The following is a 144,179-nucleotide window of genomic DNA, read 5'->3' as shown; positions in this document are numbered from 1 at the left end:
CATGACTACTGGATGAATTAACGATCTTTAGAAAGATCAATTTTGTGAAAGACTAGATAGGTCCACTAGGGTCTTCTTCACCATTATCTTGATAGTATCAATCCATTGGATTGGTTGCTGGTCTTGCTCTTTGCTTTCTTCTATACTTCAAACTATGATGTCCTTTTCCATTGATTGCTGTCTTCCATTCAATCCTTAGACTAGTGTAATTGCCGTTGTCAGTCAGTCCACAACTAATTCAAATGCTGTGGACTGTCAGTCCTTTTAAATGTTGTGGTCATTCAGTCCAAAGTGTAATTTTAATAGTGTGGTCAGTCTCTTGTAAACGGGGTATTGATTGTTACACAGCTGATTACAAGGTTATTCTATGAAATAGAATAGGGGATTCCTCACTTTAGAAGACAGAGGTTGGCCCACAGTCTACTATAAATGTGATCAAGCAGTCCACACCTAGTGTGAATGCTGTGGTCAGTCAGCCCATTTTTTATTATTAACGGCCTTCGGTTGAAACTCGAGCTATGATGACTGTTTGAATTAACGATCTTTAGGAAGATCTATTTTGTGAAAGACTTCATAGGTCCACTAGGGTCTTCTCCACCCTTATCTTGATAGTGTCAATCCTTTGGATTGGCTGCTCGTATTCCTCTTTGCTTTCTTCTATACTTCAAAGTATGAAGTTCCTTTTCCCGTGATTGCTGTCTTCCAGTCAATCTTTAGACTAGTGTAAATGCTGTTGTCAGTCAGTCCACAACTAATTCAAACGCTGTGGACTGTCAGTCCTTTTAAATGTTGTGGTCATTCAGTCCAAAGTGTAATTTTAATAGTGTGGTCAAGCTCTTGTAATTGCGGTATTGATTGTTACACCACTGATTACAAGGCTATTCTATGAAATAGGAAAGGGGATACCTCACTTTAGAAGACAAAGGTTGGCCCACAGTCTAGTCTATTGTAAATGTGGTCAAGTAGTCCACACCTAGTGTGAATGCTGTAGTCAGACAGTCCACACCTATTGTGAATGCTGTGGTCAGGCAGCCCATTTTTTATTATTAATGGCCTTCGGTTGAAACTCGAGCTATGACGACTTGATGAATTAACGATCTTTAGGAAGATCAATTTTGTGAAAGACTACATAGGTCCACTAGGGTCTTCTCCACTGTTATCTTGATAGTGTCAATCCTTTGGATTGGCTGCTGGTCTTGCTCTTTGCTTTCTTCCTTCTATACTTCAAAGTATGATGTCCTTTCCAGTGATTGCTGTCTTCCAGTCAATCCTTAGACTAGTGTAAATGCTGTTGTCAGTCAGTCCACAACTAATTCAAACGCTGTGGACTGTCAGTCCTTTTAAATGCTGTGGTCATTCAGTCCACAGTGTAGTCTTAGTAGTGTTGTCAATCTCTTGGAATCGCGGTATTGATTGTTACACCGCTGATTACAAGGCTATTCTATGAAATACGATAGGGGATTCCACACTTTAGAAGACAGAGGTTGGCCCACAGTCTACTATAAATGTGATCAAGCAGTCCACACCTATTGTGAATGCTTTGGTCAGTCAGCCCATTTTTTATTATTAACGGCCTTCGGTTGAAACTCGAACTATGACGACTGGATGAATTAACGATCTTTAGGAAGATCAATCTTGTGCAAGACTAGATCAGTCCACTAGGGCCTTCTTCACCATTATCTTGATAGTAACAATCCATCGGATTTTTTGCTGGTCTTCCACTTTGCTTTGGTCCTTCTATACTTCAAAGTATGATGTCCTTTTCCAGTGATTGCTGTCTTCCATTCAATCCTTAGATAACTGTAAATGCTGTTGTCAGTCAGTCCACAACTAATTCAAACGCTGTGGACTGTCAGTCCTTTTAAATGTTGTGGTCATTCAGTCCACAGTGTAATTTTAATAGTGTGGTCAGTCTTTTGTAATTGCGGTATTGTTACACAGCTGATTACAAGGTTATTCTATGAAATAGAATAGAGGATTCCTCCATTTAAAAGACAGAGGTTGGCCCACAGTCTAGTCTACTGGAAATGTGGTCAAGCAGTCCACACCTAGTGTGAATGCTGTAGTCAGTCAGCCCATTTTTTATTATTAACGGCCTTCGGTTGAATTTCGAGCAATTGCTATTGGATGAATTAACGATCATTAGGAAGATCAATTTTGTGAAAGACTAGATAGGTCCACTAGGGTCTTCTTCACCATTATCTTGATAGTATCAATCCATTGGATTGGTTGCTGGTCTTGCTCTTTGCTTTCTTCTATACTTCAAAGTATGATGTCCTTTTCCATTGATTGCTGTCTTCCATTCAATCCTTAGACTAGTGTAATTGCCGTTGTCAGTCAGTCCACAACTAATTCAAACGCTGTGGACTGTCAGTCCTTTTAAATGTTGTGGTCATTCCGTCCACAGTGTATTCTTAGTAGTGTGGTCAATCTCTTGGAATCGCGGTATTGACTGTTACACCACTGATTACAAGGCTATTCTATGAAATAGGATAGGGGATTCCACACTTTAGAAGACAGAGGTTGGCCCACAGTCTACTATAAATGTGATCAAGAAGTCCACACCTAGTGTGAATGCTGTGGTCAGTCAGCCCATATTTTATTATTAACGGCCTTCGGTTGAAACTCGAGCTATGACGACTGGATGAATTAACGATCTTTAGGAAGATCAATTTTGTGAAAGACTTCATAGGTCCACTAGGGTCTTCTCCACCCTTATCTTGATAGTTTAAATCCTTTGGATTGGCTGCTGGTCTTCCTCTTTGCTTTCTTCCTTCTATACTTCAAAGTATGAAGTTCCTTTTCCCGTGATTGCTGTCTTCCAGTCAATCCTTAGATTAGTGTAAATGCTGTTGTTAGTCAGTCCACAACTAATTCAAACGCTGTAGACTGTCATTCCTTTTAAATCTTGTGGTCATTCAGTCCACAGTGTAATTTTAATAGTGTGGACAATCTCTTGTAATTGCGGTATTGATTGTTACACCACTGATTACAAGGCTATTCTATGAAATAGGAAAGGGGATACCTCACTTTAGAAGACAGAGGCTGGCCCACAGTCTAGTCTACTGTAAATGTGGTCAAGCAGTCCACACCTAGTGTAAATGCTGTAGTCAGGCAGTCCACACCTATTGTGAATGCTGTGGTCAGTCAGCCCATTTTTTATTATTAATGGCCTTCGGTTGAAACTCGAGCTATGACGACTTGATGAATTAACGATCTTTAGAAAGATCAATTTTGTGAAAGACTACATAGGTCCACTAGGGTCTTCTCCACTGTTATCTTGATAGTGTCAATCCTTTGGAACGGCTGCTGGTCTTCCCCTTTGCTTTCTTCCTTCTATACTTCAAAGTATGATGTCCTTTTCCAGTGATTGCTGTCTTCCAGTCAATCCTTAGACTAGTGTAAATGCTGTTGTCAGTCAGTCCACAACTAATTCAAACGCTGTGGACTGTCAGTCCTTTTAAATGCTGTGGTCATTCAGTCCACAGTGTAGTCTTAATAGTGTGGTCAGTGTCTTGTAATTGCGGTATTGGTTGTTACACTGCTGATTACAAGGCTATTCTATGAAATAGAATAGGGGATTCCTCAAATTAGAAGACAGAGGTTGGCCCACAGTCTACCGTAAATATGATCAGGCAGTCCACAACTAGTGTGAATGCTGTGGTCAGTCAGTCCATTTTTTATTATTAACGGCCTTCAGTTGAAACTCTAGCCATGATGACTTGATAAATTAACGATCTTTAGAAAGATCAATCTTTTCAAGACTAGATCGGTCCACTAGGGTCTTCTCCACCGTTATCTTGATAGTATCAATCCTTTGGATTGGTTGCTGGTGTTCCTCTTTGCCTTCTTCCTTCTATTCTTCCGAGTATGATGTCCCTTTCCAGTAATTGCTGTCTTCCAGTCAATCCATAGACTAGTGTAAATGCTGTTGTCAGTCAGTCCACGCCTAATTTAAATGCTGTGGACTGTCAGTCCTTGTAAATTTTGTGGTTAATTGGTCCACAGTGTAGTCTTAATACTGTGGTCAGTCACTTGTAATCGCGGTATTGATTGTTACACCGCTGATTACAAGGCTATTCTATGAAACAGAATAAGGGATTCCTCACTTTAGAATACAGAAGATAAGGAAAAGAAATGTTCCTTATGTCTCTACCTAAGATATATTTGTGTTATACTAGGAATTGTGTATAGAAAATAAACATATGTAAACCACTAACAGTATATTCTCATGTATCAGAAAGGTGTTGTCACACCTCCGCAGGTCTAGAACTTATGCCTAGACTGACTATTATCAGTAATTAATATGAATATTAATTACCTGTTATGTGACTTTCCACATTCTTTTCTTGGAGTTCACAAGGAAACATTTAAAATCCCACCATGTCAAAGGGCGTCAGTCACCTGTAAATATTCAAAATAGTGATAATATGTTCATGCTACATGCTATACACACCAAAATATATAACACTCTAGGGCCAAAATTACTTATTTCAAAGATAAAGATTGTGGTCATTCGGTCTGCATTTTATTATAAAAATTGTAGTCACAGAGTCCACAGTCTATTTTAAATTTTATGCTCAATCGGCTCACAGTCTACTGTAAATGTTGTCAGGCAGTCCACATCTAGTCTATATGCTGTGGTCAGTCAGTCCATTCTTTATAATTAATGGCCTTCGGTTGAAACTCGAGCCATGACTACTGGATGAATTAACGATCTTTAGGAAGATCAATCTTGTTCAAGACTAGATCGGTCCACTAGGGTCTTTTCCACTGTTATCTTGATAGTGTCAATCCTTTGGATTGGCTGCTCGTCTTCCTCTTTGCTTTCTTCCTTCTATACTTCAAAGTATGATGTCCTTTTCCAGTGATTGCTGTCTTCCATTCAATCCTTAGACTAGTGTAAATGCTGTTGTCAGTCAGTCCACAACTAATTCAAATGCTGTGAACTGTCAGTCCTTTTAAATGTTGTGGTCATTCAGTCCACAGTGTATTCTTAATAGTGTGGTCAATCTCTTGGAATCGCGGTATTGATTGTTACACCACTGATTACAATGCTATTCTATGAAATAGAATAGGGGATTCCTCACTTTAGAAGACAGAGGTTGGCCCACAGTCTACCATAAATGTGATCAGGCAGTCCACAACTAGTGTGAGTTCTGTGGTCAGTCAGTCCATTTTTTATTATTAACGGCCTTCGGTTGAAACTCTAGCCATGACGACTGGATGAATTAATGATCTTTAGGAAGATCAATCTTGTTCAAGACTAGATCGGTCCACTAGGGTCTTCTCCACCGTTATCTTGATGGTATCAATCCTTTGGATTGGTTGCTCATCTTCCTCTTTGCCTTCTTCCTTCTATTCTTCCGAGTATGATGTCCCTTTCCAGTGATTGCTGTCTTCCAGTCAATCCATAGACTAGTGTAAATGCTGTTGTCAGTCCACGCCTAATTTAAATGCTGTGGACTGTCAGTAATTGTAAATTTTGTGGTTAATTGTTCCACAGTGTAGTCTTAATACTGTGGTCAGTCTCTTGTAATCGCGGTATTGATTGTTACACCGCTGATTACAAGGCTATTTTATGAAACAGAATAAGGGATTCCTCACTTTAGAATACAGAAGATAAGGAAAAGAAGTGTTCCTTATGTCTCTAAATAAGATATAGTTGTGTTATACTAGGAATTGTGTATAGAAAATAAACATATGTAAACCACTAACCGTATATTCTCATGTATCAGAAAGGTGTTGTCACACCTCCGCAGGTCTAGAACTTATGCCTAGACTGACTATTATCAGTAATTAATATGAATTACCTGTTATGTGACTTTCCACATTCTTTTCTTGGAGTTCACAAGGAAACATTTCAAATCCCACGATGTCAAAGGGCGTCAGTCACCTGCAAATATTCAAAAGAGTGATAATATGTTCCTGCTACATGCTATACACACCAAAAAGTATAACACTCTAGGGCCAAAATTACTTATTTCAAAGATAAAGACTGTGGTCAGTCGGTCTGCATTTTATTATAAAAATTGTAGTCAGAGAGTCCACAGTCTATTTTAAATTTTATGCTCAATCGGTCCACAGTCTACTGTAAATGTGGTCAGGCAGTCCACATCTAGTCTATATGCTGTTGTCAGTCAGTCCATTCTTTATAATTAATGGCTTCGGTTGAAACTCGAGCCATGACGACTTGATGTATTAATGATCTTTAGGAAGATCAATCTTGTGCAAGACTAGATCGGTCCACTAGGGCCTTCTTCACCATTATCTTGATAGAATCAATCCATTGGATTGTTTGCTGGTCTTGCACTTTGCTTTGGTCCTTCTATACTTCAAAGTATGATGTCCTTTTCCAGTGATTGCTATCTTCCATTCAATCCTTAGATAACTGTAAATGCTGTTGTCAGTCAGTCCACAACTAATTCAAATGCTGTGGACTGTCAGTCCTTTTAAATGTTGTGGTCATTCAGTCCACAGTGTAATTTTAATAGTGTGGTCAGTCTCTTGTAATCGCGGTATTGATTGTTACACCGCTGATTACAAGGTTATTCTATGAAATAGAATAGGGGATTCCTCCATTTAAAAGACAGAGGTTGGCCCACAGTCTAGTCTACTGTAAATGTGGTCAAGCAGTCCACACCTAGTGTGAATGCTGTAGTCAGGCAGTCCACACCTAGTGTGAATGCTGTAGTCAGGCAGTCCACACCTATTGTGAATGCTGTGGTCAGTCAGCCCATTTTTTATTATTATTGGCCTTCGGTTGAAACTCGAGCTATGACGACTTGATGAATTAACGATCTTTAGTATGATCAATTTTGTGAAAGACTACATAGGTCCACTAGGGTCTTCTCCACTGTTATCTTGATAGTGTCAATCCTTTGGATTGGCTGCTGGTCTTCCTCTTTGCTTTCTTCCTTCTATACTTCAAAGTATGATGTCCTTTTCCAGTGATTGCTGTCTTCCATTCAATCCTTAGACTAGTGTAAATGCTGTTGTCAGTCAGTCCACAACTAATTCAAACGCTGTAGACTGTCAGTCCTTTTAAATGCTGTGGTCATTCAGTCCACAGTGTAGTCTTAATAGTGTGGTCAGTGTCTTGTAATTGCGGTATTGATTGTTACACTGCTGATTACAAGGCTATTCTATGAAATAGAATAGGGGGTTCCTCACTTTACAAGACAGAGGTTGGCCCACAGTCTACCGTAAATATAATCAGGCAGTTCACAACTAGTGTGAATGCTGTGGTCAGTCAGTCCATTTTTTATTATTAATGGCCTTCGGTTGAAACTCTAGCCATGACGACTGGATGAATTAACGATCTTTAGGAAGATCAATCTTGTTCAAGACTAGATCTGTCCACTAGGGTCTTCTCCACCGTTATCTTGATAGTATCAATCCTTTGGATTGGTTGCTGGTCTTCCTCTTTGCCTTCTTCCTTCTATTCTTCCGAGTATGATGTCCCTTTCCAGTAATTGCTGTCTTCCAGTCAATACATAGACTAGTGTAAATGCTGTTGTCAGTCAGTCCACGCCTAATTTAAATGCTGTGGACTGTCAGTAATTGTAAATTTTGTGGTTAATTGGTCCACAGTGTAGTCTTAATACTGTGGTCAGTCTCTTGTAATCGCGGTATTGATTGTTACACCGCTGATTACAAGGCTATCCTATGAAACAGAAAAAGGGATTCCTCACTTTAGAATACAGAAAATAAGGAAAAGAAGTGTTCCTTATGTCTCTACCTAAGATATAGTTGTGTTATACTAGGAATTGTGTATAGAAAATAAACATATGTAAACCACTAACAGTATATTCTCATGTATCAGAAAGGTGTTGTCACACCTCCGCAGGTCTAGAACTTATGCCTAGACTAACTATTATCAGTAATTAATATGAATATTTATTACCTGTTATGTGACTTTCCACATTCTTTTCTTTGAGTTCACATGGAAACATTTCAAATCCCACCATGTCAAAGGGCGTCAGTCACCTGTAAATATTCAAAAGAGTGATATGTTCCTGCTACATGCTATACACACCAAAAAGTATAACACTCTAGGGCCAAAATTACTTATTTCAAAGATAAAGACTGTGGTCAGTCGGTCTGCATTTTATTATAAAAATTGCAGTCAGACAGTCCACAGTCTATTTTAAATTTTATGCTCAATCGGTTCACACTCTACTGAAAATGTGATCAAGCAGTCCACATCTAGTCTATATGCTGTGGTCAGTCAGTCCATTTTTTATTATTAACGGCCTTCGGTTGAAACTCTAGCCATGACGACTGGATGAATTAACGATCTTTAGGAAGATCAATCTTGTTCAAGACTAGATCGGTCCACTAGGGTCTTCTCCACCGTTATCTTGATAGTATCAATCCTTTGGATTGGTTGCTGGTCTTCCTCTTTGCCTTCTTCCTTCTATTCTTCCGAGTATGATGTCCCTTTCCAGTAATTGCTGTCTTCCAGTCAATCCATAGACTAGTGTAAATGCTGTTGTCAGTCAGTCCACGCCTAATTTAAATGCTGTGGACTGTCAGTCCTTGTAAATTTTGTGGTTAATTGGTCCACAGTGTAGTCTTAATACTGTGGTCAGTCTCTTGTAATCGCGGTATTGATTGTTACACCGCTGATTACAAGGCTATTCTATGAAACAGAATCAGGGATTCCTCACTTTAGAATACAGAAGATAAGGAAAAGAAATGTTCCTTATGTCTCTACCTAAGATATAGTTGTGTTATACTAGGAATTGTGTATAGAAATTAAAGATATGTAAACCACTAACAGTATATTCTCATGTATCAGAAAGGTGTTGTCACACCTTCGCAGGTCTAGAACTTATGCCTAGACTGACTATTATCAGTAATTAATATGAATATTAATTACCTGTTATGTGACTTTCCACATTCCTTTCTTGGAGTTCACAAGGAAACATTTCAAATCCCACGATGTCAAAGGGCGTCAGTCACCTGTAAATATTCAAAAGAGTGATAATAAGTTCCTGCTACATGCTATACACACCAAAAAGTATAACACTCTAGGGCCAAAATTACTTATTTCAAAGATAAAGACTGTGGTCATTCGGTCTGCATTTTATTATAAAAATTGTAGTCAGACAGTCCACAGTCTATTTTAAATTTTATGCTCAATCGGTTCACAGTCTACTGTAAATGTGGTCAGGCAGTCCACATCTAGTCTATATGCTGTGGTCAGTCAGTCAGTCCATTCTTTATAATTAATGGCCTTCGGTTGAAACTTGAGCCATGACGACTTGATGTATTAATGATCTTTAGGAAGATCAATCTTGTGCAAGACTAGATCGGTCCACTAGGGCCTTCTTCACCATTATCTTGATGGTATCAATCCATTGGATTGTTTGCTGGTCTTGCACTTTGCTTTGGTCCTTCTATACTTCAAAGTATGATGTCCTTTTCCAGTGATTGCTGTCTTCCATTCAATCCTTAGATTACTGTAAATGCCGTTGTCAGTCAGTCCACAACTAATTCAAATGCTGTGGATTGTTAGTCCTTTTAAATGTTGTGGTCATTCAGTCCACAGTGTAATTTTAATAGTGTGGTCAGTCTCTTGTAATCGCGGTATTGATTGTTACACAGCTGATTACAAGGTTATTCCATGAAATAGAATAGGGGATTCCTCCCTTTAAAAGACAGAGGTTGGCCCACAGTCTAGTCTACTATAAATGTGGTCAAGCAGTCCACAACTAGCGTGAATGCTGTAGTCAGTCAGCCCATTTTTTATTATTAACGGCCTTCGGTTGAAATTCGAGCCATGACTACTGGATGAATTAACGATCTTTAGGAAGATCAATTTTGTGAAAGACTAGATAGGTCCAGTAGGGTCTTCTTCACCATTATCTTGATAGTATCAATCCATTGGATTGGTTGCTGGTCTTGCTCTTTGCTTTCTTCTATACTTCAAATTATGATGTCCTCTTCCATTGATTGCTGTCTTCCATTCAGTCCTTAGACTAGTGTAAATGCTGTTGTCAGTCAGTCCATAAGTAATCCAAATGCTGTGGACTGTCAGTCCTTTTAAATGTTGTGGTCATTCAGTCCACAGTGTATTCTTAATAGTGTGGTCAATCTCTTGGAATCGCGGTATTGATTGTTACACCACTGATTACAAGGCTATTCTATGAAATAGAATAGGGGATTCCTCACTTTAGAAGACAGAGGTTGGCCCACAGTCTACTATAAATGTGATCAAGAAGTCCACACCTAGTGTGAATGCTGTGGTCAGTCAGCCCATATTTTATTATTAACGGCCTTTGGTTGAAACTCGAGCTATGACGACTGGATGAATTAACGATCTTTAGGAAGATCAATTTTGTGAAAAACTTCATAGGTCTACTAGGGTCTTCTGCACCCTTATCTTGATAGTGTCAATCCTTTGGATTGGCTGCTGGTCTTCCTCTTTGCTTTCTTCCTTCTATACTTCAAAGTATGATGTCCTTTTCCAGTGATTGCTGTCTTCCAGTCAATCCTTAGATTAGTGTAAATGCTGTTGTCAGTCAGTCCACAACTAATTCAAACGCTGTGGACTGTCAGTCCTTTTAAATGTTGTGGTCATTCAGTCCACAGTGTAATTTTAATAGTGTGGTCAATCTCTTGTAATTGCGGCATTGATTGTTACACCACTGATTACAAGGTTATTCTATGAAATAGGAAAGGGGATACCTCACTTTAGAAGACAGAGTTTGGCCCACAGTCTAGTCTACTGTAAATGTGGTCAAGCAGTCCACACCTAGTGTGAAAGCTGTTGTCAGACAGTCCACACCTGTGAATGCTGTGGTCAGTCAGCCCATTTTTTATTATTAATGACCTTCGGTTGAAACTCGAGCTATGACGACTTGATGAATTAACGATCTTTAGGAAGATCAATTTTGTGAAAGACTACATAGGTCCACTAGGGTCTTCTCTAGAGATGAGCGTTGTTCTACTCGAACTGTTCGCCAATCTCAAATTCGAGCTGTTTTGGGCGGTGTTCGAGCCGGTCGGCGAACACGAACAATTTGAGAAAAATTCGGCTGTTCGAGGTTATGTTCGATAACTGTTCGTGCACCAAAATCATAACTGGATTTTTTCTCAGTAATGATGAAAATTAATGTTAATACGCAGTTTGAGTGTACAGCGGGGCGGGGGGAGGGGCAGGGGATGGATCTCTGCAGGAACAATGAAGATCTCCATTTTTTTTTCTCTTTCCCGCATTTGCAGTGGGGAGGTGCAATCTGTCAGCCTATCAGCAGCGCACACACGGAGCGAAGTGCTTTTTTTCACACAAGCAAGGGCATGTGTGATTGGCAGTGTATGTCACATGTCCTTGCCCTATAAGACCAAGCCATTTTCCCCGTCGCCACCATTTTCTCACTGCTGCAGCTGCGTGTTAGACGGCACCGCTGTTGCTGTGTGCGCTATACCTTGTTAATTTCAAGCCAATTTTCGCACAAATATACAGATAGCTTGGGAGTAGGGAATAGTTGTGATTGCAGTCCTTTTAAGGACTAGGTTACAGCATTTCCTACGACTTTTATCAAGCAGGTCTGTGCTCTTAAATAGATAGATTGTGGGAGTAAAGACTAATTGTAATTGGAGTCCTTTTCAGGACTAGGTTACATCAGTTCCTATCAGTTTTTGCCAGGCAGGTCTGTGCCAGTGCTGTGCAAGTTTTTTTCACAGCATTTGGCTGAATGTAGCAAAGCTAATCCTTTTTGGCCTATTGCAGAGTGTGTTAGTCAGTGGAGTAGCCTATCTGTGTTGCAAGATATACCACCTGTGTATAGAATACCAATTTTTTTACTGCACCTAGTGAAGTAAAATCTTTTGGGCATAGCATCATTCTATTAGTCCATCTATACTGACCTCCATCAGGTTGCAAATTAAAAATAATTTTTTTCTTCATTTATCTCTGAAAAAATATTTGGGCTTCTAGCAGCATGTGGGACTTGTTCTATTAGTCCATCTATACTGACCTCCATCAGGTTGCAAATTAAAAATAATTTTTTTCTGCATCTAGCTCTGAAAAAATATTTGGGCTTCTAGCAGTGTGTGGGACTTGGTCTATTAGTCCATCTATACTGACCTCCATCAGGTTGCAAATTAAAAATAATTTTTTTCTTCATTTATCTCTGAAAAAATATTTGGGCTTCTAGCAGCGTGTGGGACTTGTTCTATTAGTCCATCTATACTGACCTCCATCAGGTTGCAAATTAAAAATAATTTTTTTCTGCATCTAGCTCTGAAAAAATATTTGGGCTTCTAGCAGTGTGTGGGACTTGGTCTATTAGTCCATCTATACTGACCTCCATCAGGTTGCAAATTAAAAATAATTTTTTTCTGCATCTAGCTCTGAAAAAATATTTGGGCTTCTAGCAGTGTGTGGGACTTGGTCTATTAGTCCATCTATACTGACCTCCATCAGGTTGCAAATTGAATAAAAAAATTTTCTGCATCTAGCTCTGAAAAAATATTTGGGCTTCTAGCGGTGTGTGGGACTTGGTCTATTAGTCCATCTATACTGACCTCCATCAGGTTGCAAATTAAAAATAATTTTTTTCTGCATCTAACCCAGCCAATAGTTTTGGCCTAATACCACAGTTTGGCCACTCAGCTCTGCTCGGTTACCATCCATTGTTTTTTTGTGCAAACAACTCCAGAGTTGTGAATTAGTTAACCACCAAAATGAGTGGAAAAAGGCCTGCTGCTGGTGGAAAGGGGAATAGGCGTGTTGGGAAGGGGAAAAAAGGTTGTGTCCGTGGGGTAGGTGCAGAAGAAAGACCATCTTCCAGCCAAACTAAAATGTCTACTTCTTTTAGCGGACAATGTGATAAGATCCCTTTCTTACGGCCACGCCAATCGCTACAAATTCCAGATGAGGCACAAAAACAGCAGGTGCTTCAACGGATATCAAGTGCTCCTTTAAGTGGGCTCTCCTCCACATCAACTTCAACATCACAAATACTCCAGTCCTCAAAGGTGTCACCCAAATCGCACTTGCTTCCTCACAGCTCCCAAATCTCCAGCTGCCCGTCTGAGTATGAGGTAGAACAGATGGTTGAGTCTGCAGAGCTGTTTACTCATACTATAGCCTGGGAATCAGAGGTCGACTCCAGCGCTTCTGTGAATCCAGACGAGGAAATGATCTGCACTGATGCCCAGAATCTTTATGAGTCGGATCCAGGACCAGACGCAGAAGGTTCTGACCATAATGTAGACCCTCATTCCCAAACTGTAACTCCTGTTGGTGGAGACAATGAGGAAGACGATGATAAGACTCAAATACCTGATTGGAGCGACAACTTTAGTTTTTTGTCAGGGCAGGAACAGGTTGGCTCTGAGGACGACGGGTGTGATAACGCACAGGGTGATGATGATGAGGTCGGAGATCCCACTTACTGTCAACCCACAGTCAGCCAAGAGATGAGGTCAGCAGAGGAGGTGGAGGAAGATGCTAGTGACGACGAGGTCAGGTTGCGCCTTCCTGGACAGAGACGTAGTACTGGAAGCACGTCAACAACTGCATCCTCAAACACAACTCTGCCTCTCACCACAAGTCGTGGTGGCTCTTCAGGTCGCATGGGTGCTAAGCCTTGCATAGCCTGGGCATTTTTTCAGATCGATAAAGATGACCCAACTCGTGTTATCTGTAACATTTGTCAGCAAAAGCTAAGTAGAGGCCAAAAAATACATAGTTTGAGTACTTCATGCATGAACCGGCACATGGACATGAAGCATAAGTTGCAGTGGGAAGCTCAGTGTGCTACAATGCGGCCTAGCCGGCCGGGCCAACCACCGTCTGCCATATCTTGTGCATCCGCGGCCTCTTCATCCTCTGTGACTGGGGGGACAGCAGTCACACCTGTTTTGGGGCGCAGACCTGCCACCTCTTTACCCGCAACAGCCAGCGTGATTGGCAGGTCATCATTTTCTTTGGAGGTGGTAACACCAGCTGGACTTGAGCGCTGTCCGACATCGATAGCACCACCTTTGGATCAAGGCAACCTAACATGTCCGCCTGCATCTTCCTCACAGACCGGCAGTTTGCCGGGGACACCCTTATCAACCCCGTCTAAGCACAATAGCCAGCCCTCGGTCCCTCAGATGTGGACAAGTAAAAGACCATTTCCTCCTAGCCATGAGAAAGCTAAGAGGTTGAATTTCACCATCTGCAAGCTCTTGGCTACAGAAATGCTGCCTTTCCGCCTGGTGGACACAGAGGATTTTCGAGACCTTATGTCCGTCGCAGTGCCCCAGTACCAGATGCCCAGTCAGCACTACTTCTCAAAGAAAGGTGTGCCTGCGCTCCACCAGCATGTCGCACACAACATCACCGCTTCTTTGAGAAACTCTGTGTGTGACAGGGTGCATTTCACCACAGACACTTGGACGAGTAGGCATGGACAGGGGCGTTACATGTCGCTGACTGGGCACTGGGTAACTATGGTGACAGCAGGACAAGGGGCTGCTGTCCAAGTCTTGCCGTCCCCACGAGTTGTGCGTCAATCCTCTTTATGTCAAAGTTCCTCCACTGCTTCTGCCTCCTCAACCTCCTCTCGGTCTTCCACCTGCACCCAAAGCCTGTCTGGTCATGCCACAAGCTTTCTAACTGCGCAGAAGGGATCCTGCACACCTCCTTACTATGCTGGCAGTAGGGCTCAACGTCATCAGGCGGTTTTTACATTGAAATGTCTGGGAAATGTGAGTCACACAGCTGAGGAGTTGTGGTCAGCTCTGGAGAACCAATTTCATGAATGGTTGTCTCCACTGGACCTGAAACCAGGGAAGGCCGTGTGCGACAATGCTGCAAACCTGGGTGCGGCCCTTCGCCGGGGCAATGTCACACACATGCCTTGTATGGCTCACGTGTTGAACCTGGTTGTCCAGCAATTTTTAGCCCACTATCCCAGACTAGATGGCCTTCTGCAGAGGGCACGGTCGCTGTGTGCTCACTTCCGCCGTTCGCATCCCGCAGCTCAGCGACTTACATCTCTACAGAAGTCGTTGGGCCTGCCACTTCACCGGCTAAAATGCGATGTGCCTACCCGGTGGAATTCAACTCTGCACATGTTGCAGCGACTGTGGCAGCACCGACAAGCCCTGGTGCAATACGTTCTGACGTATAGCCTGGGCCAACGAGATTCAGAGGTGGGGCAAATCACGCTGGAGGAGTGGTCTCAGATCAGGGACCTATGCACCCTTCTGCACAGTTTTGAAATGGCGACGAAGATGTTTAGTGCTGACGATGCCATTATCAGCATGACTATTCCGGTGATTTACATGCTGGAGCACATGTTAAACAGAATTCGGAGTCAGGTGGTGGCACAAGAGGAGGTGGAGGAAGTAGAGGAGGAGGAGTTGTATGCGGAAGGGCTAACATCTGCAAGGTCCAGACGGTCGGCAGCACCAAGGCGGCAGGCATGTGAGGGTGGGGGAGATGATTTTACCAGGGCGCATGGTAGCAGCCAAACTAGTGAGGAAGGTGCAGGAGCCCAGGAAGAAGTGGAGGACGAACTGATGGAAGACTCATCAGATGAGGGAGACCTTGATCACATTTCTGTTGTGCGAGGTTGGGGGGAGAGGACAGAGGAAGGAAGCATGATTGTTACCTCGCCACCAACACAACAGGGACTTGGTGCTCCTGGATGCGCAACACACATGAGTGCCTTCTTGCTGCACTACCTGCAACATGACCCTCGAATTGTGAGAATTAGAAATAATCCTGACTACTGGGTTGCCACACTGTTAGATCCCCGGTACAAAAGTAAATTTGCAGAAATTATTCCTGCCATAGAAAGGGATGCACGCATGCAGGAGTATCAGCAGTAGTGTTGAGCCACCCCCGTAGTGTTCGGGTTCGGTTCGGTTCGTCGAACACCGGGATGTTCGAGGAACTGTTCGTCGAACTGTTCGTCGAACACCTTAGAACACCGTCGAACACCGTTAAAACCAATGGCAGGCAAACAAAAACACATAGAAACACATAGAAAACACCTGCAAAGGTGTCCAAAAGCTGACAAACTGCTCAGAAGACACTCTCTTTAAAAAAGCCGGCCGGCAAATTCAGCAGCGGCATACACCGGTACCCGACAATTTAGACAAGAAGGAATAGAGCATCACACATAGATTAGATAGATAGAAACATGTCAGTCACACATATAAGAAGCACAGTGACAGTGTTGGTTACTGCACTTGTCATTTAGTGTAAAGGATTTATTAAAAAAAATATTAGTGTTTTCATGCACCGTCTCTTTAAAAAAGCCGGCCGGCAATTCAGCATCTGTACCCAACAATTTAGAACAGAAAGAATAGAGCTTCACACATAGATTAGATAGATAGAAACATGTCAGTCACATATATAATAAGTACAGTGATAGTGTTGCTTACTGTACTTGTCATTTAGTGTAAAGGATTTATTTAAAAAAATAATAGTGTTTTCATGCACTGTCTCTTTAAAAAAGCCGGCCGGCAATTCAGCAGCGGTACCCGACAATTTAGAACAGAAAGATAGAGCATCACACATAGATTAGATAGATAGAAACATGTCAGTCACATATATATGAAGTACAGTGATAGTGTTGGCTACTCTACTTGTCATTTAGTATTAAAATAAAGGATTTATTATTAAAAAAAATTGGCGTGGGGTTCCCCTTAATTTTAGGCTCTAGCGGAGGTTAAGCAGACGGCTGGGGCAGATGTTTGAAGCCTGGGAAGGGGGTAATACCCACGGAGCTTCCCAGGCTACTAATATCAGCCCCCAGCTGAATACATAGCCTTTACTAGCTATTAAAATGGGGGACCCCCCAAAAAAAATGACGTGGGGTCCCCCCTAATTTAATAGCTAGCAAAGGCTAGGCAGACAGCTGGGGGCTGATATTAATAGCCCAGGAAGGGAGCCATGAATATTGGCCCCCTCCCAGGCTAGAAACACCAGCCGTCAGCCGCCCCAGAAATGGCGCATTCATAGGATGCGCCAATTCTGGCACTTAGCCTCGCTCTTCCACGCTGCCCTGGTGCGGTGGCAGGGGGTAATAGGGTTGGGGTTGATGTCAGCTTATAATGCCAGCTGACATCAAGCCCAGGTTAGTAATGGAGAGGCGTCTATAAGACACCCCCATTACTAACCCCATAGTCAAAGTAAAAAAAAACACAAACACCCAGAATAAAGTCCTTTAATTGAAATAAAGACACAATCCTTTATTGTTCTAAATTAAACCATACTTACCATCACGCCCATTCCAGCTGAAGCCAACGATCTCCTGCAATAAAAGAAAAATAATAAAGCAACCTCATCCTTACCTTTCCATGGTTCCCACGACAGCTTCAGCTCTGCTACATCGAGATGACAGGCTGGACCGCAGCAGAACGCTGCCATCCAGCCTGTCATCCCGCAGACACTGAGAAGCGCAGGCTTGCTTGCGCTGCTCAGCGTCTCTCTGTGACGACATCCAGATGAGCCGAGTTCATGTCCAATGAACTCGGCTCACCTCATGCACGTCACTGACAGCGTGGGAAAATTCTCACGCTGAAGCGCTGATTGCAGGAGAATTTTCCCACGCTGTCAGTGACGTGCAGGAGGTGAGCTGAGTTCATTGGACATGAGCTCACCTCATGCACATCACTGACAGCGTGGGAGAATTCTCCTGCACTCAGCACTTCAGCGTGAGAATTTTCCCACGCTGTCAGTGACGTGCATGAGGTGAGCCGAGTTCATTGGACATGACCTCGGCTCATCTGGATGCCGTCACAGCGAGACAGTGAGGAGCGCAAGCATGCCTGCGCTTCTCAGTGTCTGCGGGATGACAGACTGGATGGCAGCGTTCTGCTGCGGTCCAGCCAGTCATCTCGATGTAGCAGAGCTGAAGCTGTCGTGGGAACCATGGAAAGGTAAGGATGAGGTTGGTTTATTATTTTTCTTTTATTGCAGGAGATCGTTGGCTTCAGCTGGAATGGGTGTGATGGTAAGTATGGTTTAATTTAGAACAATAAAGAATTGTGTCTTTATTTCAATTAAAGGACTTTATTCTGGGTGTTGTGTTTTTTTTAAATACTTTACTAGAAATTCATGGCGGTCATGTCTAATACTGGCGTGACCCCATGAATTTTGGGCTTGGGGCCAGCTGATAATACCAAGCTGGCCCTAACCCCTTTATTACCCAGTGAGCCACCGCACCAGGGCCCTGGATGAGTTGGGTACAGCGCCAGAAGATGGCGCTTCTATGAACGCGCCATTTTCCGGGGTGGCTGCGGACTGCAATTTGTAGCGGGGGGGGGGCCCAGAAAGCTTGGGCCTCCCTGCGCTGCAGATTCCAGCCCCCAGCTGCCTAGTTGTACCTGGCTGGACATAAAAATAGGGCGAAGCCCCACGTACTTTTTTTTTAATTATTTCAGGAAATTCATGAAATAATTTAAAAAAAATTGACGTGGGGCTTCGCACTATATTTGTGTCCAGCCAGGTACACAGCAGGCAGGAACGGGCTGCCCCCAACCACCAGCTGCCTATTTGTACCTGGCCGGACACAACAATATAGGGAAGCCCTTTTTTTCTTAATTATTTCATGAAATAATTTAAAGAAAATTGACGTGGGGCTTCGCCCTGTTTTTGTGTCATTAGGAGGCCGCGACCAATCAGCAGAGTGAGGTTTAAATTTTGCGCCAATACTGCTGATTGATCGCGGCCAGCGACCGCGATCAATCAGCAGAGCGTTGTTTAAATTTGGCGCCAATCTCGCTGATTGGACGCGTCTGGCGTCCGCGACCAATTAGCACAGCAGTGTTTAAATGTCGCGGCAAGATCGGTGATTGGTCGCGGCCGCTATTTAAATGTGGCGCCCAAATCGGTGATTGGTCGCGGGCAGCGGCCGCGACCAATCAGTAGAGCGGTGTTTAACTTTAGCGCCAAGATCACTGATTGGTCTCGTGCGGAGAGCGCGACCAATCAGCGAATCGTATTGGTGAGGAGCGGGGAGCGGAATCGTATTAGTGAGGAACGGGGAGCGCCGCTGCCTGTGCGGGTACTTCCACTCCGAGAAGCCGGGAGATGAGCGACTGCTCGCAGCAGAAGTATCCCGACCCGCAGCGCCGCTCCCCGGTCCTCCCTTCACACCCTAGCCGCTGATGTCTCCACAGTATCCGCATGGTGTTACAAAGGTCCGGACATTTGTGTGAAAAATCGCTGATTGGTCGCTGGCGCTGCCCGCGACCAATCACTGATTTGGGCGCCAAATTTAAATATCGGCCGCGACCAATCACCGATCTTGGCTCCACATTTAAACACCGCTGTGCTGATTGGTCGCGGACGAAATTTGAATTTGGCGCCCAAATCGGTGATTGGTCGCGGGCAGCGCCAGCGACCAATCAGCGATTTTTAACACAAATGTCTCGCGCCGCTCATCTCCCGGCTGCATTTCCGTCCCACAGATGGGTCCAGCGGTCGGGTTCCTTCTGCTGTTGCCGGCCGGGAGATGAGCGCCTCGCGCCGGTCATCTCCCGGCTGCATCGCCGCTGAGCTCCGTCCCGCAAATGAGCCGCTAACGGCCGCCATCTTTTTTCAGAAATCCTGCGGCGCTGATTGGCCGCTGGCGGACCAATGAGCGACGCGGGATTTCCTGGACAGACAGACAGATGGGATAAGACGATTATATATATAGATAGTTTCTAGATTGTGTGATGATGGTGATCCAGGGAACTCGCCTGATTGCCGTTTGTGGAGTCAGGAAGGAATTTTCCCCTGATATGGGGCAATTAGCATCTGTCTCCCGGGGTTTTTGTTTTCTTTCCTCTAGATCAGTGTTTCCCAAACTCCAGTCCTCATGGCCCCCACAGGTCATGTTTCCAGGATCTCCTTAGTGTTACACAGGTGATGGAAGTATCATCAAGACATCAGGAATTCTCTCATCTGTGCAACACTATGGAAATCCTGAAAACGTGACCTGTGGGGGCCGTGAGGATGGGGTTTGGGGAACACTGCTCTAGATCAACGTGTTATTGTACTGGTTGAACTTGATGGACTTGTGCAGTCAACCTAAAAGGGAGTCTGTCAGCACAGAATGACTGTTCAAACCAAGCACAGGCGCTTAGTGCATCATGGTGCAGCCAAACATTGAAGGTCGCCTTCCCACGTGCTTGTTTTCTCTCCATTTGCACACCTCGCCCCCCACCTTTGATGATAGCTCTGGCTTCAAAGAGCAATGTTTGGCCAAATCACGGTGCACCGAGGGCCGGTGCTTGGTTTAAACAGTCGTTCTGTGCAGTCAGACTCTTTTTAAATGTTTGGCCTCGCCAAAGGTGCACTAAGCGCCTGTGTTATCACAGAATAGTGAGGACGGGTGTAGATCGTGAGACGTGGACATGGTGGTAGCACAATAGTGAGGACGGGTGTAGAGCGTGAGGCGTGGACGCGGTGGTATCACAATAGTGAGGACGGGTGTAGAGCGTGAGGCGTGGACGCGGTGGTATCACAATAGTGAGGACGGGTGTAGAGCGTGAGGCGTGGACATGGTGGTATCACAGAATAGTGAGGACGGGTGTAGATCGTGAGGCGTGGACATGGTGGTATCACAATAGTGAGGACGGGTGTAGATCGTGAGGCGTGGACATGGTGGTATCACAATAGTGAGGACGGGTGTAGAGCGTGAGGCGTGGACGCAGTGGTATCACAATAGTGAGGACGGGTGTAGAGCGTGAGGCGTGGACGCAGTGGTATCACAATAGTGAGGACGGGTGTAGAGCGTGAGGCGTGGACGCAGTGGTATCACAATAGTGAGGACGGGTGTAGATCGTGAGGCGTGGACATGGTGGTATCACAATAGTGAGGACGGGTGTAGAGCGTGAGGCGTGGACATGGTGGTATCACAGAATAGTGAGGACGGGTGTAGAGCGTGAGGCATGGACATGGTGGTATCACAATAGTGAGGACGGGTGTAGAGCGTGAGGCGTGGACATGGTGGTATCACAATAGTGAGGACGGGTGTAGAGCGTGAGGCGTGGACATGGTGGTAGCACAATAGTGAGGACGGGTGTAGAGCGTGAGTCATGGACGCGGTGGTAGCACACAATAGTGAGGACGGGTGTAGAGCGTGAGGCGTGGACATGGTGGTAGCACAATAGTGAGGACGGGTGTAGAGCGTGAGTCATGGACGCGGTGGTAGCACACAATAGTGAGGACGGGTGTAGAGCGTGAGGCGTGGACATGGTGGTAGCACAATAGTGAGGACGGGTGTAGAGCGTGAGTCATGGACGCGGTGGTAGCACACAATAGTGAGGACGGGTGTAGAGTGTGAGGCGTGGACATGGTGGTATCACAATAGTGAGGACGGGTGTAGAGCGCGAGTCATGGACGCGGTGGTAGCACAATAGTGAGGACGGGTGTAGAGCGTGAGGCGTGGACATGGTGGTAGCACAATAGTGAGGACGGGTGTAGAGTGTGAGGCGTGGACATGGTGGTATCACAATAGTGAGGACGGGTGTAGAGCGCGAGTCATGGACGCGGTGGTAGCACAATAGTGAGGACGGGTGTAGAGCGTGAGGCGTGGACTTGGTGGTAGCACAATAGTGAGGATGGGTGTAGAGCGTGAGGCGTGGACATGGTGGTATCACAATAGTGAGGACGGGTGTAGAGCGTGAGGCGTGGACATGGTGGTATCACAATAGTGAGGACGGGTGTAGAGCGTGAGGCGTGGACTTGGTTGTAGCACAATAGTGAGGACTGGTGTAGAGCGTGAGGCGTGGACATGGTGGTATCACAATAGTGAGGACGGGTGTAGAGCGTGAGGCGTGGACATGGTGGTATCACAATAGTGAGGACGGGTGTAGAGCGTGAGGCGTGGATGCGGTGGTAACACCCAATAGTGAGGACGGGTGTAGAGCGTGAGGCGTGGAATCACAATAGTGAGGACGGGTGTAGAGCGTGAGGCGTGGATGCGGTGGTAACACCCAATAGTGAGGACGGGTGTAGAGCGTGAGGCGTGGACGCGGTGGTACCACAATAGTGAGGACGGGTGTAGAGCGTGAGGCGTGGACATGGTGGTATCACAATAGTGAGGACGGGTGTAGAGCGTGAGGCGTGGACATGGTGGTATCACAATAGTGAGGACGGGTGTAGAGCGTGAGGCGTGGACATGGTGGTATCAAAATAGTGAGGACGGGTGTAGAGCGTGAGGCGTGGACATGGTGGTATCACAATAGTGAGGACGGGTGTAGAGCGTGAGGCGTGGACATGGTGGTATCACAATAGTGAGGACGGGTGTAGAACGTGAGGCGTGGACATGGTGGTATCACAATAGTGAGGACGGGTGTAGAGCGTGAGGCGTGGACATGGTGGTATCACAATAGTGAGGACGGGTGTAGAGCGTGAGGCTTGGACATGGTGGTAGCAAAATAGTTAGGACGGGTGTAGAGCGTGAGGCGTGGACATGGTGGTATCACAATAGTGAGGACGAGTGTAGATCGTGAGGCGTGGACTCTGTGTTGTCACACAATATAATCACATCAAGTAACAGAACCTTTAATGGATGGTTTATACAAAAGTGAACGTTCGCTCTGAAGCCTTAAAACCCTATAATACAAGAAACTGTTTCCTCCATACGAAACGTTCGTGTAGATCGTGAGTCGTGGACACGGTAGTGTCACAATAGTGAGGACGGGTGTAGATCGTGAGTCGTGGATGCTGTGGTAACATACAATAGTGAGGACGGGTGTAGAGCGTGAGTTGTGGACACGGTGGTAACACACAATAGTGAGGACGGGTGTAGATCGTGAGTCGTGGACACGGTGGTAACACACAATAGTGAGGACGGGTGTAGAGCGTGAGTCGTGGACGCTGTGGTATCATACAATAGTGAGGACGGGTGTAGATCATGAGTCGTGGACACGGTGGTAACACACAATAGTGAGGACGGGTGTAGATCGTGAGTCGTGGACACGGTGGTAACACACAATAGTGAGGACGGGTGTAGATCGTGAGTCCTGGACACGGTAGTGTCACAATAGTGAGGACGGGTGTAGATCGTGAGTCGTGGACACGGTGGTAACACACAATAGTGAGGACGGGTGTAGATCGTGAGTCGTGGACACGGTGGTAACACACAATAGTGAGGACGGGTGTAGATCGTGAGTCGTGGACACGGTGGTAACACACAATAGTGAGGACGGGTGTAGATCGTGAGTCGTGGACGCGGTGGTAACACACAATAGTGAGGACGGGTGTAGATCGTGAGTCCTGGACACGGTAGTGTCACAATAGTGAGGACGGGTGTAGATCGTGAGTCGTGGACACGGTGGTAACACACAATAGTGAGGACGGGTGTAGATCGTGAGTCCTGGACACGGTAGTGTCACAATAGTGAGGACGGGTGTAGATCGTGAGTCGTGGACACGGTGGTAACACACAATAGTGAGGACGGGTGTAGATCGTGAGTCGTGGACACGGTGGTAACACACAATAGTGAGGACGGGTGTAGATCGTGAGTCGTGGACGCGGTGGTAACACACAATAGTGAGGACGGGTGTAGATCGTGAGTCCTGGACACGGTAGTGTCACAATAGTGAGGACGGGTGTAGATCGTGAGTCGTGGGTGCGGTGGCGTCACACAATAGTGAGGACGAGTGTAGATCGTGAGTCGTGGATGCGGTGGTAACACACAATAGTGAGGACAGGTGTAGAGCGTGAGTCGTGGGCGCGGTGGAGTCACACAATAGTGAGGACGGGTGTAGATCGTGAGTCGTGGGCGCGGTGGAGTCACACAATAGTGAGGACGGGTGTAGAGCGTGAGTCGTGGGTGCGGTGGAGTCACACAATATAACATCTAGTAACAGAATCTTTAATGGATGTTTTATACAAAAGTGAAGCCATAAAACCCTATAATACAAGAAACAATATTTCCTCCGTCCACATCGCACAATTTCCTTCTCACAGAGCAGCAGTAACAGAACGCTGCAGATTCTCTGCAGAAACCTTTGGTGCCGTCTACACGACAGGAACGAGGCCACATTTTACCATTTGTACCACAAGACCCCGAACAACAGACAAGAAACACGAGGACATGAACAGAAGGACAAAAGAAATCAGGAATCTCCTCCGTGTAACCAGAAGTCGGATCAGCGGAGACTCGTCCTCGCACACCTTATCCAGACATGGCGGCCGCCAGCGCCTTCACTTCAAAGGCCTCCGGAGGAATGGCACCCCGACTCTGTAAAGGGAAACAGATAATAAAGGAAAACCAAATCATACGTGTAAACCTGGAGACCAGACAGAAGCATCATTTACCCCTTTATACAGTCAGGGGGTGAGCGCTCTTAAAGGGGTTCTCCATTTATATGGAGATAAACATTAAATGGATTCTCTTATCAAGACGACTGCTCTATATACCGTATTAGTGCTTATAGATATTATAGAGGGGTCTCCCACCCCGAACCCCCAGCTGTGAGCTAGAATAATACCTGGCCCCACCATCCCCCACGGTGCATAACGTCCGGCACCATCTTGCCCCCCCGGTGTATAATGTCCTGCCCCATCTCGTCCCCTCCCCGGATGTATCATGTCCGGTCCCATCCCCCCCCTTCCTGGTGTATAACATCCAGCCCCATTGCTCCTCCTGTGCATAACGTCCAGTCCCATCGACCCCCGATGCATAACGTCTGGCCCTTCCCCCCGCTGTGCATAACATTCAGTGCCATCGCCCCCCATGCATAACTTCCGGCCCCATCGTCCCCCGGTGTAACGTCTTCTGGATGAAGGGGCAACAATTCCCACCAATGCCTCCAAAATCTTATAGAAATCCTTCCCAGAAGAGCAGAAGCCGTTCTATCTGTGGAGGAGCGACTCCATATTAATGTCTATGGGTGTAGGATGGGAGGTGAGAGCTCCCTGGAGGTGAATGTGGAGGGGGCACATACTTTTCTCCAGATATTGTATGTACAGTGATTCCATAGAACAAGAACTGATCTTTGCAGCTGTAATCAGCTCTGGCCAATAGAGGGCAGCACTGAACCTCTAAACACCTCCACAGGACACATGCAAAGACCTTCAGAGATACAGTGCAGGTGTCGGCTTCAGGTCACTGGAGACAGTCAGCAAGTAGGTTGCTTAATAAAACCATTTACCTTCAGGTGATGAAACACTTTCTTTGCTTGATGCACATCCCAGTTGTTGTCGTCAAGACATCTGTATGGAGAAAAGAGATTTTATCAAAAGACACCGACCACGGCGGCAGGAAGCCCATTGCCCGTGGCTGGTGTCACCTAAAGTTACATGATATAGAGGCAAAACCTCAGCTGTGAGAAGTGTCGGGGCTGCACAGGTTTTCAGTACCTTAATGGAAAGTGAAATGTTCCTATTCAGTGACAGAAAGCAGAGATCTTGGATACAAAGTGTATGATGAGGTTACAGAACCCCCCGCGCTCAGTGCCGCGCACCGCGGTCTCACTCACTTCAGAGCCCAGTCCGGCTTCATCCTCGTGTACGCGGAGAATGAGTGGACGGTGTCCCTGGCGGCGGCGGAAGGGGCTTTCTCGCAGATCGCCGGGACAGGTTTGGGGGGCTCAAGTGATGGCGTTTCTTGCGGACCCCCGTATGCATTCAGTATAACCATCTGATCATTCAAAATCTGAGCGCTGGAAAAAGAGGAAAACAAAAAAGTAACTGAATTATTAGTGATTTCAATATCTCGGCTTGCTTTCAGTGAATGGGACCATGTTTGTTACACAGACCGGATTCCTCTCACTGCTAATCATTTACTAACTGGTGTCTACGCAATCCCCCGTGAGCCAAAACTGACAGATTTTACCTGCGCTGATACACTGTAACGAATCAGAGTATTAATCACCCGATCTGTGGAGCCAACAAAGGATTGTCTGGGCTGGATCCAGCGCTAACGAACCTTATGCTGTACAGATTTTATGCCTCGCGATGTAATTAAGAATATTCTCATTCATTGATGGCAAGCAGAGATCTGAAAATGCTGAAAAAATAGAAATATAAATTACCGTATATGCTCGAGTATAAGCCGAGGCACCTAATTTTACCACAAAAAACTGGGAAAACTTATTGACTTGAGTATAATCCTAGGTTGGGAAATGCAGCAGCTACTGGTAAATTTCCCCATCCTGGTACGCATGGCCCCCTCATCCCCAATCCTGGTATACATGGCCCCCTCATCCCCAATCCTGGTATGCATGGACCCCTCATCCCCAATCCTGGTATGCATGGACCCCTCATCCCCAATTCTGTTGTGCATGGCCCCCTCATCAACGGTACGCATGGCCCCCTCATCCCCAATCCTGGTATGCATGGACCCCTCATCCCCAATCCTGGCACGCATGGCCCCCTCATCCCCAATTCTGGTATGCATGGCACCCCTCATCACCAATCCTGGTATGTATGGCACCCCTCATCCCCCAATTCTTGTATGCATGCCCCCTCATCCCCCAATTCTGGTATGCATGCCCCCTCATCCCCCAATTCTGGTATGCATGCCCCCTCATCCCCCAATTCTGGTATGCTGCGTTCAAAGCGCTGCCAATAACGCCCATGTGCACATACCCTTATACTCACCTTCCTTCCTCACCTCTGCTCTGCGTCCTTTTCAGCTGCAGCAGCTCATGTCAGCATCTGAGCAGCGCATGACGTCACTGCCATGCGCTCTCAGACGCTGAGCTGCTGGCACATTCACTCCTCTCCACGCCGGGACTATGGGCGTGGAGAAGAGTGAATATGCACTCTCTTTAGTAGCGGACACTGTCAGCAGGAACTGCGGCTCAACGCTTCTCTGTGCCCGCTACTAAAGAGAATGAATATTCATTCTTCTCCACGCCCATGGGAGTGGAGAAGAGGGAATATTAATTTCTCTTTAGCAGCGGGCACACGTGGTAGCTGCAGCAGCGGCTACTGCGTGTGCCCCGCTCCTCCACCGTCGCAACCTCCCCCACCACTACACACCACCAGAATTTCTATATACTCGAGTATATACCAGAGTATAAGCCGAGAGGGGCTTTAGCAGAACAAAAAATGTGCTGAAAAACTCGGCTTATACTCGAGTATATACGGTATATTAAAAATCTGGTGAATTACATGATGATTGGAAGAGACGAGATCAATCATAACCTATGCAGCGGATACCACCACTGGCGGCCTCAGTATTCCTGTAGCCAGAAGACCACCGCCAGGAGGAGTTAACAGAGCGGCCGGTCATACATGCACCCTGCCTCTGCCAGGAGGAGTAAACAGAGGGGCCAGTCACATATGCACCCTGCCTCTGCCAGGAGGAGTTAACAGAGGGGCCAGTCGCACATGCCCTTTGCCCTTCAATGGCTGCAAGACCACCGTCAGGAGGAGCAGACTGGTCACACATGCACTCCAACACTACATACCAAGTCCACGGCACGGACGAAGATCGCCGAGCCATAGATTCAGAAAGGAGCAGCAGGGTGCCCTCGTGATCGTTCAGCTCCTCCTGGCGGTGGGGAAAACATAAGAATGGATCCGGCACCGAGACGGACCTACCCATACCAGACATACTCTCTGGGCCAGAGTTTGTGCTGGGCTCTGCAGATGCAGCTTTAGGGGCAGACGCATCCATCTTTAGAACCTCAGTCCTTCCTTATGGTGTCTTCCATCAGGGTCCTTTTATACAGGAACTGAGATCCAGCGCTGTCCTCATCCAATAGGATGAGGCGCCCCCTCTCCTGATATCAGGTCCACCAATCCTGATTATTGCACTTTTTTTTATAGAAATTTCAAATTTCCAAAATGGCAGTGCGTTCCACCCTGGAACGCAACCAGAAGTGACGACGCGGCCATTGAATGGACCGGTGCGCGTCACTTCCTATGAGCTCTCCATGCGGCCAGCTATACACCGGAGGAGAGCGTTGCGCTCAGGGAGAGGGGGAGACATCGCAACTGGCTGGGGAGCTACAGGAGGCCCCCAGCCAATATCTTCTCACCATCCAGCATTGAATGAGCTCTGGAGGAAGGTGCGGTCCCGCCGGGAGGAAAGAGCGGACATGGAAGGAAGGCACAGGGCGATCGATCCACGGCTACCCGGCTGAAAGGTACTGATTTTTGGGGAAGCAGATTGCCGGCCACAGCCCCACCAGAAGGAAACCTCTTCATCCCTTAGGGACAAGAAAAACACTGAGGTTAGAGGGAAGGGAAGGGCTATTTAACCTCTTGTTTCCTGTCCCTAATTAGGATGGAGAGGCAACCTCCTGTTGGTGCTGTCCTGGAGGGGATTAGAGAAAGCAGCATGTGAATGCAGCCTAAGGCTATGTTCACACATTGCGTTTTATACAAATTAAAAGCTGCTTTTTACAATGTCGGCAAAAGCTAGGAGATTTCAGAAATCTCAGGTTCACGCTTATTTTTTGTTTTACTCTTCCTGACAGAATTGGAAAACTGATGCATGTTAATTCTTTCAGCGTTTTTTCACTCATAGAAAGTAACAAGTAAGTGCAAAAAAGCAGCAGAAAACGTTGCCAACAGTTCTTGCGGCGCTTTTAGTGAAAAAAAACAAAAAACAGGCATGGCTGGACGTGAAACCCATTTATTTTTGTGATTTTCCCACATTTAAACCTAAATGTCTTGGTTTCCTCACCCGAGATGGCAGATAGGATTAGTACATTTTAATTAAATTAGTGATATGTGTAAAAGGAAACAATACCCGATATCTCAATGCCAAGTCTTGGGTAAACTATGACTGACCAATTCAATTCCCCTAGCTGTTTTTACACTTCCAATTGTGTATTTTTTCATGAATAGTCACTAGTTTTTCAGACATAAAAATCTTTTTCCACTAAATAATTGTATCAAATTGCCCCTTTTCCCCAAAATGTTTTCTGGTGTCACATCCGTCTGTTGTTGGTGGCCTAACACCTTGCATTGCTCATGCTTGTATGGTGGAAGCAAAGCTGAACTTTGGGATCCTGAAGAAAGCAGCAAAAAGATGCAATAAAAAACTGTTTTTTGTCTGCAGCTTTTTTACTGCCAAGACATCAAGTTTTGGCTGCAGAAAAAAACAGCAGCAAAAACGCAACGTGTGAACATACTGTAAAAACATGACGCCTTTAACAAGTTCAACTGCAAACCTTTCTGGTAAAACTACATGTAACATGGGTCATATTGTGCACTTACTCTTTACAGCAAGTGCCATAAACCACCAATACCCCCCTATTGCATTCTCTATATACGTCGGTGGAGATTTGGCTACACACAGACGCGCCTCCTCATTCCAATATATGGAGAATGCGGCTGAAAATGTGTGAACAAGGGTTAGAAAATAACTGCATGTAGCTGTAGAGTCACCATCAATCTTACTGGGGAGCCCTTAGCAGCTGGGCCTGGAGCTGTGATGTCATCATCTACATGGCGGTGATGTCACGATCTACATGGAACTCTGGTGTCATCATCGGCTCTATGACATCACAATGGGAGTAAAGTGTATAGAATGCCTGAACGCAGAGCCAGGGCTGTCTTTTGTGTCACTCTTTATTGGATACACAAAGCTAAAGGAATAAAAGGAGAAAGAAGGAGAAAGAAAGCGACGCCATCATGAGGATTCATGGACGTCCCCGTTATGGCCAGCGGCTGCTGGTCAAGGCTCTCTCTTCCTGCAAGTCAATTGGCTTTAGCCTTCTGACCAGATTCAGGAAATCCCATCGCAATTGGAGAACACTGCTGAAGGATTCCTTCCTGGCCACGAAATCTGCCACCATTACAGCAGTCAGGCGCTTCAGGTCAGTTGCTATAACCAGACGTAAAGACCACGTCATCAGCCAAGACAGCGGTGAGAAGAGCCGAACCTACATAGTAGGTGATACTGAATCCACGTCCACCATTGCAGAAAGTGGAGAGGATCTTGCCGATCCAGAATGTGCACAAGGTGCACACGAGGGGCTGCTACAAACAAGATCCCGGGACAATCTAAAAAGAAAAGCACCAACCTCCGAGGACAGTCAGCCCGAGATGCTGCCACCGGCCAAGAGAGCTGCTACAGAAAACCTTTCTGATCTACTGGGAGAGGTAACCCCGGAGATGGAGACCCCACAAGTGGAGATGCCTGATATCGGGAAACAGGAGGACATCCTGTCTCCAGAGCAGTTAACTATCCTGCTGAGCAAAGGGGAGGAAGGCTTCCTGGATGATGAGATCATCATGATGGCCCAGGACTTGCTGCAGAGTCAGTTTGAGGGTTTTGATGGCCTGCAGCCCCCCTGCGCTCTTCTAGTGCCAGGGTACAGTGTACTGAAGAATGCTGTACAAATCCACTATGATGAGGAGAGGGTGCACTGGCTGACCACCTGCTACAAAAATGGCCAAATCTTTGTGGCCGACAGCATCAACTCCGGAAATCTGACTCCGTCCATCTGTGAGCAGATTATCAACCTGTACAGTGAAGTGGTCGAAGAGCCCCTGAAACATCTGACATTTATCGATGTGGATCAGCAGAGGAACAGTTATGACTGTGGCTTATTCGCCATAGCGTTTGCCTACGAGCTTATAGCAGATGGCGGTGAACCCAGAGCAGAGTTCCGGCATCGGTTGATGAGGACTCATCTGATATCCTGCCTGCAGACCGGCAGGATGAGCGCATTTCCCAAAAAGGTCAGGAAGTGACTCCATGCCTATAAACGGCATGTAGAGTCAATGACGGTCCACGAGATCGCCCTGACCTTCAACCGGACACGACCCTGGACCACAGACCAGCCTGCACCAGTAAGTAACCATGGACTTTCCATAATACCCTCAATGTAGTGAATGTATAAATATGATGGGGGGGCGCTGCCATTATTGGAGCTGTTTATCAGTAAAGCTTAGCTCCAGCCCCTATAAAGATGCATTAAGAGATTAATTATAGCAGGATTCTAAGGGGTTTTCTGTTATTTTGTACACAGAGGTGTGAACCAGAACAAGAATGACCCCCGCAGCTATAACAAGTGTCGGTGTTTCTGTCATCACCATGGACCAAATATAATCCAGGTAAGAGGAGTGCACTAAGCAGCAGTGACTGGGAGTAAATCGTGTGAACGTCTCTGATATTAAATATTCGGCTGCTCCATGATCAGTTCTGTTCCCTCTTTCTACAGATCACTATAAGCGACCTGGGGTCCCACTAAGAAGACGGGGTACGGCTGGAGGTGACGGCTATAAGAAGTCAATGATGTGGCGGCCGCCATGTCAGGAGCAGAGGAGCCGCACTTCAGGACGAGGCAGATTCCGGGCTCGGTCTCTGTTCTCATTACTTTCTGCAGTCAGATGTAATCACTGAATAAGTGAATCTTCTGCTGCATCAACCCCGATCTACAGCACAAGCTGCCATCATCCAGCACTGCCCAAGGGAAGGGCAGTCCGTCAGACATGGTTCCCTAGAGGTTTCCTCCACCGGGGGTTTTTCCTCTCCTGAGTTCTGACGGACGACTCTCCGTGAGCCTATCATCATCAGGGCCACATGACTATTGCCCCAAACGACTGGTGGGAAATTCTACATTTGATATCTTGTATGAAGCCAATAAAGAATTCAATTAATATCTAGCAGCCGTGTATCTGAATTTATTATGTTTCGTCTACTATGTATAGTACAGAATTTGGTGAACTCCAGGGGGAATATACAGGGGTGCAGTATTGTAATAGTGTTATAATACTCTCATTTACAGGTGCTTCTCACAAAATTAGAATATCATCAAAAAGTTAATTTATTTCAGTTCTTAAATACAAAAAGTGAAACTCATATAGAGTCATTACAGAGTGATCTATTTCAAGTGTTTATTCCTGTTAATATTGATGATTATGGCTTACATCCAATGAAAACACAAAAGTCATTATCTCAGTAAATTAGAATAATTAACAAAAAACACCTGCAAAGGCTTCCGAAGCATTTAAAAGGGAACCTTATTCTGTTTCATTAAGCTCCACAATCATGGGGAAGACTGCTGGCTTGACAGATGTCCAGAAGGCAGTCATCTGCGCCTAAACCACATTTAGCATCCACACGTTTGGCATTTCTGTAGCGATGACAGCCTGCCTAAATTACAGGTGTGTGTCTCCAGAAGCATGGGCTGGACACAATGTACTGGTCACTACAATGTATTGGGGGCTACAACGTACTGAGGACTACAACGTACTGGTCACTACAATGCAGATTTGCAATTTTCACTCAGCAACATCCACTGCTGCTTGTTTCTGGAAAACTCACTACACTTGCAGATAAATTCCCAAAGGGGTATAATTTCTAAAATGGTGTCACTTCTGGGGGGGGAGGGGGGTTTCCACTGTTTAGGCACATCAGGGGCTCTCCAAACCCAACATGGCGTCGGCTAATGATCCAGCTAATTTTGCATTTAAAAAGTCAAATGGCACTCCTTCTCTACCGAGCCTTGCCGTGCGCCCAAACAGTAGTTTTCATCCACATATGGGGTATTGGCGTACTCAGGAGAAATTGCACAATACATTTTACAGTGCATTTTCTCCTGTTACCATTGTGAAAATGCAAAATTTGTGGCTAAAAGAACATTTTTTGTGGGAAAAATGTAACTTTTTGTTTTCACGGCTCTACGTTATAAACTTCTGTGAAGCACCTGGGAGTACAAGGTGCACCCCGCACAGCTAACACTCCTTGGGGGATCTAGTTTCCAAAACGGCGTAACTTGTGGAAGGTTTCCACTGTTTACGCATATCAGGGATCTCCAAAAGCGACATGGCGGCAGCTCTCGATTCCAGCCATTTTTGTGTTTGAAAAGTCAAACTGTGCTCCTTCCCTTCCGAGCCCTGCCGTGCGCCCAAACAGTGGTTTTCTTCCACAAATGGGGTAGCGGTGTACTGAGGAGAAATGGCGCAACACAATTTGGGGTCCATTCTCTCCTGTAACCCTAGTGAAAATAAAAAAATTGGGGGCTAAAGTAAATTTTTTGTGAAAAAAAAAGTAGTAAAATGTTCATTTTTTCCTTCCACGTTCCATTAATTCCTGTGAAGCACCTGAAGGGTTAATAAACTTCTTGAATGTGGTTTTAAGCACCTTGAGGGGTGCAGTTTTTAGAACAATGTCACTTTTGGGCATTTTCTGTCATATAGGCCCCCCAAAGTCACTTCAAATGTGATGTGTTCCCTAAAAAAAAAAATGGTTTTGTAAATTTTGTTGGAAAAATGAGAAATTACTGGTCAATTTTTAATCCTTATAACTTCCTAACAAAAATAAAATTATGTTTCCAAAATGATGCAGATGTAAAGTAGACATGTGGGAAATGTTATTAACTATTTTGTGTGACATCTCTCTGATTTAAGGTCATAAGAATTAAAACTTGGAAAATTGCTAAATTTTCACCAAATTTCCGTTTTTTTCACAAATAAATGCAAGTCATATTGAACAACTTTTATCACTATCATGAAGTACAATATGTCAGGAAAAAACAGTCTCAGAATCAGGGGGATCCGTGGAAGCGTTCCAGAGTAATTACCTCAGAGGGACACTGGGCAGAAGGGTAAAATTTGGCCGGGTCATGAAGGTGAAAACAGGTTTGGAGGGTGAAGGCGTTAGCACTTCTCTTTCTGAAAGCATTCTTTACTCTACAGCATTTATTCCAACTAAAACTTTTGCCCTGTGCCGTAGATAAAAATATTTTTATTTATATTCACAAACCTACATATTGAGGTAACTAAAGATGGCACCCCACCACCTTACTACTTTAGATCTAACCTATAATATAAGGGACAATAAAAGGGTTGGTCCATCTCCGATATTTAAAGAGATTTCTAGCTTTGGAAAACTCCTGTTCCCCCTCTGCAATTTTTTTTTGTTGAAGAAACTGTGCTGTACTCATCCTCACTGGGTCCGGTACTGAGTCTCCGCTGCGCCTTTTAGTGTGTCATTATCAGTAGTGCTGCCATCACAGCCAGTAGCGGCACAATACGCTCAGGGCCAAGCACTATTGACGTGACGTCAGAGCTGCAGGCAATAACAGACATCTGGAGCAGCGGCGGAGACTCAGTGCTGGACCTGGGGCTGGCGAGTAAAGCGCTTTTTTTTTTTTTTAACAAACTGCAACCAAAAGAAAAGGGAGTTTCCAAAACTGGAAAACCCCTTTAAGGTATATCCATAGAATATCCCATTGGGAGAACACCTTTTAAAGGGCTTATTAAAAGAACTTCAGCATTGCTTACCAACGCCCTGGAAGTGAGCGGTGCTGCTGACGTTATGACCCGTGTGTTCAGATATTGGGCACATGTCCTATTCTAATGAACTGGACGGGTGCACGATACCTGCCCATCATGCTAGCGTCTCGGTAGGTCTGCGGATCGCAACGTCATCAGCACCGCTAGTATCCGATGTGGAAGTGAACGGCTCTGGACAACCCCTTTAAGTGAAAGAAGAATACAACTTACCTTTGCCTGTGGGAGAGGTTGGGCTTCTTCTGGCTCAAAAAATAGATTCTCTTTAAAAAACTGTCCGTCCTGCAAGAATGGAGACAGCGGATATAATACAGGACAGGAAAGGTGACTGGTATGATGGAAGGCTCACAGGGGGAAAGGTATAAAGCTGGGGTACATGGGGTAGCGCACCATGCAACAGATTGAACTATCCTTTTAAAGGCAAAGATACAGCCTATTTCCAAGATCCTACCGCAATATGTAGTAGATCTAATAATAGTAATATTCGAAAATACCTCCAATTAGAAAACAGTATAGTTCTTCTGATTCACTATGTCACTTACCCTTTGTGCAGGGCATTGTAGTAGCTTGGGTATCTATGGTCACGACCACTCATAGCGACAGTTGTTAGTGGTCATAATCATGGATACCTAAACTACTACAATGCAGTGCACATGGGGTAAGCGACATAGCTAATCAGAAGAACAATACTACAATTTTAATTGGAGGTATTTGCTAATATTATTATTACACCTACTACATAGTGGGATAGGATCTTGGAGATGGGAATACCCCTTTTTTTAAGATACAGTTGATGCTTTACAGTCTTCCTAGGTGTATACTTACTAGTTTTTCAATGGTGGGAAAATAAGTTACCAATCTGTGCAACACAAAAAAAGAAAAATAAAAGCATTGAATCGGTGATTTGCATTTGTATAATAATGTGATAGCAGAGAGGTGTGGGCACCTGTAGCAGGCGGAGAAGCTTTCCACCGCCCCGTGCAGAGGGTTTCCCTCCAGCCACAGCTCTCTCAGCTCCAGGTTGTGGATCAGATCCAGCTCTTCAACTCTGCAAAGCGAAAAAAGAACATGTTCCCGTCACCAGCTACCACCAGAAAACACAGAGATTTGTTTGTTTCTCGCCTTCTTCCAAGAGCCACAAACCATTTTATTGTTCCGTCTATATGGCCTGGGTTTTTTTTTTCCCAGGATGAGTATGGGCTTTCTATTCCTCCATTTTTGGGACTTGTAACTTTTTCTGTTGCTGGGGCTGGGTGAGGGTCTTTTTGTATTTTTATTCATACCATTTTGATCGATTGCTTTTTATTCCATTTTTGAGAAGTGCAGCGATCGAAAAATCAATTATTTTGATTTTAATTTTTTTAAAAGGTTTACAATTTGGGTTCTTTATATTTTCATAGGATGGAGTTTTACGGATTCGATTTACCAATTTTTCTGTTTATTTATTTTTTTTTATTTCTTTAGTTTTTAATTGGGAAAAGCGAGACAAATGAAAATTATGGGTTTTAGTTTATTTATTCATTTTTAAATACATTTTTACTTATTTTTGCCCTGGACTCTGCGACTGTTTGATTTCTTGTACTATACTGGGAACACAGATGTACAGAGATGGCAGGACGGGGGTCTTCAGGAGGCCACTGACTGCCACTGTTACCCACCGGTACCCCACGATCGATGGCATATACGGGGTAATCGGAAAAGACGTCACGACGGCAGCAGACCCGATCCCTGCGCAAGGAGGCGACGTACCTCGTTATAGGAGAGGTTCAGACTCTGCAGGTGCCGGGTCAGGTAGAAGAGATGAGCAAAACCAGTCAGCTTGGAGAGACGACGACAACTCAGGTCCAAAGACTGAAGCTACAAAAATATATATAGAGAATTTCACAAACACCCTATGGACAGGGGGGCGCTGGTTCTTACCCCATGTATCATTAGCCCAAGAGTGACAAAAAAGATTGTGGGGGTCCCAGCAGGGTCCCCAAGGATCTCCAGTGGCATAGCCTAGTGTGGATCTGCTCAGATCACAGATGGGGCTGTAATTAATAGTATTTATTATTACCTGGGGGTAACACTCCGAGATGATCTGCAAGACGACCTCTGCGGCTGCAGCGTGGGTCAGCGAAAGCACAATGTTGTCAGAAAGCAAATCTAAGGAAAGCAAATAACATTAGTGAGGAAGGGGCACGGCGCCGGCAGAGGAGAGAAGGCGACGGGGCGCCGGCAGAGGAGAGAAGGCGACGGGGCGCCGGCAGAGGAGAGAAGGCGACGGGGCGCCGGCAGAGGAGAGAAGGCGACGGGGCGCCGGCAGAGGAGAGAAGGCGACGGGGCGCCGGCAGAGGAGAGAAGGCGACGGGGCGCCGGCAGAGGAGAGAAGGCGACGGGGCCGTGAGCAAAAAGCAAAGCAGGATGCCAATATTTATTTGTATAAGTATACAAAATGCCGTCATATAGTGCCCACACATTACCGCTATACAGTACAACATATATAATATAGTGCCGACACATTACCGCTATACAGTACCTACAACACGCATCATATAGCGCCCACACATTATCGCTATACAGTACCTACAACACGCATCATATAGAACCCACATTACCGCTATACAGTACCTACAACACGCATCATATAGCGCCCACACATTACCGCTATACAGTACCTACAACACACATCATAAAGCGCCCACACATTACCGCTATACAGTACCTACAACACGCATCATATAGATCCCACACATTACCGCTATACAGTACCTACAACACGCATCATATAGTGCCCACGCATTACCGCTATACAGTGCCTACAGCACGCATCACACAGTGCCCACGCATTACCGCTATACAGTGCCTACAGCACGCATCACAGTGCCCACGCATTACCGCTATACAGTACCTACAGCACGCATCACAGTGCCCACGCATTACCGCTATACAGTGCCTACAACACGCATCACAGTGCCCACGCATTACCGCTATACAGTGCCTACAGCACGCATCACAGTGACCACGCATTACCGCTATACAGTGCCTACAGCACGCATCACACAGTGCCCACAGCACGCATCAGTGCCCACGCATTACCGCTATACAGTGCCTACAGCATGCATCACACAGTGCCCACGCATTACCGCTATAGTGCCCACACATTACTGCTATACAGTGCCTACAGCACGCATCACAGTGCCCACGCATTACCGCTATACAGTGCCTACAACACGCATCACAGTGCCCACGCATTACCGCTATACAGTGCCTACAGCACGCATCACAGTGCCCACGCATTACCGCTATACAGTGCCTACAGCACGCATCACACAGTGCCCACAGCACGCATCACAGTGCCCACGCATTACCGCTATACAGTGCCTACAGCATGCATCACAGTGCCCACGCATTACCGCTATAGTGCCCACACATTACCGCTATACAGTGCCTACAGCACGCATCACACAGAGCCCACGCATTACCGCTATACAGTGCCTACAGCACGCATCACACAGTGCCCACGCATTACCGCTATACAGTGCCTACAGCACGCATCACACAGTGCCCACACATTACCGCTATACAGTGCCTACAACACACATCATATAGCGTCCACACATTACCGCTATACAGTGCCTACAACACGCATCACACAGTGCCCACACATTACCGCTATACAGTGCCTACAGCACGCATCACAGTGCCCACGCATTACCGCTATACAGTGCCTACAGCACGCATCAGTGCCCACGCATTACCGCTATACAGTGCCTACAGCACGCATCACACAGTGCCCACAGCACGCATCACAGTGCCCACGCATTACCGCTATACAGTGCCTACAGCATGCATCACACAGAGCCCACGCATTACCGCTATACAGTGCCTACAGCACGCATCACACAGTGCCCACGCATTACCGCTATACAGTGCCTACAGCACGCATCACACAGAGCCCACGCATTACCGCTATACAGTGCCTATGTAACATACCTGGCGGCGTCCTTGCATGGTGGTCCATCTCCCACTGTGCAAGAGGGCGCACTTGATCTCCTGTCCAGAATGTCTCTCTGGCTTCCCTCCATGCTGTCTGTTTGTGTCTGTTTCTGCTGCTTAAGGGCGGCGCCCGATCACTTCCTGCCTTTTGTACCTGCTGTGGGTCACACCCCTTGTGCGTCCTCAGCCTATTGCTGTCTGTCACTTGGTATATAGCTCAGCAGCTCCCTTCTATCCCTGCCTGAGCATAGTGTTTCCTTCAGTGTGTGCTTGCACTCTGAAGGTGCCAGGTCCCGTTCTTTGTTTCCTTGTCTGCCTTTCCTGGAGGCTGTATTTCCAGGCCTGTCTGAACTGAGTCCTGTATGTCTTCTGCTTTGCGGTATCAGCTCCCGTGTCTGAACTGAGTCCTGTATGTCTCCTGCTTTGCGGTATCAGCTCCCGTGTCTGAACTGAGTCCTGTATGTCTCCTGCTTTTCGGTATTAGTTCCCGTGTCTGAACTGAGTCCTTTCTGTGTTCTCTTGTCTGTCCTGTCTGAACACGCTCCTAGCCTGTTCCTCCTGCCTTCTAGGGGCCGATTACCTAGACCCGTTCCTGTATCTTGTCTGACCTGTCTGAACACGCTCCTAGCCTGTTCCTCTCGCCTTCTAGTGGCCGATTTCCTAGACCCGCTCCTGTGTCTGGTCTGTCCTGTCTGAACACGCTCCTTGCCTGTTCGCTCCGCCTTCTAGTGGCCGATTTCCTAGACCCGCTCCTGTGTCTGGTCTGTCCTGTCTGAACACGCTCCTTGCCTGTTCGTTCCGCCTCTCTGGGGGCTGTATTCCCAGACCCGCTCCTGTATCCCTCTGCAGTGTCGGTCTCCTCCGTACACTCAGTTCCAGTCTGAACTCTCTCCTGTCCTTTACCTGTTCTGCCTGTATTGTTCCTTAGTCCCGGTGTGTACTGGGTCCTATCCCGCCTGTGTTCCTACCTGCTAGTGCCTCCCTGTCTGCACTCTAGCTGTGCTTGCCTTTACCCCCCTGCCTGCATACCCGCCTGCCTGCATACCAGTCGTGCCTGCCTATACCCACCAGTCTGTGTGCCAGCCTACCAGCCTGTTCCTGTATTCCCCTGTGTGGGTCAACAGCCGTGTCCGGGGTCTGTCCTGGAGTAGCACCTGGTCCCTCTGCTCGGTTCCTCCTTGGTGCACTGGCGTCGTATGCCGTCGTGCGACCCTGGTCGGATCGGGTGAATACCTAGTCACGCCCCTCCAGGCATTCACTCTCCGGCACGGTCCAGTGGAATCACTACCAATCACACGCACACGCCGCTTAGCCCGGGCGTGTGCATAACAGCATGCTCAGGCCATGGTTCCCGTTGAGCCCCACGGCCTTCGCTCTTTGAGAAGTTTTTCCAGCGAATACATGCATTAAAATGAATAAATAAATTTTTTTTCCCCCTTTAGCTGAGTTCCAGGCGAATTACGCACCCGTCCAGATGGATCTATCAGCCCTCGTTCCTGCGGATCCGCCACGTTACTATGGGGATCCAAGACAGTGTCGTGCATTTGTGGAGCAATGCATGCTACACTTTAAGGCCTACCCTCTCTATTTTCCTTCCGATTGGGCTAAAGTGGCCTTTATGATTGACTACCTAGCGGGTGATGCCTTGAAATGGGTCACCCCCCTATGGGAAGCATGGGATCCTGTCATCCTTGACCTGCAGGCCTTCCTGGTGGCCTTTCGTATGGTCTTCGAGGACCCTAACTCTGAAGCCCCTGCTGAAGCTTCACTTCCCAATATCCCGGAGCAGCCCCGACGGGTAATGTGTGTGGGTAGCGCAATAGTCCTCCAGCCCAATGAGACTACTGCCCACCCAGAATCCTCACAGGGTGACTACGCTTTCCGGAATACTTCTCTCAACCTCAAGAGGCAGTCCAGACGTGCTAGACTTAGAGGCAAGCCGTCACGCCAGGGTCTGTCCTCCCTGAGACCTCCTGACCCCAACCTTGAAGTCCCTACTGAAGCTTCATCTCCCTGTATCCCGGAGAAACCCCAATGGGTAATGTGCGTGGGTAGTGCACCAGTTCTCCTGGCTGAAGAGACTTCTGCCCATCCAGACTCCACACAGGAGAACTTCCTGCACCCGGCATCAGATGCTTCTCTCTCTTTAACCGGTGTGCATGTCCAAGGATGCTCCAAAGCTGTGGTTACCTCAGAGTCTGTGCACCTCTACTACCTGGCGGAGGATCCCCTGTTGCCTCCTGAACCCTCCGGGATACCACTCGATGACAAATGGAGAGAGACTTCTCTACACCCGGTACACAATACTTTGTCCGCTTCGTCCTGTGAGCCTGACAATGGGTACCCCAAAGTGGTAGTTACCTCCGAGTCTCTACACCCCTCCGACCAGGCGGAGGATCTCCAGTTGTCTCCTGAACCCTTCGGGGTGCTACCTGGTAGCGAAAGGACAGAGACTCTCCTATACTCTGTACCTGATACCTCGCTCGCTTCGTCCAGTGAGTCCAACCTAGTGTACTCCGAAGCAGAGGTTACTCCTGAGTCTCTACACCCCTCCGACCAGGCAGAGGACCTCCAGTTGTGTTCAGAATCCTTCGGGGTGCCACCTGGTGGTGAATGGACAGAGACTTTCCTATACTCTGTACCTGATACCTCGCTCGCTTCGTCCAGTGAGTCCAACCTAGTGTACTCCGAAGCAGAGGTTACTCCTGAGTCTCTACACCCCTCCGACCAGGCGGAGGACCTCCAGTTGTGTTCAGAATCCTTCGGGGTGCCACCTGGTGGTGAATGGACAGAGACTTTCCTATATCCTGTACCTGATACCTCGCTCGCTTCGTCCAGTGAGTCCGACCTAGTGTACTCCGAAGCAGAGGTTACTCCCGAGTCTCTACACCCCTCCGACCAGGCGGAGGACCTCCAGTTGTGTTCAGAACCCTTCGGGGTGCCACCTGGTGGTGAATGGACAGAGACTTTACTATACTCGGTACCCGATACCTCGCCTGCTTCCTCCAGTGAGTCTGACCTAGTGTACTCTGAAGCAGTTGTTTTCTCTGAGCCTCTGCACTCTTCTGACCCGGCGGAGGACCTCCAGTTGTTTCCTGAATCCTCCGGGATACCACCAGATAACAAAGAGACAGTGACTTTTCCTCATTATGTACCTGATAACCCGTCTATTTTTTCCTGTGAGCTTGACAAGATGTACCTCGAAGCAGAGATTACCCTCAAGTCTCTGTCCCCCTCCAACCCAGTGAACGACTGGTCCTCGAATTCCCTGCGGAAGATTCTGGCAGGCCTGAAGAAGAGGGGGCGTAAGGGGGGAGGTACTGTAACATACCTGGCGGCGTCCTTGCATGGTGGTCCATCTCCCACTGTGCAAGAGGGCGCACTTGATCTCCTGTCCAGAATGTCTCTCTGGCTTCCCTCCATGCTGTCTGTTTGTGTCTGTTTCTGCTGCTTAAGGGCGGCGCCCGATCACTTCCTGCCTTTTGTACCTGCTGTGGGTCACACCCCTTGTGCGTCCTCAGCCTATTGCTGTCTGTCACTTGGTATATAGCTCAGCAGCTCCCTTCTATCCCTGCCTGAGCATAGTGTTTCCTTCAGTGTGTGCTTGCACTCTGAAGGTGCCAGGTCCCGTTCTTTGTTTCCTTGTCTGCCTTTCCTGGAGGCTGTATTTCCAGGCCTGTCTGAACTGAGTCCTGTATGTCTTCTGCTTTGCGGTATCAGCTCCCGTGTCTGAACTGAGTCCTGTATGTCTCCTGCTTTGCGGTATCAGCTCCCGTGTCTGAACTGAGTCCTGTATGTCTCCTGCTTTTCGGTATTAGTTCCCGTGTCTGAACTGAGTCCTTTCTGTGTTCTCTTGTCTGTCCTGTCTGAACACGCTCCTAGCCTGTTCCTCCTGCCTTCTAGGGGCCGATTACCTAGACCCGTTCCTGTATCTTGTCTGACCTGTCTGAACACGCTCCTAGCCTGTTCCTCTCGCCTTCTAGTGGCCGATTTCCTAGACCCGCTCCTGTGTCTGGTCTGTCCTGTCTGAACACGCTCCTTGCCTGTTCGCTCCGCCTTCTAGTGGCCGATTTCCTAGACCCGCTCCTGTGTCTGGTCTGTCCTGTCTGAACACGCTCCTTGCCTGTTCGTTCCGCCTCTCTGGGGGCCGTATTCCCAGACCCGCTCCTGTATCCCTCTGCAGTGTCGGTCTCCTCCGTACACTCAGTTCCAGTCTGAACTCTCTCCTGTCCTTTACCTGTTCTGCCTGTATTGTTCCTTAGTCCCGGTGTGTACTGGGTCCTATCCCGCCTGTGTTCCTACCTGCTAGTGCCTCCCTGTCTGCACTCTAGCTGTGCTTGCCTTTACCCCCCTGCCTGCATACCCGCCTGCCTGCATACCAGTCGTGCCTGCCTATACCCACCAGTCTGTGTGCCAGCCTACCAGCCTGTTCCTGTATTCCCCTGTGTGGGTCAACAGCCGTGTCCGGGGTCTGTCCTGGAGTAGCACCTGGTCCCTCTGCTCGGTTCCTCCTTGGTGCACTGGCGTCGTATGCCGTCGTGCGACCCTGGTCGGATCGGGTGAATACCTAGTCACGCCCCTCCAGGCATTCACTCTCCGGCACGGTCCAGTGGAATCACTACCAATCACACGCACACGCCGCTTAGCCCGGGTGTGTGCATAACAGCCTACAACACACATCATATAGCGTCCACACATTTCCGCTATACAGTGCCTACAACACGCATCATATAGCGCCCACACATTACCGCTATACAGTACCTACAACATACCTCATATAGCGCCCACACATTACTGCTATACAGTACCTACAACACACATCATATAGCGCCCACACATTACTGCTATACAGTACCTACAACATGCATCACACAGTGCCCAAGCATTACCGCTATACAGTACCTACAACATACATCATATAGCGACCACACATTACCGCTATACAGTACCTACAACACACATCATATAGCGCTCACACATTACCGCTATACAGCGCCGACAACACGCATCATATAGTGCCCACACATTACAGCTATACAGTACCTACAACATACATCATATAGCGCCCACACATTACTGCTATACAGTACCTACAACACACATCATATAGTGCTCACACATAACCGCTATACAGTACCTACAACACACATCATATAGCGCCCACACATTACCGCTATACAGTACCTACAACACACATCATATAGCGCCCACACATTACCTCTATACAGTACCTACAACACACATCATATAGCGCCCACACATTACCTCTATACAGTACCTACAACACACATCATATAGCGTCCACACATTACCGCTATACAGTGCCTACAACACACATCATATAGCGCCCACACATTACCGCTATACAGTACCTACAACATACATCATATAGCGACCACACATTACCGCTATACAGTACCTACAACATACATCATATAGCGCCCACACATTACCTCTATACAGTACCTACAACACACATCATATAGCGCCCACACATTACCTCTATACAGTACCTACAACACACATCATATAGCGTCCACACATTACCGCTATACAGTGCCTACAACACACATCATATAGCGCCCACACATTACCGCTATACAGTACCTACAACACACATCATATAGCGCCCACACATTACCGCTATACAGTGCCTACAACACACATCATATAGCGCCCACACATTACCTCTATACAGTACCTACAACACACATCATATAGCGTCCACACATTACCGCTATACAGTGCCTACAACACACATCATATAGCGCCCACACATTACCGCTATACAGTACCTACAGCACGCATCATATAGCGCCCACACATTACCGCTATACAGTACCTACAACACACATCATATAGCGCCCACACATTACCGCTATACAGTACCTACAACACACATCATATAGCGCCCACACATTACCGCTATACAGTACCTACAACACACATCATATAGCGCCCACACATTACCGCTATACAGTGCCTACAACACACATCATATAGTGCCCACATAACCGCTATACAGTACCTACAACATACATCATATAGCGCCCACACATTACCGCTATACAGTACCTACAACATACATCATATAGCGCCCACACATTACCGCTATACAGTACCTACAACACACATCATATAGTGCCCACATAACCGCTATACAGTGCCTACAACACACATCATATAGTGCCCACATAACCGCTATACAGTACCTACAACACACATCATATAGCGCCCACACATTACCGCTATACAGTACCTACAACACACATCATATAGTGCCCACACATTACCGCTATACAGCGCCTACAACACACATCATATAGCGCCCACACATTACCGCTATACAGCACCTACAACACACATCATATAGCGCCCACACATTACCGCTATACAGTACCTACAACACACATCATATAGTGCCCACACATTACCGCTATACAGCACCTACAACACACATCATATAGTGCCCACACATTACCGCTATACAGCACCTACAACACACATCATATAGCGCCCACACAAGTTCTCAGTGTGGATTGTCACTGCTAATTTCACTTAATGGTTTGCAAAGAGTGAAATCTGTGGCCAAATCTGCAGTTAAGTTTTGCACAGATTTTGGTGCAGATTTTCTGTCCCATTTACAGAGGCTTTATGACAGTTATTGCTTCAGTTATAAACTGTGGACACAGCTCAGGTGTGAACAGAGGGCAATGTGATGAGAGCTGATGGGCGGTGATGTCCTTCCTGTCCTGCAGCCAGATATTATCCGCCTCTGATTGGTAGAATTAGAAGCCCCCCTCATTCCTTTCCTCTGCTGAATGCGGCCCTTGTCCCCCTCATTACCGCGCTCGTCCCCCCTCATTACCGCGCTCGTCTCTCCGGCCCGTCCCGCTCCTTCGCTTATTGTGCTGATGACTCCCGTGCTCTGGATTTCTGCCAGCACTAATGTTGTATCTCCTCCATCCCCCTCATCTGCAGGTGGAAGACCCCAGCCAGCCCAACGACGAGGGTCTCACAGCCCCCCACACCGAGATCGTCCAGTTCGTCGTCCAGTTCGGAGTGAAGGTAAACGCAGCAGACAGCGCCGGCTGCTGCCCCGAATATCGGCTCGCATTAAAGGGGTCGGCAGAAAACCCCCCATCCCTTGTTAGAGGCCTGAGAGCACTTATTAAGCACTACCCCGCCCCCCCGGCCAGCACGTGACTCAGCCCCCGGCCAGATTTCATCAATGGGAGAAAAAGAAAAAAAAATCTTGGCCCAAGAAATAGAAAAGTTGAGCCCCCGAGGGTCTGGGTGATTGAGGACAGACGGTCTAGTTTTTCAGGGGGTTTTCTGTGGCGGTTTCTGTCGTTTTCTCCGCTTGGTGTCGCTGTCAGGACCCCGCTGCACTGCGCCGTCTCCTGCAACAACGTCCAGGTGTGTAAGTTCCTGGTTTTGTCCGGAGCCGCCGTGTGCGCCATGACCTACAGCGACCGCCAGAGGGCGGCAGACAAGTGCGAGGAGATGGAGGAGGCTACAGACAGTGCTCCCAGCTCCTGTACGCAGTGGCGTACCGCCAATGGCGGCAGACCACGCGACTGCTATGGGGCCCGTGAGCCGGGGGACCCCATAGCAGTCCAGGGGTGGACATACCGCCGCCGGTGCAGCAGCGCCGGGTCTCCACCATGCAGCTGCTCCCTGCACGCGGCGGTCAGGGAGCGATCCCTGCAGCTCCGCTGCTGTCAGGAGGAGAATAGCCGCGGAGCTGGAGGGTTCGTCCTCTGCTTCCTCCCTGACCCAGGCGCGCGCAGCTTGATGACGTCATCATGCAGCGCGCGCCTGGGTCAGGAAGAAAGCTGCCGGCAACCAGGAGGATGCTGCAGGGGAGCGAGCTGAGGTAAGTTGTTCTTTTTTTTTTTTTTTTTTTTTTTTTTACTGAAATGCTGGGGAGGGGAGGTGGGGGGAGGAATGATGGGTCTGGGAAGAGCAATAATGGGGCTGATGGGACTGGGGAGAGGAATAGTGGGGTTGATGGGGCTGGGGAGAGCAATAATGGGGTTGATGGGGCTGGGGAGAGGAATAATGGGGTTGATGGGGCTGGGGAGAGGAATAATGGGGCTGGGGAGAGGAATAATGGGGTTGATGGGGCTGGGGAGAGCAATAATGGGGCTGGGGAGAGGAATAATGGGGTTGATGGGGCTGGGGAGAGCAATAATGGGGATGGGAAGAGGATTGATGGGGCTGGGGATGGCTACGGAGAGGAATGATGGGGCTTTGGGGAGCAATGATGGGGATGGTGGGGATGGTGGGGCTGGGGAGAGCAATGATGGGATGGTGGGGCTGGGGAGAGCAATGATGGGATGGTGGGGCTGGGGTGAGCAATAATGGAGTTGATGGAGCTGGGGAGAGGAATGATGGGATGATGGGGCTGGGGAGAGCAATAATGGGGCTGATGGGGCTAGGGAGAGGAATGATGGGGCTGGGAAGAGCAATAATGGGGCTGATGGGGCTGGGAAGAGCAATAATGGGGCTGGGGAGAGGAATGATGCGGCTGGGAAGAGCAATAATGGGGCTGATAGGGCTGGGGAGAGCAATGATGGGGATGGTAGGGAAGGGGAGAGCAATGACGTGTTGCTGGGAGCAAGCAATGATGAGGGTGCTGGGACAAAGCAATGGTGGGGGCCTGGGAGAGAGCAATTATGCGGGGCTGGGAGAGAGCAATGATAGGGGTGCTGGGAGAGCGCAATGATGGGGGTGCTGGGAGAGAGCAATGATGGGGGGGCTGGGAGAGAGCATTGATGGAGGTGCTGGGACAGAGCAATGATGGGGTGCTGGGACAGAGCAATGATGGGAGTGCTGGGAGAGAGCAATGATGGGGGCTGGGAGAGAGCAATGATGGGGGTGGTGGGACAGAGCAATGATGCGGGTGCTGAGAGAGCGCAATGATGGGAGTGCTGGGAGAGCGAATTGATGGGGGTGCTGGAAGAGCGCAACGATGAGGGTGCTGGGACAGAGCAATGACGGGGGTGCTGGGAGACAGTAATGATGGGGGTGCTGAGAGAGAGCAATGATGGAGGTGGTGGGAGAGAGCAATGATGGGGGTGCTGGGAGACAGTAATGATGGGGGTGCTGAGAGAGAGCAATGATGGAGGTGGTGGGAGAGAGCAATTGCGAGGGTGCTGGGAGAGAGCAATGATGGGGGTGATGGTAGAGAGCAATGATGGGGGTTTCACTTTGCTTGTACTGTAAAGCCTTGTATATTTTCCGTGTGCACATAGCCTTACAGTTAATTGGGGAGAGTCACAGAGACTGAATAATTTATTTTATTGGCCGGTGCAGATTATAGTTAATGGGGGGCACAGTGCTGCTTATCACTTTATATTTTGATTACTAAGTGGCTAATAGTATATTAATGGGGGGGTGTTACATATCTGTATTCGAGGACGCAGAGCGGGGGAGACACATGTATGCCGACAATATCTGACCTTGTTATTTTTAGGGCTGTACTGATCATCGTGGCTGGGAGATGTCGACATGAAGGTCTGACCAGATGGAGAAGAAGCAGCAGAAACCGGCTCTGATCAGATGAGACGTCTGCGGTAAGTGCCTGGATGTAAATATTATTCTGTATCTGCGCTGTGTGACTTGCAGTGATGATGTTATCTGTAAAATCCCTTAGGCTGCATTCTCACATTTGTGTGAAATGTCCGTGTGCTGCCAGATCTTTTTATCGGATGGTCCACGGACTCGTACAGTTTTATAGATCCATTCACACATCCATGAAAATCACGGATCTGAGAATGAGATCTAAGAGGGCAGAGAATGTCCTGTTCTGATCCGATTTTGAGGATTAGAATAGGACATGCTCAATGCGTCAGTAAAACAGGCCAGCACACCGACACTGCGCACAGATGCAGGAATGTAGCCTTATTATGTATAGCACAGTCCCTTAGTATATAGTGTACTCATTATGTATAGAGCCGTCCCTTATTATGTACCATCCTCTCTAGCGGCTCACAGTTGGGGGATCATACTGTGTTGGGGTCAGCATACTTTACCCTGGGAGTTGAGTTGGGGTACAGTAGGGTCATTATACTGTGCATATGGAGGAATTCACCATGGGGGTTTCATGCTGTGTTTGGGGGGCCCTTTTTTTGGCATCACACTTTATGGGGCAATGAAAGAGAGATCTAGGACGTCAGCAGGAGGAAAATTACTATGTAAAGGATAGAAAGTTGTGAGATCTGATCTTTGGTGACCCCGACAATTATTTACATTTTTTTTGGGGGGGGGGGGGCCCAATTAGAGCTTCTGCTATGGGGCCCCATGATTCCTATGTACGCCCCTGCCTGTACAGTAAGTACAGACAATCCACCTAGCCACGTACAAGACATCGTTCACACTTACCTGGCATTTTTTACATTTTCTTAAATGCATATATTTTAATTTTATTAAAAATGGGATTTATTAAATTTTTTGCGTCTGACATCTGCGGAATGAGTTAACTGAGAATTTATCAGTGAGCTTGCAGCTTTTTTTTTTAAGCTGTCATTTTACTGAGCCTACATGAAAGCTGAGCAGAACTTTGTGTCAGTGAGAGGAGCTCACTGACAGGTCCTCAGTTGACTCATTCCACAGCCACTTAAAAGGCCTGTAAAAGCCAAACTGTGAAAAATTTTAATGGAACCAATTTGCAAAAAATATTTGGCTCAAAAATAAATGCATTTAAATACAAAAGAAAGTCCCCAAAGGTGACCATAACATTTAAAGGGGAAATGCCCGCTCAAACCAGATCCCTATGGTTAGAGACTTCCTGGACACAGCCCTGCTCAGAGTGGAAAAACATGGCTGCTCTGGTACAGAAACAGCGCCACATCTGCTCACAGCCGGTATTGCAGGACCCTGAGCTGTAATACCAAATACAACCCATGGGTCAGGGTGGCGCTGTTTTCCGTAACAATTATTTAAATGTTTTTATTCCCTGACGAAGTAAATGGTGAAGAATAAAAACGCAAGGTATATAAGAAAGCGAGTGCAGTTTATTCCGGGCGGGCGGGATGCTGAAGCTTCAATCCCCATGGTGCGAGCCTCCATGTGAGGCCGGTGTGGGGACTCGCCTCCTCTCCTGCCTGGAGGGCGCACATTAGCGGCCGCTGTAGGCGGATTAGGATGAACGGCTGGAATGTGCTGGATTATAGGGCCCCGGCTCTCACCGCTCCGGGCTGAGACAATAATCGTCTGCGCACTGATTCCATCACTCAGAGGCGAACGCCCAGTAACCCTGTACGGCCGGGTCTGCCAGTCACTATAGCGGCAGGATGGGCCCTGAACACTGTCAGGAGTCAGTCATAGCAGGGGTCCTCCAAGTCACACCTGCTACCTACAGGGCACCACGTCCAAGCCCAGAGGCCGGTAACTGACCTCCTCCCAGCGAGTGAGGCCGCACCCAGCGGAGGCCATACAGGAACAGAAGGGAGGCCATTGTAGAGCAAGTGCCCGGAAATGTGGCATCCAGAGAAGTCACCGCATACAAGCGCCCAGAGCTGAGCCCTCATCTAAGCCCAAAACAGGTTTAAGACGAGGAGGGATTAATGCAGGAGAAAAACAGCGCAAATAATGATGGCAATACCGCCACTCATACCAGTATCATAGCAGTTATATTCTTACACAGGGGCAGTATCATAGCAGTTATATTCTTATACATAGTAGCAGTATTATAGCAGTTATATTCTTATACATAGTAGCAGTATTATAGTAGTTGTATTCTTATACAGGGGCAGTATTATACCAGTTATATTCTTGTACATAGTAGCAGTATTATAGTAGTTATATTCTTGTACATAAGAGCTGTATTATAGTAGTTATATTCTTATACATAGGAGCAGTATTATAGTAGTTATATTCTTGTATATAGGGGCAGTATTATAGTAGTTGTATTCTTGTACATACGGAGCAGTATTATAGCAGTTATATTCTTGTACATAGGGGGCAGTATTATAGTAGTTATATTCTTGTACATAGGAACAGTATTATAGTAGTTGTATTCTTGTACATAGAGGGCAGTATTATAGTAGTTGTATTCTTGTACATAGGGAGCAGTATTATCGCAGTTATATTCTTGTACATAGGGAGCAGTATTATAGTCGTTGTATTCTTTTACATATGAATTTTCTTCTGTTGGGCAAATTGTATGAAATTCTGCTAGGTAGTCCTCGGCATTCATGTGCTCTGTATAACCCCATCCCCACCACTGACTGGAGGAAAGCTGCCGATCAGTGGTGTGAGTGGGGTTATACAAAGCTCAGCATTCAGAGAACTACTAGAGCTGCAGCAGATAAAACACTGATTTTATCAAAATAGCAGTAAGCAGCAAAAAGCGTGAGATATCACTGTAATCAGGGTCTCACCCCTTATATCATGCTGCTCTCAGATGGGGCATCTAAAACCGGGTGGCAGATTCCCTTACGATTTAACAGCACTTTCTGATGACTTTTTAGAATAAGGAGTACTATATAAGGAATAATTGCCACTCATTATACACTCCTGAGTGTACATGAATGTATGGGGAGTGTACATTATATGATGGGTCTCCTGCATTTTTTCTCTACATTATAAGCCTCAGCATTTACCTTTTCTGTGCTCTGCTTTTTCTCCCTCCATCTCCCCCTTCCATAGGTTTATAGGGGCATCGCAGACATTTTTGTTGAAATGAACCTGTCGCGTTCCTCCCGGTAGCGTTCGACTTCCAGTCACTGGGGCGGCACTGCTCTGTGTATAGAAAGTGGCGCCTGTAACTGCGACCCCTGTAGTGACTGATGGCAGCTCAGCATTAGGGCCGGCTGTCAATCAGGGCTGGGGGCACGGTGACAGCCGTCACTCTCTATACACAGAGCGGTGACTGAACCAGTGCCGCCCCCATGACTGATACCCAAACGCTACCAGGTACGATAAAGTTCATTTCCTCCTGGCAGAGGGAGTCTAAATGCCGGCACCGGGCAGGTTCAGAATGCTATTAACCTGCAGAGTAACCCCATATCTACAGGTTGATAACGTTTTTTCACGTGACAGGTTCCCTTCCCTTCTCCCACAGATTTAGCAGATATTGAGAGTGAATGATTAGTGCAGGAGACCAAAAAATGTCTTTTAAGTGACAAAAGAAGAAGGTTTATCTGATAATGTATATTACAAAGTGTCTTATCTTTACTTGCACTATTGATTAATGAAATCAGGTTAGGCTGGAGCAGGAGCACAGTGATAGGACAATCAGAGGGAGACACGGGCAGATCGTGCTGCAGCTTATTCTAGTAAGGAGTTTATCTCTACACAACCATATCACTGCCACTGCTTCTGAACATGTGCTGAATGGAAAGCGGGAATCCCTCCCGCCTGTGTGCGATGTGTACGTGAGCAGTCAGTGCAGCATTCTCTACCCACTAGCTGAGAGATAACTGAAGCTTAGCGCTAGAGCCTGCAGAGGGGAGAACTGGTGACAATTGCAGGACACACAGGGGCCAGAATAGAATATACACATAGCAGTAGCCACCTGACATGACTGTTATGCCCTCAATATAACATTCATTGTGTACGCTGTCCATCAGTGTACAAGCTGTGGGGATCTGGCCGAGGCCGGCAGTACCAGGCGCACACACTTATATGGATCTTGCTGTGAAGGGGCGTCAGCGCCCCAGTGAGCACCATGGACCATTTGTTCTGTTAATTGGGAGGACCAATAACGTAATGCAGTAAAGTACCTGTACATTATCTGATAATGCCCTGTATATTATGTACTTACATTATTATTGCTATTATTACATACAGTTTTTACAGTACAGACTCATTTCTTGTTACATCATTTAGATGAAAAAGCGAGGTCTGGTTGCCACAGATGCCACATATACTGCCCTGTTCAACGCCTGCGCGGAGTCGCCATGGAAAGACTCGGGTCTGCAGCACGCACTGAAGCTGCGGAAAGAATTGATGGACAAGAACATTGAGCTTAATCCCATCACTTACCGGAGCTCGCTGAAGGTCTGCACGCTGAGCTCAGGACTGCAGGGGAGCTGTGAGCTATTTAAGGTAAGTCAAGGTCACAGTCCTGGTCACCCACAATGGAGTCCTTATAAGATGCCCGTATCGTAGATTAACCGGGAGGGAACAGCATCATTGTAATCATTCCACGGGGAATCACCAGTGCACCATGTCTGGCCGGAGACTTAGCCGCCATCAGAAGGCACCACCAGAGTTCAGTTCTTCTGTGGGGACCAGGGGGTCACTTACTAAATTCGAGAAAGGTGGACAGCTTTGAACTATCTGCTACTGCGACGCCCTCCCTGAGCGGTGGGGTTACTCGGTGCCGGACAATATATGGTGGGGGTATGTGGGTGTCGTCGTGGCCGCGACCCAGTCCGTGCCCAGGGCTGTCACATAAAAAGAATGGGCTATTGGATGAGTGGATGTTCGACTACGCCACCTGTGGTTTCTGGTGATGGCCACCAGCGCTGCAGCAGTCCTCTGAGGCTGATGTTCTGACAGCTTGGTTGGTACTACTCCCCACAGGTGGAGTAAGCCTCAGGGCAGTTTGGAGGATCTGGGGAGTTGTGGTGGGTGCAGTGCCGCGCAGGAATGAGCAAACGGAGGCAGTATGTGAAGTCATCCAAGATTTACTCACTTTGATGAAGTAGCAGCTGCAAAGCTTCTCTCTGCTTCTCGTGGCGCGCTGCGGCCACCAGGAAGGGGTTCAGCACTTCCTAGGTAGATCAGGAGCACCTGTCAAGACCCCGCTGGGGTGTTCCTTTCTTTCCTAGATTCTCCCACTGAGTCCTCTCCTGACGGTATGTGATGTAAACGTGGAGTAAGGCCGGGTCCCACTAGATATACACAGGTTGAGAGATACAGGTGGCGACTCCGCTGCGTCCGTATCCCCCTGGGATCCACTAAGCCTCCGGGCTTTTCTAACGATGACGTGAAGTACACTGTCAGATATCGGGGGCTGGTCCCCTCTTGCGGCAGGAGTCCCTCAGGCTAGGCCAGAGTGAAGAATACAGGTGGCGACTCCGCTCCATCCGTACCCTCCTGGGATCCTTTCGTCTGTGGAGCCTATCTCCTCTGCTCCCCTCCTGGGCCTTCTTGATTGGACTCTGACCGGGGACAGAGCTAGCTATAACTCAACTCTGCCCCAACCCCCCGTCTCGAGGCCTGAGACTGGGAACCGTGACCCCTGAGCCGGCCGCAGCTTTGTGCTGACTGACCTTCCCAAGGAACCACGACAAAAGACTAGGTTATAAAGATGGCCACTGTATATATATGATGCTAAAGTAAAGTGCTTCCTCCACCCTCACCCACTACATGGTTCCCACCATCTTTGGTTCCTCCCCATCTCCTCTATCGCGGGCCGGGGCAGCACCCTGGTGCATTTAGGCCCCCTACAGCAGAGGTCCCCAACCGCCGGTCCGCGGACCAGGACCGGGCCGTTGGGGTTTTTCAGCCGGTCCGCGGCGCCGCTGACCAGGGCTGGCGTCAGCACCCGGGCAAATGCCGGGGCTCTGAGCAGGCAGAGGGGCCCACTGGCGGTCGCGCACCCCGCTGGGCTATGGGCGGAGGAGAGGAGAGCGGTGTCAGCGCCCGCCCTTCTCCGCCGCTTGCTCAGGGCCCCGGCAGCCCGATACTTACCTCTCCCCGTGCCTCCGCAGATCAGCTGTCTTCCTGCTCTGCGCTCCCTGTGACGTCTCAGGTCAGCGGGCGCGGTGACGTCTTTACACCGCGCCCTCCCCTGAGCCGTCACAGGGAGCGCTGAGTGGGAAGAAACGACAACGCTGGAGTTCGGAGCCGAGCGGCGGGCAGCAGGTAGCAGGTGAGGAGAAGGGAGGTGAGTATTTGATTTTTTTTTTTAATGTATGGAGGCATGGGGCAGTATAAAGAGGGGAGGGGGGGCATCCTGCTTGGGGCATTATAAAGAGGAGGGGTGACAGCCTGCATGGGGCATTATAAGGTGGGGAACAGCCTGCATGGGGCATTATAAAGAGGGGGGGATTCCTGCTTGGGGCATTATAATGAGGAGGGGTGACAGCCTGCATGGGGCATTATAAGGTGGGGACCAGCCTGCATGGGACATTATAAAGAGGGGGGGATTCCTGCTTGGGGCATTATAATGAGGAGGGGTGACAGCCTGCATGGGGCATTATAAGGTGGGGACCAGCCTGCATGGGGCATTATAAGGTGGGGAACAGCCTGCATGGGGCATTATAAGGTGGGGAACAGCCTGCACGGGGCATTATAAAGAGAGGGGGGGACATCCTGCATGGGGCAGTATAAAGAGGAGGGGTGACAGCCTACATGGGGCAGTATAAAGAGGAGGGGTGACAGCCTACATGGGGCAGTATAAAGAGGAGGGGTGACAGCCTACATGGGGCAGTATAAAGAGGAGGGGTGACAGCCTGCATGGAGCATTATAAAGAGGAGGGGTGACAGCCTGCATGGGGCATTATAAAGAGGAGGGGTGACAGCCTGCATGGGGCATTATAAAGAGGAGGGGTGACAGCCTACATGGGGCAGTATAAAGAGGAGGGGTGACAGCCTACATGGGGCAGTATAAAGAGGAGGGGTGACAGCCTGCATGGAGCATTATAAAGAGGAGGGGTGACAGCCTGCATGGGGCATTATAAAGAGGGGGGGTGACAGCCTGCATGGGGCAGTATAAAGAGGAGGGGTGACAGCCTGCATGGGGCAGTATAAAGAGGAGGGGTGACAGCCTGCATGGGGCATTATAAAGAGGGGGGGCAGCCTGTATGGGGCATTATGTGGGGGGTAACAGCCTGCATGGAGCATTAAAAGGGGGGGGCCTGTATGGGGCATTATGTGGGGGGGAACAGCCTGCATGGAGCATTATAAGGGGGGGGGCAGCCTGTATGGGGCATTATGTGGGGGTAACAGCCTGCATGGAGCATTAAAAGGGAGGGGCCTGTATGGGGCATTATGTGGGGGGTAACAGCCTGCATGGAGCATTATAAGGGGGGGACAGCCTGTATGGGGCATTATGTGGGGGGTAACAGCCTGCATGCAGCATTATATGGGGACCGGTATCCTGTATGGAGCGTTATATGGGGGCCAGTATCCTGTATGGAGCGTTATATGGGGGCCAGTATTCCGTATGGAGCCTTATATGGGGGCCAGTATTCCGTATGGGGTCTTATATGGGGGCCAGTATTCCGTATGGGGCCTTATATGGGGGCAAGTATTCCGTATGGGGCCTTATATGGGGGCAAGTATTCCGTATGGGGCCTTATATGGGGGCAAGTATTCCGTATGGGGCCTTATATGGGGGCAAGTATTCCGTATGGGGCCTTATATGGGGGCCAGTATTCCGTATGAAGCGTTATATGGGGGCCAGTATTCCGTATGGGCGTTATATGGGGACCAGTATTCCGTATGGAGCCTTATATGGGGGCCACTATTCTGTGTGGAGCGATTCACCGGTTTCTGAGCTATTGTAGAATTTACAATAGATATCACTCATGAAGTGAAATCTTTGCATTGTACTATATATATATATTTCTCCGCCGTATCTCTGCATCATGAATCGTGGTATGTGTTAAAGGGGCCCACTGAGACTCTTTCGCCCGGGGCCCAGAAAAACCTGGAGCCGGCCCTGCCGCTGACAGCTAGCTCCGCGGCCCTGCGCCTGGTCAGAACTCGCTCTGTGTGGATTTATAATGTTTTCTGCCATAGCCGTGACAGCTCGCAGCTCCCGGCAGAGAACATTATGCAGGACGGGGTGGGGCGTCGGGCGGGTCTTAGTGACGCAGCCCTCCACAGCACAGCATGGTACCTGTTGTACGTCACGGGGCGGGTCTTAGTGACGCGGCCCTCCTGCACAGCATGGTCTGTTCCTGACGGGGTGGGGCGGCAGGCTCTCCTCACTGACACGCCCCCGGCAGAACATGTTATGTGGGGCGTGCTGGGGCAGCAGACTGGCTTCAGTGACGCGGCTCCCGGTACCGGTGTTCAGTGTGTAGCGCTGCTAAACAGCAGCGCTGTATACACTGACGCTCAATGTACAATGCTGCTACTTAGCAGCGCTGTACACCGAGGTCCCGCCAGCATCCTCCCCATACAGCTCCACCCCTCCATAACCCCACCCCCATATGACCAAAGCCCCGCCCCCACCCCCACCGGGCCATGGAAAACTGGTCTTGCTTAAAGCCGGTCCCTGGTGCAAAAAAGGTTGGGGACCTCTGCCCTACAGGACAGGAGTGGTGTAGTGTTGAGTGTGAAGTAGGGTCTTGTGTGATGCTCCATCCTTACCTGAGAGAGGAGATACCACACCTCTTTCTGAGGTGCAGTACCCCTGTGGCAACTGAACCCTCAGGGGCGCCACACTACCAACACATTCACTGTCAGCTTAAGAGATAGAAAGATGGTGCTGGGGTGTAAATTTTCAGCTAGTTAGTATGTCACCTGTTAGGGGGGCACAGGGACCCCACCAGGGGCGTTCTGGCCCACCGGAGGATCAGGAAATCCCCCGGTGGGCCCTGGGTCCCATTGGCCACGCCCCCAAGCCCCGCCCCCTCCCCCCCCTGGGCCCTGTACAGAGAACAGAGGGCCCCCCTGGTTCGCTTATCATATTGGCAGCACTGTATGGGCCCTTTCAGGTATATATTATTGGAGGCAGCAGAATGTATGGGCTCCTGACAGGTATATATTATTGGAGCCAGCAGAATCTAAGGGCTCCTGTCAGGTATATATTATTGGAGGCAGGAGAATGTATGGGCTCCTGTCAGGTATATATTATTGGAGGCAGCAGAATGTATGGGCTCCTGTCAGGTATATAGTATTGGAGGCAGGAGAATGTATGGGCTCCTGTCAGGTATATAGTATTGGAGGCAGGAGAATGTATGGGCCCTTTCAGGTATATATTATTGGAGCCAGCAGAATGTACGGGCTCCTGTCAGGTATATATTATTGAAGGCAGCAGAATGTACGGGCTCCTGTCAGGTATATATTATTGAAGGCAGCAGAATGTATGGGCTCCTGACAGGTATATATTATTGAAGGCAGCAGAATGTATGGGCTCCTGACAGGTATATATTATTGGAGGCAGGAGAATGTATGGGCTCCTGACAGGTATATATTATTGGAGGCAGGAGAATGTATGGGCTCCTGACAGGTATATATTATTGGAGGCAGGAGAATGTATGGGCCCTTTCTGGTATATATTATTGAAGGCAGCAGAATGTATGGGCTCCTGACAGGTATATATTATTGGAGGCAGGAGAATGTATGGGCCCTTTCAGGTATATATTATTGAAGGCAGCAGAATGTATGGGCTCCTGACAGGTATATATTATTGGAGGCTGCAGAATGTATGGGCTCCTGTCAGGTATATATTATTGGAGGCAGCAGAATGTATGGGCTCCTGTCAGGTATATATTATTGGAGGCAGCAGAATCTATGGGATCCTGTCAGGTATATATTATTGGAGGCAGGAGAATGTATGGGCTCCTGTCAGGTATATATTATTGGAGAAAGCAGATTGTATGGGCTCCTGTCAGGTATATATTATTGGAGGCAGGAGAATGTATGGGCTCCTGTCAGGTATATATTATTGAAGGCAGCAGAATGTATGGGCCCTTTCAGGTATATATTATTGAAGGCAGCAGAATGTATGGGCTCCTGACAGGTATATATTATTTTAGCCAGCAGAATCTAAGGGCTCCTGTCAGGTATATATTATTGGAGGCAGGAGAATGTATGGGCTCCTGTCAGGTATATATTATTGGAGAAAGCAGATTGTATGGGCTCCTGTCAGGTATATATTATTGGAGGTAGGAGAATGTATGGGCTCCTGTCAGGTATATATTATTGGAGGCAGGAGAATGTATGGGCTCCTGTCAGGTATATATTATTGAAGGCAGCAGAATCTATGGGATCCTGTCAGGTATATATTATTGGAGGTAGGAGAATGTATGGGCTCCTGTCAGATATATATTATTGGAGGCAGGAGAATGTATGGGCTCCTGTCAGGTATATATTATTGGAGGCAGGAGAATGTATGGGCTCCTGTCAGGTATATATTATTGAAGGCAGCAGAATCTATGGGATCCTGTCAGGTATATATTATTGGAGGCAGGAGAATGTATGGGCTCCTGTCAGGTATATATTATTGGAGAAAGCAGATTGTATGGGCTCCTGTCAGGTATATATTATTGGAGGCAGGAGAATGTATGGGCTCCTGTCAGGTATATATTATTGAAGGCAGCAGAATGTATGGGCCCTTTCAGGTATATATTATTGAAGGCAGCAGAATGTATGGGCTCCTGACAGGTATATATTATTTTAGCCAGCAGAATCTAAGGGCTCCTGTCAGGTATATATTATTGGAGGCAGGAGAATGTATGGGCTCCTGTCAGGTATATATTATTGGAGGCAGGAGAATGTATGGGCTCCTGTCAGGTATATATTATTGGAGGCAGCAGAATGTATGGGCCCCTGTCAGGTATATATTATTGGAGCCAGCAGAATCTATGGGCTCCTGTCAGGTATATATTATTGAAGGCAGCAGAATGTATGGGCTCCTGTCAGGTATATATTATTGGAGGCAGGAGAATGTATGGGCTCCTGTCAGGTATATATTATTGGAGGCAGGAGAATGTATGGGCTCCTGACAGGTATATATTATTGGAGGCAGGAGAATGTATGGGCCCTTTCAGGTATATATTATTGAAGGCAGCAGAATGTATGGGCTCCTGACAGGTATATATTATTGGAGGCTGCAGAATGTATGGGCTCCTGTCAGGTATATATTATTGGAGGCAGGAGAATGTATGGGCTCCTGTCAGGTATATATTATTGGAGGCAGCAGAATGTATGAGCTCCTGTCAGGTATATATTATTGGAGGCAGGAAAATGTATGGGCTCCTCTCAGGTATATATTATTGAAGGCAGGAGAATGTATGGGCTCCTGTCAGGTATATATTATTGGAGGCAGGAGAATGTATGGGCTCCTGTCAGGTATATATTATTGGAGGCAGCAGAATCTATGGGCTCCTGTCAGGTATATATTATTGGAGGCAGGAGAATGTATGGGCTCCTGTCAGGTATATATTATTGGAGGCAGCAGAGTGTATGGGCTCCTGTCAGGTATATATTATTGGAGGCAGGGGAATGTATGGGCTCCTGTCAGGTATATATTATTGGAGGCAGCATAATGTATGGGCTCCTGTCAGGTATATATTATTGGAGGCAGCAGAATGTATGGGCTCCTGTCAGGTATATATTATTGGAGGCAGCAGAATCTATGGGCTCCTGTCAGGTATATATTATTGGAGGCAGCAGAATCTATGGGCTCCTGTCAGGTATATATTATTGGAGGCAGCAGAATGTATGGGCTCCTGTCAGGTATATATTATTGGAGGCAGCAGAATCTATGGGCTCCTGTCAGGTATATATTATTGGAGGCAGCAGAATCTATGGGCTCCTGTCAGGTATATATTATTGGAGGCAGCAGAATGTATGGGCTCCTGTCAGGTATATATTATTGGAGGCAGCAGAATGTATGGGCTCCTGTCAGGTATATATTATTGGAGGCCACAGAATGTATGGGCTCCTGTCAGGTATATATTATTGGAGGCCACAGAATGTATGTGCTCCTGTCAGGTATATATTATTGGAGGCTGCAGAATGTATGGGCTCCTGTCAGGTATATATTATTGGAGGCTGCAGAATGTATGGGCTCCTGTCAGGTATATATTATTGGAGGCCACAGAATGTATGGGCTCCTGTCAGGTATATATTATTGGAGGCCGCAGAATGTATGGGCTCCTGTCAGGTATATATTATTGGAGGCTGCAGAATGTATGGGCTCCTGTCAGGTATATATTATTGGAGGCTGCAGAATGTATGGGCTCCTGTCAGGTATATAGTATTGGAGGCAGCAGAATGTATGGGCTCCTGCCAGGTATATATTATTGGAGGCAGGAGAATGTATGGGCTCCTGTCAGGTGTATATTATTGGAGCCAGCAGAATCTATGGGCCCCTGTCAAGTATATATTATTGGAGGCATGAGAATGTATGGGCTCCTGTCAGGTATATATTATTGGAGGCAGCAGAATCTATGGGCCCCTGTCAGGTATATATTATTGGAGGCAGCAGAATCTATGGGCCCCTGTCAGGTATATATTATTGGAGGCAGGAGAATGTATGGGCTCCTGTCAGGTATATATTATTGGAGGCAGGAGAATGTATGGGCTCCTGTCAGGTATATATTATTGAAGGCAGCAGAATGTATGGGCTCCTGACAGGTATACATTATTGGAGGCAGCAGAATCTATGGGCTCCTGTCAGGTATATATTATTGGAGGCCACAGAATGTATGGGCTCCTGTCAGGTATATATTATTGGAGGCAGCAGAATGTATGGGCTCCTGTCAGGTATATATTATTGGAGGCAGCAGAATGTATGGGCTCCTGTCAGGTATATATTATTGGAGCCAGCAGAATGTATGGGCTCCTGTCAGGTATATATTATTGGAGGCAGCAGAATCTATGGGATCCTGTCAGGTATATATTATTGGAGGCAGCAGAATCTATGGGATCCTGTCAGGTATATATTATTGGAGGCAGCAGAATCTATGGGCTCCTGTCAGGTATATATTATTGGAGGCAGCAGAATCTATGGGCTCCTGTCAGGTATATATTATTGGAGGCAGCAGAATGTATGGGCTCCTGTCAGGTATATATTATTGGAGGCAGCAGAATCTATGGGATCCTGTCAGGTATATATTATTGGAGGCAGCAGAATCTATGGGATCCTGTCAGGTATATATTATTGGAGGCAGCAAAATCTATGGGCCCCTGTCAGGTATATATTATTGGAGGCAGGAGAATGTATGGGCTCCTGTCAGGTATATATTATTGGAGGCAGCAGAATCTATGGGCTCCTGTCAGGTATATATTATTGGAGGCCACAGAATGTATGGGCTCCTGTCAGGTATATATTATTGGAGGCCACAGAATGTATGGGCTCCTGTCAGGTATATATTATTGGAGGCTGCAGAATGTATGGGCTCCTGTCAGGTATATATTATTGGAGGCCGCAGAATGTATGGGCTCCTGTCAGGTATATATTATTGGAGGCTGCAGAATGTATGGGCTCCTGTCAGGTATATATTATTGGAGACAGCAGAATGTATGGGTTCCTGTCAGGTATATAGTATTGGAGGCAGCAGAATGTATGGGCTCCTGCCAGGTATATATTATTGGAGGCAGGAGAATGTATGGGCTCCTGTCAGGTGTATATTATTGGAGCCAGCAGAATCTATGGGCCCCTGTCAAGTATATATTATTGGAGGCATGAGAATGTATGGGCTCCTGTCAGGTATATATTATCGGAGGCAGCAGAATCTATGGGCCCCTGTCAGGTATATATTATTGGAGGCAGCAGAATCTATGGGCCCCTGTCAGGTATATATTATTGGAGGCAGGAGAATGTATGGGCTCCTGTCAGGTATATATTATTGGAGGCAGGAGAATGTATGGGCTCCTGTCAGGTATATATTATTGAAGGCAGCAGAATGTATGGGCTCCTGACAGGTATACATTATTGGAGGCAGCAGAATCTATGGGCTCCTGTCAGGTATATATTATTGGAGGCCACAGAATGTATGGGCTCCTGTCAGGTATATATTATTGGAGGCAGCAGAATGTATGGGCTCCTGTCAGGTATATATTATTGGAGGCAGCAGAATGTATGGGCTCCTGTCAGGTATATATTATTGGAGCCAGCAGAATGTATGGGCTCCTGTCAGGTATATATTATTGGAGGCAGCAGAATCTATGGGATCCTGTCAGGTATATATTATTGGAGGCAGCAGAATCTATGGGATCCTGTCAGGTATATATTATTGGAGGCAGCAGAATCTATGGGCTCCTGTCAGGTATATATTATTGGAGGCAGCAGAATCTATGGGCTCCTGTCAGGTATATATTATTGGAGGCAGCAGAATGTATGGGCTCCTGTCAGGTATATATTATTGGAGGCAGCAGAATCTATGGGATCCTGTCAGGTATATATTATTGGAGGCAGCAGAATCTATGGGATCCTGTCAGGTATATATTATTGGAGGCAGCAAAATCTATGGGCCCTTGTCAGGTATATATTATTGGAGGCAGGAGAATGTATGGGCTCCAGTCAGGTATATATTATTGGAGGCCGCAGAATGTATGGGCTCCTGTCAGGTATATATTATTGGAGGCTGCAGAATGTATGGGCTCCTGTCAGGTATATATTATTGGAGGCTGCAGAATGTATGGGCTCCTGTCAGGTATATAGTATTGGAGGCAGCAGAATGTATGGGCTCCTGCCAGGTATATATTATTGGAGGCAGGAGAATGTATGGGCTCCTGTCAGGTGTATATTATTGGAGCCAGCAGAATCTATGGGCCCCTGTCAAGTATATATTATTGGAGGCATGAGAATGTATGGGCTCCTGTCAGGTATATATTATTGGAGGCAGCAGAATCTATGGGCCCCTGTCAGGTATATATTATTGGAGGCAGCAGAATCTATGGGCCCCTGTCAGGTATATATTATTGGAGGCAGGAGAATGTATGGGCTCCTGTCAGGTATATATTATTGGAGGCAGGAGAATGTATGGGCTCCTGTCAGGTATATATTATTGAAGGCAGCAGAATGTATGGGCTCCTGACAGGTATACATTATTGGAGGCAGCAGAATCTATGGGCTCCTGTCAGGTATATATTATTGGAGGCCACAGAATGTATGGGCTCCTGTCAGGTATATATTATTGGAGGCAGCAGAATGTATGGGCTCCTGTCAGGTATATATTATTGGAGGCAGCAGAATGTATGGGCTCCTGTCAGGTATATATTATTGGAGCCAGCAGAATGTATGGGCTCCTGTCAGGTATATATTATTGGAGGCAGCAGAATCTATGGGATCCTGTCAGGTATATATTATTGGAGGCAGCAGAATCTATGGGATCCTGTCAGGTATATATTATTGGAGGCAGCAGAATCTATGGGCTCCTGTCAGGTATATATTATTGGAGGCAGCAGAATCTATGGGCTCCTGTCAGGTATATATTATTGGAGGCAGCAGAATGTATGGGCTCCTGTCAGGTATATATTATTGGAGGCAGCAGAATCTATGGGATCCTGTCAGGTATATATTATTGGAGGCAGCAGAATCTATGGGATCCTGTCAGGTATATATTATTGGAGGCAGCAAAATCTATGGGCCCCTGTCAGGTATATATTATTGGAGGCAGGAGAATGTATGGGCTCCTGTCAGGTATATATTATTGGAGGCAGCAGAATCTATGGGCTCCTGTCAGGTATATATTATTGGAGGCCACAGAATGTATGGGCTCCTGTCAGGTATATATTATTGGAGGCCACAGAATGTATGGGCTCCTGTCAGGTATATATTATTGGAGGCTGCAGAATGTATGGGCTCCTGTCAGGTATATATTATTGGAGGCCGCAGAATGTATGGGCTCCTGTCAGGTATATATTATTGGAGGCTGCAGAATGTATGGGCTCCTGTCAGGTATATATTATTGGAGACAGCAGAATGTATGGGTTCCTGTCAGGTATATAGTATTGGAGGCAGCAGAATGTATGGGCTCCTGCCAGGTATATATTATTGGAGGCAGGAGAATGTATGGGCTCCTGTCAGGTGTATATTATTGGAGCCAGCAGAATCTATGGGCCCCTGTCAAGTATATATTATTGGAGGCATGAGAATGTATGGGCTCCTGTCAGGTATATATTATCGGAGGCAGCAGAATCTATGGGCCCCTGTCAGGTATATATTATTGGAGGCAGCAGAATCTATGGGCCCCTGTCAGGTATATATTATTGGAGGCAGGAGAATGTATGGGCTCCTGTCAGGTATATATTATTGGAGGCAGGAGAATGTATGGGCTCCTGTCAGGTATATATTATTGAAGGCAGCAGAATGTATGGGCTCCTGACAGGTATACATTATTGGAGGCAGCAGAATCTATGGGCTCCTGTCAGGTATATATTATTGGAGGCCACAGAATGTATGGGCTCCTGTCAGGTATATATTATTGGAGGCAGCAGAATGTATGGGCTCCTGTCAGGTATATATTATTGGAGGCAGCAGAATGTATGGGCTCCTGTCAGGTATATATTATTGGAGCCAGCAGAATGTATGGGCTCCTGTCAGGTATATATTATTGGAGGCAGCAGAATCTATGGGATCCTGTCAGGTATATATTATTGGAGGCAGCAGAATCTATGGGATCCTGTCAGGTATATATTATTGGAGGCAGCAGAATCTATGGGCTCCTGTCAGGTATATATTATTGGAGGCAGCAGAATCTATGGGCTCCTGTCAGGTATATATTATTGGAGGCAGCAGAATGTATGGGCTCCTGTCAGGTATATATTATTGGAGGCAGCAGAATCTATGGGATCCTGTCAGGTATATATTATTGGAGGCAGCAGAATCTATGGGATCCTGTCAGGTATATATTATTGGAGGCAGCAAAATCTATGGGCCCTTGTCAGGTATATATTATTGGAGGCAGGAGAATGTATGGGCTCCAGTCAGGTGTATATTATTGGAGGCAGCAGAATGTATGGGCTCCTGTCAGGTATATATTATTGGAGGCAGCAGAATCTATGGGATCCTGTCAGGTATATATTATTGGAGGCAGCAGAATCTATGGGCCCCTGTCAGGTATATATTATTGGAGGCAGGAGAATGTATGGGCTCCTGTCAGGTATATATTATTGGAGGCAGCAGAATGTATGGGCTCCTGTCAGGTATATATTATTGGAGGCAGCAGAATGTATGGGCTCCTGTCAGGTATATATTATTGGAGGCAGCAGAATGTATGGGCTCCTGTCAGGTACATATTATTGGAGGCAGCAGAATCTATGGGCTCCTGTCACGTATATATTATTGGAGGCAGCAGAATCTATGGGCTCCTGTCAGGTATATATTATTGGAGGCCACAGAATGTATGGGCTCCTGTCAGATATATATTATTGGAGGCAGCAGAATGTATGGGCTCCTGTCAGGTATATATTATTGGAGGCAGCAGAATGTATGGGCTCCTGTCAGGTATATATTATTGGAGGCAGCAGAATCTATGGGATCCTGTCAGGTATATATTATTGGAGGCAGCAGAATCTATGGGATCCTGTCAGGTATATATTATTGGAGGCAGCAAAATCTATGGGCCCCCGTCAGGTATATATTATTGGAGGCAGGAGAATGTATGGGCTCCAGTCAGGTGTATATTATTGGAGGCAGCAGAATGTATGGGCTCCTGTCAGGTATATATTATTGGAGGCAGCAGAATCTATGGGATCCTGTCAGGTATATATTATTGGAGGCAGCAGAATCTATGGGCCCCTGTCAGGTATATATTATTGGAGGCAGGAGAATGTATGGGCTCCTGTCAGGTATATATTATTGGAGGCAGCAGAATGTATGGGCTCCTGTCAGGTATATATTATTGGAGGCAGCAGAATGTATGGGCTCCTGTCAGGTACATATTATTGGAGGCAGCAGAATGTATGGGCTCCTGTCAGGTACATATTATTGGAGGCAGCAGAATCTATGGGCTCCTGTCACGTATATATTATTGGAGGCAGCAGAATCTATGGGCTCCTGTCAGGTATATATTATTGGAGGCCACAGAATGTATGGGCTCCTGTCAGATATATATTATTGGAGGCAGGAGAATGTATGGGCTCCTGTCAGGTATATATTATTGGAAGCAGGAGAATGTATGGGCTCCTGTCAGGTATATATTATTGAAGACAGCAGAATGTATGGACTCCTGTCAGGTATATATTATTGGAGGCAGCAGAATGTATGGGCTCCTGTCAGATATATATTATTGGAGGCCACAGAATGTATGGGCTCCTGTCAGATATATATTATTGGAGGCAGGAGAATGTATGGGCTCCTGTCAGGTATATATTATTGGAGGCAGGAGAATGTATGGGCCCTTTCAGGTATATATTATTGAAGGCAGCAGAATGTATGGGCTCCTGACAGGTATACATTATTGGAGGCAGCAGAATCTATGGGCTCCTGTCAGGTATATATTATTGGAGGCCACAGAATGTATGGGCTCCTGTCAGGTATATATTATTGGAGGCAGCAGAATCTATGGGCTCCTGTCAGGTATATATTATTGGAGGCAGGAGAATCTATGGGCTCCTGTCAGGTATATATTATTGAAGGCAGCAGAATGTATGGGCTCCTGTCAGGTATATATTATTGGAGGCCACAGAATCTATGGGCTCCTGTCAGGTATATATTATTGGAGGCAGGAGAATGTATGGGCTCCTGTCAGGTATATATTATTGGAGGCAGCAGAATCTATGGGCTCCTGTCAGGTATATATTATTGGAGGCAGGAGAATGTATGGGCTCATGTTAGGTATATATTATTGGAGGCAGGAGAATGTATGGGCTCATGTTAGGTATATATTATTGGAGGCAGGAGAATGTATGGGCTCATGTCAGGTATATATTATTGAAGGCAGCAGAATGTATGGGCTCCTGTCAGGTATATATTATTGGATGCAGCAGAATGTATGGGCTCCTGTCAGGTATATATTATTGGAGGCCACAGAATCTATGGGCTCCTGTCAGGTATATATTATTGGAGGCAGGAGAATGTATGGGCTCATGTCAGGTATATATTATTGGAGGCAGGAGAATGTATGGGCTCCTGTCAGGTATATATTATTGGAGGCAGGAGAATGTATGGGCTCCTGTCAGGTATATATTATTGGAGGCAGGAGAATGTATGGGCTCCTGTCAGGTATATATTATTGGAGGCAGGAGAATGTATGGGCTCCTGTCAGGTATATATTATTGGAGGCAGGAGAATGTATGGGCTCCTGACAGGTATACATTATTGGAGCCAGCAGAATCTATGGGCTCCTGTCAGGTATATATTATTGGAGGCAGGAGAATGTATGGGCTCCTGTCAGGTATATATTATTGGAGGCAGGAGAATGTATGGGCTCCTGTCAGGTATATATTATTGGAGGCGGGAGAATGTATGGGCTCCTGTCAGGTATATATTATTGGAGGCAGGAGAATGTATGGGCTCCTGTCAGGTATATATTATTGGAGGCAGCAGAATCTATGGGCTCCTGTCGGGTATATATTATTGGAGGCAGCAGAATGTATGGGCTCCTGTCGGGTATATATTATTGGAGGCAGCAGAATGTATGGGCTCCTGTCAGGTATATATTATTGGAGGCAGGAGAATGTATGGGCTCCTGTCAGGTATATATTATTGGAGCCAGCAGAATCTATGGGCTCCTGTCAGGTATATATTATTGGAGGCAGGGGAATGTATGGGCTCCTGTCAGGTATATATTATTGGAGGCAGGAGAATGTATGGGCCCCTGTCAGGTATATATTATTGGAGGCAGGAGAGTGTATGGGCTCCTGTCAGGTATATGTTATTGGAGCCAGCAGAATCTATGGGCTCCTGTCAGGTATATATTATTGGAGGCAGGGGAATGTATGGGTTCCTGTCAGGTATATATTATTGGAGGCAGGAGAATGTATGGGCTCCTGTCAGGTATATAGTATTGGAGGCAGGAGAATGTATGGGCTCCTGTCAGGTATATAGTATTGGAGGCAGGAGAATGTATGGGCTCCTGTCAGGTATATAGTATTGGAGGCAGGAGAAAGTATGGGCTCCTGTCAGGTATATATTATTGGAGGCAGGAGAATGTATGGGCTCCTGTCAGGTATATATTATTGGAGGCGGCAGAATCTATGGGATCCTGTCAGATATATATTATTGGAGGCAGGAGAATGTATGGGCTCCTGTCAGGTATATATTATTGGAGGCAGGAGAATGTATGGGCTCCTGTCAGGTATATATTATTGGAGGCAGGAGAATGTATGGGCTCCTGTCAGGTATATATTATTGGAGGCAGGAGAATGTATGGGCTCCTGTCAGGTATATATTATTGGAGGCAGGAGAATGTATGGGCTCCTGTCAGGTATATATTATTGGAGGCAGGAGAATGTATGGGCTCCTGTCAGGTATATATTATTGGAGGCAGGAGAATGTATGGGCTCCTGTCAGGTATATATTATTGGAGGCAGGAGAATGTATGGGCCCCTGTCAGGTATATATTATTGGAGGCAGGAGAATGTATGGGCTCCTGTCAGGTATATTTTATTGGAGGCAGGAGAGTGTATGGGCTCTTGTCAGGTATATATTATTGGAGCCAGCAGAATCTATGGGCTCCTGTCAGGTATATATTATTGGAGGCAGCAGAATCTATGGGCTCCTGTCAGGTATATATTATTGGAGGCAGCAGAATGTATGGGCTCCTGTCAGGTATATATTATTGGAGGCAGGAGAATGTATGGGCTCCTGTCAGGTATATATTATTGGAGGCAGCAGAATCTATGGGCTCCTGTCAGGTATATATTATTGGAGGCAGCAGAATGTATGGGCTCCTGTCAGGTATATATTATTGGAGGCAGCAGAATCTATGGGCTCCTGTCAGGTATATATTATTGGAGGCAGCAGAATCTATGGGCTCTTGTCAGGTATATATTATTGGAGGTAGCAGAATCTATGGGCTCCTGTCAGGTATATATTATTGGAGGCAGCAGAATCTATGGGCCCCTGTCAGGTATATATTATTTGATAATCATGCCCATTGCCCAGCTCCCGCCATATGTTGATCGCCAGCCAGATAAAACAAGGCAGCTGGGGGCTGGGATTCGCAGCATGGTAAGGCCCAAGCGTTCTTGGCCCCCCACGCTGAAAATCTCAGCCCGCAGCCACCCCTGAAAATGGCGCATTCCTCATAGCACCATTTCCAGGTGCTTTACCCGGCTCTTCCAGCGGCCCTGGTGGTGAGTGGCACCCTGGGTAATAATAGGGTTAGTACCAGGCCAGCTTTGTATTATCAGCTGGTACTAAGCCCGAAATTCATGGTGTCACGCCAAATTAGACATAGCCACCATGAATTTCTAGTAAACCGAAAAAAAAGACAGAAATTTTTTTTTTTTATTAAAAATAAAACTCATTTAGGGACTCCATCTTTAATAAAGAAAAATCCTCACTCCAACCTAATCCATAGGTCTTCTGTCTTCAGCTCTGCTACATCTTTGTCATCAGACAATATGTCTGCTGACAGAGATGAGCCGGCACAGAATGACACTGGAGCAATGTTACTGTGTAGTGCGGCACTAGATTTCTTTTTTTGTCATTTCATGCAGTGTAGAAATCTTGGGAAAAGTGTAGATTGTGCTCTGGAAGTGATCAGTTATAGCTAACTATGTTATTTTCTGCAGAGATAAGTCCTGCATAGAAGATGTGATATATCGGTCTGCGGCAGATAAAGAACTTCACCTAGAGACATCACTGGTGAGTATGTGTGTTACCTATACACACACACTGACACTATATACAGAGCTCCTGTGTGTAATGTCACTGGTGATCACTGTATTACCTATACACACACACTGACACTATATACAGAGCTCCTGTGTGTAATGTCACTGGTGATCACTGTATTACCTATACACACACACTGACACTATATACAGAGCTCCTGTGTGTAATGTCACTGGTGAGTATGTGTGTTACCTATACACACACACTGACACTATACACAGAGCTCCTGTGTGTAATGTCACTGGTGAGTATGTGTGTTACCTATACACACACACTGACACTATATACAGAGCTCCTGTGTGTAATGTCACTGATGATCACTGTATTACCTATACACACACACACTGACACTATATACAGAGCTCCTGTGTGTAATGTCACTGGTGATCTATGTACTACCTATACACACACACTGACACTATATACAGAGCTCCTGTGTGTAATATCACTGGTGATTTCTGTATTACCTATACACACACACTGACACTATATACAGAGCTCCTGTGTGTAATGTCACTGGTAATCACTGTATTACCTATACACACACACTGACACTATATACAGAGCTCCAATGTGTAATGTCACTGGTAATCTCTGTACAACCTATACACACACACTGACACTATACACGGAGCTCCTGTGTGTAATGTCACTGGTGATCACTGTATTACCTGTACTCTGTCACTGTATACAGAGCTCCTGTGCATAATGTCACTGGTGATCACTGTGTTACCTATACACACACACTGACACTATATACTGAGCTCCTGTGTGTAATGTCACTGGTGATCTCTGTACATCCTATACAGACACACTGACACTATATACGGAGCTGCCTTGTGTAATGTCACTGGTGATCACTGTATTACCTGTACTCTGACACTGTATACAGATCTCCTGTGTGTAATGTCACTTGTGATCACTGTATTACCTGTACACACACACTGACACTGTATACAGAGCTCCTGTGTGTAATGTCACTGGTGATTGCTGTATTACCTATACACACACACTGACACTATATACAGAGCTCCTGTGTGTAATGTCACTGGTGATTGCTGTATTACCTATACACACATACTGACGCTATATACAGAGCTCCTGTGTGTAATGTCACTGGTGATCACTGTATTACCTATACACACACACTGACACTATACACAGAGATCCTGTGTGTAATGTCACTGGTGATCACTATATTACCTATACACACACACACTGACACTATATACAGAGCTCCTGTGTGTAATGTCACTGGTGATCACTGTATTACCTATACACACACACTGACACTATATACAGAGCTCCTGTGTGTAATGTCACTGGTGATCACTGTATTACCTGTACACACACACTGACATTGTATACAGATCTCCTGTGTGTAATGTCACTGGTGGTCACTGTATTACCTGTACACACACACTGACACTATATACAGAGCTCCTGTGTGTAATGTCACTTGTGATCACTGTATTACCTATACACACACACTGACACTATACACAGAGATCCTGTGTGTAATGTCACTGGTGATCACTATATTACCTATACACACACACTGACGCTATATACAGAGCTCTTGTGTGTAATGTCACTGGTTATCACTGTATTACCTATACACACACACTGACACTATATACAGAGCTCCTGTGTGTAATGTCACTGGTGATCTCTGTACTACCTATACACACACACTGACACTGTATACAGATCTCCTGTGTGTAATGTCACTGGTGATCACTGTATTACCTATACACACACACTGACACTATATACAGAGCTCCTGTGTGTAATGTCACTGGTGATCTCTGTACTACCTATACACACACACTGACACTGTATACAGAGCTCCTGTGTGTAATGTCACTGGTGATCACTGTATTACCTATACACACACACACACACACACACACACTGACACTATATACAGAGCTCCTGTGTGTAATGTCACTGGTGATCACTGTATTACCTATACACACACACTGACACTATATACAGAGCTCCAATGTGTAATGTCACTGGTGATCACTATATTACCTATACACACACACTGACACTATATACAGAGCTCCTGTGTGTAATGTCACTGGTGATCACTGTATTACCTATACACACACACTGACACTGTATACAGAGCTCCTGTGTGTAATGTCACTGGTGATCACTGTATTACCTCTACACTGACCCTATACACAGGACTCCTGTGCATAATGTCACTGATAATCTCTACATTATCTGTACACTGACTCTATATACAGAGCTTTTTTACATCTTCATTATCAGTCACTATCTGGTGCCATTATGTGCCATGGTCATGGCGTGGCGGAATTTGTCCCTTGTATGTGGTATTATTCGGACAGTCACTATGTGGTGGTAATATGTGGTCTTCTCATGGTGTGGCAGTATATATACCTTGTACTTGGTAGTATTTCATCACTATGTGGTGGTATGTGTTCTGGTCATGGTGTGGCGGTATTTCTCTCTTCTATATGGTATTATTAGTCTAGGGATAGTTGTCAGTCATTTGTTTTTTCTGATATTAAGAATGGGAACATTCTTTATTTGCAATACATATTAAATACTTGGATGGTTAACCTCTCCCTGTGTTGTGACTACTACAGAGCAGCAGAGATGCACGTCAGCTCAAGACGCAAAAAATAAGCCGTCACAAAGCCCCAGACCCAAAAAAATGAGAACACTACGGTGCGCAGAACATGGCGTGAAAAGTGTGATTTTTCAAACTTATGAATTTGTTTTCACCACTTAGATACCAGTAAAGGTATACATGTTTGGTATCTACAAACTCGTACTGACCCGAGGCATCACCCTGTCACGTCGGTTTTTCCATATAGTGAACATGGTGACTAAAAAACCCAATAAACAAACGTGCAATTGCACTTTTTTTGCAATTTTACTGCACTTGGAATTTTTGTTGCCATTTCCCTGTACACTATATGGTAAAATAAATGATTGCATCTGAAAGTACAACTCGTCCTGCAAAAAAACTGTCTTTCCTGCTGCTACAGACTTTTATATGACTACAATTTACATTCTGCTGCTTATGGAAACATTTTTGCAGTTTACAAGACCCTTCTTACACTTGCTTGCACCCAGGTTTCATGTGAAAGAGTGTTCTCAAAGCTGAAAATTGTAAAAAATCGTCTGAGGGCTTCGATTGGACAGGAGCTTTTAGAGTCCCTCCTTCTGTTGAACATTGAGTGTGACATTTCAAGGAACTTAGACTATGATGACATTATTAATACGTATGCAATGTCATCTTCTGTTCTGAAAAAAAACGTTTGTAATTTTGCTGCTGATTGACTGTTAGTGTGAGTTTATTTGTTGTTTTGGGCCTTTCACTAACAATTGAATGGTATTGTATTATAGAGGAGAGGAAATCGTGCAATACAAACTTCCAAAATGCTTACAGAATTCTTTTACTTTTCCCAGCGGCCAAGTTTGGTGCTGCTACAATGATGCCGGCTGCTGGGATGCCAGATGGATGCAGGTTCAGTTTGTGGCACTTATACTTTAAGAGAATGTACCTTGAAAGTATTTCTTGTTATTGTTCTGTTATGGCACTTTATCACACACTGGTGTGAATAAGATAACAGTGTTCCTCTTTCGCCAGGAGTGTTTCTTTAGTTTGTTATTTATTCGTTATATTGGTTATTTATTGGTTAATAAAGTTGATTCATTTTGAATGAGTTTGTGGACTTATGTTATTCCTATATACGGTATCTGCATGGTGCTGGTGGGCCCCAAGATTGATTGTTTCCTGGTGGGCCCCAGGTACTCCAGTCCGGCGCTGGACCCCACTGATCCTGGGCACTGGTGCAGCACTGCGCCCCCTTCACTGTGTTTTTCACTGGCCACCCGGCTGTTCTGGGAACAGCAAAGTGACGCTTTCCCTGAGATTTTGATTTTGGTTAGATTTCTCTTGCAATACTCAAGCAGTGATGTCGCGAGCTGGATAATAACAAGCTAATATGGTCTTCTTGGGTTTATAGGAAATTGCACAAAAATTCCGTGTCGTTGGCCCTGAAACATTCACCGTCCTGTTTATGGGATGCATAAGGGATGAAGAGCTGGGCTTCCTACAAGCTCTGCAGGTATGGCTTGCTGCACACATCCTACATCCTATATCCGTACAGTGCACACTTACCTGGGAATTATGTCTCACACTTCCGACATGATGAGATGCGCAAAAACATTGAGGAATCATGGAGCAACTGTTCATTTTACTAATACAGATATTTCTTGCTGCAGTATTTCTGCTGAAGTGACGATGGGGCATGCCGGCTGAGGGTGGGACTCTTGGATTCTCTGATGACTCTGTTGTGCTCGGTGCACATTACGTTTGTGGCCATTGTTGGGCGCATACACATAGAAGGTGTGTGCCCCCTAGTGGCCACTGTCAGGATGGATGATGAGGCATCCGTCCACTATTGGGACCCATTGTAAAGAAATGTATACCACATTGCAGAGGTCGCTCTACATTTTTTACAGAAGAGTAAAAATCCTCCTCATAGTATTTTTCAGGAGTATTTTTAGCCAGTCTTTGAATATTAGAGAAGAGGCTGCAGCCTGTGCTTTGCTCTACCGCTTCACCATCTTTGACGTATATTTACGTCAAAGGTCGTGTCTCTGCCTTTGATGTGATCTCGCACACCGAGTCCACATATTTCCCTGCACATGATGACTGATTTAATCAACCATCATCTGCCTTTAATAGCTGCTGATGTACTGTTGCTCCGCCTGCTGCTATTAACCCGTTAAATCCAGCTGTCAATCGCTGACAGCGGGATTTAACGCACCTTGGCTGGAAGCGCGTCATACATCCTGCCACGTGATTGTGGGGCACCGATGGGTTGTCATGACAGCTGGGGGTCTGCTGATGACCTCCCATACATGTCATTATGATCCTCCTATGGGCCGGCGTTCATAGAAGATGGTGATTTCTGCTATAGATTGCAGTGTATGTACAGCACAAGCGATCAGACGATCGCCGCTCCAAGTCTCCTAATTAATCTGATCAGTAAACATTGTAATGGGGAAAAAAATCAAAATGCCAGAATGACGTTTTTTTGGCTGCCACAGCATTGCAGTAAAGTGCAACATCAAAGTGGTTGCAGGGAGTATATAAGGATATGTAGCTCACAAACTCCTAAATATATGATGTTTTCATTTACAATGTATCTAATTTATACATGTATATAGAGAGTACTGAGCATGGATTTGTAAGGTTTCATAACTTCCATGCTAGACAAAATTCTATAAAATAAATAATGTGACAATTCTTTCATGGCCGGAGGTGATAATAAACTGATATAACCGTGTACACTAGTAATTAGAATTCCCTGGGCTCGGGTGTAAGAGGCAATATTCCTGATGATCAGGGTCCCGTGTAGGGACGGTCACTGCTGTATACCATCTAGTACAGAGGTACAGAAGCTGGCGGCGCTCCCATAACCTCCGGGCTGCTGGATTCTATCAAACATCTCCATGTTATTCTGTATACAGTTATATTCTTCTTTCCATCACAATGCGGTGGGATATCACTACAATATGCCAACATGGTGTGATTAGTGGAGGGCGGCTGTCAGTATCCCCCGACTTTAGAATTAGATTGAATAAACCTTCAAAGGGGGTGTACAAAGTTTAAAAGATATCTCCTATCCATAGGATAACTTCCCGATGGATGGGGTCTGACTGCTGGGAGCCTCACCAATCCTGAAAACTGGGGATTTGAAGAGTCCTTTGTGACTGATGTGATGGTCGATCATTGCTGCACCATACATTCTCTATGGGACGACTGAAGCTCTGTGCTCGGCTGGTCTTCAGCACTCCCATTAAGAATGAACGGAGCAGTGAGTATACTCAACCACCACTCCATTTGCGGCACCCTGCTACAACACAGGACCCAGGGTGCATGGATGGACTTCTCCACAAGAGGCCCTCACTACATACAAACACCTCCACCCTTCCTCCTCATACCACCAGAGGGAGCCCGTTAGGGATATATATATATGGAGGGTGGAGACAGGCAGTTCAGTCAGAGTTAGTAGTCAGACAGAGAGAGTCTGAGAGCGTGCTGACGCTGAGAGCAGCGAAGACGCAGCGCATCTGCTGCTGGGTTCTGAGGGCCACGAGTGTGGCCGACGGTAAGGAGGAGAGATGAGAGGAGTTGAGGGGGCAGAGGAGCATCACAAGGCTCACACCGAAGATACAAACCGGACACCGGGTCCGCGCCTACAGGGTCCTTTATACCCAGTAGGGACAACCGGCATTCCAGGAGGACTACAAGTCCCTGGCAGACCTGAAGCTAGACCCATTACAGGACCAGGAACCACGATGGCCCCGACTACCAGGGATAGTGGTTGCCAGCAGAAGGTCCTACTACCGAGCGACAGGTGAAGGAACAGCACGACACATAAGCTAGGCCCAGTTGCAGGCTGGCCAGGAGCATACAGAGAGGCAGACACGGACCAGGAGGCCTTATACCCGCTCACTGGGGAGAAGTCCTGAAGTGCACCCATCCTACTGAGTACCCTGGACCGTACCTGACATCCGCACCAGTAAAGATATTGAAGCGAATCCCCTGTCTCTGTCAGTTACTCCTGCTGCACCATCCCGCCTGCACTACAAGTCCCAGCATCACCTCCCACCAAATTCCACACTGCCCCGGGGGCCCGCTCCACCTGTGGGAAGCAGAAACACCTCAGCTGCCATCCCATCACCCCCCTGGAGGTCTGAAGCAGCGCTGGTAATCATTACCAAGTACCACAGGTGGCGTCACAAACTGTTTATTTATTTTATCCAAGTTTCAATCCCCTTTTTCAAGAGTGACCCCAGTGTACGGGCCCAGGAGCCGACCACCGCGACATCCCCAAAACCAGGCAAAGGCCCGGGTACCGAGTCGTCCCCATCCCCTGGGCGCGTCGTACTCATCGTCTGTGGGACTGCCAGAACTAGTGGAGCGCTGCTCTTGGCTATTTTGGGCAGTCCTATAGACAGTGAATGGAGGGGAGGCTGAGCATGCTGCCTGTTCTTGGCTTTGCTAGGGGTTCCAGCAGTCAGACCCTCAGTGATCAGTAAGTTAACCCCTAACCTTTGGATAAGAGATGATTTTCTATTTTGGCAATAACCCTTTAATTGCATCCATGTGGTTATTTTCCCCCTATCCTGTCCACCTTTATTATGTCCGTTATTCCCTCTGGTGGTCAGTGCAGCCATGTAGTGTATGTCTGTACTACTCAGGCTCTGGGGGCCGGAGCGTGCAGCTACAGAGCAACCTGCTCCACATCACTGCCAGGAGGGGAGATTTATTGCTGTGTAGTTAGTCCAGGTGGTGCCGACAAGTAGAGGGAACAAGTTCTGGCAATCCTGCCAAAGGAGCACAGTTATTCCTGCACCGGACCTGCATCTCCGGTGTGCGGCGGCCGGGAAGGTGCCCGCTCTCCTCAGGGAAGATGCTGACGGCCCGCAGGCACATACCCGTCCTTGTGCCAATGCCCAGGAGATAAAGCAGGACATTTATCTAAGTAGAGATGTGGCGTCTCCCACCCGCCTGTCATATTTGTAGATGACGCGTGGCGGAGGGCAGAAGCCGGGGTAGGACTCCTGTCCGGCTGCAGAAGTCTCATGTGTAGTGATACTCATGTGACTTTTCTAAAAGCATAAATCGGCCTGCAGAGGTGTCAGCGACGCTGGCTCAGACGTTACTGTGAGCGGAATAACAAGGCTTTGGTAACAGTTTCACCTCTTTATATTGTATTAGCTCCTTTACTTAGTCCTAGTTCAGACTGGTCTAAGAGATCGCCTGCTGATTCCTTTCTTGCGATTCTGATAGGAGATTTCTGTTAGAAGTTTGGCGCAAGGCTAGTGATTAGACTGGCTAGTGATTAGACTGGCTAGTGATTAGACTGGCTAGTGATTAGACTGGCTAGTGATTAGACTGGCTAGTGATTAGACTGGCTAGTGATTAGACTGGCTAGTGATTAGACTGGCCAGTGATTAGACTGGCCAGTGATTAGACTGGCCGGTGATTAGACTGGCTAGTAGATAAGGATTTTGTGCCAGATTTTTAGTAACAAAGGGAATACCGCGGTCGGCCACTTTAGGTGGACTGTTACAGTAGGCAGCATGCTGATAAGTTATTTTTTGACGTTTTGCATGATTTTCGCTGTCTTCGGTTGGCATATCCCCCCCCCCCAACGGCACTTCCATCTGCAACCTGTAATGGCCAGTCGGAATACCCGTGCTGACATCAGGGTCTTATTGCATGGGTAGGCGCGCTGGCATCGGGTCTTATTACACGGGTAGGCTTGCTGGCATCGGGGTCTTATTACACGGGTAGGCTTGCTGGCATCGGGGTCTTATTACACGGGTAGGCGCGCTGGCATCGGGGTCTTATTACACAGGTAGGCGCGCTGGCATCGGGGTCTTATTACACGGGTAGGTGCGCTGGCATCGGGGCCTTATTACACGGGTAGGTGCGCTGGCATCGGGGTCTTATTACACGGGTAGGCGCGCTGGCATCAGGTCTTATTACACGGGTAGGCGCGCTGGCATCAGGTCTTTATTACACGGGTAGGCGTGCTGGCATCGGGGTCTTATTACACTGGTAGGCGCGCTGGCATCGGGGTCTTATTACACGGGTAGGCGCGCTGGCATCGGGGTCTTTATTACACGGGTAGGCGTGCTGGCATCGGGGTCTTATTACACGAGTAGGCGCACTGGCATCGGGGTCTTATTACACGGGTAGGCGCGCTGGCATCGGGGTCTTATTACACGGGTAAGCGCGCTGTTCGGAGACAATGGGAAAACCAGTGGGCAAGGCTTCACAGATACAGAAAATAGCACAGAATTTACTAGTAGAAGTTGCCTATTTATTATGTAGACACACGTTTGGAAATGATATAAGTAGATGGCCCAAGCCCTCCACAAAGCTTTTCATCCTGGAGGGCACCGGCTTTACCAATGTGACCCTCTGACATATGGGAGCATCATTATAATAGGGTACTGCCTTTACATGCCAGCTAGTCCGTGTCCAGTTACTGCTTTCTCTGTGACGGGGTGTACATATTTGCGTGAATGTAATGTGGATAATGACTGTATACGCCATCTTGTGCTTCAGGTCTGGAGGCAGATGCGGCACATGGGGGTAAAGCCGCATGTAATCACCTATAACCTGCTTCTTTGTGCCCCCCGAGACTGTGGGATTGGAGACACCGCTGACGCTCTACATTTACTCACGCACTCTAAGGAACTGGCAGCCCTGACTTTAAGTGCAGGCAAAGAGAAGCAAGACAGGAAAAGCCAGCAAGTGAAGAAAAGAAAGGATAGTCCTGGAGAGGTGGGCAGCCCATGCTCCTGGGCCATTCCTCAATTCCAAGTGGCAACTATGGCACAGCTGAGGACTTGGCAGGCTCACAGGCACTGGTCGTGGTGAGTACGGCTGACCATTTTCCCAGCGTGCCCTCTTTTGATGCCAGTAATGTGCCAAACCTCCTGGACCTGTCTGTAAATACGGGAAAAATTGTGTCACTTGCAAATGTCAATACCCCATCTGACCGATTGGCAGTGATTGGCGACTTAGGGGGCGTTCTTCAGAAGATGAAAGAAGACAACGTCTGTCCTACAATAAAGACCTTCACCCTCCTAGCGGCAGTCATGAGAGCAGAAGTGGGGTCAGAATCTGCCGTCCTGGCCACTATGGACGCCTACGGAGTACAGCCAGATCTCACCTTTTTTAACACTTTGGTGTTGAAGAGGAGTAAAACTCTGAAGCTGTAGTCGGCTTTGGTAAGGGAATGGTTTTTATTTTATCATTTAAATGTTAAAAAGCCATCATAAAATAATTAACACGGCTTGTGAGAAGATCCACGCTATCTGACAGTAAAGAGGCTGAGGTACAGTAGGTGAATGATGTTACCGCATTGTGGGATTATATTTGCTGCATGAAATCATTTGTAAAGTGTGTGACAGATCTGCCTGACTTTTTATATATATTTTTTTCTTAAAAGTGAATACCTTTTTTTTTTTTTACTATTGCTTAATAACGATCCAAAGCAAATGGTTCTGTGTGACCCACTACTACTCAGGTAGCGTTAGCCCTCCCTGGGAAAGGTGTACTTGGACGATGGGCCGGTGGAAGAGGGGGATGCAGTCCCGGCCTTGACCCGGTCTGTGCCCAGGGCGCACACATTAAAAATATGGGCTAGCAGATGAGTGGTTATTTGTCGACTACGCCACCTGTGGTTCCCGGTGATTACCACCAGCGCTGCGTCAGTCCTCAGAGGCGGGTGTCGTGGCAGCTCAGCTGGTACTACTCCCCACAGGCGGAGCAGGGCCTCAGGGCAGAGAGAGAGGAAAGTCTGGAGGTTGGTGGTGTGTGTGCGGTGCCGCGCAGGACAGGATAACGGAGGCAAGGGGTGAAGTCTTCCAAGCTTTACTCACGTTGTTTCAGTAGTAAGCACAAAGCTTCTCCTTGCTCCTCACGGCGCGCTGCGACCACCAGGAAGGGGTTCAGCACACTCCGGGTAGTTTAGGTGCACTTAACGAGACCCCTGGACCAGAATGTTCCTCTCCTTGGTGAGTTCTCCCATTAAGTCTCCTCCTGACTGTGTGTGTGGTATGAACTTGGTGAAAGGCCGGTTCCCGCTGCATCAGCGCAGTTTAAGAGATACGGGTGGCCTACGCCGCTCCGTCCATATCCCCCTTAGGGATCCAGAAGGCCTCTGGGCTTTTCCGACTGAGACGTGAAGTAACAGAGTCAGATATCGGGGGCCGGTACCCCTCTTGCAGCAGGAATCCCTCTGACTAGGCCAGAGTAAGAAGTACAGGTGGCGTATGCTGCTCCGTCCGTATCCCCTGGGATCCTTTTGCCTGTGGAGCTTTACTCCTCCGCTCCCCTCCAGGCCTTCTTAGGTAGGGACCTTGACCGGGTAGATACAGCGGTTAACTCTAACCCATTCCTCACCTCAAGCCCAGAGTACGAGGACCGTGTATCTTCAACAAGCTGCAGGTTCCAGCAGAAAGCCACTATCAGCGATAAAGATCACAATCAAAGACTTTGAACCTAAGATGGCCGTGTATTAAATATGTATCAGTAAGTGTAACCTAAAAGTGTGTCCTCCACCCTCACCCACTACATGGTTTCCCCTATCTTTGGTCGTCCCCCCATCTCCTCTATCCCGGCTGGTTTTGCACCCTGGTGCATATAAGCCCCCCACAGGACAGGAGTGGTGTAGTGTTGAGTGCTGAGGCTGGGTCCCGTGTGGTGCTCCATCCTTACCTCGGAGAGGAGATACCGCACCTCGATCTGAGGTGCAGTACCCCTGTGGCGACTGAACCCTCAGGGACGCCACAGTTCCAACCGATTCATATAGAAACTACACTTTTAGATATCTGCCTAATTGTTTCTAAGCATGGCTTTGAAAGAAGGGGCATGGCTTTGAATTAAGGGGCATGGCTCTGAAGGAAGGGGCATTGCTTTGAAAGAAGGGGCATTGCTTTGAAAGAAGGGGCATGGCTTTGAAAGAAGGGGCATGGCTTTGAAAGAAGGGGCATGGCTTTGAAAGAAGGGGCATGGCTGTGAAAGAAGGGGCATGGCTTTGAAAGATGGGGCATGGCTTTGACAGAAGGGACATTGCTTTGAAAGAAGGGGCATGGCTTTGAAGAAGGGGCATGGCTTTGAAAGAAGGGGCATGGCTGTGAAAGAAGGGGCATGGCTGTGAAAGAAGGGGCATGGCTTTGACAGGGGCATGGCTCTGAAGGAAGGGGCATTGCTTTGAAAGAATGGGCATTGCTTTGAAAGAAGGGGCATGGCTTTGAGGAAGGGGCATTTCTTTGAAAGAAGGGGCATAGTTTTGAAAGATAGGGCATGGCTTTGACAGAAGGGGCATGGCTTTGACAGAAGGGGCATGGCTTTAAATACAACAGCATGCACTAAATTGCTTGAAAATTGGGGGGCAAAAAAAGTGATGCAAGGCAAGCCAGCAAAAGAGTCTAAAGTATGACAAATTTTCTCATTTACATGTCCATATTTAACCACTTACATGGAAAAAATGTCCCTGGTGTCAGCAGTGTTTGTTCCGTGTGTCATCAGTGTTCGGTCTGTGTGTCCGTTTTTCCCATCAATGTTTGACGGATGGATAAATAAATCCTTGAATTACAGAGCTTCTCCTATTCTTTGCCATCCGGGTGCTGAATGTTTTTGCACAGACCCATAGACTTGTATCGGCTCTTTTCATCTGTGATATCGGAAAAAGACAGACAGACGGACATGTGAATAGCACCATAGATTATACTGGGTATGTGATGTATCCATGAAAAAAGGGATAAACCTCCACGTGCAACATGATGTGTGAATGAGGCCTTTTGCTTTTTCTGGCCGCACCATCAAGAAAGATTTCCTCCATTTGTGTTTTTGGTCGGTGTGATGTCCATGTCACCCAGTGTAATATTCCACATGAATGGATTGACCACCAGACTGTGGGGGAATAATGGCTACAGGCGCTTATCTCATCCATCCGTTTTTTAAATGAGATATAACCGTAGATTTCAAAGGCTGCACAACAATCAGACACAATCCGTGTGGCAGGTATGTTTTACCGGACGCACTGCATAGATTACATAGGAAAGTGTGTCTGGCCTTCTATTAGGTTTTTTTTTAGTTATGGATGACAAATGGACGCTGGACGGATCAAAAATGGCCTTTTTTTCCCCTGAACACAAAGCATTGTGCTTGTGTGAATTTGCGCTTCGGCAGGGAATTGTGCCCTGAGCCTATATGAAGGCGTTTTGTGCGCTGCCGCCAAAATGCAACATTCAGTTGGACGCAGCAATATTTTATGTGTGAATACTGTTTAATACAGATTTTAGCATTTCCCTTTTTCTGAAAATGCGTCGGGCCTCATGCAGAAACAAACTTTTTGTCGAAACGGACAGTGATACCCATAACAACCAATCAGAGCTCTTCTTTTATTGCCCTGGTAAAATGAAACGTGGCATCTGGTTGGCTGTCATGGAGAACACTGACACATTCTGAAACTTAGTGCAGATTCTTCCACACTTCATGCCACACGTACAGTGTAAAAACTGATCGTCTGAATGGTCTCTTTACAGCAGCTGTTGCCTATGATGGCACAGAGAGGCATTGCACCAAACATCCATACCTTTTGCAATCTCGCTAGGGCATGCCTTAAAGAAAAAGATGGTTTACAGCTCCTGGAAGACATGGCGGTAATGACATTGCTACTTTGCATAGTTTATTTAGTGTCTTTTTTTTTTTTACTCTAAGGCTATGTGCACACGATGCAGAAATGAAGCAGAAAATTTCTGCATCATTTCTGCATCTCCCTGGCAGAAAAAATGCATGCAGATTGTGCATGCGTTTTTCCTGCAGAATACATGCGGATCCACATGCAGATTCACATACGTTTCCGCATGCAGATTGACAAGCGCTTTCCAGGCGATTTTAGCATCACCTGGAAAGTGCTTGACAACTAGGTCACAGTATATAAATCCATGCAAACAGCATGGATTTATATAGTGTGACCCGAGAGAGTGTATATACTTACTTCCGATGGCCCGCGCTGTCCTGCTTTACACTCCGTTCTCCCGGCAACTTTGAATTGAAAGACCTGCCGACGTCAGCGTCACGTGACCCGTCACATGACTCTGACGTCACCGCAGGTCCTACAACTCACTGCAAGTGCCGGGAAGCAAGCAGGAGCGCTGCGCGGGCCGACAGATGGTAAGTATATATATATTTTTTATTTTATTCTTGTTTTACAGCTTTTTTAATGGTACCTGGGTGTGGAGGAGACTCTCCTCTCCTCCACACCCGGGTACCATCCGCACATTAGAACGCACCAATTACGCAAGTGACGCGCCCCTGGGCCTGTGTCGTGCGGCATCGCGCGCACGGGGGCTTACCCGGAGCCGGATCAGATGGGGGTAGTAGTCTCGTGGCGGTGACCCGGTCCGTGCCCAGGGAGTCAAACTGAGTGGCAGTATTTAGCAGTAGATGTTAGAATGTTCGACTACGCCACCCGTGGATTGCGGTTACGAAACCGCCGCTGCACGGCAGACCGCTGAGGCCGGTGTTGTTTGTGCAGCTGAGAATGAGATGACTCCCCACGGGAGGAGTATGGCCTCAGGGCAGATATGCTAGAGATGATGATGGGAGTGATGGTGCGGGCGTCCCAGTGCCGATGGTGCAGGTGTGACGACGGAAAACGGAGGCGGGAAGTGCAGTTTCAAAAGCTTTACTCACAGTTCTTTATCAGGTCCTTGTGCACAGTAGGACCACCCGAGTCATGCTGCGTCCACCAGGTCAGGGACTCGGCCAACTCCCAGGCAATTCCAGAGCGTGGTCCAGAGCTCCCCTCTCTTCCTTCCTACTGGCCGTCCCCACCAGGGACCCACCTTTGTCCGGCTTCCTCGGGCCTTATGGGGGTAAAACCTCTCTCCGGTTTCCCTGACCCTATGTGGCGTGCCTTCCTGGTGGATGTGGTGAGGGGTCGTGCCAAAACTTGACCACGACCTCCGGTTCCTGGCTAAGGATAATTGGCCTCCACCAGTTTGGGATCTGGTACCCTTCTCTGCCAACCCTTCACCCGTTTTGGTTCTCTCGTGGGATCTCAGGGTTCCCTCTATGCTTGCGTCTCTGGGCCTTTCTCTGTGTTCCTCTTCTTCCTTCTCTCTCTCTCTCTCGGCTTCAGGCCTGGCTCTGGAGCTGGGCCCAGACGGAGCCACAGCTCCCTGTCAGCCCTCTCTGGCTGAGCTCCTCTCACAACTCCTCCAGGCTGAACTGAACCCTGTCTTAAGATGGTGCCCACCTTATATACTCCCTCTGACACCCGAGCCCAGGTGACTAGCACCCAATGGGCTCCTACCTATGCCCAGAGTCCCTCCCCTATCTGCTCCTACACCACTAGGATGTTCCTCCCCACTCCAGCCAGGGACAGACGCTGTCGTACCTGCACATCTACCTGGTGGGAGTACCGTTGTTCTGTCCCCCGGAAATGGGGTGAGTGTAGTGCATGCAGCTATCTGAGCTCTGTTCCACACTCCATCCTTACCCGGGAGTGGAATACCACACCTCTGGTTTGAGGTGCAATACCCCTGTAGCAGCCGAGTCCTCGGGGTGCTACACAAGTACAGATGCAGTCTTGCGGTATTGGCGCGTTCTAATGCAAGTCAATGGCGGCGAAAACGCCGTGTTTACGCAAGATTAAATGACATGCTGCGGATTTTTGAGCGCAGCGTTTACGCTGCGGAAAAATCCGCATCATGGGCACAGCACATGCGGATTTCCATTGGGGAACATTGCTTCCCTTCTACCATGCGTTTTTCATGCGTTTCCGTGGCGTTTACGCAACTGCAAAAACGCCGCGGAAACGCATGAAATACGCATCGTGTGAACTCAGCCTTACTTGATAAAGTCTAGAAAATAAGTAAATAAAGTAATTTTCAATAAACATTATATTTTATTTTCCATTCACATCTTTTCCTCTTTTCCCTTCCCAGTCTATACTCGATATAATTATGGTGGTGTACACCAGTGAATGGTAGTCTAATGAGATATGATCCTCTTTTCTTTCTCTTTCTCATTCACGCTTAAACCTTCATTATGCTTACATACGCCCTTAGTTTCTTGGCACCACTAAACCTTACTCTCCTTTGCTGTCCTCAAACCCCAGCACCCTCTAACCAAATAATCATCTCTCCTTCCCTCTTACCTCCCCACCTGACCTCATCTGCAGACCTGCTCCTCAAACTCAGAGCTATCCTACCAAAACATAAAACAAGCCGGACACTCTCCTTCTCCCACCTGCTCTCCCTTTCTCTGCTTCTCCTCACTGCTGGCGACAGTCCTATCCAGTCCTATCCTGGACCCAAACAGCTCACACCTCCCACCAATACCCCCTCCTATTGCTTCCAACCAACTGCAAACTACAGCAACCTCTCCTACGTAAAACCCGTGCCGCTGATGACCACCCACCCTGCTCCCTCTCTTTGGAGCACTCTGGAACGCCTGCTATGTCTGCAACAAGCTCCATTTTGTCCACGACCTCTTTACCTCTCGTCATCTCTTTTTCCTGGGCATCACAGAGACATGGTTGACACCCTCCGACACTGCCTCCCCTGCTGCGCTGTGTTACGGTGGCCACCACTTCACACACACGCTCACTCCTCGCCCTGGTAACAGACATGGTGAAGGAGTGGGTCTTCTCCTTTCTACCAACTGCTCCTTTAGCCCTATCCCACCTCTACCCTCCCTTACTCTCCCTTCTTTTGAAGTCCACTCTGTCCTCATCTACTCTCCTTCCAAGTAGCTGTCATATACCGACCTCCAGGCCCAGTCACTGCCTTTATTGACCAATTCTCCACCTGGCTTCTTTACTTTCTCTCTGCTGACGTTGCACAATCATCATGGGCGATTTCAACATCCCCACTGACACTCGCCAGTCAACAGCATCCAAATTCCTGTCACTTACTTCATCCTTTGGACTTACTCAGTGGTCCTCCTCAGCCACCCACACAGACCGACACATACTAGACCTCATCTTCTTCACCCAACTCTGCTCCCTATCTAACCTTACAACCTCCCCCCTACCCCTATCCTCCTCACCTGTCACACATGTCCAGCAACTAGCACACCCCCTCAGAAACCTTGCATATCTAGACACTCACACACTCTCTGACTCTGTTCTACCACTGACATCTTTACTCCACGACACTGACAGCACCACTGCTTTCTACAATACCACTCTCGCATCAGCTATTGACTCGGTCGCCCCTCTTGTGCATGGCAGAGCGCGACGAGTCAATAGGCAACCCTGGCACAACACCCTCACTAAACCGCTTCAGCAAGCGTCCAGGGTTGCGGAACGGCGTTGGAGGAAAACACATTCGCAAGATGTCTTCACTGCATTCAAACAACAACATTCGCATTCAAATCAACCCTCGCCTCTGTTAAGCTGGCCTACTTCACAACCGTCATATCTTTCTTATCCTACAACCCCAAACCGTTATTCAACACTTTTAACTCTCTCCTCCACCCACCACTGCCCCCTCCAAACTCCGTCATCCCTGCTGAGGAGTTTGCCACACAATTCAAAAACAAGATTGACCAAACACGGCAAATCTTTACTGTCCGACCACCACAACCCCTTTGTTTCCCAGACCATTGCTCTTCCCCCATAACCTCCCTTTCCAACATCATGGAAGGAGAACTCACTCGTCTCCTTTCCAAATTACACCTCACCACTTGTGCACTCAACCCCATCCCCCCCAACCTCACCCCCACACTCATCCCATCCCTAACCCATCTTTTCAACCTATCACTAACTTCTGGTACCTTCCCCTCTGCCTTCAAACATGCCACAATCACTCCCATCCTCAAAAAGCCATCCCTCAACCCAACCGCCTTGTCCAGCTACCGACCCATATCGCTTCTCCCATTTGCCTCCAAACTCCTTGAGCAACACGTTCACGCTGAACTTTCCTCTCACTTTTCATCTATCTCTCTCTTCAATAACCAACAATCTGGTTTCCGCCCCCACCATTCCACCAAAACTGCCCTTACCAAAATTACTAATGACTTACTTACCAACAAAGTTAACAGACAATTCACTGTACTCCTTCTTCTTGACCTGTCCTCTGCCTTCAACACAGTTGACCACTGCCTCCTACTGCAGATCCTGTCTTCCTTTGGAGTCAAAGACCCTGCCCTATCCTGGATCTCCTCATACCTTTCCAACCGCACATTTAGCCCCCCCCTCCCACACTACCTCCTCATCCCGCCACCTCTCTGTTGGAGTCCCTCAAGGTTCTGTCCTAGGACTAGGACCCCTACTCTTCTCAATCTATACCCTTGGCCTGGGACAGCTCATAAAATCCCATGGCTTCCAGTCATGAAGAGCATGGTCAGTCATCCTCTTGGTGAGGACACAGAAGTCTTGCCTGTCAGCAATCTGGCACGCATGGCTGAGTTTATGTTACGCAGCCTTTCCCGTGATCCTTGCATTGTCCAAACTTTGGATGACAGTCCTTACTGGTTGGTGACACTTCTAGACCCACGCTACAAGGAGAACTTTCTGTCTCTTATTCCCTTGCAGGACAGGCCTCTAAAATGGTGCCGTACGAGAAGGCTTTTGTTGCGGAATTATTTAAAAAATTCCCATCTGAAAATGCTGGCGACAGAGGTCACAGTTCGTTGAACAACCAAGGAGTACAGGCGAGAGAGACACAAATTCAATCCAGCAGAGGCAGGGGAACACTGTCAAAGTTCTGGGACAGTTTTCTCAGACCCTCCCATCGCACAGGTCCTGAGGCGCGGGGTACTCTCCCAAAGAGGGGAAAGTTTCGGAAGATGGTGAGGGAGTACCTTGCCAACTGTGCCAACGTAGTCCTTGATTCCTCTGTGCCTTATAATTATTGAGTATCCAAGCTGTACACGTGGCATGAACTGGCTCTCTACACCTTGGAGGTCCTGGCCTGCCCTGCCGCTGTCAACTGAAAATGCTGACAGGCTGACTCATACAAAAATGATCAAAGGCTGGTTTGGGCCAGACTTCTCAACACCACTGAATGATAGCAGCGTAACATAAACTCAAATACAGTGTCTTTTTTTTGGGAGGTCTAACTGTATTCCCATGCACCTCTGTCTTCACACCCAGACATGGGTATACGCTTCCTGATTTTGTCTATTTGCTCTTGTCCTCCTCCTTCTCCTCATCCTTCACATCCTCCTCCATATCACTACCATATCTACCATATCACCATATCTACTTCTCTTGCAAGGGGCATTGGAGTTTCTCCAAATTTTTGGCAGCCGTTGCATTCACTGCATAGGCAAACAGTATGGGAGACCCACTTCCTAAATATGGGAACATTGTTTTCAGGAGGCCCTCCAACCTCTACATCTCTTGCAAGGGGCATTGGAGTGCCTCGTAATTTTTGGCAGCTGTTGCATTCACTGCATACGCAAATAGTATTGGAGACCAACTCCTTTTTAATGGGAGCATGTCGTACTCATTACTGTAGCCCAGCTCCATGTGTCTTTAAATTGTTAATAGGGTTTTTTCTAAATTTTGGCAGCCGTTGGACTCACTGCATACCCTATAACTGGATAGGAGACCCTCTCCTTTCTAATGGGAACATGTTGTTACTGTGCCCAGCTCTATGTGTCTTTAAATTGTTAGTGGGGTTTTTCCTAAATTTTTACAGCTATTGGGCTCACTGCATACCCTATAACTGTATAGCAGATCCTTATCCTTTATAGTGGGAACATGTCATTACTGTGGCCCAGCTCTATGTGTCTTTAAATTGTTAGTGGGGTTTTTCCCAAATTTTGGCAGCCCTTGCAGTCACAGCATGGGCATTACCACTATAGGAGACCCACTCCTTTATAATGGGAATATTTTTTTTTACTGAGACCCTCCTCTATGTCTCTTCAAAGAGGTATTGGGTTGCGTCCAAATTTTTGGCAGCCCTTGCAGTCACTGCATATGCAATAACAGTATAGGAGACCCACTCTTTAATAATGGGAACAACAAAGCATAGCCGACTGCTGGCCCTTTAAGAATAGTAAGGCAGTAAAAATAGTGTTTGTGACTTTCACAATCCCTCCTTCATAAATGAAACAGGATGTGTCTGATGATGTTTCACACACCACATGGCCAGATAAGGTTGTAAAATGTTAAAATGCCATTTCCCGGTGAATACATTTGTCACGGTTGAAAGCAATGCAAAAATGCATCAAAAACGCTATGTGTGAACATAGCCCAAGGTGTGAAGGAGCATTTTTGTTTTTGGTTATTTATTTTGCCTTGTATACAATTCATTACCCTGGAAAGGATGTTCCTTAACATAATTCCCAGGAAAATCTATTTTAGTTTAGTTTTTGTATGTTTTATTGTGAGTCTGTAAAAGTGGCGTAATACCTCTGACAACATTGTTGACATCATTGACCTGGGAGTCAGAAATGCTTCCAGGAGTCTTCCCCATGCTGTTCCCCTGTCATTTGAGTTCTGTTCCCATCGATTTGGGCAATTTTTAGGCCCTCTGCAGACCGCCGGGGGGGGGGGCGCTGAAAGAATGCTGGAGTTTCCCATAGACTTACATTGGGCTCGTTACTTGGACCGAGCAGCCGAGTATTCCAATTTGCTTGACTTGAGCAGCGAGCTCCCGAGCATTTTAGCGCTCGCTCGTCACTAGTTTTCAGCTATACCATTTTTATTTCCATTCAACTTTTTGATCGTGTTTTATTCCGCTCTTTGTTTGGTGGTAAGATGAAAAAGAATAGTTTTTTTTTCAATGTTCACTGAAGGCGTTAAGTAGTGTGACCGTTTTATAGGCCGTGGACGTGATGATAACAAATATGTGGACCTTTTTGGTTTATTTTAGTTTTTGTATGAATTTACCCATTTATTGATATAACATTATTTTCATTTTCTTTTCAGTTTATTTTTTGATTAGGTTTTTTTTATATTTTTTCACATTCTTTTTTTTACTTTTTCATTTAGTCCCTCTATGGGACTAGCTTTTATTAGTATAATCGCTGTTATAAAGCATTGCAATGAATTCTACCTGTCAGTGTTACAGTGATAGAAGCCTCTGAGACCATGCTCCTAGCTCGGTCTAAGCAGGCCACCGTCGCTGGGATACCTGGAGGCTCGGGTTGTCATGACAACAGGATCACTGACTAAGGACGTAACCAGAAACGCGTCGAGATTGCATCTCCGCTATCATGGACTTTTATATATTTTAATATTTTGCACCAATAAAGTGAGAATTATTTTTTATTGGAGACTTTTCCCACTTTCTCCTTATGTACACTGGCCGAGAGTCACAGCATTGTGGGTCTGAGCCCAGAAGATATGAGCAGCAGGATGGATTAAATGCATGGTGAGGCATATATTGTTTTTTTGTAAAGAATTGTCAAATCAGTCAGTAAGGATTTAGGGCCCTTTTACATGGCGATATTTTGCATCAGTATTTGTTAACAGACGCCAGGAGTGGATCCAAAACACAGAAGAGGTGAGAGTGGTTCAGTTATTATTTTTCTCTGTGTTTGTTCCCCTCTGGTTTTTAGCTTACAAATACTAATGTAAATTACTGCCCAAAATACTCCCTGTGTGAATGAGGCGAGGAAGCTGCTTGTAATCCTGTAATATCAGTCCTTATTCTGAGGATGAGCGCTCACTTGCAGGTGCTGTGCTGTAATGCTTATCTTCTCTGCTCCATCATACTCCCCAGAGCAGGGGCGACCCCTGGGGCAAAACTGCAGCCGGCAGATGTCAGACGTGTCACTCAGTGATATGTGATGGAGCCCGACTCCCAAACAACATCAGACAGAAGCATACAAAATAAATACATGAAGCATTGCAATTAGGTGTCAAACGTTTTCAACTTTATTTAAATTTACATGACACTGAACCATCACCTATCAGGATAAAGAAGATTCTGTGTAGCCTCTGTTCCTATAGACCATCTTGCTTGCAGCCTTCTCCATTGAAGACTACGGAAATTACAGGAATAGATGAGTAATCTGCTTATACTGCTGTAATACAATTCTTTTATCCAATGATGAGCGCATGCGTCCAGGAGTTGTGCTGTAATGTTTGTCTCCTCTTCACCATCATCATCGGAGCAGGGGCGACCCCTGGGGCAAAATGTGCTTACTGGGTTCTGTGCAGCCGGCAGATGTCCAGCCGTATGTGATAGACCCCGACCCCCAAACAAAATTAATCAGACAGAAGCACACAAAATAAATACACGAAGCATTGCAATTAGGTGTCAAATGGTCAAAATTTTATTTAAATTTACATGACACCGAAAATAGCACAACCCCCGACTCACGAAGAGTCACCCTCCAGCACTCAGGAGAGGAAAACCCCCTGTGGAGGAAACCTCTATGGAACCATGGATGGAGGGCTGCCCTTCCATTGGGCTTAGAGAGTTAGTGCCAATATATAACAGATGTAACTGCAGAATTGTACAATTTGTACATTTTACCAGATTTACAGAGAATGACATAACAAATACAGACTATAAATGTGATAAAGCGGATGTGGGAGAGATCTGGCTGCGATATCTGTCACCACATTGATTGATGGAGCGAATTTGGTTGATCTGATTGGCCAGGTGGATGTATAATTTCTCCCTTACAGATCCAGGTCCGCCTCTCAAAAAATTGGACATTTGGTTACAGTTCGTTATGCCTAATCCCTAATAGGATAAATAATACCTCCCAATTTATCACCCATTAGAGTCATAGATCAGTCCATGAACTCCCAAAGGAGAGCTGCTCTATATAGAGGGTAACAGAAGGGGATCCTGGTCTAGGGACCCCCCTTTGTTACCTTCCCATGCCCTAGGGGTGTCTAAAGCAGACAACCCCTTTCCTTGCTAGAACCTCCAAATTACACCAAGTTTGGCACATTACGTGGGTGGTCAAGCTCAAGGTCCTCAGGCGCATCAGTAATGGCGCTGATCGTGGCAGCGCGGAATTCTTTTATGGAATCTTCTTTATGACACTGGTTTATGACCTCATAACAGTTGTCATGGTGACTACAGGGTCTATTACTGATGCAGGGCACAAGTATTAACCCTTTCATCATTGGTAATTTGCTATTGTTATAGAGGCAGATAACTGCACTTGTTACCAAGCAGGGGCCTTATCATTATTGCTATCCTTAGGCACCATAAGAAATACAGATTACAAATTAAATGTGCAAGTTTGTCATGAGTGTTTTGCACTTTCTAGATCCAGAGATTGGGTTTATTACTAGCACTTTACAAAGAAAAAAAAAAAAGAGGAAATTACTTGTAAAATAATATTATTGGGAATTGCATTTCAAGCATTTTCCTAATGTGCATTCTACATAGTTACATAGATTGAAAAAAGTAGGGGTGGACATTAACAGCTTGGGGCCCAAGTGCAAGAAATGTGTCCGAGCCCCCATCTTTTTATGGCGACAAAGCTACAGATATATATATATACACACACACAGTGGGGGAAATAAATATTTGATCCCCTGCTGTTTTTCTAAGTTTGGCCACTGACAAAGACATGAACAGTCTATAATTTTAAGGGTAATTTTAACATTGAGAGATAGAATATCCCTGCCCAAAAGAATCAAGAAAATCACATTGTATAGATTAGATATTTTTTTTTGCATTTTGCAGTGAGAAATAAGTATTTCATCCCTCACAAACCATTATGAGTTCTGGCTGCTACAGACCAGTTAGACGTTCCTAATCAACTCGTTACCTGCAGTAAAGACAGCTGTCTTACATAATCACCTGTATAAAAGACTCTTGTCCACAGACTCCATTAATCAGTCAGACTCTAACCTCTACCACATGGGCAAGACCAAAGAGCTTTCTAAGGATGTCGGGGACCAGATCATAGACCTGCACAAAGCTGGAATGGGCTACAAAACCATAAGTAAGACTCTGGGTGAGAAGGAGACAACTGTTGGTGCAATTGTAAGAAAATTAAAGAAATACAAAATGACTGTCAATCGACATTGATCTGGGGCACCATGCAAAATCTCACCTCGTGGGGTATCCTTGATCATGAGGAAGGTGAGAGATCAGCCTAAAACTACAGGGGGGAACTTGCTAATGATCTCCAGGCAGCTGGGACCACAGTCACCAAGCAAACCATTGGTAACACATTACGCTTTAAAGGTTAAAATCCTGCAGTGCCCGCAAGGTCCCCCTGCTCAAGAAGGCACATGTGCAGGCCCATCTGAAGTTTGGCAATGAATACCTGGATGATTCTGTGAGTTATTGGGAGAAGGTGCTGTGGTCAGATGAGACAAAAATTGAGCTCTTTAGCATTAACTCAATTGGCCGTGTTTGGAGGAAGAAGAAGGAAGTACAACCCTAAGAACATCGTTCCAACCGTGAAGCATGGTGGGGGAAACATACTTTGGGGGTGCTTTTCTGCAAAGGGGACATGACGACTGCACCGTATTGAAGGGAAGATGGATGGCGTCATGTATCGCGAGATTTTGGCCAACAACCTCCTTCCCTCAGTAAAAGCATTGAAGATGGGTCGTGGCTAGGTCTTTGCAGCAAGGCAATGACCCAAAACATACAGCCAAAGCAACAAAGGAGTGGATCTAAAAGAACTACAGTAAGGTCATGGAGTGGCCTAGCCAGTCTCCAGACCTTAATCCCATAGAAAACTTATGGAGGGAGTTAAAGCTCCGATTTGCCAAGCAACAGCCTCAAAATCTTAATGATTTAGAGATGATCTGCAAAGAGGAGTGGACCAAAATTCCTCCCGACATGTGCACAACCCTCATCATCAGCTACAAACAACGTCTGACTGCTGTGCTGCCAACATGTGTTTTACCACCAAGTATTAAGTGTTGTTTTCCAGAGGGATCAAATACTTATTTCTCACTGCAAAATGCAAAAAAATTATCTAGTTTATACAATGTGATTTTCTTGATTTTTTTTTGGATATTCTATCTCTCAATGTTAAAATTAACCTACCCTTAAAATTATAGACTGTTCCTGTCTTTGTCAGTGGGCAAACTAAGAAAGACAGCAGGGGATCAAATAATTATTTCCCCCACTGTGTATATAATTATATATATATACAGTATGTAGATTGTATGCATCTACCTCCTTCTAGGTTGTGCCTGGATATGTACACCCACTATATACTGTGTATGTCTGCACCACTTCAGTGCAGTAAGGCGACATTACTGACCACGGAGCAGCCGTGCTCTTTAGAGCTGATGTATTTTTATTTTTGTGAATAGTTTCAGCTGCCTGAAGACCATTGCTCGCCATCTACCATGGGCATGCTGCAGATCCTCGCTAAGTTGCCATCTTACTCCCTGGCATCAGGATGGTTAATAACAGTACAACCCATGTGCAGACAGATTTGTCTGACTCCTTACCGGACTCCAGCAACCATCGGCTGTGATCCCAGAAGAGAGTACTGCGATTCAGGACTATCTCCGACCATGCCGGTGCTGGTCATAATTCACCGGTACCAGAGGAGGACAACTTTGGGACATTGTCCAAGACATACTCCTCAAGAACTGTGTTTAAGAAATAGTCTCCAGAGGTCCAGGACTTGAAATATGAAGAGGGTGAGGACATTACTGGGGCACACAACCCGCTCATAATAGGTACAGGGGAAGAAGAAACACTCCGTACTGGTACTTCCTCCAGTGTAAGGCCAAAATAAAGGAGGGCAAGGTAAGAATATCTATATTGTTATTCTACTGGGGATCCGCAGGGGAGGGATCGCACATCACAATGCTAGTTTACAATGAAGCATACCAGACAATATATGTCCTTCTATAATATATCCTCATATAATTTCCTATTGTGGCAAATATTATGCAATTACATTGTCCTAAATGATTGTATTTGCTGATCGTAACCTTAACGGTATGATGGTAGCGTCACTGACGCGCCCCCTGGGCCTGTGTTGTGCAGGGGAACCCGGAACCGGGCCTGTTGTAGAATGCTGGGGGTTATAGTCTCCGTGTGGCGGTGACCCGGTCCGTGCCCAGGGTGGTCAAACCAGTGGCAGTTTTAATGTATAGCAAATGTCCGACTACGCCACCCGTGGATTGCGGTCAGTGGGGACCGCCGCTGCGCTGCCGACCGCTGAGGCTGATGTTGTTTGCGCAGCCGAGTATGGGATAACTCCCCATGGGAGAAGTATTGCCTCAGGGCAGCTAATGTGAGAGATGATGGGAGTGATGGTGTGAGGGTCCCAGTGCTAATGGTGCTGGTGCGGCAAGGAATCACAGAGGCGTGAGGTGCAGTTCAGGGTCTTTACTGATGGTACAAGGCAGACCCTCCCGGGAGTACTGGCTAGTATAAGGGGCCTGGTCAGTCTGCGAGCAAGCAGGAGTTCCCCTGGCCAGGTGGAGTTGTAGGCCTCCCCGTTTATCTGCACTCTTCCTGGCTACCTTGCTGTCAGCGGTTACAAGTAGCCCACGTCCCTGAGTATACCGTGTGGTGCTCACCCGTATGGCTGGTGACTTGGGGCCTTCTGTTAGCCTCCGCTCCTGGATGGCGGCGCTGGTCCCTTCTTTGTGACTGAGCCTCCGGGCTTCTATGGCCAGAGGACCTGGAATCCCCTGCCGGTTGGTTTCTGCTGCTGGGTATATATCAGTCCCCACAGCCTCGGACTCCTGTGTCCGGTTTTAGTAACTTCAGCCAGGGCGAGCTATATCTCTGCTCACAGCCCCTGGCCTTCAGCTGCTGCTCCTACAGAGCTCCTGTTCTCACTTTCCCTCTCCAGGCTCTGACTGCTCTGCTTGTTCTGCAGGCTCTGTCTCTAGCTTCACTCACTAATCCCGCCCCAGACCCAGTTTATAAGGGCAGATTCCTCCCCTTCCAGGTCTGGGCGGACCGTGTTGCATGCTTAGGGCTCCTGGCCAGAGAAACCTCCCACTTGCTCTCAGACATAATATCTCTATTACTGTGGTAACCAGACCCCTGGGGTGCCACATTCCCCCCTAGTAAATTTTAGTACTCCGGGACTAAACACATTTTTAAAGAAACATAATAACAGGGTATAAACAATAATACGATAACATATTTACAAGAAGCTTTAGTTCTTTAAAGGTCACGGCGTGTCCGCAACCGGGTGTCCATATCACCCAAGGTGAAGCTTTAAGCGAAGTAGGGGACCTGTCCAAAGCAAACCCCTTGCGTTGTCCTTGGGTGTGGCTGCAAGGGTAGACTAACTACTTTGGGCCGCAAGGAGGCCACGCCAGACAGGTTTTCTCTTCCGCGGCCGTCTTCGCAAGAGGCACCAAGGTGCAACTATCTACAAAACTGTTCCGGTTATCCAGCGTCCATAACCTGTTAGTCCATAAAAATCTGCAGGGTAACTGAGAAACATAATTAATCACAGGCAACAAACATAAACCATAAACAGTTAACAGATAAATTCACAGTGCATTAGTTTAGATTCTCCAGCGAGCGGGCATCTGACCTCTAGTGACTCTAGTGGACCTACGGAGCTCACTAACTGGTTCTGCACTACAGGGTGTAGGAGGTGTTATGGGTAAGCTGGGCAGTTGTCTGCGCACTCTTTGGCTCACTAGGGGCACGGCAGGCTCACTACTAGCAGAGGGTTGATCCTCCTGTACTGCTGGTGTGGACTCTTCTGCCTCTTGGGCCGGCTGCTCTTCCAGCTCTACTGGTTCCTCTGTAGGCACTTGCGGGGCTGGCTGGAGAAAGGTGAGGACGGGTACCACGACAGCGCCGTTTACTTGTGTCCAAGACCGGGGGAAGTCTCCGAGTACGGTACTGATCATTTCTTCCCTTTCCTCTGCGGGTTGAGGGTTTCCTTGATCTTCTTCAGGGCTTTGCAGCTGCTCGGGACACTTCTTCAGGTGGTCTCTGGAGACAATGGCTGTGGTTTCTCCTCCATCCTTACTGATTACGCAGATTTTTGGGTTCTCATGGCTTGATGGCAGTACGGTGTACGGGTCCTCCCACTGGTCGTCCAACTTGTGGAGCCGCCTCTTCCTCTTCAAGACCTGATCTCAAGGTACCAGGGGAACAGCGGGAGCATACTGGTTATAAGCCTTCTCTTGCCTTTCTCTAGCTTGAGACAGACTTCGCTCGACGCTCTCCTGTACTTTCCGATACTGCTGCTGCCGTTCTGTATCCCAGTCTGCCTCTGGCGAGGTGTCCTCAGGCGTCAGGACTCCCATATCCAGGTCAATAGGCAGCTTACCAGGTCTTGCTCTCATTAGGTAAGCCGGGGTACAGTTGGTGGAACCTACAGGGATGTGGTTATACAGGTCCACCAGATCGGGCAGTTTCTCAGGCCACAGACTGCGTTCTTCCAGGGGCAATGTTTTTAGCAGATCTATCACCACCTGGTTCATCTTCTCGCAGAGTCCATTGGTTTGAGGGTGATAGGGCGTTGTTCTTATCTTCTTGCAGCCATACAGGTTGCAGAACTCCTGGAAGACCTCCGCTTCGAAGGCTGGTCCTTGGTCTGTCAACACTTGGTCCGGGTACCCGTGTGGACGGCAGAAGTGCTGCTGGAAGGCTCTAGCTGCTGTTTGAGCCGTTAAGTCCTTGACCGGGACCACCACCAGGAACCGGGAGTAATGATCTACGATTGTGAGGGCGTAGACATACCCAGATCTGCTTGGAGCCAGTTTCACATGGTCCAGGGCTACCAGTTCCAGTGGCTGTCTGGTGATGATGGGCTGCAGGGGAGTCTTCTGGCTGGCTCGGTCTTTTCTTCTCAGGTGGCACGGGCCACAGTCTCTGCACCACCTCTCGATGGCTCCTCTCATGCCTACCCAGTAGAACCGTTCACGCAACAAGAACTCCAGCTTCTTCCATCCGAAATGCCCTGCTCCGTTGTGGTATGCCTCCAGAACCATAGCCGCGTCTCGTCTTGGGACCACTACCTGCCAGGTCAACTCATGTGTTCGAGAGTTAACCATTCTCCGGCACAGCTTCTCCCTGTAGAGGAACAGCTTACTTTTCTCCTTCCACAGTTGCTTGGTCTCCTCCGGAGCATCTGGGTCAAGACGAGCATCGGCCTGGGTCAGCATTTCCTTCACCAAATGGACTGCGGGATCACTGTCTTGCGTCTCTGCCCAGTTGTAGTGGGGCAAGGGATTGAACGTCACGGAGCGCCTGTCCTTCACACGGTGGGAATACAGGGTAATCCCATGACGGTGGAACGCAGGGAGCTCAACTTCTTCTGGATCTTCCCCTACGTCCGGTAAGTTCGGCATTCTAGACAGGGCATCCGCGTTGGCATTTGAGCGTCCTGCCCGGTATTTGATGGTGAATTCAAAGTTGGACAGGCGGGCCATCCATCTCTGTTCCAGGGCACCGAGCCTTGCAGTGTCCAGGTGTGTCAACGGGTTGTTATCCGTGTACACGGTGAATTTGGAGGAGGCAAGGTAATGCTTGAAACGTTCGGTCACTGCCCACACTACTGCCAGGAACTCCAGCTTGAATGAGCTATAATTCTCAGGGTTCCTCTCCGTGGGCCGTAGCTTTCGGCTGGCTTAAGCGATTACCCGTTCTTTCCCTTGCTGGATCTGGGACAGTACGGCTCCTAGCCCGATGTTGCTTGCGTCCGTGTGGAGGATAAAGGGCTGGCTGTAGTCTGGATATGCCAGGATTTCATCCCCCGTGAGGGCCATCTTCAGCTGGCAGAAGGACTCCTCTTCCAGCTTTTCCCACCTAAAGGGCGGCTTCTGGTTTTTGGCTTTCCGCGATTGACCTATCAGGAGGTCCTGCTATGGCTGCCATTTTGGTGAAACCGGGAATGAATCTTTGGTAGTAGCCTACCAACCCGAGGAACTGCCGCACTTCCTTTATGCTGGAGGGTCTTGGCCAGTCCTTAATCACGGTGATCTTATCAGGGTCAGGAGCCACTCTGTCAGCACTCACCACGTGTCCCAGGTATTGCACCTTTTGGTTTCAGGAGGTGACACTTGGAGGGTTTCACTTTTAGGCCGTAGTTTGCCAGAGCTTCAAACACTTCTGCCAGGTGTTTCAGGTGGTCCTCGTAGGTCTTGGAATAGACGATGACATCGTCCAGGTACAACAGGACCGTCTCGAGTTCCGGTGTCCCAGACAGCATTCCATCAACCGTTGGAAGGTTCCTGGTGTGTTGCAGAGCCCGAACGGCATACAGTTAAATTCGCTGAGACCCATCGGGGTGGTGAATGCGGTCTTCTCCCGGTCTGCCTCTGCTACAGAAACCTGCCAGTACCCGCTAGTGAGATCCAAAGTAGAGAAGAAGTTAGCAGATTTTAATGCAGCTAAGGACTCTTCTATCCTTGGTAACAGGTACGCATCTTTGTGTGTGATACGGTTGACCTTCCTGTAGTCTACACACATTCTCATAGTGTTGTCTTTCTTTTTCACTAAGACTAGTGGAGCTGCCCAGGGGCTACAGCTGTCCCTAATTACCCTAGCCTCCTTCATGTCTTTTAGCATCCCCTTGGCGTGTTGGTAGTGTGCAGGGGGTACGGGTCGGTATCTCTCCTTTATGGGAGGATGGTCTCCCGTGGGGATGTGATGTTCTACCCCCGTTACTCGCCCGAAGTCCAGCGGGTGTTTACTAAACACTCTCTCGTACTCTTGAACCACCCGATAGACTCCCTGTTTCTGGTGTGAGGGAGTGGAGTCAGTACTCAAATGCAGTTGCTGACTCCAGTCCTCCATTGGTTTCTTAGAGCCGTTACCTTCCTCTGGTTGAGATGGAGGCAAGGGTTCCACGGCCTGTACAGAATTCTGCTTTATGGTGAACAATTTGGCTAGCGTGGCATACCGGGGCAGGTGTACTTCTCTCTCCCCGATATTTATGATGCGAACGGGCTCCCTCCCATGGCGTACATCTACCACCCCTCGTGCCGTCAAAATGGTGGGCCTACTGTCTGAGTAGACTTGTTCTACCATTGCTTGGTAGTCTCTACCTCTTAGACCAATAGCTGCCCGGCACCAAATCATCATCTCACTTTTTGGGGGCATGGCAATAGGGAACGGGTCACACATTCTCACGCTACCTATCTCACCACCAGATAGTTCCACCTGTTGCCGCTTCATCAGTGCCCGGATCTCTTTTTGGAGCACACGCTGCTGGCCGGAACTGGCGTTCTTGGCAACCTGCTGTAAAATGAGAATCACCTCTGCAAGACCATTTTCAATCACATTAGTTCCCAAGGTTATTCTAGGGTGACTCTCATGACGGTCTATGTCCACTATAATCAGTCCTTGTACCGCCAGTTCGACTTTACCGATCTTAATGGTCACCTCTTTGAATCCCAATTGCGGCACGGGCTGACCATTGCTGGCGATGATACTCAGGTCGTCATCTGGGTAGCGGGTTATGTCCGAGTCATTCCAGTACTGTTTAAAGAGCACGTACGGGATTGTGATCACCTGTGACCCAGTGTCTAGTAGGGCACTCATAGGAATGCCATCCAGTACCACAGGCAAGATTGGACGTCCCCCTATGTATTTATCACGCCAGTTTGATGGGCCTGATGGTCTTATGCCTGGGGGTTGGCCCTCTACCCCAGGTTGTGCCCGTTTAAATGACAGTACCTTGCCACATGTCCGGGTTGATTGCAGCGGCGGCAGATGGGTCGTCCGTCCTCGTTGTATCTGTCGCTGGGTCTTCCTCTGGCCGGTGGGGTCCTCCTCAGTCGGCGCCACGGGACGTCCTCCAGTCCGGATGCCAGCTGGATCTTTCCTGGAGAAGAGACCTGTAAAGACTGCACAGTTCTGGTTAGCGCGGCAACGCTCTTAGTCAGCTCTTGGACCTGATGGTGCAGGTCTGTAGCCGGGTCACTGTTTAAAGCCTGCGCATCAGCTCCCACAGGCCCTGCAGACAAGGGCGCCGTCTCCTGGTGGTAAGTGATAGCAGGGGGCCTGTGGGTCACAGCGCCACCTGGTGCCGGTTCTCGGAGCACCCGGATGGCTCTGTCCTTGAACTGTGCAAAGTCCAGGTCAGGGTCCTGTAAGGCCATTGCCCGCAACTGGGTTCGGTGGGCATTGCACAGTAGACCCTCAATAAATTGTTCAGTCAACAGCTTATCTTCATTTCCCACGCTGTCAGGGTCTGCCTGCTTAATGGCTCTCAGGGCCTCTTGTAGGTTTAGAGCATAGTCTCTTATACTCTCATGTGCCCGTTGTTTACACCCGTAAAATCTGAGCTTTATTTCGGCTGAGGTGCGGGTATCAGCCGGGCTAGTATTTCCCTGACAGTCCTCTTCCTCCCAGGTGACCAGGACTTTACCTCCCTTTGGGCTGCCCCGATTAATTGGGCCACCAGGATGCTCACTTTTTGCTCTTCTGTGAGGGGGTACACCTGGAAGAGGCTATCCAGTCTTTCTCTAAAGTCATTTAGAGTATGTGACTCCCCTGAGTACTGGGGTAGCCAGGTTGCCCCCGGGATATAAGGCATGGTGAATGGCATGACTGCTGCAGCGGTTGCGCTGGCGGTGGCTGTGGCAGTGGAGCTCCCCTCGGTATCCGGCATCCTCCTCCCCCCTAGTGGACCGTGGCCTACCTTGCGATGCTCTTCTTCCGTAGGCCGCGGCTCCGCAGTCGATCGTCGGGGTTGAGGACCTGGCGTCGCGCTCCGATGACGTCAGCGTCGCTCTTCCTCCCTTCCAGGACCTTGCGCAGCGTCAGAGCGTGGGGCGGAGCTTCGGATCTCGCGCGCTTTCGGCGTCCACGCCCCTCTTCTTCCCGTGCGGCTTCCCGAAGATGGCGTCCGAAGGCGGGAAGCAGCTGCGGATGGCGGGAAGAAGGCAGAAGACAGCGGGAAACGATCCAAGATGGCGTCTGATGGCGGGAATCGGCTCCGGATGGCGGGAAACGACTCCGGACGGCGGGAAACTTCACCACAGGTAAGTATAAAAGTCTCTTTTTCAGGCACGCAGTACCCGGTGGTTGCGGGCACGAAATCCTGCCGACTACGCCAAAGTTGACGCGCCCCCTGGGCCTGTGTTGTGCAGGGGAACCCGGAACCGGGCCTATTGTAGAATGCTGGGGGTTGTAGTCTCCGTGTGGCGGTGACCCGCTCCGTGCCCAGGGTGGTCAAACCAGTGGCAGTCTTAATGTATAGCAAATGTCCGACTACGCCACCCGTGGATTGCGGTCAGTGGGGACCGCCGCTGCGCTGCCGACCGCTGAGGCTGATGTTGTTTGCGCAGCCGAGTATGGGATAACTCCCCACGGGAGAAGTATTGCCTCAGGGCAGCTAATGTGAGAGATGATGGGAGTGATGATGTGAGGGTCCCAGTGCTAATGGTGCTGGTGCGGCAAGGAATCACAGAGACGTGAGGTGCAGTTCAGGGTCTTTACTGATGGTACAAGGCAGACCCTCCCGGGAGTACTGGCTAGTATAAGGGGCCTGGTCAGTCTGCGAGCAAGCAGGAGTTCCCCTGGCCAGGTGGAGTTGTAGGCCTCCCCGTTTATCTGCACTCTTCCTGGCTACCTTGATGTCAGCGGTTACAAGTAGCCCACGTCCCTGAGTATACCGTGTGGTGCTCACCCGTATGGCTGGTGACTTGGGGCCTTCTGTTAGCCTCCGCTCCTGGATGGCGGCGCTGGTCCCTTCTTTGTGACTGAGCCTCCGGGCTTCTATGGCCAGAGGACCTGGAATCCCCTGCCGGTTGGTTTCTGCTGCTGGGTATATATCAGTCCCCACAGCCTCGGACTCCTGTGTCCGGTTTTAGTAACTTCAGCCAGGGCGAGCTATATCTCTGCTCACAGCCCCTGGCCTTCAGCTGCTGCTCCTACAGAGCTCCTGTTCTCACTTTCCCTCTCCAGGCTCTGACTGCTCTGCTTGTTCTGCAGGCTCTATCTCTAGCTTCACTCACTAATCCCGCACCAGACCCAGTTTATAAGGGCAGATTCCTCCCCTCCCAGGTCTGGGCGGACCGTGTTGCATGCTTAGGGCTCCTGGCCAGAGAAACCTCCCACTTGCTCTCAGACATAATATCTCTATTACTGTGGTAACCAGACCCCTGGGGTGCCACATCACCACTAGCACCTAAGAAACACAGTGAAGCCTGGTAAGTGTCCGGACGGAGGAGATAGCCATTGATGAGAAGCATTATTTTTTAGGATCATAGCCATGACTGTTATAGCATTTGCATAAGTCGCCCTTGTGCCATGTTGTTCTCCTTTTTTCAAGCAATGTCTGTAATCACAGCAAAACTATTGCAGTCTTCACAACACAGCCCGGCTCTGCTACGATTATGGAAATCATGTCCAAGAGCAATAAAGAAAAATATTCACAAGTGTTTTTAAGAAATTGCGACTGTTTTTTTTTTTGCTTGGATTATTTATTTATTTTTTTATGTTTGCATTATTTTGCATTATTTTGTCTTTTTGCTTCTTTTGTTGCATCTGTGCATTTTTACGTTTTTTTCTTTTGTTGCTAATCACAGCATGTTCTAAGTTTCGTGATTTACTTATTTTTTTTTCTTTCTTTACTTTTTCTATAAATTTTACCATTAGAAAATGCACCTAAAAAATCATACACCTGTCTGTATGTGTCAGAGTTGTCTTGGGGTCTCATCTATTTATTTAGTAGGGTAAAGAGGGAGGAGGCGAGTAAGGACATAAGTGTGAAGTGCTGGGTCCTGGTTGCTTGTATATCCTGCACTGCTTCTAGCACTTCTATTGCTCTCCTCTGAAGACATGTCCCTCTTGTGTGCAGCTGGCCGAAGCCCTGGACCTCTTCCAGGAACAGATGCTGAAAGAGGAGCGGCTGCAGCCGGAGGAAAGTAACTACACTGTTCTCATCAGAGGCTGCGGAAGAGTTGGATATATCGTATATATAACGTATTGACGGCTCTGTCTGACAGTCTAATATGTATGGGGTCCCGGACAATTTTTTGGGGGAGTTAATGATACAGCATAACTGATCATTTTATTTGGCTGATCATTATGTTCTGGAGATAAGGTGCCAGTAGACATGTCTGGTGGTGACTCTCATAGAGAACACAGGAGTGTATGGGAGAGATGGCTGCCAGACAACTGTTAAGCGCGGGCCGTCTTTCATCCAAGAGCCATCTAATGTGTGTGGCGGGCTTTATAAGGTTGATCTGTGACCCCTTGATAATGAGCCATGATAAAGCAGCATTGGGTAAGCTCCAAGGAGTGGCCAGTAAAGTCCTTCTGCCTGTGTTCACATGGATGAGATTAGCCGGGGTCCATGCCGTGGTGGCTGTGCTCATCAGGCCCTGGACACATTAGTCAGATCTGTACAGCATGTTGCAGCTTATTCTGAAATATTTATAACAAAGCCCAGATAATGGTCACATTAACTGTGGCATGTTTGTAGCTTTTTAATGATTTAATACTAAAATGATCTTATTTACTCTGTGAAACAACCTTTAAAGGGACTTTCTTGTTTCACAAAACCGCTGTTCCTGGCTGCAGTTTGTTTAAAGAAATTACAAAAACCGTCTGTTCTCTATTCATCCTCCCCAGGTCCAGCGCAAAGTTTCTCCTGCTGCTCCCGCTGTCTGTTATTGTCTGCAGCGCTGACAACACATCTACAGCTCTGCAGCCTGTAGCTACGCTCAGCGGCTCGTGCCGTTAACTCGGGCCGACCTTCAGAGCTCACTGACTGACTGCAGTGCTTTCACCGTCACGTCAGCGCTGCAGACAATGACTGACACCAAAGCATTATTATTATTACTATTTATTATTATAGCGCCATTTATTCCATGGAGCTTAACATGTGAAAAAGGGGATATACATAACAAACAACAAGTACAATAATCCTGAACAAAAACGCAACGGCAAACTGTTACAGAAGGAGAGAGGGTCTCCCCGCGAGGGCTCACAGTCTACCAGGGATAGGTGAGGGTACAGCAGGTGAGGGTAGAGCTAGTCATGCAGCGGTGTGGTGGAGCGGTGGTTACTGCAGGTTGTAGGCTTGTCGGAAGATGTGGGTCTTCAGGTTCCTTTTGATGGTTTCCACGGTAGGCGAGAGTCTGACATGTTGGGGTAGAGAGTTCCAGAGTAGGGGGGAAGCACAGGAGAAATCTTGTATGCAATTGTGGGCAGAGGAGATAAGAGGGGAGTAGAGAAGGAGATCTTGTGAGGATCGGAGGCTGCGTGCAGGTAAGTACTGGGAGACTAGGTCAGAGATGTATGAAGGTTTATAAAAAAAAAATGCAATAAAAAACATTGAAACACAGATATATGGGGGAGACAGGTTGTGAATGGCTTTGTATGCCATGGTTAGGGTTTTGAACTGGAGTCTCTGGGTACATGGGAGCCAGTGCAGGGATTGACAGAGAGGAGAGGCCGGGGAACAGCGGGGGGACAGGTGGATTAGTCAGGTAGCCGAGTTTAGGATAGATTGGAGGGGTGCAAGAGTGTTGGAAGGGAGGCCACAGAGCAGGAGGTTGCAGTAGTCGAGGCGGGAGATGATGAGGGCGTGCACTAGTGTTTTTGCAGATTCGTGGTTGAGGAATGTGCGGATCCGGGAGATGTTTTTGAGTTGACGTTGGCAGGAAGTGGAAAGGGCTTGGATATGTGGCTTGAAGCACGGTTTGTTTCTTAAAAAAAAAAAATGCTGTGTTGGAATAGGGGTTGTCTGAAATAGGATAACCCCCTTAAAGTGAATCTGTCACCAGGTTTTTGTTATCTAATCTGACAGCAACATAATGTATGGGCAGAGACCCTGATTCCAGCGATGTGTCATTTACTGGGCTGCTTGCTGTAGTTTTTATAAAATCACAGTTTTATCAGCAGGAGATTATCACTAGAGGACTAGTAAGCCTGCTGCTAGGTAGTCCTCGGTATTCATGTGCTCTGTATAACCCCATCCCCACCACTGACTGGAGGAAAGCTGCCGATCAGTGGTGTGGGTGGGGGTTATACAAAGCTCAGCATTCAGAGAACTACTAGAGCTGCAGCAGATAAAATACTGATTTTATCAAAATAGCAGTAAGCAGCAAAAAGCGTGAGATATCACTGTAATCAGGGTCTCACCCCTTATATCATGCTGCTCTCAGATGGGGCATCTAAAACCGGGTGGCAGATTCCCTTACGATTTAACAGCACTTTCAGATGACTTTTTAGAATAAGGAGAACTATATAAGGAATAATTGCCACTCATTATACACTCCTGAGTGTACATGAATGTATGGGGAGTGTACATTATATGATGGGTCTCCTGCAGTTTTTCTCTACATTATAAGCCTCAGCATTTACCTTTTCTGTGCTCTGCTTTTTCTCCCTCCATCTCCCCCTTCCATAGGTTTATAGGGGCATCGCAGACATTTTTGTTGAAATGAACCTGTCGCGTTCCTCCCGGTAGCGTTCGACTTCCAGTCACTGGGGCGGCACTGCTCTGTGTATAGAAAGTGGCGCCTGTAACTGCGACCCCTGTAGTGACTGACGGCAGCTCAGCATTAGGGCCGGCTGTCAATCAGGGCTGAGGGCACGGTGACAGCCGTCACTCTCTATACACAGAGAGGTGACTGAACCAGTGCCGCCCCCATGACTGATACCCAAACACTACCAGGTACAATAAAGTTAATTTCCTCCTGGCAGAGGGAGTCTAAATGCCGGCACCGGGCAGGTTCAGAATGCTATTAACCTGCAGAGTAACCCCATATCTACAGGTTGATAACGTTTTTTCACGTGACAGGTTCCCTTCCCTTCTCCCACAGATTTAGCAGATATTGAGAGTGAATGATTAGTGCAGGAGACCAAAAAATGTCTTTTAAGTGACAAAAGAAGAAGGTTTATCTGATAATGTATATTACAAAGTGTCTTATCTTTACTTGCACTATTGATCAATGAAATCAGGTTAGGCTGGAGCAGGAGCACAGTGATAGGACAATCAGAGGGAGACACGGGCAGATCGTGCTGCAGCTTATTCTAGTAAGGAGTTTATCTCACTTCAGTGCTGAGCACTTCTACACAACCATATCACTGCCACTGCTTCTGAACATGTGCTGAATGGAAAGCGGGAATCCCTCCCGCCTGTGTGCGATGTGTACGTGAGCAGTCAGTGCAGCATTCTCTACCCACTAGCTGAGAGATAACTGAAGCTTAGCGCTAGAGCCTGCAGAGGGGAGAACTGGTGACAATTGCAGGACACACAGGGGCCAGAATAGAATATACACATAGCAGTAGCCATCTGACATGACTGTTATGCCCTCAATATAACATTCATTGTGTACGCTGTCCATCAGTGTACAAGCTGTGGGGATCTGGCCGAGGCCGGCAGTACCAGGCGCACACACTTATATGGATCTTGCTGTGAAGGGGCGTCAGCGCCCCAGTGAGCACCATGGACCATTTGTTCTGTTAATTGGGAGGACTAATAACGTAATACAGTAAATTACCTTTACATTATCTGATAATGCCCTGTATATTATGTACTTACATTATTATTGCTATTATTACATACAGTTTTTACAGTACAGACTCATTTCTTGTTACATCATTTAGATGAAAAAGCGAGGTCTGGTTGCCACAGATGCCACATATACTGCCCTGTTCAACGCCTGCGCGGAGTCGCCATGGAAAGACTCGGGTCTGCAGCACGCACTGAAGCTGCGGAAAGAATTGATGGACAAGAACATTGCGCTTAATCCCATCACTTACCGGAGCTCGCTGAAGGTCTGCACACTGAGCTCAGGACTGCAAGGGAGCTGTGAGCTATTTAAGGTAAGTCAAGGTCACAGTCCTGGTCACCCACAATGGAGTCCTTATAAGATGCCCGTATCGTAGATTAACCGGGAGGGAACAGCATCATTGTAATCATTCCACGGGGAATCACCAGTGCACCATGTCTGGCCGGGGACTTAGCAGCCATCAGATGGCACCACCAGAGTTCAGTTCTTCTGTGGGGACCAGGGGGTCACTTACTAAATTCGAGAAAGGTGGACAGCTTTGAACTATCTGCTACTGCGACGCCCTCCCTGAGCGGTGGGGTTACTCAGTACCAGACAATATATGGTGGGGGTATGGGAGTGTCGTCGTGGCCGCGACTCGGTCCGTGCCCAGGGCTGTCACATAAAAAGAATGGGCTATTGGATGAGTGGATGTTCGACTACGCCACCTGTGGTTTCTGGTGATGGCCACCAGCGCTGCAGCAGTCCTCTGAGGCTGATGTTCTGACAGCTTGGTTGGTACTACTCCCCACAGGTGGAGTAGGCCTCAGGGCAGTTTGGAGGATCTGGGGAGTTGTGGTGGGTGCAGTGCCGCGCAGGAATGAGCAAACGGAGGCAGTATGTGAAGTCATCCAAGATTTACTCACTTTGATGAAGTAGCAGCTGCAAAGCTTCTCTCTGCTTCTCGTGGCGCGCTGCGGCCACCAGGAAGGGGTTCAGCACTTCCTAGGTAGATCAGGAGCACCTGTCAAGACCTCCCTGGGGTTTTCCTCTCTTTCCTAGATTCTCCCACTGAGTCCTCTCCTGACGGTATGTGATGTGAACGTGGAGTAAGGCCGGGTCCCACTAGATATACACAGGTTGAGAGATACAGGTGGCGACTCCGCTCCGTCCGTATCCCCCTGGGATCCACTAAGCCTCCAGGCTTTTCTAACGATGACGTGAAGTACACTGTCAGATATCAGGGGCCGGTCCCCTCTTGCGGCAGGAGTCCCTCTTGCTAGGCCAGAGTGAAGAATACAGGTGGCGACTCCGCTCCGTCCGTACCCTCCTGGGATCCTTTCGCCTGTGGAGCCTATCTCCTCTGCTCCCCTCCTGGGCCTTCTTGATTGGACTCTGACCGGGGACAGAGCTAGCTATAACTCAACTCTGCCCCAACCCCCCGTCTCGAGGCCTGAGACCCGGAACCGTGACCCCTGAGCCGGCCACAGCTTTGTGCTGACTGACCTTCCCAAGGAACCACGACAAAAGACCAGGTTATAAAGATGGCCACTGTATATATATGATGCTTAAGGTGCTAAAGTAAAGTGCTTCCTCCACCCTCACCCACTGCATGGTTCCCCCTATCTTTGGTTCCCCCCATCTCCTCTATCCCGGGCCGGGGAAGCACCCTGGTGCATTTAGGCCCCCTACAGGACAGAAGTGGTGTAGTGTTGAGTGTGAAGTAGGGTCTTGTGTGATGCTCCATCCTTACCTGAGAGAGGAGATACCACACCTCTTTCTGAGGTGCAATACCCCTGTGGCGACTGAACCCTCAGGGGCGCCACATTCTCCCCTGGTGAAACACAGCATGTCCGCGGGCTGCAATAGAGCAAAAGATTGGTACAGACATTCAAACTTTTTAAATGCTTTTTAAACAAATAACTATCTTCCCTTTATGGGAGGCTCAAATACTTTTAACGTTGCAGGTTATATAGATATAGTATAAACATATAAAACATTAGGAAGACATTATAGATATAGAATACTTGTACAAAAGTGTCAGTTCAGCAGCATGAGGGACCTGCCCAAAACCCTCAACGTAGGCCCTGGGGGGGTGGCTGCAGGGCATGGAGATCCTGAGTTGGACCTCCAGGAGAGCCACTCCAGACAGGTTTTACTTCTGAGGTCAGAGGTAGAAATGGCTTTGTATAAAACCAATAGTGATCACCTAAACAGGTGCAAACCATCCACAATCCAGTCTGTAGACTGCTCATCATCCGCAGGCACAATGTCATCCTAAATAAACCGGGTGCAAACAAAGCATAAAGAGAAAGGATTACCAGCTTCATGAATAGTTCAAAAATTAGGTTACTTTATTGTGAAAAAAGCTCTTTAAAAACAGATTCCATAGTCACATAGTGTAGCCAGGGCAACGCGTTTCGAACGCTAAAGATGCGTTCTTTGTCAAGACTGGCTTGCAAATGGCATACCCATGGTATATAAACCATTGTTCACCAATCACATACAAAATGGAAGTCACATGATGCATATATTAGCATACAGAAATATAAAACCGATTTCCAAAGTATATGCATAGTAAAAACAATCACATGACAAAGAAGAAATCACATATGCATAGAAAAGTTACTCGCTGTAATGGAACAGCAGTTCCCTCCGTAAATTTAGTCCATTTGGTTGGCAAGTGTTCAGATGATACATCCAAAATGCTTCTCGATCAAGTAGGCGTCTCCTATTATCCCTGCCTCGAGGATCAAAGGTAAGTTTTTCAATGCCAAAGACCTGAAATGAGGATGTCTCTCTATTATGCTGCTCAATAAAATGTCTGGAGGCGCAAGAAATGTTCTGATTAGTGACATTAAAAATATCAGAAAGATGTTCTGCCACTCGCTGTTTTAGTTTTCTTATGGTGCATCCCACATATAACAGATCACAACTGGCACATCTTATGATGTAAACCACAGAATTACTGTTGCAATTCAGACAGCTTTTTATATTGTGTGTTTCACTAGAATCAGCATTAGGAAGTTTTTAGTGATTTTTACATAGCGACAAATGCCGCATCTGGTGTAACCACACTTGTAAAACCCTTTACAATTAAGCAGGTATGCCGTTTTTGTAGATTATTTGGGCGACTAGATGCCAATAGCCCCCCTATTGTTTGCGCTTTTTTTGCCACCACCAAAACTCCAGAATCAAGAATTTTAGATAATACAGTATCCTCATATAAAATAGGAAGATGTTTCAGTATTATATTTTTGATCAGTTGAAATTGTGAACTATATCTAAAGGAAATAACATTTAGATTTTTATGTGCTGTAATATCATTGCGATTAATCCTTGTCCTAGACAGATCAATCAGATCCAGTCTATTTTTACTGTCCACAATTTTTTCTGCTCTCTTTAGAGACCAATCCGGATAACCCCTAGATTTCAATTTATTTTTACACCTGATGAATTCTTCATCCAATTTGTTGGCATTGTTACAATTACGTTTGATTCTTGTCAGTTCCCCCACAGGTATAGCTTTTATAGTATGGCGCGGATGTCCGCTTTTGGCATGTAGAATGGTATTCCCAGATATGGGTTGGAAAATGTGGAAGTAGTGATGGAACCGTCAAGAATCTCCAATTTTAGATCAAGAAATGATATACACTTAGAATCAGAGGTGTAAGTGAAAGAAAGATTAAATTCATTGTTATTTAAATACTTGATGAATTCCGGTATGGCAGACACATCCCCACGCCAGATAAAGATCAAATCATCTATGTATCTGCCATACCAGAAAACATCACGGGCCCATGGATTAGCGAAAGTGTACAGTGCAACATATTCCGAATGGGACATTACCATATTTGCTAGCGATGGAGAATAGCTAGATCCCATGGATACTCCTCTACATTGGAGATAAAATTCCTGATTGTACATAAAAAAATTATTAGTGGCCCTGCTCCAGCCGCGGCTCAACGTCCCGCCGGTTGACAAAGACGTCCCGGTGGAACTGTGGGCTGCGAATGAAGCCCCATCCGGCCTCCTGGTGGAAGCGCACAATAAGGCCTTCTTCCCGGGGGCTTGAACGGGCGGCCTCTGCCTGGCGGGCCTGCGACTTTGCGGCCTTGGCGCGCACCTCCAGGTGCTCGCAGCGGATCTCCCTCTGTCGATGCTCCTTCTCGAGCTGGAGAAGCTCCCTGCGGCAGAACTCCTCCCGCCTCCGCGTTTCAGACCGGGTCTCCCGAGGGAAGCCCATCAGGTCACCCTCCTGGTTGTCCCAGGCAAACTCTTCTGCCGCCGGGCAGGCGACCGGAGGCGCGGGCAGCGGCGACAGGAGGGGTTGCTGCGGGCCCTCTGCTGGTGCGGACCAGTCCGGGTTGGGGCAGGTGGACACCCCAGAAAGTGCAGGGATCTCTGGACCGGGAGTCGTGTGGCATATCAGGCCTCCAGTGATGGCGGTGGCTTGGGTCTCAGCCGTCAGAGCCAAGAGTTGCTCCCAAATGATGGCACCCGGGGAAAGGGGTGCCGGCAGGAGATCGAGGAGGGCTTTGGTGCGCCCCGCGCCCGGGATAGGGGTTTCCGCCTTACCCGTTCTTGGGCTGCACAAGGCCTCCGGGGCTTCCTCCCCCTGGGCCAAGGCCTTTGTAGACAGGCATGACAAGCTCTGGCGGCAGGCCTGGATCTTTTGCAGCACCTCCTCTCTCCACTCCGCAGCGGCCAGTCGCTTGGCCTCTTCGACCCTCCGGGTCAGGTCCTGGATTTCACCGCGGAGGAACTCGGCCTCCTCCTGGGTCAGGTACATTCCCTCCATACCGAGGGAGGTGGCGGCTGGTGGGCCAGCGTCGGAGGACATCTCCTTGGCTGCGTCCATCTCTGCTGCAAGGTGCGGCCTTTTTTGCCTCCTCCTTTTTGGGAGGCTCCCGGGCGGCTGGCTGACGGGCACTCCTTGGGAAGTCCCATCCGTTTTGACGGACACAACTATGCGGACAGTCTCTAATGCAAGGAGCGGTCTTAGCTCTTCGCACCATTGGGAAACCTGGCCCACGATAGGAGGTCTTAAGTTGCTGTTGTTTTGGCACCTAATGGTGTCCATTCTTCTTGGGCGGGCACCACATTGAGTGTGTAACGACAGTCTTTTGTGAAAGGCGCACAGTACCCGGCGGCAATGGGATTATCTTCTTCCGTTGCTGCGGGCACGCGATCCTGCCGACTACGCCACGTTGCGACACCCTCCTTGAGCGGTGAGGTTACTCGGTGCTGGGTCAATATATGGTGGGGGTATGTGGGTGTCGTCGTGGCCGCGACCCAGTCCGTGCCCAGGGCTGTCACATAAAAAGAATGGGCTATTGGATGAGTGGATGTTCGACTACGCCACCTGTGGTTTCTGGTGATGGCCACCAGCGCTGCAGCAGTCCTCTGAGGCTGATGTTCTGGCAGCTTGTTTGGTACTACTCCCCACAGGCGGAGTAAGCCTCAGGGCAGTATGGAGGATCTGGGGAGTTGTGGTGGGTGCAGTGCCGCGCAGGAATGAGCAAACGGAGGCAGTATGTGAAGTCATCCAAGATTTACTCACTTTGATGAAGTAGCAGCTGCGAAGCTTCTCTCTGCTTCTCGCGGCGCGCTGCGTCCACCAGGAAGGGGGTTCAGCTCTTCTAGGTAGATCAGGAGCACCTGTCAAGACCCCGCTGGGGTGTTCCTCTCTTTCCTAGATTCTCCCACTCAGTCCTCTCCTGACGGTATGTGATGTGAACGTGGAGTAAGGCCGGGTCCCACTGGATATACACAGGTTGAGAGATACAGGTGGCGACTCCGCTGCGTCCGTGTCCCCCTGGGATCCACTAAGCCTCCGGGCTTTTCTAACGATGACGTGAAGTACACTGTCAGATATCAGGGGCCGGTCCCCTCTTGCGGCAGGAGTCCCTCAGGCTAGGCCAGAGTGAAGAATACAGGTGGCGACTCCGCTCCGTCCGTACCCTCCTGGGATCCTTTCGTCTGTGGAGCCTATCTCCTCTGCTCCCCTCCTGGGCCTTCTTGATTGGACTCTGACCGGGGACAGAGCTAGCTATAACTCAACTCTGCCCCAACCCCCCCTCTCGAGGCCTGAGACCGGGAACCGTGACCCCTGAGCCGGCCGCAGCTTTGTGCTGACTGACTTTCCCAAGGAACCACGGCAAAAGACTAGGTTATAAAGATGGCCACTGTATATATATGATGCTAAAGTAAAGTGCTTCCTCCACCCTCACCCACCACATGGTTCCCACTATCTTTGGTTCCCCCCCATCTCCTCTATCGCGGGCCGGGGCAGCACCCTGGTGCATTTAGGCCCCCTACAGGACAGGAGTGGTGTAGTGTTGAGTGTGAAGTAGGGTCTTGTGTGATGCTCCATCCTTACCTGAGAGAGGAGATACCACACCTCTTTCTGAGGTGCAGTACCCCTGTGGCGACTGAACCCTCAGGGGCGCCACACTACCAACACATCCACTGTCAGCTTAAGAGATAGAAAGATGGTGCTGGGGTGTAAATTTTCAGCTAGTTAGTATGTCACCTGTTAGGGGGGCACAGGGACCCCACCAGGGGCGTTCTGGCCCAACGGAGGATCAGGAAATCCACCGGTGGGCCCTGGGTCCCATTGGCCACGCCCCCAAACCCCGCCCCCTACCCCCCCTGGGCCCTGTACAGAGAACAGAGGGCCCCCCTGGTTCGCTAATCATATTGGCAGCACTGTATGGGCCCTTTCAGGTATATATTATTGAAGGCAGCAGAATGTATAGGCTCCTGTCAGGTATATATTATTGAAGGCAGCAGAATGTATGGGCTCCTGACAGGTATATATTATTGGAGGCAGGAGAATGTATGGGCTCCTGTCAGGTATATATTATTGAAGGCAGCAGAATGTATGGGCTCCTGTCAGGTATATATTATTGAAGGCAGCAGAATGTATGGGCTCCTGACAGGTATATATTATTTTAGCCAGCAGAATCTATGGGCTCCTGTCAGGTATATATTTTTGGAGGCAGCAGAATCTATGGTCTCCTGTCAGGTATATATTATTGGAGGCAGCAGAATGTATGGGCTCCTGTCAGGTATATATTATTGGAGGCAGGAGAATGTATGGGCTCCTGTCAGGTATATATTATTGGAGGCAGCAGAATGTATGGGCTCCTGTCAGGTATATATTATTGGAGGCAGGAGAATGTATGGGCTCCTGTCAGGTATATATTATTGGAGGCAGCAGAATCTATGGGCTCCTGTCAGGTATATAGTATTGGAGGCAGGAGAATGTATGGGCTCCTGTCAGGTATATATTATTGGAGGCAGGAGAATGTATGGGCTCCTGTCAGGTATATATTATTGGAGGCAGGAGAATGTATGGGCTCCTGTCAGGTATATATTATTGGAGGCAGCAGAATGTATGGGCTCCTGTCAGGTATATATTATTGGAGGCAGCAGAATGTATGGGCTCCTGTCAGGTATATATTATTGGAGGCAGCAGAATCTATGGACTCCTGTCAGGTATATATTATTGGAGGCAGGAGAATCTATGGGCTCCTGTCAGGTATATATTATTGGAGGCAGCAGAATGTATGGGCTCCTGTCAGGTATATATTATTGGAGGCAGCAGAATCTATGGGCTCCTGTCAGGTATATATTATTGGAGGCAGCAGAATCTATGGGCTCCTGTCAGGTATATATTATTGGAGGCAGGAGAATGTATGGGCTCCTGTCAGGTATATATTATTGGAGGCAGGAGAATGTATGGGCTCCTGTCAGGTATATATTATTGGAGGCAGCAGAATGTATGGGCTCCTGTCAGGTATATATTATTGGAGGCAGGAGAATGTATGGGCTCCTGTCAGGTATATATTATTGGAGGCAGGAGAATGTATGGGCTCCTGTCAGGTATATATTATTGGAGGCAGCAGAATCTATGGTCTCCTGTCAGGTATATATTATTGGAGGCAGGAGAATGTATGGGCTCCTGTCAGGTATATATTATTGGAGGCAGGAGAATGTATGGGCTCCTGTCAGGTATATATTATTGGAGGCAGCAGAATGTATGGGCTCCTGTCAGGTTTATATTATTGGAGGCTGCAGAATCTATGCGCTCCTGTCAGGTATATATTATTGGAGGCAGGAGAATGTATGGGCTCCTGTCAGGTATATATTATTGGAGGCTGCAGAATCTCTGGGCTCCTGTCAGGTATATATTATTGGAGGCATGATAATGTATCGGCTCCTGTCAGGTATATATTATTGTAGACAGGAGAATGTATGGGCTCCTGTCAGGTATATATTATTGGAGGCAGGAGAATGTATGGGCTCCTGTCAGGTATATATTATTGGAGCCAGCAGAATGTATGGGCTCCTGTCAGGTATATATTATTGGAGCCAGCAGAATGTATGGGCTCCTGTCAGGTATATATTATTGGAGGCAGGAGAATGTATGGGCTCCTGTCAGGTATATATTATTGTAGACAGGAGAATGTATGGGCTCCTGTCAGGTATATATTATTGGAGGCAGGAGAATGTATGGGCTCCTGTCAGGTATATATTATTGGAGCCAGCAGAATGTATGGGCTCCTGTCAGGTATATATTATTGGAGGCAGGAGAATGTATGGGCTCCTGTCAGGTATATATTATTGGAGGCAGGAGAATGTATGGACTCCTGTCAGGTATATATTATTGGAGGCAGGAGAATGTATGGGCTCCTGTTAGGTATATATTATTGGAGCCAGCAGAATGTATGGGCTCCTGTCAGGTATATATTATTGGAGGCAGGAGAATGTATGGGCTCCTGTCAGGTATATATTATTGGAGGCAGCAGAATGTATGGGCTCCTGTCAGGTATATATTATTGGAGGCAGCAGAATCTATGGGCTCCTGTCAGGTATATATTATTGGAGGCAGGAGAATGTATGGGCTCCTGTCAGGTATATATTATTGGAGGCAGCAGAATGTATGGGCTCCTGTCAGGTATATATTATTGGAGGCAGGAGAATGTATGGGCTCCTGTCAGGTATATATTATTGGAGGCAGCAGATTGTATGGGCTCCTGTCAGGTATATATTATTGGAGGCAGCAGAATCTATGGGCTCCTGCCAGGTATATATTATTGGAGGCAGCAGAATCTATGGGCTCCTGTCAGGTATATATTATTGGAGGCAGCAGAATGTATGGGCTCCTGTCAGGTATATATTATTGGAGGCAGCAGAATGTATGGACTGCTGTCAGGTATATATTATTGGAGGCAGGAGAATGTATGGGCTCCTGTCAGGTATATATTATTGGAGGCAGCAGAATCTATGGGCTCCTGTCAGGTATATATTATTGGAGGCAGCAGAATGTATGGACTGCTGTCAGGTATATATTATTGGAGGCAGGAGAATGTATGGGCTCCTGTCAGGTATATATTATTGGAGTCAGCAGAATCTATGGTCTCCTGTCAGGTATATATTATTGGAGGCAGCAGAATGTATGAGCTCCTGTCGGGTATATATTATTGGAGGCAGCAGAATCTATGGGCTCCTGTCAGGTATATATTATTGGAGGCAGCAGAATCTATGGGCTCCTGTCGGGTATATATTATTGGAGGCAGCAGAATGTATGGGCTCCTGTCAGGTATATATTATTGGAGGCAGGAGAATGTATGGGCTCCTGTCAGGTATATATTATTGGAGGCAGGAGAATGTATGGGCTCCTGTCAGGTATATATTATTGGAGGCTGCAGAATCTATGGGCTCCTGTCAGGTATATATTATTGGAGGCAGGAGAATGTATGGGCTCCTGTCAGGTTTATATTATTGGAGGCAGCAGAATGTATGGGCTCCTGTCAGGTATATATTATTGGAGGCATGATAATGTATGAGCTCCTGTCAGGTATATATTATTGGAGGCTGCAGAATGTATGGACTCTTGTCAGGTATATATTATTGGAGGCTGCAGAATGTATGGGCTCTTGTCAGGTATATATTATTGGAGGCTGCAGAATGTATGGGCTCTTGTCAGGTATATATTATTGGAGGCAGGAGAATGTATGGGCTCCTGTCAGGTATATATTATTGGAGGCAGGAGAATGTATGGGCTCCTGTCAGGTATATATTATTGGAGGCAGGAGAATGTATGGGCTCCTGTCAGGTATATATTATTGGAGGCAGGAGAATGTATGGGCTCCTGTCAGGTATATATTATTGGAGGCAGGAGAATGTATGGGCTCCTGTCAGGTATATATTATTGGAGGCTGCAGAATGTATGGGCTCCTGTCAGGTATATATTATTGGAGGCTGCAGAATGTATGGGCTCTTGTCAGGTATATATTATTGGAGGCAGGAGAATGTATGGGCTCCTGTCAGGTATATATTATTGGAGGCAGGAGAATGTATGGGCTCCTGTCAGGTATATATTATTGGAGGCAGGAGAATGTATGGGCTCCTGTCAGGTATATATTATTGGAGGCAGGAGAATCTATGGGCTCCTGTCAAGTATATATTATTGGAGGCAGGAGAATCTATGGGCTCCTGTCAGGTATATATTATTGGAGGCAGGAGAATGTATGGGCTCCTGTCAGGTATATATTATTGGAGGCAGCAGAATGTATGGGCTCCTGACAGGTATATATTATTGGAGGCAGGAGAATGTATGGGCTCCTGACAGGTATATATTATTGGAGGCAGGAGAATGTATGGGCTCCTGACAGGTATATATTATTGGAGGCAGCAGAATGTATGGGCTCCTGTCAGGTATATATTATTGGAGGCAGCAGAATGTATGGGCTCCTGACAGGTATATATTATTGGAGGCAGGAGAATGTATGGGCTCCTGTCAGGTATATATTATTGGAGGCAGGAGAATGTATGGGCTCCTGTCAGGTATATATTATTGGAGGCAGGAGAATGTATGGGCTCCTGTCAGGTATATATTATTGGAGGCAGGAGAATCTATGGGCTCCTGTCAGGTATATATTATTGGAGGCAGGAGAATGTATGGGCTCCTGTCAGGTATATATTATTGGAGGCAGGAGAATGTATGGGCTCCTGTCAGGTATATATTATTGGAGGCAGCAGAATGTATGGGCTCCTGACAGGTATATATTATTGGAGGCAGGAGAATGTATGGGCTCCTGACAGGTATATATTATTGGAGGCAGGAGAATGTATGGGCTCCTGACAGGTATATATTATTGGAGGCAGCAGAATGTATTGGCTCCTGTCAGGTATATATTATTGGAGCCAGCAGAATCTATGGTCTCCTGTCAGGTATATATTATTGGAGGCAGGAGAATGTATGGGCTCCTGTCAGGTATATATTATTGGAGGCAGCAGAATGTATGGGCTCCTGTCAGGTATATATTATTGGAGCCAGCAGAATCTATGGGCTCCTGTCAGGTATATATTATTGGAGGCAGGAGAATGTATTGGCTCTTGTCAGGTATATATTATTGGAGCCAGCAGAATGTATGGGCCCCTGTCAGGTATATATTATTGGAGGCAGGAGAATGTATGGGCCCCTGTCAGGTATATATTATTGGAGGCAGCAGAATGTATGGGCTCCTGACAGGTATATATTATTGGAGGCAGGAGAATGTATGGGCTCCTGACAGGTATATATTATTGGAGGCAGGAGAATGTATGGGCTCCTGACAGGTATATATTATTGGAGGCAGCAGAATGTATGGGCTCCTGTCAGGTATATATTATTGGAGGCAGCAGAATGTATGGGCTCCTGTCAGGTATATATTATTGGAGGCAGGAGAATGTATGGGCTCCTGTCAGGTATATATTATTGGAGGCAGGAGAATGTATGGGCTCCTGTCAGGTATATATTATTGGAGGCAGCAGAATGTATGGGCTCCTGACAGGTATATATTATTGGAGGCAGCAGAATGTATGGGCTCCTGTTAGGTATATATTATTGGAGGCAGCAGAATGTATGGGCTCCTGACAGGTATATATTATTGGAGGCAGCAGAATGTATGGGCTCCTGTCAGGTATATATTATTGGAGGCAGCAGAATGTATGGGCTCCTGACAGGTATATATTATTGGAGGCAGGAGAATGTATGGGCTCCTGTCAGGTATATATTATTGGAGGCAGCAGAATGTATGGGCTCCTGTCAGGTATATATTATTGGAGGCAGCAGAATCTATGGGCTCCTGTCAGGTATATATTATTTGAGGCAGCAGAATCTATGGGCTCCTGTCAGGTATATATTATTGGAGGCAGGAGAATGTATGGGCTCCTGTCAGGTATATATTATTGGAGGCAGCAGAATCTATGGGCTCCTGTCAGGTATATGTTATTGGAGGCAGCAGAATGTATGGGCTCCTGCCAGGTATATATTATTGGAGGCAGCAGAATGTATGGGCTCCTGCCAGGTATATATTATTGGAGGCAGCAGAATGTATGGGCTCCTGTCAGGTATATATTATTGGAGGCAGCAGAATGTATGGGCTCCTGTCAGGTATATATTATTGGAGCCAGCAGAATCTATGGGCTCCTGTCAGGTATATATTATTGGAGGCAGCAGAATGTATGGGCTCCTGTCAGGTATATATTATTGGAGGCAGCAGAATGTATGGGCTCCTGTCAGGTATATATTATTGGAGCCAGCAGAATCTATGGGCTCCTGTCAGGTATATATTATTGGAGGCAGCAGAATGTATGGGCTCCTGCCAGGTATATATTATTGGAGGCAGCAGAATGTATGGGCTCCTGTCAGGTATATATTATTGGAGGCAGCAGAATGTATGGGCTCCTGTCAGGTATATATTATTGGAGCCAGCAGAATCTATGGGCTCCTGTCAGGTATATATTATTGGAGGCAGCAGAATGTATGGGCTCCTGTCACTTATATATTATTGGAGGCAGCAGAATGTATGGGCTCCTGTCAGGTATATATTATTGGAGGCAGGAGAATGTATGGGCTCCTGTCAGGTATATATTATTGGAGGCAGCAGAATGTATGGGCCCCTGTCAGGTATATATTATTGGAGGCAGCAGAATGTATGGGCTCCTGTCAGGTATATATTATTGGAGGCAGCAGAATGTATGGGCTCCTGTCAGGTATATATTATTGGAGGCAGCAGAATGTATGGGCTCCTGTCAGGTATATATTATTGGAGGCAGGAGAATGTATGGGCTCCTGTCAGGTATATATTATTGGAGGCAGCAGAATGTATGGGCTCCTGTCAGATATATATTATTGGAGCCAGCAGAATCTATGGGCTCCTGTCAGGTATATATTATTGGAGGCAGCAGAATCTATGGGCTCCTGTCAGGTATATATTATTGGAGGCAGCAGAATCTATGGGCTCCTGTCAGGTATATATTATTGGAGGCAGCAGAATGTATGGGCTCCTGTCAGGTATATATTATTGGAGGCAGGAGAATGTATGGGCTCCTGTCAGGTATATATTATTGGAGGCAGCAGAATCTATGGGCTTCTGTCAGGTATATATTATTGGAGGCAGGAGAATGTATGGGCTCCTGTCAGGTATATATTATTGGAGGCAGGAGAATGTATGGGCCCCTGTCAGGTATATATTATTTGATAATTATGCCCATTGCCCAGCTCCCGCCATATGTTGATCGCCAGCCAGATAAAACAAGGCAGCTGGGGGCTGGGATTCGCAGCATGGTAAGGCCCAAGCGTTCTTGGCCCCCCACGCTGATAATCGCAGCCCGCAGCCACCCCTGAAAGTGGCGCATTCCTCATAGCACCATTTCCAGGTGCTTTACCCGGCTCTTCCAGCGGCCCTGGTGGTGAGTGGCACCCTGGGTAATAATCGGGTTAGTACCAGGCCAGCTTTGTATTATCAGCTGGTACTAAGCCCGAAATTCATGGTGTCACGCCAAATTAGACATAGCCACCATGAATTTCTAGTAAACAGAAAAAAAAGACAGAATTTTTTTTTTTCTATTAAAAATAAAACACATTTAGGGACTCCATCTTTAATAAAGAAAAATCCTCAATCCAACGTAATCCATAGGTCTTCTGTCTTCAGCTCTGCTGCATCTTTGCCATCTGACAATATGTCTGCTGACAGAGATGAGCCGGCACAGAATGACACCGGAGCAATGTTACTGTGTAGTGCGGCACTAGATTTCTTTTTTTGTCATTTCATGCAGTGTAGAAATCTTGAGAAAAGTGTAGATTGTGCTCTGGAAGTGATCAGTTATAGCAAACTATGTTATTTTCTGCAGAGATAAGTCCTGCATAGAAGATGAGATATATCGGTCTGCGGCAGATAAAGAACTTCACCTAGAGACATCACTGGTGAGTATGTGTGTTACCTATACACACACACTGACACTATATACAGAGCTCCTGTGTGTAATGTCACTGGTCATCACTGTATTACCTATACATACACACTGACACTATATACAGAGCTCCTGTGTGTAATGTCACTGGTGATCACTGTATTACCTATACACACACACTGACACTATATACAGAGCTCCTGTGTGTAATGTCACTGGTGATCTCTGTACAACCTATACACACACACTGACACTATACACGGAGCTCCTGTGAGTAATGTCACTGGTGATCACTGTATTACCTATACACACACACTGACACTATATACAGAGCTCCTGTGTGTAATGTCACTGGTGATCACTGTATTACCTATACACACACACTGACACTATATACAGAGGTCCTGTGTGTAATGTCACTGGTGATCACTGTATTACCTATACACACACACTGACACTATATACAGATCTCCTGTGTGTAATGTCACTGGTGATCACTGTATTACCTGTACACACACACTGACACTATATACAGAGCTCCTGTGTGTAATGTCACTGGTGATTGCTGTATTACCTATACACACATACTGACACTATATACAGAGCTCCTGTGTGTAATGTCACTGGTGATCACTGTATTACCTCTACACTGACCCTATACACAGGAGTCCTGTGCATAATGTCACTGATAATCTCTACATTATCTGTACACTGACTCTATATACAGAGCTTTTTTACATTTTCATTATCAGTCACTATCTGGTGCCATGGTCATGGCGTGGCGGAATTTGTCCCTTGTATGTGGTATTATTCGGACAGTCACTATGTGGTGGTAATATGTCGTCTTCTCATGGTGTGGCAGTATATATACCTTGTACTTGGTAGTATTTCATCACTATGTGGTGGTATGTGTTCTGGTCATGGTGTGGCGGTATTTCTCTCTTCTATATGGTATTATTAGTCTAGGGATAGTTGTCAGTCATTTGTTTTTTCGGATATTAAGAATGGGAACATTCTTTATTTGCAATACATATTAAATACTTGGATGGTTAACCTCTCCCTGTGTTGTGACTAGTACAGAGCAGCAGAGATGCACGTCAGCTCAAGACGCAAAAAATAAGCCGTCACAAAGCCCCAGACCCAAAAAAATGAGAACACTACGGTGCGCAGAACATGGCGTGAAAAGTGTGATTTTTCAAACTTATGAATTTGTTTTCACCACTTAGATACCAGTAAAGGTATACATGTTTGGTATCTACAAACTCGTACTGACCCGAGGCATCACCCTGTCACGTCGGTTTTTCCATATAGTGAACATGATGACTAAAAAACCCAATAAACAAACGTGCAATTGCACTTTTTTTGCAATTTTACTGCACTTGGAATTTTTGTTGCCATTTCCCTGTACACTATATGGTAAAATAAATGATTGCATCTGAAAGTACAACTCGTCCCGCAAAAAAACTGTCTTTCCTGCTGCTACAGACTTTTATATGACTACAATTTACATTCTGCTGCTTATGGAAACATTTTTGCAGTTTACAAGACCCTTCTTACACTTGCTTGCACCCAGGTTTCATGTGAAAGAGTGTTCTCAAAGCTGAAAAGTGTAAAAAATCGTCTGAGGGCTTCGATTGGACAGGAGCTTTTAGAGTCCCTCCTTCTGTTGAACATTGAGTGTGACATTTCAAGGAACTTAGACTATGATGACATTATTAATACGTATGCAATGTCATCTTCTGTTCTTAAAAAAAACGTTTGTAATTTTGCTGCTGATTGACTGTTAGTGTGAGTTTATTTGTTGTTTTGGGCCTTTCACTAACAATTGAATGGTATTGTATTATAGAGGAGAGGAAATCGTGCAATACAAACTTCCAAAATGCTTACAGAATTCTTTTACTTTTCCCAGCGGCCAAGTTTGGTGCTGCTACAATGATGCCGGCTGCTGGGATGCCAGATGGATGCAGGTTCAATTTGTGGCACTTATACTTTAAGAGAATGTACCTTGAAAGTATTTCTTGTTATTTTTCTGTTATGGCACTTTATCACACACTGGTGTGAATAAGATAACAGTGTTCCTCTTTCGCCAGGAGTGTTTCTTTAGTTTGTTATTTATTCGTTATATTGGTTATTTATTGGTTAATAAAGTTGATTCATTTTGAATGAGTTTGTGGACTTATGTTATTCCTATATACGGTATCTGCATGGTGCTGGTGGGCCCCAAGATTGATTTTTTCCTGGTGGGCCCCAGGTACTCCAGTCCGGCGCTGGACCCCACTGATCCTGGGCACTGGTGCAGCACTGCGCCCCCTTCACTGTGTTTTTCACTGGCCACCCGGCTGTTCTGGGAACGGCAAAGTGACACTTTCCCTGAGATTTTGATTTTTGTTAGATTTTTCTTGCAATACTCAAGCAGTGATGTCGCGAGCTGGATAATAACAAGCTAATATGGTCTTCTTGGGTTTATAGGAAATTGCACAAAAATTCCGTGTCGTTGGCCCTGAAACATTCACCGTCCTGTTTATGGGATGCATAAAGGATGAAGAGCTGGGCTTCCTACAAGCTCTGCAGGTATGGCTTGCTGCACACATCCTGCATCCTATATCCGTACAGTGCACACTTACCTGGGAATTATGTCTCACACTTCCGACATGATGAGAGACGCAAAAACATTGAGGAATCATGGAGCAACTGTTCATTTTACTAATACAGATATTTCTTGCTGCAGTATTTCTGCTGAAGTGACGATGGGGCATGCCGGCTGAGGGTGGGACTCTTGGAGTCTCTGATGACTCTGTTGGGCTCGGTGCACATTACGTTTGTGGCCATTGTTGGGCGCATACACATAGAAGGTGTGTGGCCCCCTAGTGGCCACTGTCAGGATGGATGATGAGGCATCCGTCCACTATTGGGACCCATTGTAAAGAAATGTATACCGCATTGCAGAGGTCGCTCTACATTTTTTACAGAAGAGTAAAAATCCTCCTCATAGTATTTTTCAGGAGTATTTTTAGCCAGTCTTTGAATATTAGAGAAGAGGCTGCAACCTGTGCTTTGCTCTACCGCTTCACCATCTTTGACGTATATTTACGTCAAAGGTCGTGTCTCTGCCTTTGATGTGATCTCGCACACCGAGCCCACATATTTCCCTGCACATGATGACTGATTTAATCAACCATCATGTGCCTTTAATAGCTGCTGATGTACTGTTGCTCCGCCTGCTGCTATTAACCAATCACTGACAGCGGGATTTAACGCACGTCGGCTGGAAGCGCGTCATACATCCTGCCACGTGATTGTGGGGCACCGATGGGTTGTCATGACAGCTGGGGTTCTGCTGATGACCTCCCATACATGTCATTATGACCCTCCTATGGGCCGGCGTTCATAGAAGATGGTGATTTCTGCTATAGATTGCAGTGTATGTACAGCACAAGCGATCAGACGATCGCCGCTTCAAGTCTCCTAATTAATCTGATCAGTAAACATTGTAATGGGGAAAAAATCAAAATGCCAGAATGACGTTTTTTTGGCTGCCACAGCATTGCAGTAAAGTGCAACATCAAAGTGGTTGCAGGGAGTATCTATATATATAATCGTCTTATCCCATCTGTCTGTCTGTCTGTCTGTCCAGGAAATCCCGCATTGCTCATTGGTCCGCCAGCGGCCAATCAGCGCCGCGGGATTTCTGAAAAAAGATGGCGGCCGTTAGCAGCTCATCTGCGGGACGGAGCTCAGCGGCGATGCAGCCGGGAGATGACCGGCGCGAGGTGCTCATCTCCCGGCCGGTACCAGCAGAAGGACCCCGACCGCCGGACCCATCTGCGGGACGGAGATGCAGCCGGGAAATGAGCGGCGCGAGGCGCTCATCTCCCGGCCGGTATCAGCGGAAGGACCGCCGGCGCCTCTGACCTCCATGCGGAACGGAGGACAGGGGAGCGGCGCTGCGGGTCGGGATACTTCTCCTGCGAGCGCCCGCTATGTCCCGGGTTCTCGCAGCGGAAGTAGCCGCAGAGGCAGCGCCGGTCCTCACCAAGACGATTCGATGATTGGTCGCGGTCTTCGGACCCGACCAATCACTGATCTTAGCGCAAAAGTTAAACATCGCTGTGCTGATTGGTCGCCGACGCTGCCCGCGACCAATCACCGATTTTTAACACAAATGTCTGGACCTCTGTAACACCATGCGGATACTGTGGGGACATCAGCGGCTAGGGTGTGAAGAGAGGACCGGGGAGCGGCGCTGCGGGTCGGGATACTTCTGCTCCGAGCGCCCGCTCATGTCCACCGGTCCTCACTAATACGATTACGCTCCCTGCTCCTCACCAATACGATTTGCGGATTGGTCGCGTGCGGAGAGCGCGACCAATCAGTGATCTTGGCGCTAAAGTTAAACACCGCTCTGCTGATTGGTCGCGGCCGCTGCCCGCGGCCAATCACCAATTTGGGCGCTACATTTAAATAGCCGCCACGACCAATCACCGATCTTACCGCCACTTTTAAACACTGCTGTGCTAATTGGTCGCGGACACCAGCCGCGACCAATCAGCGAGCTTGGCGCAAAATTTCAACAACGCTCTGCTGATTGGTCGCGGACACCATCCGCGACCAATTAGTGAGATTGGCGCCAAATTTAAACAGCGCTCTGCTGATTGATTGCGGTCGCTGGCCGAGATCAATCAGCAGTATTGGCGCAAAATGTAAACAACGCTCTGCTGATTGGTCGCGGACGCCGGACGCGTCCAATCAGCGAGATTGGCCCCAAATTTAAACAACGCTCTGCTGATTGGTCGCGGACTCCAGCTGCGACCAATCAGCGATTTTGCCGCCAAATTTAAACACCGCTCTGCTGATCGGTCGCTGGCCGAGATCAATCAGCAGTATTGGCGCCAAATTTAAACCTCACTCTGCTGATTGGTCGCAACCACTGGCTGCGACCAATCTGCGTTTTTTGTGCCAAATTTAAACAACGCTCTGCTGATTGGTCGCGGTAGCCGGCCGCGACCCATCAGCATTATTGGCGCCAAATTTAAACCCCGCTCTGCTGATTGGTCGCGGCCGCCAGCCTCGAACAATCAGCGAAATTGGCGGCAAATTTAAACAACGCTCTGCTGAATGGTTGAGGCCGCCGACCGCGACCAATCATCGATTTTGGCGCCCAATTTAAACAACGCTCTGCTGATTGGTCGCGGCCGTCAGCCGCGATTAATCAGCGATTTTGGCGCCAAATTTAAACCCCGCTCTGCATCTTTCTGCTGTTTGGTCGCGGAAGCCGGCCGCGACCAATCAGCAGTATTCTCGCCAAATTTAAACACCTCTATGCTGATTGGTCGCGGTCGCGACTAATCAACGATTTTGGTGTCAAATTTAAACACGCTCTCCAGTCCTCACTAACATGGCTTGCTGATTGGTCACGGCCGCCGCCCGCGACCGATCAGCGATTTTGGCGCAAAATTCAAACATCGCTCTGCTGATTGGTCGCGGCGGCCAGCCGCGACCAATCAGTGAGATTGGCGCCAAATTTAAACAGCGCTCTGCTGATTGGTCGCGGCCGCCATCCGCGACCAATCAGCGAGATTGGCGCCAAATTTAAACAACGCTCTGCTGATTGGTCGAGACCGGCGACCGCGACCAATGAGCAGAGCGATGCAGAGCGTTGTTTAAATTTTGCGCCAAAATCGCTGATTGGTCGCGACCGGCGGCCTCGACCAATCAACGATTTTGGCGCCATATTTAAGCAACGCTCTGCTGATTGGTCGAGGACGCCGGCCGAGATCAATCAGCAGAGCGTTGCTTAAATTTGGCGCCAAAATCGTTGATTGGTCGAGGCCGCCGGTCGAGATCAATCAGCAGTATTGGCGCAAAATTTAAACACCGCTTTGCTGATTGGTCGAGGCCGGCAACCGTGACCAATCAGCGATTTTGGTGCAAAATTTAAACACAGCTCTGCTGACTGCGCCCGGTCGGCCGCATACCTATTCTAGAATACCCGATGCATTAGAATCGGGCCACCATCTATTATATGGATATGTAGCTCACAAACTCCTAAATATATGATGTTTTCATTTACAATGTATCTAATTTATACATGTATATAGAGAGTACTGAGCATGGATTTGTAAGGTTTCATAACTTCCATGCTAGACAAAATTCTATAAAATAAATAATTTGACAATTCTTTCATGGCCGGAGGTGATAATAAACTGATATAACAGTGTACACTAGTAATTAGAATTCCCTGGGCTCGGGTGTAAGAGGCAATATTCCTGATGATCAGGGTCCCGTGTAGGGACGGTCACTGCTGTATACCATCTAGTACAGAGGTACAGAAGCTGGCGGCGCTCCCATAACCTCCGGGCTGCTGGATTCTATCAAACATCTCCATGTTATTCTGTATACAGTTATATTCTTCTTTCCATCACAATGCGGTGGGATATCACTACAATATGCCAACATGGTGTGATTAGTGGAGGGCGGCTGTCAGTATCCCCCGACTTTAGAATTAGATTGAATAATCCTTCAAAGGGGGTGTACAAAGTTTAAAAGATATCTCCTATCCATAGGATAACTTCCCGATGGATGGGGTCTGACTGCTGGGAGCCTCACCAATCCTGAAAACTGGGGATTTGAAGAGTCCTTTGTGACTGATGTGATGGTCGATCAGTGCTGCACCATACATTCTCTATGGGACGACTGAAGCTCTGTGCTTGGCTGGTCTTCAGCACTCCCATTAAGAATGAACGGAGCAGTGCGTATACTCAACCACCACTCCATTTGCGGCACCCTGCTACAACAGGTACCACAGGACCCAGGGTGCATGGATGGACTTCTCCACAAGAGGCCCTCACTACATACAAACACCTCCACCCTTCCACCTCATACCACCAGAGGGAGCCCGTTAGGGATATATATATATATATGGAGGGTGGAGCCAGGCAGTTCAGTCAGAGTTAGTAGTCAGACTGAGAGAGTCTGAGAGCGTGCTGACGCTGAGAGCAGCGAAGACGCGGCGCGTCTGCTGCTGGGTTCTGAGGGCCACGAGTGTGGCCGACGGTAAAGAGGAGAGATGAGAGGAGTTGAGGGGGCAGAGGAGCATCACAAGGCTCACCCCAAAGATACAAACCGGACACCGGGTCCGCGCCTACAGGGTACTTTATACCCAGTAGGGACCACCGGCATTCCAGGAGGACTACAAGTCCCTGGCAGACCTGAAGCTAGACCCATTACAGGACCAGGAACCATGATGGCCCCGACGACCAGGGATAGTGGTTGCCAGCAGAAGGTCCTACTACTGAGCGACAGGTGAAGGAACAGCACGACACATAAGCTAGGCCCAGTTGCAGGCTGGCCAGGAGCATACAGAGAGGCAGACACGGACCAGGAGGCCTTATACCCGCTCACTGGGGAGAAGTCCTGAAGTGCACCCATCCTACTGAGTACCCTGGAGCGTACCTGACATCCGCACCAGTAAAGATATTGAAGCGAATCCCCTGTCTCTGTCAGTTACTCCTGCTGCGCCATCCCGCCTGCACTACAAGTCCCAGCATCACCACCCACCAAACTCCACACTGCCCCGGGGGCCCACTGCACCTGTGGGGAGCAGAAACACCTCAGCTGCCATCCCATCACCCCCCCGGAGGTCTGAAGCAGCGCTGGTAATCATTACCAAGTACCACAGGTGGCGTCACAAACTGTTTATTTATTTTATCCAAGTTTCAATCCACTTTTTCAAGAGTGACCCCAGTGTACGGGCCCAGGAGCCGACCACCGCGACATCCCCAAAACCAGGCAAAGGCCCGGGTACCGAGTCGTCCCCATCCCCTGGGCGCGTCGTACTCATCGTCTGTGGGACTGCCAGAACTAGTGGAGCGCTGCTCTTGGCTATTTTTGGGCAGTCCTATAGACAGTGAATGGAGGGGAGGCTGAGCATGCTGCCTGTTCATGGGTTTGCTAGGGGTTCCAGCAGTCAGACCCTCAGTGATCAGTAAGTTATCCCCTAACCTTTGGATAAGAGATGATTTTCTATTTTGGCAATAACCCTTTAATTGCATCCATGTGGTTATTTTCCCCCTATCCTGTCCACCTTTATTATGTCCGTTATTCCCTCTGGTGGTCTGTGCCGCCATGTAGTGCATGTCTGTACTACTCAGGCTCTGGGGGCCGGAGCGTGCAGCTACAGAGCAACCTGCTCCACATCACTGCCAGGAGGGGAGATTTATTGCTGTGTAGTTAGTCCAGGTGGTGCCGACAAGTAGAGGGAACAAGTTCTGGCAATCCTGCCAAAGGAGCACAGTTATTCCTGCACCGGACCTGCATCTCCGGTGTGCGGCGGCCGGGAAGGTGCCCGCTCTCCTCAGGGAAGATGCTGACGGCCCGCAGGCACATACCCGTCCTTGTGCCAATGCCCAGGAGATAAAGCAGGACATTTATCTAAGTAGTGATGTGGCGTCTCCCACCCGCCTGTCATATTTGTAGATGACGCGTGGCGGAGGGCAGAAGCCGGGGTAGGACTCCTGTCCGGCTGCAGAAGTCTCATGTGTAGTGATACTCATGTGACTTTTCTAAAAGCATAAATCGGCCTGCAGAGGTGTCAGCGACGCTGGCTCAGACGTTACTGTGAGCGGAATAACAAGGCTTTGGTAACAGTTTCACCTCTTTATATTGTATTAGCTCCTTTACTTAGTCCTAGTTCAGACTGGTCTAAGAGATCGCCTGCTGATTCCTTTCTTGCGATTCTGATAGGAGATTTCTGTTAGAAGTTTGGCGCAAGGCTAGTGATTAGACTGGCTAGTGATTAGACTGGCTAGTGATTAGACTGGCCAGTGATTAGACTGGCCAGTGATTAGACTGGCCAGTGATTAGACTGGCCAGTGATTAGACTGGCCAGTGATTAGACTGGCCAGCGATTAGACTGGCTAGTGATTAGTCTGGCTAGTGATTAGTCTGGCTAGTGATTAGTCTGGCTAGTGATTAGACTGGCTGGTGATTAGACTGGCTGGTGATTAGACTGACTAGTGGTTAGACTGGCCGGTGATTAGACTGGCTAGTAGATAAGGATTTTGTGCCAGATTTTTAGTAACAAAGGGAATACAGCGGTCGGCCACTTTAGGTGGACTGTTACAGTAGGCAGCATGCTGATAAGTTATTTTTTGACGTTTTGCATGATTTTCGCTGTCTTCGGTTGGCATATCCCCCCCTTCCCAACGGCACTTCCATCTGCAACCTGTAACGGCCAGTCGGAATACCCGTGCTGGCATCGGGGTCTTATTGCATGGGTAGGCGCTGTGGCATTGGGGTCTTATTACACGGGTAGGCGCGCTGGCATCTGGGTCTTATTACAGGGGTAGGCGTGCTGGCATCAGGGTCTTATTACATGGGTAGGCGCACTGGCATCGGGGTCTTATTATACTGGTAGGCGCACTGGCATCGGGGTCTTATTACACGGGTAGGCGCGCTGGCATCGGGGTCTTATTACACGGGTAGGCGCGCTGGCATCGGGTCTTATTACACGAGTAGGCGCGCTGGTATCGGGGTCTTATTACACAGGTAGGCACGCTGGCATCGGGGTCTTATTACACAGGTAGGCACACTGGCATCGGGGTCTTATTACACGAGTAGGCGTGCTGGTATCGGGGTCTTATTACACGGGTAGGCGCGCTGGTATCGGGGTCTTATTACACCGGTAGGCGCGCTGGCATCGGGGTCTTATTACACGGGTAGGCGTGCTGGCATCGGGGTCTTATTACACGGGTAAGCGCGCTGTTCGGAGACAATGGGAAAACCAGTGGGCAAGGCTTCACAGATACAGAAAATAGCACAGAATTTACGAGTAGAAGTTGCCTATTTATTATGTAGACACACGTTTGGAAATGACATAAGTAGATGGCCCAAGCCCTCCACAAAGCTTTTCATCCTGGAGGGCACCGGCTTTACCAATGTGACCCTCTGACATATGGGAGCATCATTATAATAGGATACTGCCATTACATGCCAGCTAGTCCGTGTCCAGTTACTGCTTTCTCTGTGACGGGGTGTACATATTTGCGTGAATGTAATGTGGATAATGACTGTATTCGCCATCTTGTGCTTCAGGTCTGGAGGCAGATGCGGCACATGGGGGTAAAGCCGGATGTAATCACCTATAACCTGCTTCTTTGTGCCCCCCGAGACTGTGGGATTGGAGACACCGCTGACGCTCTACATTTACTCACGCACTCTAAGGAACTGGCAGCCCTGACTTTAAGTGCAGGCAAAGAGAAGCAAGACAGGAAAAGCCAGCAAGTGAAGAAAAGAAAGGATAGTCCTGGAGAGGTGGGCAGCCCATGCTCCTGGGCCATTCCTCAATTCCAAGTGGCAACTATGGCACAGCTGAGGACTTGGCAGGCTCACAGGCACTGGTCGTGGTGAGTACGGCTGACCATTTTCCCAGCGTGCCCTCTTTTGATGCCAGTAATGTGCCAAACCTCCTGGACCTGTCTGTAAATACGGGAAAAATTGTGTCACTTGTAAATGTCAATACCCCATCTGACCGATTGGCAGTGATTGGCGACTTAGGGGGCGTTCTTCAGAAGATGAAAGAAGACAACGTCTGTCCTACAATAAAGACCTTCACCCTCCTAGCGGCAGTCATGAGAGCAGAAGTGGGGTCAGAATCTGCCGTCCGGGCCACTATGGACGCCTACGGAGTACAGCCAGATCTCACCTTTTTTAACACTTTGGTGTTGAAGAGGAGTAAAACTCTGAAGCTGCAGTCGGCTTTGGTAAGGGAATGGTTTTTATTTTATCATTTAAATGTTAAAAAGCCATCATAAAATAATTAACACGGCTTGTGAGAAGATCCACGCTATCTGACAGTAAAGAGGCTGAGGTACAGTAGGTGAATGATGTTACCGCATTGTGGGATTATATTTGCTTCATGAAATCATTTGTAAAGCGTGTGACAGATCTGCCTGACTTTTTATATATATTTTTTTCTTAAAAGTGAATACCTTTTTTTTTTTTACTATGGCTTAATAACGATCCAAAGCAAATGGTTCTGTGTGACCCACTACTACTCAGGTAGCGTTAGCCCTCCCTGGGAAAGGTGTACTTGGACGACGGGCCGGTGGAAGAGGGGGATGCAGTCGTAGCCTTGACCCGGTCTGTGCCCAGGGCGCACACATTAAAAATATGGGCTAGCAGATGAGTGGTTATTTGTCGACTACGCCACCTGTGGTTCCCGGTGATTACCACCAGCGCTTGGGCACTGAATGCCCGCCTGCTTCATCCCAGCATAGGATTTTGTGCTCAGGGAGGTGATTGATCGTAGCGCTATTATGTGCAGGAGGGATACTTACAGCATGAAAGGGTTTTGTATTTATTTATACCCTGAATAGTACTTTTTGTGGTATGTGAGTATATAGTATTTGTTAGCTCAGATATTCTATATGGGCTTCATTTATGTTTGGGACTCTTTGTATTTTTCAATATATACTCTGCTGTAGTAGGCACATATTTCCCTCTTCATCTTTCTGGACTATAGTACACCTCCTTGTATACTAATGTCAGGCAGTCATAACTAATTTGCATGTGTACGATATTGATCACCAGGGATAATACTGGCACTTGTATTATGGTACTGCTTGTTCTGTTGTAACTAGGGATGTTTTTTTTGGAGCAGGTGGGCTTCAAATTAGTGGGTAACCCCACTATATTGATTTTACTTGTGTTTTAGCAATTTGGTTTTTTTTACGTTGTTTGTATGTATTTATATTTGTAATGAATAAAATTTATTGTCACTTATTATAACGTTTGATAATTTATTGAAGTATTGCTGGGTGATCACTGCTTCATAGCACACCTCTTTTCCCTTTTTTCACGTACCACCAGCGCTGCGTCAGTCCTCTGAGGCGGGTGTCGTGGCAGCTCAGCTGGTACTACTCCCCACAGGCGGAGCAGGGCCTCAGGGCAGAGAGAGAGGAAAGTCTGGAGGTTGGTGGTGTGTGTGCGGTGCCGCGCAGGAAAGGATAACGGAGGCAAGGGGTGAAGTCTTCCAAGCTTTACTCACGTTGTTTCAGTAGTAAGCACAAAGCTTCTCCTTGCTCCTCACGGCGCGCTGCGTCCACCAGGAAGGGGTTCAGCACACTCCGGGTAGTTTAGGTGCACTTAACGAGACCCCTGGACCAGAATGTTCCTCTCCTTGGTGAGTTCTCCCATTAAGTCTCCTCCTGACTGTGTGTGTGGTATGAACTTGGTGAAAGGCCGGTTCCCGCTGCATCAGCGCAGTTTAAGGGATACGGGTGGCGTACTCCGCTCCGTCCATATCCCCCTTAGGGATCCAGAAGGCCTCTGGGCTTTTCCGACTGAGACGTGAAGTAACAGAGTCAGATATCGGGGGCCGGTACCCCTCTTGCAGCAGGAATCCCTCTGACTAGGCCAGAGTAAGAAATACAGGTGGTGTATGCTGCTCCGTCCGTATCCCCTGGGATCCTTTTGCCTGTGGAGCTTTACTCCTCCGCTCCCCTCCAGGCCTTCTTAGGTAGGGACCTTGACCAGGTAGAGACAGCGGTTAACTCTAACCCACTCCTCACCTCAAGCCCAGAGTACGAGGACCGTGTATCTTCAACAAGCTGCAGGTTCCAGCAGAAAGCCACTATCAGCGATGAAGATCACAATCAAAGACCTTGAACCTAAGATGGCCGTGTATTAAATATGTATCAGTAAGTGTAACCTAAAAGTGTGTCCTCCACCCTCACCCACTACATGGTTCCCCCTATCTTTGGTCGTCCACCCATCTCCTCTATCCCGGCTGGTTTTGCACCCTGGTGCATATAAGCCCCCCACAGGACAGGAGTGGTGTAGTGTTGAGTGCTGAGGCTGGGTCCCGTGTGGTGCTCCATCCTTACCTCGGAGAGGAGATACCACACCTCGATCTGAGGTGCAGTACCCCTGTGGCGACTGAACCCTCAGGGACGCCACAGTTCCAACCGATTCATATAGAAACTACACTTTTTTATATCGGCCTAATTGTTTCTAAGCATGGTTTTGAAAGAAGGGACATTGCTTTGAAAGATGGGCATGGCTTTGACAGAAGGGGCATGGCTTTAAATACAACAGCATGCACTAAATTGTTTGAAAATTGGGGGGCAAAAAAAGTGATGCAAGGCAAGCCAGCAAAAGAGTCTAAAGTATGACACATTTTCTCATTTACATGTCCATATTTAACCACGTACATGGAAAAAATGGCCATGGTGTCAGCAGTGTTTGTTCCGTGTGTCATCAGTGTTCGGTCTGTGTGTCCGTTTTTCCCATCAATGTTTGACGGATGGATAAATAAATCCTTGAATTACAGAGCTTCTCCTATTCTTTGCCATCCGGGTGCTGAATGTTTTTGCACAGACCCATAGACTTGTATCGGCTCTTTTCATCTGTGATATCGGAAAAAGACAGACAGACGGACATGTGAATAGCACCATAGATTATACTGGGTATGTGATGTATCCATGAAAAAAAGGGATAAACCTCCACGTGCAACATGATGTGTGAATGAGGCCTTTTGCTTTTTCTGGCCGCACCATCAAGGAAGATTTCCTCCATTTGTGTTTTTGGTCGGTGTGATGTCCATGTCACCCAGTGTAATATTCCACATGAATGGATTGACCACCAGACTGTGGGGGAATAATGGCTACAGGCGCTTATCTCATCCATCCGTTTTTTAAATGAGATATAACCGTAGATTTCAAAGGCTGCACAACAATCAGACACAATCCGTGTGGCAGGTATGTTTTACCGGACGCACTGCATAGATTACATAGGAAAGTGTGTCTGGCCTTCTATTAGTTTTTTTTTTAGTTATGGATGACAAATGGACGCTGTACGGATCAAAAATGGCCTTTTTTTCCCCTGAACACAAAGCATTGTGCTTGTGTGAATTTGCGCTTCGGCAGGGAATTGTGCACTGAGCCTATATGAAGGCGTTTTGTGCGCTGCCGCCAAAATGCAACATTCAGTTGGACGCAGCAATATTTTATGTGTGAATACTGTTTAATACAGATTTTAGCATTTCCCTTTTTCTGAAAATGCGTCGGGCCTCATGCAGAAACAAACTTTTTGTCGAAACGGACAGTGATACCCATAACAACCAATCAGAGCTCTTCTTTTATTGCCCTGGTAAAATGAAACGTGGCATCTGGTTGGCTGTCATGGAGAACACTGACACATTCTGAAACTTAGTGCAGATTCTTCCACACTTCATGCCACACGTACAGTGTAAAAACTGATCGTCTGAATGGTTTCTTTACAGCAGCTGTTGCCTATGATGGCACAGAGAGGCATTGCACCAAACATCCATACCTTTTGCAATCTCGCTAGGGCATGCCTTAAAGAAAAAGATGGTTTACAGCTCCTGGAAGACATGGCGGTAATGACATTGCTGGTTTACATAGTTTATTTAGTGTCTTTTTTTTTTTTTTTACTCCTACTTGATAAAGTCTAGAAAATAATGTCATTTTTAAACTGATTTGCCTTTTTATAGAAAACAAGTGACAAGGATCTTTTTGCATATCTGATCGGTAACTTGTTTTACAGATTTGTGGATTCCATCCAAATATCAATGTATACAGCACATTGATTAATGCGGCCATAAAGAGGTTAGATGACGTCTACTTGACCAATATTCTGCGGGACATGAGGAACAGAAACGTGGCTCCTAATGAAGTGGTGGTCCGTCAGCTGGAGTTTGCAGCACAGTACCCACTAAACTTTGATAAAGTGAGTATACGATCTGATAAAACCAATAATGGAGGCTGGTGAAGAGGAGGGAATTCGCCTCCATGTGGGTAAAAATGTGTTGTTTTTTATCAAAATGGAAAATTGTATTCGGTAAAAATACTCCACACCACACACCATCAACCAAGAAGTCCAATAACTAGTAATAGATTAGAAACAAGCGTTTGAAGACTTTTCCTGTTGTGAACATGATCCTTTAAGTTAAAGGGAACCTGTCACATTGGATAACGCTATTAACCTGCTGATGTAGGGTTAATCTGCAGGGTAATACCATTAGGAAGTGCTTGGCCACTATACTGAATGTGTAGCACATGGGAGTAAATTAACTTTATTCCTCCCGTGAGCCACTGACAGGTGGCTCTGCACTGATGTACTGTAGAGCTAGCTGTCAGTCAAAGGGCTGGGGCGTGCTTACAACCATTGCTTACTGTGTACAGATTGGTGACACTGTCTGAGCACTAACTCTCAACTCTAGCTAGATTCTAACTACTGACTGAGCTGCCTGGCTCCACCTTCCCTTTATATATCCCTATCTGGGCTCCCTCTGCTGGTAAGAGGTGGAAGGTGGAGGTGTTTGGATGTAGTGAGAGCCTCTTGTGGAGAAATCCAATCATGCACCCTTCTAGGTTCTGTGGCACCAAGCGCAGCAGGGCGCCACATATACAGTTATAGGTTAAGCAGTGAGTCTAATGGCTGGCCATATTTAGGAAAAACCCCACTAAGAAATTAAAGACACATACAGCAGGGCCACAGTAATGACAAATTCCCATTAGAAAGGAGAGAGTCTCCCATAGTGTTGGCCTATGTAGTGAATGCAAGGGCTGCCAAAAATTTGGAGGCACTTCTATGCCCCTTGGAAGAGACGTGGAGGAGGACCTCATAAAAAATGTTCCCATGAGAAAGGAGCGGGCCTCCTATACTTGTAATGCCCATGCACTAAGTGTATGGGCTGACAAACATTCTCCCCTGGGGGGTATACATGTACATACTGTATAAAACATTTTTTTTACGGGCATCATAAACACTCCTTCAAAAAAATTCTGTGGGTGTTGCATCACGGACCACGGTCACCCTGGTGATATGGTGGTGGAAGATGAGGAGAAGGAGGAGGACAAGAGCAAATAGTCAAAATCAGGAAGTGTATACCCATGTGTGGGTGTGAAAAGGTGCATGGGAATACACCTCCCAAGAAAAGACACTGGATTTGAGTTTATGTTACGCTGCTATTATTCGGTGGTGTTGAGAAGTCTGGCCCAATCTAGCACTTGTTCATTTTTATAAGAGTCAGCCTGTCAGCATTTTCAGTTGACAGGCGGATGCGCTTATCAGTTATAATTCCACCAGCGGCACTAAAAACCGGCTCTGATAAAACGCTGGCGGCAGGGCAGACCAGGACCTCCAAGGCATAGAGACCCAATTCATTCCACATATCCAGCTTGGATACCCAATAATTATAAGGCACAGCGGAATCACAGAGGATGTTGGTACGTTCGGCAAGGTACTCCCTCAGCATCTTCCCAAACTTTGAACTCCTTGTGAGAGTACCCCGCGCCTCAGGCCCTCTGCGATGGGAGAGTCTGAGAAAACTCTCCCAGAACTTTGACAGTGTTCCCCTGCCTCTGCTGGATTGAAGTTGCGTCTCTCTCGCTTGTACTCCTTGGTTGTCCAATGAAGTGTGCCCTCTGCTGCCAGCGTTTTCAGATGGGAATTTTTTTAATAGTGCCGCAACACAGGCCTTCTGGTACAGGCCCATTTTTGCAGGCCTGTCCACCTCAGGAATAAGAGATATAAAGTTCTCCTTGTTGTGTGGGTCTAGAAGTGTCACCAACCATTAATGACTGTCACCCAAAATTTTGAGAATGCAAGGGTCATGGGAAAGGCAGCGTAACATAAACTCAGCCATGCGTGCCAGACTACTAACAGGCAAGACTTCCGTGTCCTCACAAAGAGGATGACTGACCATGCTCTCCTCCTCATCCTCCTCTCTGTCCTCTGGCCATCCACGCTGAACAGACGGTATGACAGCTGTGCAGGTAGAACAGTCTATAGTGCATGAAACTAGCTCCTGTCCTTCCTCCTCCTCCTCCTCTTCCTCATTTTCACCCAATCCACGTTGGGATGAGATGAGGCTTGGCTGTGTGTAATCAACCTGTATGGTTCCTTGCTCCATCTCATTGTGCTCCACCTGCAATGCATCCTCTTTGATTGTGAGCAGAGAGCATTTCAGAAGACAGAGAAGCGGGATGGTGACACTAATTATGGCGTCATCTCCGCTCACCATCGTGGTGGAGTCCTCAAAGTTTTGGAGGATGGTACATATGTCTGACATCCAGGTCCACTCCAGAGGTCTTATGTGTGGAGTCTGAACTGAATACTGACGGCCTTATTGATGCTGGTACTCAACAACTGCCCTCTTCTGCTCAAATATCCTTCCCAACAACTGCAGTGTAGAGTTCCAACGCGTGGGGACATCACACACCAGTCTGTGAGCCGGAAGCTGCAAACGCTGCAGAAACACGGCAAGGGCGGCGGAAGCTGTAGCTGACTTTCTAAAATGGGCACAAAGGCGGCGTACTTTAACAAGCAGATCCAGCTGCTCCGGGTAGGATTTGAGAAACCGCTGAACCATGAGGTTAAGCACATGGGCCAGGCATGGTACGTGTGTGAGCTCATCTCGTCTCAGAGCCGCCACCAGGTTCCGGCCATTGTCACACACGACCATGCCTGGCTGTAGGTTCAGCGGTGTGAGCCACAGATCTGCCTGGTCTTTCAGAGCTGTCCACAACTCTTCAGCATTGTGCGGTTTGTCATCTAAGCATATTAGCTTCAGCATTGCCTATTGCCGCTTGGCCGAGGCAGTGCTGCAGTGTTTCCAGCTTGCAACTGATGTGGTCATTTCGGAGATGGAGGCTGAAGAGGAGGAGGCTAAGAAGGATGAGGTGCAGGAGCTGTAGACCGTGGGGGCAACCCTGATTGACCTACGGCCCGCAATCCTTGGCGTCGGGAGGATGTGTTCCATCCAAAGTAGTGTTGAGCCACCCCTGTATGTTCGTCGAACACCTTCGAACACTGTTAAAACCAATGGCAGGCAAACAAAAACACATAGAAACACATAGAAAACACATAGAAAACACTTCAAAGGTGTCCAAAAGCTGACAAACTGCTCAGAAGACACAACTAACACAAGGAAAAGTGACAAGTACATATAGTCATGCGAAAAGAAAAGAGGTGGAGGAGTAAAAGGAGGGGGAGACACAGTTATAGGCATGTCATGACATTCTAAAATCAAGAAAGGCTGGAGAAAAAATCTAAAATCAGCCTACCAACACCCAGACGTCGTGACAAGAAAATTTAAAAAAGAAATATCTTTAGGTAGAATGGCGGTTCCATTCAGAACACTTTCCTTACAAGACGTAGTGGTATCCCCGTTGTGAGTTGTGCCAAAAACAGAACCCAATACATTCGGACTAATCCACCATTTGTCATATCCAAGGGGCAGGTCCGTAAACGACAACATCGACGCGGAACCAAGTACAGTAGTATATACTGTACATCCTTTGACAAGGCAATCAGGCGGATCAAGAAGTTGGGAAGGGTCACCCTAATGGCCAAAACAGACATAGATGCGGAGTTCCGATTACTTACTACCTGTGCCTCCAAATAGTGTCCACCTATTGGGCTGCTTCTGGGAAGGAGCATACTATATAGATCGCTGTTTGCCCATGGGGTGCTCCAGATCCTGGTCACTATTGGAGGCGTTTAGTTGCTTCCTCGAATGGGTTGTAATGGACGTTTCTAAGGGGGCACATATTATCCATTACCTCGACAACTTCTTATGTCTGGGCCCAAAAGATTTGCCACAGTGTGAATACACGTGGTAGTCCACCTGTGAGAAGGAGAGAGCTGGAGGGAGAGCAGACACCACAGAGCCGAGGGGTTAGATGGAGAATGAAAGAAGGAAAGAGGGCGAGGGAGGTAAGGGAGTACAGTGGAAGGCCGACCTGAGCTCACCCACGTTCCTGCTGGACGGGGAACAGCCCTGGGAAGAAAAGCCGCTTGCGCATCCCTTTGAGGTTACGGGAGCGAGCGGGCAGAGGGACTACGCTGGAGTGCGAAGCCGACACGGCCAGTCCGTTCCTGCCCATGCGACCTCCGTGTCCCCAGGTTTGTGCCAGAGCCGCGGTGGACCCTGACAGCCAGCCCCCTCTCCCAATACTGGTGTCTGTCCGCTGGTGGGTCGAGCCCAACCACGGTGGGGGGGGGTAACATCTGCAGAAGAAAGACCATCTTCCAGCCAAACTAAGATGTCTACTTCTTTTCGTGGACAATGTGGTACGATCCCTTTCTTACGGACACGCCCATCGCTACAAATTCCAGATGAGGCACAAAAACAGCAGGTGCTTCAACGGATGTCAAGTGCTCCTTCAAGTGGGCTCTCCTCCACCTCAACTTCAACATCACAAATACTCCAGTCCTCAGAGGTGTCACCCCAATCGCACTGGCTTCCTCACAGCTCCCAAGTCTCCAGCTGCCCATCTGAGTATGGGGTAACACAGATGGTTGAGTCTGCACAGCTGTTTACTCATACTATAGCCTGGGAAACGGAGGTCTGCTCCAGAGCTTCTATTAATCCAGACGAGGAAATGATCTGCACTGATGCCCAGAATCTTTGAGTCGGATCCAGGACCAGATGAAGAAGGTTCTGAGCATAATGTAGACCCTCGTTCCCAAACTGTAACTCCTGTTGGTGGAGACAGCGATGAAGACGATGATGAGACTCAAATACCTGATTGGAGCGACAACTTGACTTTTCGGTCAGGGCAGGAAGAGGTTGGCTCTGAGGACGATGGGTGTGACAACACACAGGGTGATGATGACGAGGTTGGAGATCCCACTTACTGTCAACCCACAGTCAGCCAGTCGATGAGGTCAGCAGAGGAGGTGGAGGAGAATGTGACTAGCCCAAGGGATGGGGATGACTCGGTACCCGGGCCTTTGCCTGGCCTTGGGGATGTCGCGGTGGTCGGCTCCCGGGCCTGTACCCTGGGGTCACTCTTTAAAGGGGTGGATAATTGTTACTTTTATAAGAGTTCGTGACGCCACCTGTGGTATCTGGTGAGAAGCCCCAGCGCTGCAGCAGTCCACTGAGGCCGGTGATAAGGCAGCTCGATGGTATAGCTCCCCACAGGTGAAGCTAGGCCTCAGGGCAGCTTATGCAGGGGGAATGCCGGACAGGCGAGACCCAGCTGGGTCAGAGCAAGAATGGGAACGGACACGGTAGTCACTTCAGTACCTTTTACTGGTGGAAATTCAGGCACATCCGGGAGCACTGTAGGGTGAAGGGTGCATATCAGGATCCTACCCAATGAGCGGGTGTAGGGCCTCCTGTTTCTTGCCTCTGCGTAGTAAGTTTCTGACCTGCCTGGAGCTAGGCCTAACTTTGTCTCTGTCCTGCGATGGCTGACCTTGTGGTAGGGCCTTGTCTTGGAGTACACGCTCTCAGTATGCGGGGCCTAAGCGTCTCCTGGCTCTGTTACGTATCAGCACCTTAGCAATCCTGGGACTTGTAGTTCTCCAGGGATTCCGGTTATGCCTTACTGGGTCATAGAGATCCCGGTAAACTCGGATCCGGTGTCCGGTAAAGCTTTGGGGTGAGCTGGTTAAGCTCCTCTGCCCCCTATGTACTAACTCTCCACTCGCCTTCGGCCTACTCGGGCCCTCACTAAGCTATACACACTAACGGCAGCTTGCCGCGCTTCACCGATCTTATGGCACCGGCACACCTTAAGCTCTAACTGGGCTCCCTGAATCTAGCTAGCAGGAGCCTCGTGCTCCACTGCTGAACTATTAACTGAGTTCTCTAGACTGGACTGAGCTCCACTGCACACTGACCTCTCTTAGGCTTCTCTACTGCAGGAACTCTTCAGACGAACTGAACTGCCTAGCTCCACCTTCCCTATTTATATCCCTAACGGGCTTCCTCTGCTCGGCTGATGTGGAAGGTGGAGATGTGTGAATGTTTATGGGGGCCTCTTGTGGAGGATTCCATCAATGCACTCTTTTAGGATCTGTGATACCAAGCGCAGCTGGGCGTCACAGATGCTATTGACGACGAGGTTAGGTTGCGCCTTACTGGACAGAGATGGAGTACTGGAAGCACGTCAACTACTGCATCCTCAACCACAACTCTGCCTCTGACCAGAAGTCGTGGTGGCTGTTCAGGTCGCATGGGCTCTAAGCCTTGCATAGCCTGGGCATTTTTTCAGATCGATAAGGATGACCCAACTCGTGTTATCTGTAATATTTGTCACCAAAAGCTAAGTAGAGGCCAAAAAATCCATAGTTTGAGTACTTCATGCATGAAAAGTCAAATGGATATGAAGCATAAGTTGCAGTGGGAAGCTCACTGTGCTACAATGCAGCCTAGCGGGCTGGGCCAACCACCGTCTGCCCCATCTTGTGCATCCGCGGCCTCTTCATCATCTGTGACTGGGGGGTCAGCAGTCACATGTTTTTGGACGCAGACCTGCCAACTCTTTACCCGCAACAGCCAGTGTGATTGGCAGGTCATCATTTCATTTGGAAGTGGAAACACCAGCTGGTGTTGAGCGCTCTCAGACATCAAGAGCACCACCTTTGGATCAAGGCAACCTAACTTTTCTGCCTGCATCTTCCTCACAGACCGGCAGTTTGCTGGGGACACCCTTCTCAACCTAGTCTATGCACAACAGCCAGCCCTCGGTCCCTCAGATGTGGACAAGTAAAAGACCATTTCCTCCTAGCCATGACAAAGCTAAGAGGTTGAATTTCACCATCTGCAAGCTGTTGGCTACAAAAATGCTGCCTTTCCGCCTGGTGGACACAGAGGATTTTCGAGACCTTATGTCCGTCGCAGTGCCCCAGTACCAGATGCCCAGTCGGCACTACTTCTCAAAGAAAGGTGTGCCTGCGCTACACCAGCATGTCGCACACAACATCACTGCTTCTTTGAAAAACTCTGTGTGTGATAGGGTGCATTTCAGCACAGACACTTGGACGAGTAGGCATGGACAGGGGCGTTACATGTCGCTGACAGGGCACTGGGTAACTATGGTGACAGCAGGACAAGGGGCTGCTGTCCAAGTCTTGCCGTCCCCGCGAGTTGTGCGTCAATCCTCTTTATCTAGAAGTTCCTCCACTGCTTCTGCCTCCTCAGCCTCCTCTCGGTCCTCCACCTGCACCCAAAGCCTGTCTGGTAATGCCACCCGCTTTCTAACTGCGCAGAAGGAATCTTGCACACCTCCTTACGATGCTGGCAGCAGGACTCAACGGTATCAGGCGGTGTTTACTTTGAAATGTCTGGGAAATGTGAGTCACACAGCTGAGGAGTTGTGGTCAGCTCTGTAGACCCAGTTTCATGAATGGTTGTCTCCACTGGACCTGCTACCAGGTAAGGCTGTGTGCGACAATGCTGCAAACCTGGGTGCGGCCCTTCGCCGGGGCAATGTCACACACGTGCCTTGTATGGCTCATGTGTTGAACCTGGTTGTCCAGCAATTTTTAGCCCACTATCCCGGACTAGATGGCTTTCTGCAGAGGGCACGGTCGCTGTGTGCTCACTTCCGCCGTTCGCAGCTCAACAACTTACATCTCTAAAGAAGTCGTTGGGCCTGCCAGTTCACCGGCTGAAATGCACATGTTTCAGCGACTGTGGCAGCAC

The 144,179-nt window shown here is 47.6% G+C and overlaps 1 pseudogene; it reads left to right on the top strand.

Annotated features, from left to right (window-relative positions):
- The first annotated feature begins 81,618 nt into the window (after window positions 1–81,618).
- Window positions 81,619–136,504, top strand: LOC141219310 (pentatricopeptide repeat-containing protein 1, mitochondrial-like; annotated as a pseudogene).
- Window positions 136,505–144,179: the final 7,675 nt, after the last annotated feature.

Source organism: Phyllobates terribilis, unplaced genomic scaffold, assembly GCF_046119375.1.
Source record: "Phyllobates terribilis strain yellow unplaced genomic scaffold, ASM4611937v1 Scaffold_261__1_contigs__length_2674298, whole genome shotgun sequence".
Taxonomy (NCBI): domain Eukaryota; kingdom Metazoa; phylum Chordata; class Amphibia; order Anura; family Dendrobatidae; genus Phyllobates; species Phyllobates terribilis.
Note: the sequence above shows the minus strand (reverse complement) of the source record. Positions and strands in the feature narration are given on the sequence as shown.